Source organism: Callorhinus ursinus, unplaced genomic scaffold (assembly GCF_003265705.2).
Source record: "Callorhinus ursinus isolate GAN/ISIS: 27379988/994484 unplaced genomic scaffold, GSC_fseal_2.0 scaffold13, whole genome shotgun sequence".
Taxonomy (NCBI): domain Eukaryota; kingdom Metazoa; phylum Chordata; class Mammalia; order Carnivora; family Otariidae; genus Callorhinus; species Callorhinus ursinus.
In genome coordinates, this window is record NW_027397075.1 from 49,618,967 (window position 1) to 49,760,285 (window position 141,319).

General features: G+C 48.8%; 3 protein-coding genes across 7 annotated transcripts; 1 reads left to right on the top strand and 2 right to left on the bottom strand.

Moving 5' to 3' along the window:
* Positions 1–8,814: 8,814 nt before the first annotated feature.
* Positions 8,815–9,824, bottom strand: G0S2 (G0/G1 switch 2). The gene is made up of 2 exons (XM_025878157.2): positions 9,643–9,824; positions 8,815–9,504 (listed from the first exon to the last, which is right to left on the bottom strand). The coding sequence occupies exon 2, from the start codon at positions 9,484–9,486 to the stop codon at positions 9,175–9,177; it is 312 nt and encodes a 103-aa protein (XP_025733942.1). The 5' UTR covers positions 9,487–9,504; positions 9,643–9,824; the 3' UTR covers positions 8,815–9,174.
* A 505-nt stretch (positions 9,825–10,329) lies between these two features.
* Positions 10,330–73,005, top strand: LAMB3 (laminin subunit beta 3). Of its 3 annotated transcripts, XM_073900239.1 has the most exons (25): positions 10,330–10,347; positions 33,907–33,981; positions 34,085–34,367; positions 35,742–35,826; positions 36,616–36,770; positions 48,013–48,127; positions 48,661–48,734; positions 52,790–52,981; positions 54,307–54,370; positions 54,791–54,984; positions 57,079–57,199; positions 57,953–58,141; positions 59,303–59,458; positions 59,810–60,006; positions 60,321–60,432; positions 61,219–61,597; positions 62,816–62,976; positions 63,102–63,322; positions 63,607–63,804; positions 64,141–64,285; positions 66,863–67,070; positions 67,706–67,847; positions 68,255–68,431; positions 69,196–69,349; positions 72,496–73,005. In XM_073900239.1, the coding sequence occupies exons 4-25, from the start codon at positions 35,799–35,801 to the stop codon at positions 72,630–72,632; spliced, it is 3,519 nt and encodes a 1,172-aa protein (XP_073756340.1). In that variant the 5' UTR covers positions 10,330–10,347; positions 33,907–33,981; positions 34,085–34,367; positions 35,742–35,798; the 3' UTR covers positions 72,633–73,005. The 3 variants fall into 3 exon arrangements, with proteins under 3 accessions (XP_073756340.1, XP_073756341.1, XP_073756342.1); XM_073900240.1 differs by lacking the exons at positions 10,330–10,347; positions 34,085–34,367; XM_073900241.1 differs by lacking the exons at positions 10,330–10,347; positions 33,907–33,981; positions 34,085–34,367; positions 35,742–35,826; positions 36,616–36,770 and adding an exon at positions 46,029–46,131.
* A 1,629-nt stretch (positions 73,006–74,634) lies between these two features.
* On the bottom strand, positions 74,635–103,698 carry CAMK1G (calcium/calmodulin dependent protein kinase IG). 3 transcript variants are annotated; one of them, XM_073900243.1, is made up of 14 exons: positions 103,620–103,698; positions 103,454–103,492; positions 92,831–92,951; positions 87,994–88,122; positions 84,886–84,960; positions 82,301–82,439; positions 81,518–81,641; positions 80,082–80,157; positions 78,926–79,038; positions 78,089–78,167; positions 76,474–76,561; positions 75,827–76,233; positions 75,168–75,290; positions 74,635–75,030 (listed from the first exon to the last, which is right to left on the bottom strand). In XM_073900243.1, exons 3-13 carry the CDS (start codon positions 92,920–92,922, stop codon positions 75,200–75,202), a joined length of 1,413 nt encoding a protein of 470 aa, XP_073756344.1. In that variant the 5' UTR covers positions 92,923–92,951; positions 103,454–103,492; positions 103,620–103,698; the 3' UTR covers positions 74,635–75,030; positions 75,168–75,199. The 3 variants fall into 3 exon arrangements, with proteins under 3 accessions (XP_073756344.1, XP_025733712.1, XP_073756343.1); XM_025877927.2 differs by lacking the exon at positions 103,454–103,492; XM_073900242.1 differs by lacking the exons at positions 103,454–103,492; positions 103,620–103,698 and adding an exon at positions 102,023–102,150.
* Between the last annotated feature and the right edge of the window lie 37,621 nt (positions 103,699–141,319).

The window sequence follows — 141,319 nt, forward strand, 5'->3', positions numbered from 1 at the left end:
GAGCAAGGGTCCACACTGGGGAGTGGCCCAAGTAAGCGTGTAATGGTTACCAAACTATAAATATCTACATTAGTCCAGAGCATGATCCTCGGCCGACTGATGAGAGATACAGAAATAATAATATCCTATTCCCTCTGTGAATTTGAGCCAATTTAAAAAATGTTAATGTAAAATGAGGATACTATGAGATTACATAAAGATATAAAGTATGCAAAATGCTGGGTCAGTGGCAGGAATTTAAAATATTCTAGTTGTCTTCTGACAAACCTGCCTTAAATCTTTCTACTCTCTCTCTCTAGTCCCCTAACAGTTATAAAACAGATTCTGGAAAAGCTTAACTATTAGGAAAATCTTTCCTTCTTTCCATTTCTGCCAGGCAAGGATTACTTGAGCATCTTTGAACTGAATATTTTTTTAATCAGCAGATGCAGTGTTTATGAGTTCTTGGGTGTCTGGGGCACCTTCCTATAAAGTCTGGGTGGTTTTTTGGAGGGCCCTTGGGTGGGACCAGGAGAAATGAATTCCAGTCTCCTCTCCACCACGAACATATATGTGACCTTGGGCAAGGCCCTTTCCCTGTCTTGGCTCTGATCCCCTCACCTGGCAAACAAGAGGAATTAAACTAGATTACCTGTAAGATTTCTTCCAGCTCAGAAATTGGATAGAGGGGGCTTTTAGTTGTACTGATACTAGTATAAAGAATGAGGTAGGATTTGGGGATTTTACTTTCATATCATCTATTTTTCATATCATGTGATATTTTCATATATCATGAAGAGAGAAAGGCAATTCCTTTCCAATCTTGGCAAGCAGGCAGAAGTGAGATTCTTTCATTGTTCCTTACCTCTTCCAACCTCCCACCCTTTCAGCTTCTGACTGATTTACTCACACAAACCCCAAAGAGAAAGGCTGGCACTAAACACACACACACACACACACACACACGCACACACACAAAACCCAAAAAAACTTCAAATTTGTCCTTCTGAATTGTTATGCACTGTTGGAAAAGTTGGGGGAGCCGGGGTTCTTAAAAGCCAGCTGTTGTGAAAACACATCATCGTTGTGTATAGTCGCTTTCCAAAGCATGAGTCCAGCTATTTTAATCCCTCTGAGTGGCTGGATCAGCAAAGGACAACCTTCCGGATGGTACTGTCTTATCGATGGCAAGTGAGGGTTTGGGTAAATGGTGGGGGTGGGGAATGGCATTTTCTGTTCCTGTCGGGTTTCTCTGACCTGAAAGAAGTGCCTTTAATTTTCCCCCTTTTAAGGCTCAGAGGGTCAGTATCCTGACCAGTCAGGCTGGACTGGGGCTAAGGAATAGGTGAACAGCACATGAAGAATTTTGTTCGACACTTTTCGGCCTCCCTTGGTTCATTGAACAAGACTTCTTGCGATAAAACAGAGCCTTCCTCGAGGCTCCGGGTTTCAATATTAATAATATTGAAGGGGCTGATGATTGGCTGCAGTATGCAGATATCAGCGTTCTCAGCAATTCCCAAGATACAGCTTGGTGTTTGTGCTCTGTCATGGGTTTAGAGCCAATTTAAAAAAAAAATGCTTACGACCTGCAATCTTTGTACAATTTTAAAAGAACAGGCAGACCTTTTAGAATTATTTTTGCAACTTTTTGTTCCAACTTAACTTTCTGTCCCAAAATGATCAGAATGCTCCCGGTGCCAGTAACAGACGTCTCATTCCATCTGCGTCTTATCATATCTTCCCTCCTACATGTTGCAAATCTCATTGGGCATTTTTTTTTTTTTTTTGGACCAGCATTTGACATTGAAATCTCTCTTCAGCTCAGACCTCCAGTTTATTCCAATAGTTGCATTATTTCAATAGCGGTTTTCTGAGGACCTACTATGTACTAGGCCCCGACACAAATAGTGATGCTATTATATATAATGTGATTTTAAAAAGTCTTACCTTGAGCTTTCAACCAAATTTGACTTCTTTTTATTGATTTCCTGTTTCCTTTTGCTTCTTTTCTCCCTTTCCCTCCTCCTCTGCCTTCCCTTCTGTTTCATCTCTCTCTTTCCCTGCGGTTTCCCACTCTTTGGGGAGGGGCAGGATTTCCTGCTCCGAAGTTGGTTGGTTTCTGGGAGGAGCCAGAAGACCTGCTTCGGGCCTGGAACCAGCTGGTCTGCCACCTGACCCAAGAAGGTGAAACCCAGGCCAAGGAAGAAGGGCCTTCTGCTAGGACAGAGCTTGCAGCCAGGAGGCGCTGGGGGAGGAGCCCCAAATGGAAGCCAGAGTGGGCCAGTGGGCCAGTCCTGGCTGGCAGGCCCAGGGGTCCAGGGCTCTCCAAGGGACAGAGCACCCCAGGGCTGGAAGGATTGAAAATGGTCCTGGTTGCCCTGGAGACCTAGCCATTACTGTTGTTAGCTCTACACAGGCCAGAGGCACAAAGGCAAAGCCCTTGTCCCACCCTCAGCAAAGGCTCGAGCTCAGATTCCTGGCTTTGCCTCAAAGGGGGATACTGAAACAAGAACTGGGTTCGGGCAGGTTCTCCCTCCCCATCAGAAGGCACTTTAGGATCCAGTGTACTCTGTGAGACCTGTGTGTCTGCACATTTCTCAGTTATGAACTCCTCATGGAGTCATCTAAGTGACATAAACAATTACGGTGATCATATCAGCGGGAGCAGGGAGCAGACAGTGGAGGGGAAGACAGAAGCCTACCACAAGATCCAGGCGGGGTAGGAGCTTCACAAATTCCAGCCTGATTCACACCAATTAATGATGGAGGATCATGCCTCAATTTAGAGGTTCCGTTCTTTAGGGACTAAAGCACGGACAACTGTGTGCCAATACAAAGTTCACTGTCTTTATCCATTTATTTATTCACGATTCAACAGATATTTAATGAGTGCCTACTCCATGCCAGGCACTAGGGTAGGAGCGGGGAATAGAGGGTTAGCCAAGCTAGACAAAGCCCCACCCTGAGGGAGGGTGTAATTGACATGGTCGCATAGTGGTGTCTATGAGATTTGGGGACATAAATTTAGAGGAAGGACTGGAATTGTTGGGTGCTAATGTCTCCCTTGGAACTGCATCACTGGACAGATTTTGGGTAGTCATCTTTCTGTTTCTTAGTCAAAACGGGACATTGGTTCTTTCAATGATGTTTTTCCTTGCAATAACTAACTAAGTATGCCTCTCTATAGGCTCCCAATTCTTAGAGGATAGGAGACTTCTTAGTCTTGTTTTTCTTTCAGGAGACAGTTGTTTCATCTAGAGAACCATAAATTCTATTGATTTCTAGCTTATTTACTTTCTAAGGCTCTCTGAAAATGCCTAGCCACAAATTGGACATTTGGGATTTCAGTTATTTTTTTTCTCTCATTAAATCCCCTAATTTATATTTGAGCCCATTAAAAGAAAGAAAAAAGAACTGAAAAAGACTAGTCTCCTTTACTTCAACTGTTGGGTCTACTCCAGAATACTCTTTGAAAATTTCCTGAAGTCTGTTTTCATTTTTATTTAATTTATAATTTTGAATCTTTGTCCAATGTCCCTTTAAAAGAAAGGCTTCTGGAATTGTCTTTCGTACTGTATTTTCTATTTTTTCTTGCTCTCTTAAGGCACTTTTTTCTTTCATTTTACATGGCTGAGTTATTTAAAATTTTTCTTTCTTCCCTGCTGCTTTTATATATTTTTCTCCATCTGTAGTACTAACAATTAATTGAACTACTTGGTACAGGTCTGTAGTCCAGAGCAATAAGTACCTAATAAAATCTTGAATTATTTAACAAATGTCTACCCAACTTCTTTAGGTTTAGGAAAATCTTTAATTATAACTCTTTTTTTTAAAGATTTTATTTATTTATTTGACAGAGAGACACAGCAAGAGAGGGAACACAAGCAGGGGGAGTGGGAGAGGGAGAAACAGGCTTCCCGCTGAGCAGGGAGCCCAATGTGGGGCTCGATCCCAGAACGTCAGGCTTGAACCCAGAAACCTGGGATCATGACCCGATCCGAAGGCAGACGCTTAACGACTGAGCCACCCAGGCGCCCCTAATTATAACTCTTAATATGGCTCCAGACCAGGGCTTAAATTTAGCTCCTTTAAAAAATTTTTTTTCAATTTATTTATTTATTTTTATTTATTTTTAAGTTTTGGTTTTTTTTTAAGATTTTATTTATTTATTTGACAGACAGAGACATAGCAAAAGAGGGAACACAACCAGGGGGAGTGAGAGAGGGAGAAGCAGGCTTCCCGCCAAGCGGGGAGCCCGATGCAGGGCTCCATCCCAGGACCTTGGGATCATGACCTGAGCTGAAGGCAGACACTTAACGACTGAGCCACCCAGGTGCCCCTAATTATAACTCTTACTATGACTCCAGACCAGGCCTTAAATTTAGCTCCTTTAAAAAAAATTTCAATTTATTTAAATTGAAAAACGAAACAAAAATCCCTCAGAACAGTTCACCCAACTTCTCTAGGACTGCCTTCTGGTTTAACAATGTTACAATGTGATCGCTTTTTTTTCCAGAGAAAATTCTGATGAAAGGATGGCTCATATAAAAGGTCAAGCAAAAATGAATGGAAAGAGAGGGAAATGAAACAGGGGTGGGTTTCAGAAGGTATCAGTCTTTGAGAGAGACCATACTGGCATTAGAATTTTGCTTCTTAGGCCTCAGCATGTGAATTAAAGAAGCAACCTACTGACTCTAGATTTCTGGAGTTCCTCTTAAATTAATTAATTTACTGATTTTGACAGGTCAAAATTCCTCCGTGATGGCCATTGTTAATCTAACTCAAAGTTTTTGTCCTTTATCAAAGTAAGCACAAGAGTTAGGATTACGGTGCAGCTTTATATGGGAAGTAAGAGTTCTTCCAGGAGGAGGTTGCAGTTTTGACAAAGAAGAACCCAGAAAGACAAAAGAGGCTGCTTAGTAAGAATGTGTGCCTGCAAATGGTATCTTGCATGCCCTTTCTAAGCAAAGGTAAGGAAAGGGCCATGCAATCAATGACCTGACAATGTTTGACCAAGAATACAGACTAAAAGTGACCTTCTTTTACACATTGACAAGACAGAGAGTGCTCTCATGGAAGTTTTGTAGGGGACCCAAAGCTAAGTTTGGCCAATTGCCTTTTCCTGAATTGGGCACCAGTCTAATGGCTCTCCAGCTACAATCCCTTAGGTCAACTTGGACTGGATTAGTGATTTAGTGGGCTATTCCCTATGAAACTCTCCCTTATACATATATCAGAAATAAGGTATTCCAGAACAAAACAAAAACACATAAGACAAGACTTTAAATATAGACAAACAAAAGTGAAGTTAAAGTAAGCAGCAGGGGAATAAGCAGTTTAATGACACTTAACAAATAGTTAGCAAATGGTATACCTCCAAAACAAAAGGTCTAATGAACTGTATGAGACCTATGTCTAATTACTCAGTGGTATACCTCCTAAACAAAATGTCTAATGACCTTATACAAAGGCCTAGGTGTAATTATTTACCAGCATGTACACCTGTCAACCAAAATACCTGATTACTTTGTACAAAGACTGATGATTTTATACAAAGACCTACTTGGTTAAAAATCACAGGAGTGGTGAGAACTCATTTGAAACCACTGGAGTTCAACCTGTCATTGGGACTGACTGAGCTGGCAGCAGATATGAAGGACAAACAGAGTTTGGGCACAATGAACCTAGTAAGCATACTTGTTGGTTTTTGGGAAACACAAAATTCAGAGATTGGCATACTTTCCCAGACTTAAGTGGGCTGATATCGCCTATAGAAGCATACTTATTTGTTGACTGCCTGGCGCTCTGGAATGTATTTATGGGGTATGTCAGTTCCTGGTTGGTTGACCCTCAGCAGTGAGGGTCTATCACTGGCTGGTTGGCTTGTAAGAATGTTTTAGCTGAGGCGAGTTGTCATTGATTGAGCCAATGGGTTTAAACCATGATTATAGAACAATTAAACTTGTCCTAAGAATGTGGCAACTTTTTAATATTCTCACAGTTGATACCAACTATGTGCTTTCATTAAAACATAGTACAAGTTGGAATCTGATATAATACAAAATTACATATTTATTTATATTAATAGATCAGAGTTTTGGAACAAACGAGGTGACTAATAATTGTTTCACAGTGACAAAGTTTGAGAACCATTAGGTTCAAACCACCAGGTTAAGGTATTTTCTAAGAGGCAAAAGCCTTTGTTAGATAAACTTAATTGGTAAATATTTTATTTTTGGAATTAAATTCATTATTATTTAAATTCTAGTTAGTTAATATATAAATTCATTATTTTTAAGAGTCATTTAGGAAGAAGGAAAATATTTGTCAACATGCTGAGAAAAAGAACAAAAAGGCATAGGAAACACAGAGGGTGTGTGTGTGATGGGGGTGGAGGGAAGGGTTCAGAGAAGCAGGCTGAAATAGGAAATATATCCCCTATTTGGTGGTTGTACCAAATAGAATTCCAGCACTTTTTTTTTTAAAGATTTTATTTATTTGACAGAGAGAGAGAGACAGCCAGAGAAGGAACACACAAGCAGGGGAAGTAGGAGAGGGAGAAGCAGGCTTCCTGCAGAGCAGGGACCCTGACGTGAGGCTCCATCCCAGGACCATTACCTGAGCCGAAGGCCGACGCTTAACGACTGAGCCATCCAGTGCCCCTAGAATCCCAGCATCTTATAATTGGGTGACACCTCAGAGGTCATAAGACCACTCTCCCTTCCAAGTTCAGAAATCTCCTCTCCAGTTTATTTCCAACTTCTGCTTCCATGCTTTTAGTAATGAGGAGTTTACTATACATCACAGGGAAACTCCTTATGTTTTGAATTACTCTGATTTCTTAATGACCTGAGAATTGCTTCCTTCTACTTCTCTTTGCTACTTTTAGTTCTGCATTTTCAAGCCACATAAAATAAGTCTATTTTATTGGACTTTATTGAATCAATATGGCAGCCTTTCAACTATTTGGAGGCAAGTATGTGACAGGATTGTGTTGTAAATTCTCTACTCCTCTATTCAATTGTTCTGTATGTGACAGGGTTCCTGGATTTTTATATGCCCAAGCCCCTCTGATCTAAGTAGGTTTTTGTTTGTCAAGGTCTCTCTTGAAATTTAACAACTGAAAGCCGTTTGCCAGGTAACTGCTCTAAGCACTATACATGCATTGTCTCATTTAATTTGCAAAATTATCCCACGAGGGAGTCACTTTTTTAAAGATGGGGAAAGAAGTTAACTAACCAGAGGCAGAGTGTTTATAAGTAACTTGTCCAAGGTCTTAAAGCTAGCAAATGGAGGAGTCAGAATGCAAACCGAAGCAAATCCAGGAGGTTTCTTTTAACTTCTTTGGTTTCCCACCTGCCGGATTGTAAAGTAAAACAAATCCACCTCCTCATCCCCTTTTCTGGACATTAAATTTCTACTAATAAGATGTTAGGTTTTTTTTTTTTTTTTTGGCAGACACTTGTTGGCTTATCTTGAGCTTGTAATCAGTGGAAACACCTAGGTCTTTTTCACATGATCTGCTGCTAGAATAAGCCTTCGTAATCCTGTGGCCATGCAACTGGATGTTTGGAACTAATTTTGTACGGTATCTTCTCTGTTCAGTTTCAGTTGATTAGCTTCAGGGCATGCTTCCAACCTGTTGAGTCGTTTTGAATCCTGACTCAGCTCTGCATCAGCAACAGAGTTGATATGTATACCTCCTGTCATTTCTCCTAGGTTGATGATAAAACTGCCAAACAGGATAGGGCCAAGGACCATTTCTGTCCCTGTGTGGGGAGAGGGACTTCTATTTGATAACAACCATAGTCTCCCGAGACCACCCCAAAACCTTGATTCTGAAACTATTAAGCAAACCCTTTTTCTTTCCTTTCCTTTAACCCAGGGCTTCTCAACCTCTGCCCTATTGACATTTTGGACTGGAGAATGGTTTGTTGTGGGTGGGTGTCCTGTGCATTCTAAGATGTTTAGCAGCATCCCTGGCTTCTACTCCCTAGATGCTAGTAATAGTGCTCCTCTTCCCCTACCAGACAACCAGAAACAACTCCAGACATTTTCAGATGTCTCCTGGGGGGACAAAATTGCCCCTCCTTCCACAGAGAATCAGTACTCTAATTTCATAAATAGATTACTTGAGCAATCAATATTTAGTAAGGACCTATTATTTGTCCAAGACTTGGTAATTTCTATGAACACTAAAGAGGAAGAGGAAGACAAGGACCTTGACCACAAGAAGTTTATACTCTATCCCTGGAGGGAGAGGACTCAGATGGGTGATAACCAGTCTTTTCTCCTTCTAACCCAGAGCTTCTTACTATGATTTGAGTTGATGGGGAGGAAGGCTGGGTAGAGCTAGAGATCCAATTAGGCATTCTTGGGGACTTGCCTTCTGTCTTCCGAACAGCTAGCTAGTTTTCTTTTCTTTCCTCTGTCTTGTTAAAATACAGGAAGAAAGAGATATCAGTCATAGGAGCCTCGGGTCAGGTGTGCGATGGCAAATAGGTTTTTGCCCTAGAATTAATCAGTATCTGCTATTCGTGTACCATAGCTCAGAAGTTGATTTATCTTCCGATCTTAAAATGCTAAGTCTGGTGGGATTTAATAAAAGTTTCTCTCCTGTCACCCGTACCATGAAACAAAAACGAATCCTCAACATACTTATAAGCATGTAATATGAATATGAGTCCCCGACAGTGACGGTAAATGCTGCCTGCCGGTCAGGCAGCTGCTCTTCCCGCAGTGCTCAGCTAAGACCCCCTTGGGCAGCATGTTCACCCTCTCTGCTGTCCACCCCAGGGAAACATGCCCCCCAGGAATCAAGATACTGAGACATAGTATAAAACGAGGGTTTTATTTCAAAATGCAAAATGGTGGTCATTGTAATAATAATAATAATATAAAAAGCATTCCCCGCCTTCCACCCTAGTGCAAAATGGTAGATGCACTCACATAGCTCAAAGATACGTAATTTTGGACATGTCATCCTGCAATGCTGCACAGCAGCAACACTTAATCCCAGACTCCTTTGGTGGATCCGTGTGGTAGTTCAGTTCTGCAAGTCTGTGGCTTCTCAAATCTAAGTCCAAACAACACAGGACTCCTGCTCTCTCCCACTTGAGCCCGACCCTACACGCGCTCTTCTTTCTCGCACTCAGGCTCTCTCTCCACTCCCTCTGCGGGCTCCCAGGGGTCCTAGGAGGCGTGCTGCCGGTTGGAGAGCGCCCGGCTGCAGAGGACGGCCTCCTGCTGCTTGCTTTTCTCCCGCAGGGTCTGGGTCGCCAGGACCTTCCGCTCTCGGGCGGCCAGCAGCTCGGCGACCGCTGCTTCCTCGTCCCGCAGGCGGCTGGCGGCCGTGAAGGGGCTGCACACAGTCTCCATCAGGCCGATCACCACGCCGAAGAAGGCTAGCACGCCGCCCAGCACGTACAGCTTCACCAGCTTCCGACTGGGCCTCCGGGCCATCAGCTCCTTGGCCAGCGGGATCAGCTCCTGCACCGTTTCCATCTCGGGGGCGGGGGTGACCTGTGGGAGGGGCGGCGCAGGAAAGGGGACCGTTCAGCCACGGAAGGATGGCTCCAGCCTGCCCGAGAGCCCCCTCGCTCGGCGGTCCCGCGGGCAGGGGGGCCCGCCCCGCCGCGCTCTCCCTCCGCCGGGGCTCACCTCCAAGGCGCAGCGCGAGCAGGAGGCAGCGCGAGCCGGGGGCGGCGGCGGCGGCGGGCAGTGAGTCCGCGGGTCCCGCCGGCTTCTGCGTTCTCCTCCTCCTCCTCGGCAGCCGCGGCTCTTCCAGGTGGAGACTCCGCAGCGGGCACCTTGGACGTGCCCCAGGGCCACTTATATCTTTCCTCCGAGACCCGCCTCCTGGGCTCCCTTGGCCCGGGGCCAGCGCCGCTAGCGCCAGAGGAACGAGGGGGAAGGAGGGGGGAGGAGGGGGGAGGGGGAAGGAGGGGGAGGGGCGCGGAAGGACCTAGGTGGAGGCGGCCAGGAGCTGTGCACGCTTGGGCCCTGTGAGCTGGGAGTCCCAGGCAGGGGAGACCGCGGCGGGGGGGCGGGGTGCGACCGGGACGCAGGAGGTCCCACGCCGGGTGCGCACACCGGTGAGGACCCGGAGCCCTGGGAGGTATCGCGTACGTTTCCCACGTGACTCTTCCTTAGTGGTGTGGGTGGGTGGCACAGCTTTCTTTGTCTGGGGTGGCCCGTGAGGGACCCCTAATGAGGACATCGCGGGGAGGGGGCGTTCTACCTAACCGGAAAATCTTTAGTTTTTATTCCCAAGGGTTGTCGTCTTCCCACAGGTGTGGGGATCAGACGGGAGAAGACAAGGGGAGAGGGATCCTGGTAAGGAGCAGCACCAGGTCTCCAGGCTCTGTATGTGCTTCTGTTTCTTTTCGGCCTAACTGGTTTTATTCACAGGTGCTTGCCCTGCCAAGGTCACTTGATAGATAACTACTTACTGAGGGTGCCCTTTTGCACGGCTGTGTGTGTGATGCGTCTCTGCACCTGCCCCTGTTTGTATATGTACATCTGGGTATCATTAAATCCCGGTTATTCCCACTCTTACTTGAGAAGTGCAGCTGGGGGCTACGGGGCAGAGGAGATGGAAGGGGACTGCCGATAAATTTCTTCTGCTGGTCTGGAATGCAAATGCTCTCAATAATTACTCACCACTTCCCTGGGTCTGGGGTTACAACACCACTGTGCCATTTCAGCTTATAGAAACAGGGGCAGAAGGGTGAGAATAGAGGGTTTGGGTAAGAGCTAAAGAGAGAACTCTTGGGGCAGGGGGCGCTGGCTGGCTCAGTTGGAAGAGCATGTGACTCTTGATCTGTGGTCCTTAGTTCAAGCCCCACCTTAGGTGTAGAGATTACTTAAGTAAGACTTAAAAAAAAAAAAGCACTGCTGGAAGCAAGGGAGAAGAGAAAGATATATTTTGGCTGGAATTAAACATCATCACCCTGGGGTGGAGGGTGTAATGATTTGGCTTTGGTTATCCATTTACCAGAGTTGGCTAGCAAGAGGGGGAAAGCAGAGGCAAGTGGGCCAAAGGGCTGCCAGCAGTAGAGGGGGAGGAGGGGGAAATCAGACTGTCCAGAAAATTGTAAAGGTCAGTGATGCAATCTTGCAATAGCCTCCTGTGGGGTGGGACAGGGAAAGGGGCTGTTTCAAAGATCAAATGTTTGAGTCCTTTTATGGGGGGGGGGGGAGGCAATTTCCCAGACAATTCAATTAAAAAAGACAACCATAACAACTACCCTTTGCCTTGGCTATTACCATTTAAGGTAGTAAGATTTGTGTGGGCATGCTGATTGGCAAGGTTAGTTAAGCAGCTGTGGTAAAATTCTGCCTTTTAGCCTGCTCCCAAGCAGTGAAGGTGACACGGGGCCAAATAAGGGTTATTCCTAGAGGGTGGTGAACGCTGCTTATTGTTCTTTTAATGTTAGACAGGAAATTCCTGAAACAAGGGACCAAGTTGAGATTAATATCAATCTTGGCATTTTCTTTCTTTCTTTTTTTAAGATTTTATTTATTTATTTGACAGAGAGAGAGAGAGAATAAGGGGAGAGGCGCGGGGCACCCGGGTGGCTCAGTCGGTTAGGCGTCTGCCTTCGGCTCGGGTCATGATCCCAGAGTCCTGGGATCGAGCCCCGCATCGGGCTCCCTGCTCAGTGGGGAGTCTACTTCTCCCTCTCCCCCCCACTGCTTATGCTCCCTCTCTCGCTGTGTCTCTCTCTGTCAAATAAATAAATACAATCTTTAAAAAATAAAAAAAAAAGAAGGGGAGACGCGCAGTGAGAGAGGGACAAGCAGACTCCCCGCTGAGCAGGGATCCTGATGGGGGCTCGATTCCAGGACCCTGGGATCATGACCTGAGCCAAAGTCAGACACTTAACCGACTGAGCCACCCAGGTGCCCCAATCTTGGCATTTTCTTTGAATCTTCCTTAAAATTTTGGAGAAGTCTCTAATAACCTGGCAGAAATGATATGTGAACCATCTCAAGATTTGTGAGTGTGCCAAACACTGTGGCTTCTGGAAGAGTGTATGATGTATACCTTACTATGGGGGCTTTCACCTGGTTCCTTCTCTGAAGGTGAGTCAGCCCAGCTTTGGTTGCAAAACTCCGAAATTGACTCCATCGTAAGCATTTCTGGTATTTCTGTAACTCAAAGACGAAAACCACATGTCTTCTGTGGTCAGCAGACTGCAGTTCATCTGGGGTTCCCCTTTCTGTGGTTTACTGTGGTAGAGCACATTACTACCTGGATGAGTTCCCCTCTTTCTGTCTTTGATAATCTGACTTTGACCCCCAGACCCCACCAGCTTACTGGCTGGGGCTGGGCAGAAAGAGCAGCAGGTGGTATGGATTGGGGGTGCCGGTGCATTTGGCGTTTCTGGTTTAGGTGGTAGCTGGAGCTGAGTAGGAGATGGTGGGAATAGAAGGCTGGGGAATCCAGGATCAACTTATGTTTAGGAATTTCTGGTAGCTCCTCTGTCTAGGTGAGGAAAGAGAACCCAACTTCTAGGGTAGAGGGTTAGGTAGGGCTTGGGAAACTAAGCACGTGATTCAACAGTGCTGATGTCACTTTAGAGATGGAAAGCCTTATGTTACATCATACAGGCCAGACCAGCTGTATGGTGATCAACCATTTCAGTGTGTCTAGGGCTGAGGGGTTTCCCTGAGTGCAGGACTTGCAGGGCTGAAACTGGGACAGCTCTGGGCTAATTGGGATAGTTGGTCAGCCTACCCTTGAGTCTATCCTAACATTTAATTGTGCCATTTCTAGGAAGGTAGGAAAGGCCAGTTTAAAATTATTTTGCTTTCCAAATCCCTTTCTCCCAAACATTAAAATTAAAACAAACACCCAGAGCCACCTGCAGAGGAAACAATCACAAAGGGGCAGCAGGTGGTCCTAGGGGTGAGTGCAGAAGAGAGATAGAGCTGTCCCCACAGCTGTGCCTTAGGGATTGAAGGAACAGGGGACAGAGGCCTTTTGGATGATTGGTTGTAAATGAGCCTCAATTATTAGTAGTAGTATTTTGTTACCAGCTCCTTGCCACCTACCAAAGTCACCGCCCACCCCTGGTATTATAGGAGGCTGAAGGGACGCATCATCCATCATAGGAGGTAGGATAAAACATTTGTAAATCTTAAACTCCATTTTTTTTTTCCAGTCCTTGAGTTACTTTCATTTCATGTACACTAGTTTTGGAGAGGTTTCTTATCTCTCGAATATCAGTGGATGATTTTTAAATCTACATGTCTAATCTTTGTCTTCCTCTGATTTTGTAGACTAGAGTTCTAGAGTCTAGACATTTCTGTGTGGATCTTCTGCTTTTATCACAAGCTTAACACACTTTAAATAAGACTCCCCATATCCTCTGTACTCTGACAAACTGAGTCACCTTCTCAGTATCCTTATTGCTAGCAGTGGCATCTCCATTTTATCTATTCTCTGGACTTGAAACACTGTGGCATTTTCTTAGAGAGGCCTTTCCTGACCATTCTGTCTTACAATTCCCTACCCAATGCCCTGCTTTATTTTTCTTCATAGCACTAGTACCTGACTTTATTTTTTTATTTTATTTTTTTCTTTAAATTTTTTATTGTTATGTTAATCACCATACATTACATCATTAGTTTTTGATGTAGTGTTCCATGATTCATTGTTTGTGCTTAACACCCAGTACTCCACATAGAACGTGCCCTCTTTAGTACCCATCACCAGGCTAACCCATCCCCCCACCCCCTCCCCTCTAGAACCCTCAGTTTGTTTTTCAGAGTCCATCGTCTTCTCATGGTTCGTCTCCCCCTCCGGTTTACTCCCCTTCATTCTTCCCCTCCTGCTATCTTCTTCTTCTTTTTTTCTTTCTTAACATATATTGCATTATTTGTTTCAGAGGTACAGATCTGCGACTCAACAGTCTTGCACAATTCACAGCGCTCCCCATAGCACATACCCTTCCCAATGTCTATCACCCAGCCACCCCCACCCTCCCCCCCCCCCCCACTCCAGCAAACCTCAGGTTTCCTCCTGAGATTAAGAATTCCTCATATCAGTGAGGTCATATGATACATGTCTTTCTCCGATTGACTTATTTCACTCAGCATAATACCTTCCAGTTCCATCCATGTCGTTGCAAATGGCAAGATCGCATTCCTTTTGATGGCTGCATCATATTCCATTGTGTATATATACCACCTCTTCTTTATCCATTCATCTGTCGATGGACATCTTGGCTCTTTCCACGGTTTGGCTATTGTGGACATTTCTGCTATAAACATCGGGGTGCACGTACCCCTTCGGATCCGATACTTGTATCTTTGTGCACTAGTACCTGACTTCATATTGATGTAACTGTTGCTTTGCTTTTGTGTTATCTTCCTTGCTCATTGGAGGTGGATCAGCTTCATGAGGGCTGGGACTGCATTTTGCTTTTCACTGTGTCCCCAGAGCCTCCTATGATCCTTGGCACTGGTAGGTCCTTAAGAGGTAACTATGGGGTTAATGAATGTCTTCCCCATTGGACTGACAGGGGAGGAATTATGTTTATTAAGTTTGCATGCAGTCAGATGTTTAGTGGATGCTCAAAGAAGCATTCAGGTGTTTTTTTTTTCTTTTTTTCTTTAAGTAGGCTCTGTGTCCAGCACGGGACTTGAACATACAACCCCGAGATCAAGAGTTGCATGCTGTACCAACTGAGCCAGCCAGAAGTCCCATTTTTTTTTGGTTTTCAGTAGTTTTCTTTTCTCTTTTGTTGCTGTTGTTGTTGTTGTTGTTGTTCTTTTCTTTTCTTTTTTTTGTTTTGCCTTTAGTCCTTTCTTCTATAATCTATCTCAAACACTACCACCAAATAAATCTTCCTAAAATTAAATTTTTATTCTTAATTCTTAATTGCCTGCTTAAAACCTGGATCATTTCTTTCTTTCTTTTTTTTTAAAAAAGATTTTATTTATTTGAGAGAGAAAGAGAGTGAGAGAGAGAGAGAGAGCACATGAGAGGGGGTAGGGTCAGAGGGAGAAGCAGACTCCCGGCTGAGCAGGGAGCCTGACGTGGGACTCGATCCCAGGACTCCGGGATCATGACCTGAGCCGAAGGCAGTCGCTTAACCAACTGAGCCACCCAGGCACCCCTGGATCATTTCTTATTGCCTACATGGACTCCTGGATTCTGCATATTGGATTTATTTGATTGATGTTCTTGGAATCTGAGACTTCTATGATCTGCTCTTCCCTACTCATCTAACTCTATATTCCATTCTTCTCCAACAAGAACCCTTTGCTCCACAGATGGGTTTCTTATGTCCCAAGAAACAGTCCATTCTCATTGTGGCTGCCTCATCTTTGCTCATAATCTTCTTCCTACCTGAAATGCTGTTCTGTTTCTACTCTGTCTTCCTTTCTTCAGTTCATGTGCTCCAAGAAGCCAGCAGCACACCCTGATCTCTCCTTTCTGTGAATTTCAGCTGCCTTTGTGGCTCACCCTGCACCGGTTGGCACTGCGTTGTGTACTGTTTTATACAGCTGTCTCATTGTCCCCTGTGGGCTTGCCCTATCTCTGTGGAAGACCAGATCTTTGTACCTTTCATGGTGCTAATGTATAATAGGGGCTTAATCAATACTAGTTACGTTGGCCTGAAAGTCAGTATTGAGATAGAGATTGCAAAATGATCAGACTCTTTGGGGAGGTTATTTTAGGCACAGTGGCTTGTCCTTGGCACAGAGCCTTGGGGGTAAGATTGCCCAAGACCTGGCAGCTTGGCTTAGTTCCTTCCACTCTGGCTTCCTCACCTTTCACTTGTACTCCCAGCTTAGTGTCTGACATTGCAGTGATGGTCTCTAGGGCACTCCTCCAGCCTGCTCCTGGGACCCAGGGCCTTGACAAATCCACACTGGTGAACAGACCCCTCGTAGACAGTTCACTTTAGTCCCTCATGACTTCTGGCCAAGCAGAACCACTATCTGCTGGACCATGCAGGATATGCTGGGAGCAGCAACACCCTACTGCCCACGTGCCACTTCTGAATTGTACTAATCTACTCTGTAAGTTTGAATCAGCATGGAATTTTCCCCAAGCTCAAATGCCAGCTAGACTTAAGAGTATAGGGCTCTGGGGTCAAACAGACCTGGGTTCGTTCAAGACCTGGCTCCTCTTACCAGGGTCTGACCTTGGACAAGTGACTTAACTTCTCCAGTCTTGTTTCTTCATCTGTAAAGTGTGGGTGATGATCACACCTAATAAATGAGGTGTGGTGAAGCCTGAATGAGCTGGAGCACTGGAAAGGGCTTAGCAGTCTGGCACGAATAAAAGCAATCATTACATGTTATTGATTCAGTCATTATTCTGTTGTCTTTGCCCCCTGCTCAGGTCAGTAATTCCTGTGGTCCTTTATCCCTGCCCAGGTCATTCACATCCCCTAGGTGACATATAGGCAGGGATAAGGCCCAAAAATGTTTGTTGAAGCTGGCCATGTGTCTGATACTGTGTTAGGTATAGTTATGGAAAGCAGAATACAGCACTGTTTTCGCCCTCATGAGGCTCATAGTCAAGTAGAGGACTCAGACATGAAGTAAGTTATTAACAATATACTGGGATAAGCACAATAATAGAAATATACACAGGTAAACAAATAGAATAGAATGAGAAATATATTTTTAAGGGTATTTATTTATTTATTTATTAAGAGATATTTTTATTTATTTGACAGAGAGACAGTCAGAGAGGGAACACAAGCAGGGGGAGCAGGAGAGGGAGAAGCAGGCCTCCCGCAGAGTGGGGAGCCCAATGCGGGGCTCTATCCCAGGACTCTGGGATCATGACCCGAGCCGAAGGCAGACGCTCAACGATTGAGCCACCCAGGCGCCCCTAGAATGAGAAATATATTGACTGATTCAGTTTGGGGAGGAGATGGTCAAGGAAGGCCTAAGAGTGGATGATGCCTGAGCAGCTGAGGGTATTAAAGGATGGATGATGTTTACCTGGTGACTCTGGGAGGGAGTGGGGTTTCAGGATTAGGGGAGGCCTGGAGTGAGAGAGCGCTGCATATAAAAAGGATGGGATGCATGAGAATACATTGCATGTTCCAAGAGAAGTTAGGCAAGATTGGCCTCAGAGCACAAAGAATGGGTTTTGGGAAATGGCAGGAAATGAGGGGGAAGTAGTAGGCAGGAGCCATAATGAACAATTACCTAAATGGTTGCCAACATATGTGATGTCTAGGAACTATTGACCACTCCCCTGTTCTAGAAAGACATTGTCCTTGGCTTCCATGTCATCGTATTCTAATTTTCCTCCTGTTCTATTCTGGACACTCTTTAGTTTTTTTTTTCCCCCCTCACTTCTGCCTTTTAAAAAAAATTTTTTTTTTTTTTTTTTTTTTTTTACGTAGACTCCATGCCCAGCATGGAGCCCAATGCAGGACTTGAAGTCATGACCCTGAGATCAAGACCTGAGCTGAGATCAAGAGTCGGGCACTTAGCTGAACCACCCAGGTTCCTCACCCTTTTGCCTTTTATACGACCTCTTAAATATCAGCAGTTCTCAGGACTCAGTCCTGGAACCTCTTTTTAAACTTCACATACTCTCTTTAGGTGATTTAATTTACTTGCGAGGCTTCCATTATGCCTCTGTGCAGATGATGTACACGTCTGAGCCCTAGACCTTTCTATCTTCCTGCCCAGGCTATGTCTTAACTTGGATATCTTGCAACTATCTAACTTTCCATGTCTGAAGCCAAAGTCAATATTTCCACCCCCAAAATTTGCATCACGATCTTGCTTCATCTAGGCTTCACCATCGATCTGGGAGTCCAGGTCCTAAGCCTAGGAGCCATCCTTTTCTCCTCTCTCTCTCTGTCACCTCTCATATACAGTCATCAAGACTTGCCATTCTGTCTCTTAAATATCTCTTGACTTTATTTGCTTTCCATCCCCCTTACCACCCTCCTAGTCTAAGCCCTCATCATCTCACCTGGACTATTGCTATGGTCTCACAACTGGTCTCTCTGCCTTGGGTTTTGACCTAGCCAATCCTATTAATCCAATCCTATCCAATGTAAACTTGAGAAAAGAAAAAGAAAAAAAGCAAACCGTATCATGTCACTCTTCTCTTTAAAACCCTTCAGTGGATCCCCATGTTGCCCTTTGGATCATGGCCTGGATTCTTAGCATGGTATATAAGTTCCCCCATGATCTTGTCCTTGTCTGTTTTTCCGGTTTCATTGTATGTCCCTCAACCCTTGCTCTCTAGGTGCCAGCCACACTGTTCGGTTCTTTCAGAGCTTCAGATCCTTCCTTGTGTTGTTCTCTCCACCTGGAACACTTTCATCATTTCCCTTGATCTTATGAACTCGTACTCATCCTTCAAGTGTCAGTACCCTCTCGCTGCCTCCGGGAGGCCTTCCTTGATGCTTAGGTGCTGCACGGTCCCACAGCCATCTTACTTTCCCTTTCATGACTCTTGTGTGTCTCCGTTGCCAGACTGTAAGCTCTGTGAGGGCGGAGACTATCTCTGTCTTGTTCAGTGTTCTCAGAGCTAGCACAATGCATTGTCTGTTGACTTATTTAATCATAGCTTTCAATTTGCCTTATATTGAATTGGTTATCCTCTAGGCAGTGGCAAAAATTGATGAATCTCAGGCAGCAGAACAGTTCAATAAGGTTGGCATTTTAAGTAGATCACTATTGGCATAGTGAAGAATGCATGAGTGGAGCAAGACTAGAGGCAGTAAGTAGGATGTTGTCAGAGTAATTAAAGGGGTGAGGGACTGGGCTAAGACAGAAGTAATGGGGATAGAGGGAGACAGATTTGAGTGATGCATTGTAAGTAAAACTGGAAGGCTTAGTGCTATAGAAGAGAAAAGGAGTCAGAGATGATGCCCAGGTTTGGAGAAAGAAGAAGGAACACATTTGGGGAGGAAGAGAATGAGTTCCATTTTGGATATATTGAGTTTGGGCTGTTTATGAGACATGCAGGCAAAAGTGGTCATTAAGCAGTGTGTATGAATCAGGAACCTGGAGCTCTGGAGAGAGATTGGGTTGCCAGTTGCGGATTTGAGAGATTTCAGTGAGTTGGGGGTGGCTGAGATCTTGGGAGTGGGGGAGATAACCCATGAGGGAATAGAGAGAGGAGAGAAAGGATGGAAATATGGGGACTGAGGAAATAACTGATGCTTGCCTGAGGCTGGTGGTGAAGCAGAGCAGTAGGTCTTATTTCCTAAATCAGCTTGCAGAGTAGTTCGGTTCTAAGAGCATTAGTCACAAAGTCTGATTCTCTTCCTTCACATCCAGAATCTAGGCCAGGAGCCCTCCTGGAATAAAGAACTCATTTCTAATGTGGTGGGCAGAATTTTAAGATGGCCTCTGATATACAAGCCCTATAAAGCCCCCAGGATTTGTGAATATGATGGGATAGTCACTTCCATGATTAGGGTATATTATATGGACAGCTGATTTAATAGAATTAAACATTCAGTTCATCAGTCACTTGAACCACATTTCAAGCACTCAACAGCCACAAGGAGTTAGTGACTACCATTTTGGACAGTGCAGGTACAGAACATTTCCATTGTTGCAGAAAGTTTTATAAGAGAGCACTGGGTCTCAATCCATGGAACTGTAGGAAACATCTAGGAAGTGGTTCTCAATTCTGGCTATAGATGCTGCCTGAATTCTTTGTTCCTCTTCATAACTAAAACTGTTTATTAACAGTTTTCTATAATCACTGTATCCATTTCTTCATCAACCATTCACTCTTACCCACGTCCATCTGGCCTCCATTACCACCATCCCCACCAAAAGCTAATGGGATGTTTATTGAATGAACTGGATTTTATCATTCAACAGACAATAACTCTTTCTTCCTTCTAGAAACACCTTTTCTCTTTGCTTCAGGGACACTGCACTCTCCTGTCGAAGAACAGGAAAACACTGCACCCTCCTGTTCTTCATTGTACCACCTTAGTTTCTTCTTCCCAGATTTCCTTCGTTACATCTTTCTTTTCTACCAGTCTGTGGTTCTCAACCTTGAACACACATTCGAATCACTGGGGAGCTTTTAAAGTTTCTGAAGACCAGGCTAGATCAATTAAATCAGAAATCTCTTCAAGTAGGACCCAAAGATCAGTAATGTTTAAAGCTCTAAAGGTGATTCTATTGTGCAGCCATGGTAGTGAATTACTGTTCTTAATGTTGGGGGTATTCTAGGGTCTTACCATGATTCTTCTTCCCCAGCTACATTATTTCCCTAGGTCAATGGTTCTCAGTCCTGGCTCCACTTTAGAATCATCCTGGGAGCTTTTAAAAGCCATCATTGTCGGGGAGTTCCCCAGGATGGATCAATTCTAAATTCCTGGGGGTGATTTCTAAGATCTCCTGGGGCTGGAGTAAGGCTTTATTTATTTATTTATTTTATTTCTTTAAAGATTTTATTTATTTATTTGATAGAGAGAGACAAAGCGAGAGAAGGAACACAAGCAGGGGGAGTGGGAGGGGGAGAAGCAGGCTTCCTGCTGAGCAGGGAGCCCGATGTGGGGCTCGTTCCAGGACCCCGGGATCATGACCTGAGCCGAAGGCAGATGCTTAATGACTGAGCCACCCAGGCACCCCTGGAGTAAGACTTTAGAGGCCCTAAACCCTGAAAAGATTTGAGTTTTCCACCCTGCCCATATAAATCAAAATAACAATATTAAATCTTAAAATATATATAGGGGGGATGTACAGCCTTCTAATTTTGCCTAAGGTGTTTACTTCCATATCTTAAAAAATATCATATATAAAAGTTTTCCAAAAAAATTTTGGTACCTCTACTTTGCTGGTGCCTTAAATACATGTTTAGCCTGCCTTAGGAGGTCCAGCCCCAAATCTCATCCAAAGGTCACCTCCTTGGGGAGACGTCTCTTATCTTCCTCCTTTTTTCAATTTTCAAATAAAATTTATTTGACAGAGAGAGAGAGAGAGAGAGAGAGAGAGAGCACAAGCAGGGGGAGTGGCAGAGGGAGAGGGAGAAGCAGGCTCCCTGCTGAGCAGGAAGTCTGATGTAGGGCTGGATCTCAGGACCCTGGGATTATAACCTGAGCTGAAGGCAGCCACTAAACCGACTGGGAGACCCAGGTGCCCCTTATCCATCCTTTCTAAAGTGGGACTGCTAACATCCTGAGATCCCCATCTAGTATATCATCCCATTACAAACATTTCATAAAAAGTGTTGAAATTTGTAATTTTTAGATTTTTCGTTTACTTGTTCATTGTGTGTCTCCTCCATGAAGGTAGGGTCTTGTCTTTTTTGCTTGCTGCTATCTTTTGTGTCCTCATCTAGCACAATGCTTGGTATAAAATAAGTGTTCAAATAAATTTTACAGAATGAATGAATGCACACTGATGTATGGCAAATAGCAGTGAGTAGATGAATCCCAAGGCAGATAGGCCACCTTGGGTTGTTACCGTGTAAAAGACTGTCTTCATGGGGTGGGAAGGGAGAAGTGAGTTCATGAAGGGAGGTCCTTGTTTCCAGCAACCTGGTCAAGGCTTAGAGCAGCAGGTGCATGCCATGATGTTGATGGATGCCAGCGAGTATTTATTTTTAGTGTGTAATTTCTCTGTGTCACCTCCAAATATTCAGTAAAATTTCTTAAACTCAACAGCTATGTGTTTTGTTCTTTGGGGAGTGGAGGAAGGATTGTGTGTTCGTGTTTGGGGTCAAAACAGGCCATAGAGATGCTTAAAAGAGAGCTAAGAGTGCTTGAAGACAAACAGCAACTAGAATGAATTTGTATTATCTGCTAGCATCTCCCTAGAGTTGTCAGCATTATGGTTATTTGGATAGTAGACGAAAGGGTGATTATGGTTATTTGGATAGTAGACCTCAGGTGATTTGAGGTCACTCTGGTTACATAATTAATAAATTATTTGGTAATTCTGTGTTCAGTGTCTGTCCATGAGACTGTAGTCTCCCTTGGGACAGTGATTCTGTCTGACTTGTTTACTCCTGGCCACTGGATGCCTGGCTAGATGGGTGCTCAGTAAATGTTGGTTTTGCAAATGAATGGTTCTGGATATTTTTGTGTTTCTGGGTCAAAAGTCAGAAGGGTCTGCTGACATGTGATGAGGAGGACTGGAAGAAAAGCCCAGGCTCTGAGAATGAGGACCAGGTAAAAGCTGGAGGTGGAGGGGTGTTCTGTACAGACTGGTTTGTTGGGAGGATTCAGATCCAAGCTCAGGCCCCCAGGGTGGCTGGAGGGATAACAGGACACTGTTGATACCTAGTCAGTGGACTTAGAGAAACAAGTATTCTGAGACCCCACTGAGTTGTGGGAAGGGGTTTCTTAATGTCTTAGGGTTGATGCTCATTGACCCAGGGTTGGGATGGGCCTAAAATAACCATCGGGACACATTATCTTAGGCGGCACAAGGACAGGTGGGGACTGACAGGCCTTTGGCTGCACGTGTTCCCTGATTCTCTGAGAGTGACAAAAAACCCTTAGACATGTTGAGGAGCTCTTGTGTCCTAAGACCCTCTCTCCATTTGTGGCCTCCTTTCCCCTGGCTCCACTTGACCCTTCTATCACCTCTGCAGGTTCTAAAAGCTGGGTCTTGTATGCTTTGAGTGCCTAGGTCCATGGCCTGACCACAGAAGTATTTCAGTTCCCCAAACCAAAAATACTGCCATTTTGATTCCTGGCCTTTCTGTCCCCAAAGACCAGCCGTGGTGGATGGAATAGGAAGCTTAACCATGGGAACCTGTTGATCAGTGGATTGAATTTTCATCATGAATTTTCCCAGGTTCCAGTTCTCAGGAGAAAAAATATTGACTTTTCTGGATGATTTTCTCTGCATGTTGTCTTGACAGAGAGTTATGCAGTAGTATTCATGGCATCATATTTTTCAACATTTTTTGTTAGGTTTTCTCTTGCCCCATGGATCCATACTTACAAATCAATATTTGTTTATTGAGCACCTACTATGTGCAGACACTGGGCTATACACTCATCAGGGGATAAAAAGAGTAGCTAAGGGTAGTTCCTGTTCTCCAGGAGTTTACAATCTGGGTTTGGGGACAAATCAGAAAATAACTATAAGTTGAATAACCGTAAATATGTAAATTTGACATAGAAGGGATTTATAAACAGAACAGAACTTGAATTGTATAAGGTCTGCTGCTGGAATTTGGGAAGAATTTATAGAGAACAGCAGAGAAGTCATCACTGATCCAGGAACCTGATCTGAGTCTTGGATTTAGAACTTACCCAAGTACACAAGAGATGGAGGCATCAGTGTAGACGGACAGAGCTGGATGAATTGAGCCTAAGTGTGGTCAAGGGAATGGAATGGCTGGATCAGAGCACTGTGTGAAGGGGGGCTGTGTGTGATAAGGTCAAATGTGCAGCTTTTTAAGCAGGACCCTGAGAGCCTAGCCTGGCCATGGACTTGGGATTTTAATCTGGGGATGATGGAAAGTGTACAGGTCAGAGTGCATGCCAAATCCAACTCAGCAAATGAAGCACTAGGCCAATGCTAACAGGATGAAATGTACCTTGGAAGAAGTGCAAAGACATGCATGTGCATCTCTGTGTGTGTATTTGTGTGTATGTGTATGCACCTCTTAAGAAGAGCACAAATTCGGGCGCCTGGGTGGCTCAGTTGGTTAAGCGACTGCCTTCGGCTCAGGTCATGATCCTGGAGTCCCAGGATCGAGTCCCACATCGGGCTCCCTGCTCGGCGGGGAGTCTGCTTCTCCCTCTGACCCTCCCCCCTCTCGTGCTCTCTTGTCTCTCATCCTCTCTCTCTCAAATAAATAAATAAAATCTTTAAAAAAAAAGCACAAATTCGAGATGGAGGACAGCCCATTTTAACAGTATTTGACTTGAAACAGATAGAGGTGTTAAATGTATCTATAAGCTTAATATGGGTCCTTGGTTTGACCTGGCTGGGAAAAGCCTCCTGTCCTTCAGGCTTCAGCAGCAGGAGTAGAGTCTCCAGAACCAAAGATGTCCTGGCATGCTATTTTCTTTCCCCAAGTCCTTGAAGAGGACTACTTTGTTAAGATGGCCAATATTCATAGAGGAGCTTCCTGAGTTCTCTCCTGTGGGAGAGTCTTATTCTCATGGGCTATTTCCCTTCAGGTTTCTCTAGGACTCAGAGCCAACTTGACTCTCTCAGATCCTGCACATCTTCATGCAGCTACTGAGCTGCCTGAGGTGACACATTCAGACCTTGTCTGGGAGAAAAAGTATCGATGTACAACCAGCTGAGCAAGCATTTGTCTGGGATGAAACGATGTTCTGAGACATGGAACTTCTAGAGCTAAAACAAGGAGAATCCTGAAAAACTACAATGGTTGGTCACCCTACAACATACCAGAACCTTCTTGAAGATTCACCCCCACACCCGGTGGTTTTTCTCTTAGAAACTGGAGGAACACGCCTGTCTCATAGATATTTATCCTCTAGGTACAACTTGAAGAGATCTCATGGTCTATGTTTCTAAGATCTTCCAAGGGGGCAAGCTTGTGATGCTTTAGGTTTTGCAAATCTAAAACATTCACCAAGACCATTTTTCCTATCCATTTCCTTGAGGTGTCCTAGTCTACAAAATGTCCCATGTGATTTTTCCTTTTTGTGAAGAGCAGATTCCCTTAATCTTGGGAGGACCAGATATTGTAATGGAAAGAGTATGGATTTTTGAAAGCTTACAGATCTTCTGGTGGATTCTGGTTCTACTATATACTCATTGTGGTGGACAGTGCTATGTGTTCACCATGTTCTACTGTGTTTTCCTCTTCTGGGCACGTAGGAAGATCACTTAGGTGCTCTCTGAACAGTTCTGGCCAATAGGTTGTAAGCTGAATGACTGTGTCACTTTATAGCTGAAGCATGGAATATGAGAGAGCTTCTCCATGCTCCTCTATCCTTGCTGTCATGACCACGAGGGCCATGTGTCCTTTGTTGGTGTGGCTACAAGATGGCAGAAATCACTGAGTGACTGTATAACAGAGGATTTCTCCCCTTACCATTGTCTCCCTTCTTACTTTGTGCGAGCAACAAATGAATGTTTGTTGTGTTAAAGCTGCTGAGATTTTGTGGTTGGTTTATTACCACAGCATAACCTGACTAAAACACTGGTTCTGTGTCTTCCTCCCCTTAGGTTACCCCAATAAAAAATACCATGGATTGGGTGGCTTAGGCAACAGACATTTATTTCTCATGGTTCTGGGGGGCTAGAAGGCCAAGATCAATGTGCTGGTGAGAGCTGGCTTCCTGGCTTCAGACAGGTGGCTCCTTGTTCTCTCTGAAGGCAGAGCCCTGGTGTCTTCCTCTTCTTATAAGGGCACTAATCCCATTATGAGGATTTCACCTGCATGACCTCATCTAAACCTAATTACCTTCCCCTTCTTAAGAAATATTGGTATCCCCCAATACCATCACATTGGGGTTAGGGTTTCAACATATGAATCTGGGGAGGATATATTCAGTCCCTAACACGTTATAAGCTTGTCAAGCTTCCTAATAATGCTGAGGCTATAAAAAAGGGAAATAATATCTCCTTCAAAGAGCCATCTTATAGGGCTGTTAGATAGTGTAGATGTGGTGTTTAGAATGGTTCCTCATGCATACCAAGAGCAGAAAAATATTTTGTTCCCTTCTGTTCTTTTAGGAAAATATACAGGTGTTTCTTTCTGGAGTAATACTTAACCAAAAGAGTAAATACAACCTCTCATGTCCAGGGAAGCATACACAGAGTCCCCAGGTGATGCAGGTAGGCCCATGTTTGTACTGTTGTTTGGCTCTTGGTCTTTCACCTGGAGTGGTCTTTGATCAAGGGACCCATGCCCAGAACATGCCACCATGATGTCAGACATTGGATACCAGGACTCCCCTCTGTTCACTTTTTTTTTTTTTAAAGATTTTATTTATTTATTTGTCAGAGAGCATAAGCAGGGGGAGTGGCAGGCAGAGCAGGCAGAGGGAGATGCAGGCTCCCTGCTGAGCAAGGAGCCCGGGACTCCATCCCAGGCCCCTGGGATCATGACCTGAGCTGAAGGAAGGTCATGACTGAGCCACCCAGGCGTCCCCCCACTGTTCAATTCTAAGCATCATATTTTAGGAAAATTGTTGACAGGTGGGGGAATTTCTAGGGGAAGGGGAGCAGGTTAGGAAAAGCCTGGAAGCCATGGGGATGGGTGAACAAACTACTACAAGTAAGGTTGTCAGATTTAGCAAATAAAAATACGAGAAGCCCAGTAAAATTAGAATTTCAGATAAACAGTGGATCCCATTTTAGTATACAAGTTGCGTCATGCAATCTTTGGGGTCTCCTTATACTAACAAGGTATCCCTTGTTTATCTGAGATTCACATTGAACTGGGATCCCTATAATTTATCTCGTAGTGCTAACTACAAGGATTGTTGAGGACAGTGCACCCACATCAGATAGAGATGCAATATCATACTTAGGAACACAAATGTGTATTTATACTTGGCTACTGGGAGTTGCTGGGTATGCAGATTTCTGAGTGAGCAAAGGGGAAGTTCAGAATTAGGTGTGTTATTCTGGGGGAACTGCATGTGAGAGGCAAATTTGGACGAGGGTGGGAATTTTGATTATCCTCGCTTCCTCCTTCCCCTCAAAATATAGATAGATGAGAACTGACTCTTTTGATTTGCCCTAAGACCTACAAGCAGGAAGATAAGGTGCTGATAGTTACTTAGTACTTTTTCTGCCCGCCCTCTCTTTTGGTCTCTCCTTCCTTACACAGTTACTAGTACATACATTTATTGAGGAACTATGCTAAGGTCTTTCTTGACAGAAGAAATCTAATAGCTCCAAGAAACAATATTTCTTTCTTTTTTAAAAGATTTTATTTATTCATTTGACAGAACGAGAGAGCAGGAGAGCACTAACAGTGGAAGGGGCAGAGGGAGAGGGAGAAGAAGGCACCTTGCCGAGCAGGGAGCCCAATGCAGGGCTCGATCCCAGAACCCTGGGATCATGACCTGAGCTGAAGGCAGTCGCTTAACCAACTGAGCCACCCAGGCGCCCCAAAGCAATATTTCTTAAGAAGGGGAAACTATCGGGGACCTGGGTGGCTCAGTCGTGAAGCGTCTGCCTTCAGCTCAGGTCATGGTCCCAGGGTCCCGGGATCCAGCCCCACGTCGGGCTCCCTGCTCCACAGGAAGCCTGCTTCTCCCTCTCCCACTCCCCCTGCTTGTGTTCCCTCTCTCACTGTGTGTCTCTCTCTGTCAAATAAATAAAATAAAATCTTAAAAAAAAAAAAAAGGGGGAAACTATCTTACAGAATCAACAATGATTTAGACAGCTTTTTGTGAACTCCCGGGCAGTCTGTGGGTATAGTGGAAGGGGTTCAGGGCACAGTAGGGAGCAAAAAGGGGATGGATTAATAACTTGTAGCGAAACAAAAATTACCATCCTTACCTCAGCACTTTTAAGTTTATGTTTATTGATTATTATAGTAAAATATGCTCCTTATGGAAGACGAGGGCATGCAGAGGAATAGAACGAGACAGGAAATGTTAGTGTGTTGGATATTCTTTCCCTGTCTTCTCTCTATTAGTTTTCTTTACAGTGAAGTAGATTTTATGTACATTTATTTTCTAATTCCCCCCACCCCCTCACTTAACAGTATCCCATAAACATGTCCCTCTTTATTGGTATTAAATCTCTGACCAATATTTCAGGTCAGTTTTGACTCATGTTTTCAGGGGAAGGAATGAGATTGGATAAAGACTCATCACCTTGTCTGCTAGGATATGGACCAGATACTGATCCGTGTAAGCAAGTCCCCAGGAACAGTAGGTGCCTTTTATCTAGAGCCCTCAGACTTGCCTGGCAAGTTAAGAACAAGACTTCTGTCCAGATTCGCTTAGACTCCTATCTTTATCAGGTGCTGGACTCTGGTTTTACTAAATCTTGATGGCCATAAAAAATAAGTCTGTTTTGCTTACGCCCGTTCCTCTGCCCTCTGTCCTATGTTTGTAAACACTCCCCAACCCCCTGCCCTCTGTTCTTCCCTGTCCAGGAGTGCTGGAAGCATCGCCCTGCTCTCAGGTGCTTAGCTTTGTTGGCTCCCAGAGTGTCCCCTCATCCCTTCTGGTCCAGGTCTTGGCTCCTGAGGAGTTTGCAGCCCCTAAGGAATAGAGTGGAATGCACAAAGCATTCTTGGGTTGGGACGTGGAGCCTCCATGGATGGCTCGCTGCCTGGTAAGTGAGCTATGAAATATCTGGATGGGACTGATATTTGTGTTTTGATAAGAACAACTGCAGGTTCTGCTGATCATAGTCCTTGACACCTGCATGTGATACACACGTAGGTACAGACACCCCTTATGGAGGACACACCTAGCTAGGCCAGAAGTTTGCACTGTTTCCTTTAAAATCCTTACAAGGATCCATGAGGTGGATGGCTAATATCCCCATTGGAGGCAAGTAGCTTTGGTTGTCCAAAGGCACGCAGCTGGTGAGTATAGAACCAAGACCTTCACCTTCACCACTCTCACTCAGAGGTCCAGGCTTTAACTGCTGTCTGTCTCAGAGAACAGAACATTCTGGAGCTGGAGGGGGCTTCAGAGGAGATTTAAAAACCTTGAATGTCCCAGCTGCTCTGTAAGCCAGTTAAATTTTTGAGTGGAGCCTGGCTTAAGTCATACGATTTTGTAAGTTCTGCAAGTAATTCTGAGAGGCAGCCTGGATTAAGAACCAGTAAAATCCAACACCTTTATTTATAAATGATGAAAATGCGACCCGGCGGGGGGGGGGGGCTTGCCCTAGTTTATACTTTTATTGAGTAGCAGAGCTGGAGCTAGGTCTAGGATTTCCAAGACGTTCAAGTCCATACATGGACCCTATGTGGCCACAAGGACTGCACAGAGGTGCTGATTAAAAACCTTGAGGTGGGGTTGATTCCAGACATGAAGCCAGATACACCCATGCTCCCTTCCCCCTCAAACCACAAGGTGCTCATTTCCCCAGACTCCGTCAACAAACACCAATTTGAACATTTAGGTATTTAGTTTGTCGTTCTGCTGGCCCTTTCAGGGATCATATTTAGAGTTACAAGGTCCTGTTTGGCAGCCCTCTGCTAGCTTGGGTAGCAAATCTCCCGGTGCAAATGCCCGTGTCCCTTGCAGCCATTCCCCTGTGTCTTCCCCATGCTCCTGGTCTGCCATGTGGCTGCATGTTGCCGCCTTCAGGCATAGCTCTCTCTCCTCTCAGGCTGGGCCATGGCCACATGGCCCAGCTTCACAGGGCATCTTTGGGACCAAAGGTCTCAGAGGTTGCACTTAGGTCTGGAGAGCCTAATTCCCTGAGGGCGGAGGTAGAGGTGGTTGGGAGTAGAGGAGGGTGCATGGTCATGAGCTGGCTTGTCTGCTGGAGGAAGGTCAGGAATCTGGGAGGGCAGTTAGGTGGTAGAAATGCCAGCACATTCTTCCCTCTTCTCTGGGAAGCCAGCCAACAATGGGCCAACCATGGGCCAGTGTTCTCTCCAGCAAGCTGCAGGCTACACTGGGCGGCACTCCTCAGGAGGGAAGGGGTGGGGCATTTGGGGGTGTACCGTGGGAAGGAGAACAGAAGTAGCTGAGGCTCCTGAGGTGAGCCGGCCGGCAGCCTGACCTTGGGAGGGGATTCCCCCTTCCTGTGGTGAGGCGGAAGTTTTGTCATCTTGACATAGATGCCGTGTTTCATCTTGCTAGGTCACTGTGATGTTTGTCCGGCTGCCTTCTCTTTCCGTTCCTTATAAGGTGTTCACATCCTCAGTCAGAGCAGCTCCCTGTCCGCATGGTGGGGGAAGCCCTGCCCGTAGGTGCCTGAGCCTCTGAGGTGGGGGATTTGGAGGCCAGCCCCTTCCCCATCTCTGCCCACACAAGAGAGGCTGTCAGTTTGGGAAAAACAAACAAGAAGGCACCTAATGGTGTCTGTTCTGGGTGTTCCTACAGCATCGTTGTCTCCCCAGGAGTTCCCAGCTGATAGCAGTCCTGCAAGAGTTGGAACAAGAGCCCAAAGAGGCCTTTACAGGGATTGGGCCTTGATGAGGTTTGGGGAACAAGAAGTTCAGAGTCTGGTAGATTCTGGTCAAAGATAACGAAAGGAAGGAAAGGGACTTGAGGCAACGTTAGAATCTAAGTGATGGTTAAAAATATGAGTGCTGGAGCAAACTGGTCTGGGTTCAAATGACCCCTTCTTAACTGGATCCAAGTTACCAAAAATGGGCCTCATTTTCTTCAGCTGCCAAGTAAGGGTAATTAAATGGCTGTCCCCCCAGAGAGGTAGTGAGTATTGATTGAGTTAATACATATAAAGGGTTTAGAACGGGTTGGGGGAGAGAGAAGGGCACGGAATGGAGTCACCCCAGGACGGGCAGGCCAGGCTCCTGTTCTCTCCGAGGCTGGGTTCCCATCTGCGCTCAGTAACACAACAGACTCACTTTTTCTCTCTGGTTTTCGGAGAGGAGCATGGAAGAGGGACCGGTGTCTGGGCTGCTGAGCTGTTGTGCAGGTATGGAGGGCCACGCCAGCTTGAGTCAGGTGGCAAATCCCCGGGGATGTTCCTGGAGCCTACCCTGTCCCACAGACGAGGACTCACATGTGACTCACCGTATGCAGGTGGTGCCTGGGCCTGAGTCACCTGGTGCCTCTTCCTCCAACACCTGCGATTCAGCGTGCGCAGCCTGGACCTGGCTCTCTTATCCTCCTTCAGCTCTTCTCTCCGTTCCTCTCTCCTTCCCTCCTTTTCTCGTTCTCTGTCCCTTGACCTCCCATTGAGCAGATCTTGGCTGATCTCCCCGACAGATGGATAATGGAGACGGGAGCTTGTTAGGCCACCCCCACACCCTGTCAGACAATGCCAGGAATGACTGAGAAGCACACAGCATACTGCCTACATCAGCATGGTGACATTGCTGTAATCTGAGGGGAGGTATCTCCAAAAGATCCCTCTCTCTGTCGCTGACTGCTGCAAGAATTTCCACTCTCAGCTGTCCGTTCAGGTGACCGGACGCCCAGACTGTCCCCTCTGAGAGTGCAAGTATACCCACAGTGCATGGGGACTCCTGAAACTGTATCAATATGATATCATTACATGAAGAGTGAGCACCTACTATGTGCCAGGCACTGTTCTCAGCACTGGGAAAACAGTAGTGAACGAAATGGACAAAAATCTCTACCTTCTTGGGCATTACATTCTGGTGGGAGGGGTCAGAAAATAAACATGATAAATACATATATAGTTGGTTTAAAGGTGGTAAGCATTGCAAACAACAACAAAAAAGAGCCAGTCTACCCATAAGATAGGGTAGGTGGAGTTGGGAGTGGGATCGGGCAGGCAACTTGGTTGTCATTTTATTTTTATTTTATTTTTTTTAAAGATTATTTATTTGAGAGAGAGAGAGAGAGAATGAGAGACAGCACGAGAGGGAAGAGGGTCAGAGGGAGAAGCAGACTCCCTGCCGAGCAGGGAGCCCGATGCGGGACTCGATCCCAGGGCTCCAGGATCATGACCTGAGCCGAAGCCAGTCGCTTAACCAACTGAGCCACCCAGGCGCCCTGGTTGTCATTTTAAAGGGTGGTCAGAGTCATTGAGAAAGTAGCATTTGAACAAAGACTTGAAAGAGGTAAGACAGTTAGCCTCACAGATGCCCAGGGGAACCATGTTCCAGGCCGAGAGAGCACCTGGGGCCAGAAGCAGCCTGGTGATTTGGAGGCGATGCACCTGGGGTGAAGGGAGTGAGGGGCCGAGACAGAGAAGTAATGGGGGTGTTTGGGTCATGCAGGGCCTCACAGACTCTGTCTGAGGGCTTTGACCCTGACCCTGACAGGGAGCTAGTGCAGGGTTCTGAACAGGGGAGTGACGTGACCTGTTGTGTGGGGTCTACTGCAGACCAGTTGGAGGCTATTGCGAAAGTCCAGGGAAGAGAGGCTCAGGCCAATAGGGTGGAAGTTGCCTTTGGGAGGGGAAATACCGTTTCCCGGTAGCAGGAGGTGGGTGCCAGAGGAACCACGGTCAGGGAAACCTTGACTAGCCGCTTCCCTGAGCACAACATTCTGACAAGCCAGGTCTGGGGAGTGGTGGTGGCGCTGCTGAGGGTGAGGGCTCCAGAATGGGATGATGGGAAGCAGGGCACGAGAGAGGAGTACGCCGAGGGAGCCTGGGGCACCGTAGTGACACCCCCACCTGCACTTTAGCCCTGGCCGAGTCCTAACCCAGCCTGTGGCTCTGTTTTAGGCTCCTTATCTCTGAACAAATTAGATTCTGAAGTTCAAAGCCAGTGCCTGGGGCCCTGCCATCCCCCCCCGCCCCCCCCCCCCCCGCCGGGGAGTGCTCCGTGTCCCTGAGGAGGGAGGCTGAATGGGCTGCCCTTGGGGTCTGCAGAAACAATGGCCTGGACTGGGCCCAGAGAGTGTGGGGGGCCCAAACAGAGCAATTGCCACTTTCCTCTGTGAAGCCAAACCCCTGCTGGGACCTGCCCCAGCCTGTGAAGTCTGAGACACTGAAGGCTTATTTACCTCGGCTCCTGGCCTCCTAAGAGAGGAGAAGGAGGGGGATTTGAAGGGCTCCAGCGACGACCCAGTGTGCGGCCCACCGCACGCCGGCCCGCCTGGTCTGAGGGTCTGGGATTGTCACACCGGCTCCTGCTGGTTAACTATTAATGAGTTCTTTGTCACATCCTCTTTCCTGGTGGTGGGCCCAGGATGGGGCAGTTCCAGGAGGGTGAAGGCTTCCTGGAAGCCTTGAGTTCAGGGAGCTGGAGAAGTGGAGAGAAACAGACCAGGCAGGTGGGCTCAAAACCCCGGGGTGGGGGTGGGGGGTGGCATCAGTGATCTTTCTCTGGAGGACGTGATGGGGGTCTCTCTGGGATCTTGTTGCAGTGGCTGGCCCATGAAGGGAGGCTGCTTGTACTGACTTGGGCTGGCTGACTTCAGCCAGATTTCACTGGAATTCTTACAGGGGTCTAGACACTAACATTTAGTGGAGTATTTGTTACGTGTGTAAACAACTTAATGCCTATTTGCTAATTACAGTACTTCCCCTGCCCATCTAAACTTACTGGACTGAATTAGAACCGAAGGGTTAGAAATGCCCAGTTTAATCCACAAAATCCTACATTTTCCCCTTAAGCGTTCTCAAACCAATTTCTTGGACTTAACCCTCAAACTGTAGAGAACTTTCTGCTTGGGGGCCACTGACAGCCTGGACTGGGTAGTTAGGAGTCGCCTTTAAATAGAAACTTTGAGGTGCTGTGTTCCAAAACAATGCCACGCAGGCTCTCCTGCAACTGCAGGCCCAGCATATGGACTGGCTGACCTTCCACCTCTCTCTAAAAGCCCCCTGACCCTAAGCCGGGGCCGAGCGTCCTCTGAGGCCAGCCTCTCGGTCTAGGCCTGGTTACTGCCATGTCCAGTGGCCCTCAGGCAGGAGTGCACCAGGAGTCCCACACAGGAAGCTGTGTCCTGAGGCCTGGTGGGGGGCGGGCCGAGGAAGTTGGTCTAGTTATGCGTCAGGTCAGGTCTGTTTTCTGGCCCTCCAGGCTGGCATTCTTGCCCGCGGAGGGAGGGGCTGGGAGACCAGCCCTTCGGAGGCTGGGGGCATGACTCACAGGTGGTTACCTGTCCTAGGGCCCCCTGCCAACCTGCAGAGGGATCCGGAGGGGAGGAATTTAGAGTTGGTTCCTGTTTATTCCTCTTGAGCTTTCCTTGGGTGGGTTGGGCTTTGACCCCCTTCCTGATGAACCTAAAGCTCCTGCAAATTCCCCCCAAAGCGGGGATTTTCCACTTTTTTAGTTTTCCCTTGGGAGGGGTCTGGTGCTTTCCAGGGTCCTGGATGTTTGGGTCTATTCACCTTGTAGCCCAGTGACAGGTTTGGGCAATAACAGCCTACACACCAGCCCTGATCTTTGTGTTCTCTGCTTGGTCTTCTGTCCAGGGCCGCCCAGGACACAAGACGAAGCTGACCCCTGTGGGCCTTGGGGAAGTGCCAAGTGCAGTGCCTATCACAAATGTGAGTGCCCTTCTCTGCCTCCTGGGAGTTACTGACAGTCGCCTGGGGCTGTTTGCAGTGGCTCCCTTCACCACCACCCCCGCCCCTGCCCCCCCCCCCACAGGCCCCCACAGGCAGCTGGGGACTGATGAGCTTGCTGTGAGGCCTCTGAGACCCACCCACCTGCCCAGTCCTGTCCTGGGGGTGGGGGTGGGGGTGCAGTGACGGCACATGGGCGTGCCAGCCGCCAGATTCCTGAGACCCGCCCTGCAGTGGGCGACGCCCAGACGGGGAGTCTCCAGAGGTAAAGCCATTCTTTAAAAACTGGGAGCCAGGAGAGGAGACCCCACATTCAAGGGGTGCTGTTAGAGGCCATCTGGAGAAAGAAGAGCACAGTACGGAGCAAGGTACGTTACCTGCCTTCCCCTGCTCGGTGGGGGCCAGGCGCGGGAGCAGGGCTGTCTGTGTGTCTGTGTGTCTGGGGCCTGGCTGCAGGGCCTGATTCATTCCTCCTTCAGGGAGGTCACCCGAGCAGGTGTGTTCACCTGCAAAGGCTAGGTCAAATGTCTGCCTTTGTTTGGGTTGCTTTTTCGTCTCAGAGAAGTATCTCAGTGACTTAGAAGAAAGCAGCTTCAGATCTGGGCTGAGCACAAAGAGAAGTGGAAAGTGTGGGCTGGCCCAGCTAGAGCTCTTCCAAGGGCCACTCTGATGCCTGGTTGTGGGGGATTCCAGCCTGGGGGCAGGAGGGCAGAGATAGCACTGGATGGACACCAAAAAGTGGGTCTCCCTCTTGGGCCATCATTAGTTGTGCAACCTCAGGCCACCTGTCTCTTCCTGGGGCCCCTGACTCTTCTGGGAGAGGATTGGAAGGCATGATTTCTAGCTATTAGGATGTGGAATGTAAAGACACCAGGAGGGGCCCCAGCTCCCTCTCTGCTCCTGCCTTGCCACCCACACCCCGCCTCATTTTTCCACCCTAGCCAGAGGACTTTGTGGCCATCATTGGAGCAGACACGCATCCAAACCAAGGCAGAGCTGGGCACTGCACGAGCAGGGGTGGGGCATGCCTCTGCAGGCTAGGCCTGCCTGCCTCCTGGAGGGACGCTTCAAGTATCCAGCGTCAGCCTCTAGAGTCCCTGCTCTGCGGCTGTCCTCCTGCATAGCCCTGGGCCATAATGGGAGCCATTTTGAGATGCTTCCAGTTCAGATGAAATCCTCACTCACTTTTTAAATGCTGCAGGCTCGCCTTTCTCCCCATCATATCCTATCCCAGCTACCTGCTTAGCTCAGAGTTGTGGTCACCACAGCCTCACCCTCAGGGAGGCCCCGGGTGGTATTGGAGACCATGCCAGTGGCACAGAGACCTCGCTTCTAGGCCTTCAGCCGCTTGGACCCATTCACCTTTGGGCCTGCAGGCTGGGCCAAGCTCTGAGAAAAGCCAATTCTGTTTCTTGGGGGCAGCAACAAGGCCTCGGACATCTCGTTAGCGCCTCTCCTGCAGAGGGCCCAGCCCTTTTCTGCTCCCTACATTGTCCGCAACGACTATGTGGGCCGGGGAGGGCCAACTCTCTTTCCCTTCCATCTCAGAGGGGGGAGATGAAGTCTTGGGGGGCAGGGGGGAAGGTACAGTGTGAGTCACACGCCAGTGGGGACAGGGGTCCAGGGCTCTGGCATTTTCCAAACTTATGGCTACAAATGTACCTGCTGTGTACAAGTATCCTAGGTCGAGACCCTATGTAAAGGGGGCTAGTGTGCCTTAGGGTTTGTATTGTTTTATCCAGGCTGCTCTGCTCTGTCCCACGTGAGGTCCTCTGAGGGGATTCCCCTGGTGGCTGAAGATGAGGCCACTCCTCCTCCTGTGCTTTGGTAAGTGTCCCCTCCCCATCCTTCCAGGCCCTGTTCTATAGCAGGGAGGGGACAGCCACTGGCAAGAGGACTGTGAACCAAAGTGTGAGCATCATCTGTCACTCTGTCATCCTTCAGTTTAGAACACTTGTCTCCTGGGGCCCCAGTGGGGTTTCCCTGCTCCTTTGGGCCTTTGGGAAAGATGAGGCTCCCAAGTGTCTTCTTATTCCTACCTGAGGGGGGCTCGTGGTTCCCCAAGTGGCCTGCACAGCTAATTGCTCAGCCTTTCACTTTCTCGCTGGTTCCGGAGCCATCACGGCTGGGTTTTACAGTGGACTGTAGCCGGGCACTCACAAAGTGTGCTGGGTCCACCTTACAGAGAAAGGAGCAGAAATAATGGTGGCCTCTCCCAGCTTTGCACAAATGGTGAGCAGCGAGCCCTGCTCTGGATGCTGACCAAGGCCAGGCTGCAAGTGAAGGGATTGAGGAGTGTGTCCCAGTGGCTGAGCATGTGCCTGCAACTTGATCCTAAAAGCCACATATGGAGGCCACATTTCAGGATCATCCAGGGTTTCTGGTGGCCAGCATTTCTCCTCCTTTCCTTTTAAAATTACAGGTTACAGAACACGAAATCAGCTTTTTTTACCTGATAGCATCAGGAGTCCCGTCCTTACCGCCACCACTGAGTGGGAGCAGGCGTGAGGGAAAAGGGCTGGGCTTGCTGATTTATGCTTCCCTGGGGGAATACTGGGGGTGGCCTGGTGGGCCCTCCTCTCTCTAGGCTATTCCCCAACACCCCTGTGATTTCAGTCTGGCCCGGCCTCCTGTGTGCCCAGCAAGCCTGCTCCCGTGGGGCCTGCTATCCACCTGTTGGGGACCTGCTCATTGGGAGGACCCGGTTTCTCCGAGCTTCGTCCACCTGCGGACTGACCAAGCCTGAGACCTACTGCACCCAGTATGGTGAGGTAGGTCCGACCACCATGTCCTCCAGGACTGGAGAAGACAAGGTGGAGTGGGGTGGGTGAGCCTGCCCTTTGTTCACACAATGCCTAGAGTGTATTTGGGATAGCCACAGCTCCGTGCACTGTGGAGAGTGCAAGCCAAGCCTAAGGCCAGATCTCTGCCTCTAAAGAATTTTCTCCTTCTTTGGGCGAGAGAAAACGTCTTCAGAATTAGTTGAATGGCTCTCTTCTCCCTTCTGCCTGATAAAGCTGGAGTTTTTCCTCAATCCTCGGGTACGGGTAGGATAGTTTTTCAAGTCTTGGGAACAATCAGATGAATGTTGATCTTTTAGATTGGAGAGTGTAACGTGTCATCTGTGGTGGGCGAAGTCAAGTCTGATGGAGCATAGGTGGTGGGATGTGTGCACTGGGTTGTGTTCTTGCCATGGGATGAACTGAGTGGTGCCATGGTCACTGTTTGCCACCATCTCTTTGGCCAGTGTTGGGAAATGAGTACAGACTGAGCTAGTGGGAGACTGTTTGATTGTAGGCTGGAGTGGACTTTCTATGGTTTACCTTTGCCATGTATGAAGAGCCAACTTACTTACCTCTCAGCCTTGTTGGTCCCCTCAGGCAAGTGGGAAACACCCCAACTGCTGTTTAGAGGACATAAATCAGCAAGATAGACAAGGAAGCGATGAGGCCAGCGAGGGGGTTCAGTGACTCAGCTGATAAGTAATGAACGTGAGCTGAACAATCTAGAAACCCAGACACTCTGACTTATGTCAGTTAACAGTCCCCGTTTAGGCAACTGAGTTCTACAAAGAGCTGTTGTGATTTTTCTTCTACACACCTCTGGACCTTTTTTGGAGGAACGCTGGCTTCTTTTCTTTTCTCTTCAACAAGGTGGGGGTCATTCTTGGTGCCTTGTGTTTACCAAAGTTGAAACCACTTAGCATTTCCTTGTTTCCGACTGCATGTCTCATTTGGCCATTTTTTCTGCCCTGAAACCAAAGGTTTGGACAAAGGAATGTGTGAGGGAGGAGTTTTCCCTGAGTCTTCTAGTCTTTTCAGAGAAAGAGAGAAAGAAATACAGAGAGAAGGGGAGTGAGAGAGATTGATTGCCATGCAGGAGACTTGGGTCCTCTGTGGTGTCCTCTTTCCAGACTGTCCTTGTCGTTGGGACGATGGAGGTAGCATCTGATACTGCCTTTGGGCACTGCTGCCCTTCTAGTCTCCGGTGATCTTTTGGCTACTTTTTTTTTTTAAGATTTTATTTATTTATTTGACAGAGAGAGAGACAGCGAGAGAGGGAACACAAGCAGGGGGAGTGGGAGAAGGAGAAGCAGGCTTCCCGCTGAGCAGGGAGCCCGACGCGGGGCTCGATCCCAGGACCCTGGGACCATGACCTGAGCCGAAGGCAGATGCTTAACGACTGAGCCACCCAGGCACCCCGATCTTTTGGCTACTTTTAATGGCAGATGGTACCGAGTAGCGGCTTTGGAGGTGCTGAGCAGAGTTGACTGTGGTTTCTGCATCTCACCCAGTTGGATGTGGGGAAGCCAGTTTGACGGTGTTGGGTAAAATGGCCAGCATAAGGCCATGACTCCCTGTGGGCCCAGATTACTCCACAAGCATCGGGGACCTGGCAGTATTGAGCTTTCTAGGCAATGGAATGGTTTTCGCTGCTCCCTTTCCACATGCCCTCAAAATCTGGGACCACTGAGCCATGTCTAAAAATTTCGGGGAGACTTATACCGACTTCCTTCCTCGAGCTGCCTTTTGGGAGGAGAAATACAGAGCCCCTGTGCTGGGATGTCCCTCAGCCCCAGCCCTGTCTGGATAGCCTCTTTCCCTGAAGCCTTGGACTTTTGCCTTCACCTTGGCCTGCCCTCTGCCTCTCTCAGATGCTGCAGGCTGCCATGTCCCTTCCCTGCTCTTACGCAGCCCCCCTGAGAACAAAACGGTACTTGCAAAACAGAAGTCTAGACTTTTGCAACCCTGGGGATGGATAAATCTCAGCTGTTTTGCTGCTGTGAAAGTTGAGATACATTGGCTTTCCCCCTCTGCTTTTCTATAAGGGGGGAAGAAAGCTATGCAGCCTCTTTTGGAGAGTAGAAGATAGGACATCTTGAATCCAGTGTAGTTCCAGGTCTGCCACTAACCTGTGGTGTGATCTTGGGCAAGATATTACCCCGCTCTGAGCCTTAACTTCCTCTTCCATGAGTGAGTGTTAGATGAAAGGTTCTTGAGGTTTGCTCCTGGCCCCAAGTTTCTTTGGGAATGAGCTGACGGCTGAGAGCCAGCTTCTGTCCCCCTACCTGCCACCTCTCCCTTGTTCCATTGCCCTCTCCCCCTCTCTTACCCGCCTGACCTCCTAGAGGCTGTTGGTTGACAGCAAGGAAGACACACACTAAAGGCACATAGTCCCTTCTAGTACTCTGTGCAGATGCTCTCCCTGAACCCTCGTTGGCTACGGAAGTGGCTGTGTGATGAAAATTTGGAATCAGGATTTTAACTCTGCTGACTTCCAATTTCAGTTTTTAAGTTTAATTATCAAATTATTATTATCAAATGTTACGTATAGCAGCTGTAATTTATTAGGCACATGCTATGTGTCCCAGACCTCATACTAAGAGTTTTACAGAAATTATCTCAATTAATTTTCACAAGGCTTCCTGTGGGGGCGCTTGTTACCTCTATGCGCTGTTGGGAGGGTTTGGATGTGTTCTGGGACCCCAGACTTCTAGTGGAAACACACAGGTGTCGAGTTTTCTGAGGAGTTAGAGATGGGGGGTGTACCAGACAGCCCTAGCTGGAGATGAGGCATGATGCAGAGCTGCATTCCTGGTACCTGCCCCTCTCCATTCTCTCCCTCCCCGCTTCCTACCAACTCCTGCCCCCATATACACACCTTCTTTAAGTCGAAGCTTCTGGTTTGTGCTTCTGTTCTATTTCCATGACGTTGCGAGCCCTGAGCCAAGCACGACCTCATCCAGCACCTGCTGTCTGCCCACTGATGTGGCGTGAATGCAAGTGCATCGGAGATTTACGACTCTTGGACATTCTGCACCGCTCATTCCCCTGCCCTTAACCCCAGTGGCACTCAGTGGAATGGGAGTTGCAGGAGCAGTGGGGACTCGTTCCAGTTCCAAAATTGTTTCTCCCAGCTCCCGGTCTCAGAGTGCGGCTCCCGTTTGCTTGCTACCTGAATCCTATCAGCCTCGAGGACTTGCTTCTGTGGTTTTGGGGTCCATATTGCAACCCTTGCAATGGACATAGGACTTGGCCAGCTTTGCTTTGGGGTACCCCTCCCCTAACTTTGCCCTTCATAGGCCTGCCTGCCTTGACTGCCCTTTAACCATCCAAGCTTGGGCCCAGGCTGTTCTTTCCCCAAATGGCCCTGTCTCCTTGTCCTCCTTCCTTTAGTTCCTAACTAACCTCCGGGTAGACTCACTGTTCCCTAAAGCTCAAGGCATGTCTGTGTTTCCCCCATATCCTTGTTCTCTTCTGTGCTTTCAGCGTCAGCTCCTCAATTTGAAAAATAAGAGTAATGACAGCACCCTGCCCCGTGAGTGGTTGCGAGGACCGTATAAAGGAACGAGCCAGGGATGCCTGGGTGGCTCAGTCGTTAAAGCGACTGCCTTTGGCTCAGGTCATGATCCCTGAGGTCCCGGGATCGCGGCATCGAGTCCCACATCGGGCTCCCGGCTCAGCGGGGAGCCTGCTTCTCCCTCTGCCCCTCTCCCCTTTCATGCTGTTTCTCTCTCTCAAATCAATCAATAAATAAAATCTTAAAAAAAATAAAAAAGAAAGAAAGAAACTGTCAAATGCCATTAAAAAAAAAAAAAAGGAACGAGCCAAGTAACCTTGGCTGGTGTCTGCAAGACATTAAATGTTACATCCTCTCTCCCCTTACACACCCTCCTCCTGGCACCTGTGTCTGCAGGCAGAGGCCGCCCCATCTGTGAATCACACTCCTGAGCATTTCCTCCCTGATTAGGATACCCAGTCGCATACTTATTGAAATCAACTCATCCTTGGGCCGGCCCACTCTGCTCCCAAGGTGGCCGCTCTCAATCTGGTCTGTAGCAGACTGTGGGAGAATCTGGAGGCAATCACAGTTAGTTGAAGTTGCCCTGCCCGGGCGTGGGGACTCTCTGGTCCTGATCCTGGCTCTGACACTGAGATGAGGGATGCGACCTTGCTAGCTCCTGGGTTCTCTCTAGACCACCATTTCTCCATTTGTGAAATGAAGGAGTTGGGTTAGTTGGCCCTTGTGTTTGCTCAGCTCTAGCATCTCCGCCTGCTTCTCAGAGGTGGCTGGGCTGTGTGTGACCCTGTGGGCTCATCATGGTCTTGCTCAGGCAGGGGCTTCTCTACAGGCAGGGGCTGAGCCGTGCCTTTCTGGTCAGCCCTGTGGGCTGCTTCAGGCTCCCCAGGGACCAGTGCGTTTTGCCTGGAAGCTTTCTAGCCCTGATTTCTGCTCCTGACAATGTCTCCTCCAGCGTTGTATCTGCTCTTCTAAATGCTTTATTTATCTCTCACTCCCTCCCTTGCTGGGGGAAAACTTAATTACCCAGCTGCCTTAATAACAGTTTTACCCAGTGTATTCCTCAGGTTAATGAGCTGTGTAAACCCAACAGCTGTTATGTTTAGCTCTTGGAAACACGCTGAGAAGTAATAGCCCACTGATATCCCCTCCACCCCAACACACACACACATGCACACACGCACACATACATGTCAGTGCACGCACACGCACATCCCCCAGCAACCACTGCCTTTCTTCGTTTGACTATTGTCTGTTTTCTGGACTTTTGGCATGGCTATTATGTAGGCGGAGGATGTGTGAGCTCCTTCTGTCTCTCTACTTTGGGACTGCCTTTTGCCCTCCTGTTTCCCAGAAGTTCTCAGCAGTTCTGAAACTTCCAAAGCTCCTGCCATTGGCGATCTGCTCTTTTGGACGAAGCATTGTTGCGTCCTTTGTCTGAAATACAAACACTCTTGGGGAAGGCACCATATCAATCTATCATCAACTGTTATATCTCACCCAGGGTTTTCTTACCAGAAAATTAGCTGTGGCTTTTGTAAGGGGTTCCAAGAAAGTAAAGGCCAGGATGGGTAAGTTTTGAGGGATAGAAGGACATGGGTAGGGACACTGGGGAAAGTGTTACCATGAGAAGGAAGCAAAACTTGGGTTGGTGGCATGTGAGATTCTTGGGTCCTGCTTGTTATGAGCTGGGAAGTACAGCTCATGGGGCTAGGAGGGCAGAAGAAGGGGCAGAGACGTAGTGGGAAGGCCTGGACAGACGTGAGTGGCCTGGTCTCTCACGCCATTGCTGTTGGGGTTCAGGTCCCCCAGAAGTCTTGGCAACATCTTGCAGACCTACTTTGCTTCTTTTTCCTCGGGGAAAAAGGAACCATTGTCACTGGCGGAGCCTGCAGAGGTCCTGACAAGCAAAGCAATCCTCTGCACTTGGGTCTAGGGAAATATCTGTTTCTGGAGAGCTCCAGGCTGGGGCTGAGGCTGTCCTTCCCAGGGGAGAAGTCAGGGAGCATCCTGACAGCCAACTCTGGTCCCTGCCAGTGGCTGCCAAGTGACCGCTGTGTCCCTTGAATTAGAACAGGGCTGGAAGGTTTAGGGGCAGACATCCTGGGACAGAAATCCCTGCTTTATCTCTTCCCAGCTTTATGGACTTGGACACATTTCTTAACTTCTCTAAGACTTGCTTTCCCATCTGTCAAATGAGTATACCCATCGTTTAGTGTAAAATACCGGCCTCAGAGATTTTTGGAAGGATGACATGAGATAATGTATGCACAGTGCTCAGGAGAGAGCCTGGTGCAGTGTAATTTCTGGGTGTGTGGTACACATCATTTCTAACCAGCTTCAGAGTCAGCTTCCTGAACTTAGTTTGGATGGTGAGAGGGCAACGTTGAGTTAAGCTTTAGTGAAGGTGTTACTTCATGACAAGAGAGAAGATGAAGTTGAAAGTGCCTTATGCACTGGGGCTTTCCTCCTCGGCACCACAGCAGAACCCGACTTTTGACCTTTACCAGCAATATCCACTGACTTAGAAAGGCTGAGGCTTGTGGATCCCAGTGGGGTCTAATGGAGGCCTAGCTGACCACGGGCCATAAGGGCCCCTTCTTCTGCCCACTTAGCTGAGAGGAGTATTTCTCCAGTATGGCATCTGGTGTCTTTTTTTTTTTTTTCTTCCTTCCTTTGCATTCTTGTTTGGACTGTTTTAAACTTCTGAGCAGATAAGCTGGAGTAGGGGAGAATTCTAATAGCATGTTAGAGCAAGAAGAAACTTCATTATCTTATTCCACGCCTGCATATTACCAACGAGGAAGCTGAAGTGGAGAGGATGCCTTCTCTTGCAGGCAGCTGGATTTTTTTTTTTTTTTTTTTTTTTTTTCTTTGTCCTGGCTTCCTTTCTTTGGGCCCTGGCTGGCAGCCATGACCCTGATGCTATCTCCTTAGATAGACGCAGGCAGCCTCTGGCTTGCTCATGGGAGGGAGCTGGGCCATGAAAAGCAGAGGTTTTTTCCTGTTTCCCCCTAGAATTAGCTCTGTGATCTACAAAGGCACAGAGCTTCGATTTGCATTTACCTTCCTTTTCCCACCTATTTCCACCGTGATTCAGGCTCCTGCTGGATCTTGCTCTCTCCTTTGCCCTCCCCCTAGCTCTCTGGAAGGGTTTGTCTTCCAGTGAGCTTCTAGAAAGCTCCAGGATAAGGGAAGAGGCCCAGCCTTTCCAGATGGAGAGCAAGTAGGAGCCAAACTGGCTGGAGGCCTGACAGGCTGAATTGATAACAAGGCCGCGTCTCTGAGGTAGCTCAGCCAGGAGGACGTTGGCCAGTTGACCCCAGAGAGGGGGTGCTGCTGCAGCTGAGAGCTTCGCCAGAGGCACGTAGCACACAGGAGGGAAAGAGCCTCGCGTTGAGAAGCACGCACACGCATTTATTAGACACATACTCACGTAGGCATACAAGAATAAATAGAAAGGGAAACTGAGGCCCAGAGGGAAAGAGGAAGTTAGCAGCCTGTCTTCATGTGGGTTTCTGCCATAAGCCGCTCTATTTCAGGTCTCCATCCAGCTGACTGGTTGACAAGCAGAGCCACTTAAAATACCTGTCCTGAGCCTGTTGGCTTAGCCTGTCTCTAAGGATTGCAATAAATCCCTCCTTTAGCTATGTTTCTATGATAAGCAGCACGTAGGTTTTAAGCCCATGAGGGCATCTGATCTTCCCAGCAGTGCCTGCACACGTGGAAGGAAGGTGGGGCAGGCGTGGGGCACCCCCAGGCTCACTAGGAAGCCTGAGCCAGGAGGCAGGGTAAAAAGCCCCAACTGAACACCCTGGACATTTTTTAGTTTGTTTTATTTTATAATACTGTCTATTTTCCCGAGTATAAAAGTGAATATATATCCAAGGTATTAAAGTTTAATATTATTAAAGAATAACAAATAAGGAAAAAAGCTCCCTGCCATTCTATTAGCCAGAGATATTAGGTTAAGCTGCATGCAGTGGCTATTTTTGTAGGTCAGACTGGCTGAATATCAGCCATTTCATATGGTTCAACCTAATCTATTGGTGTATTTCCTTCCAAACACTTTCTTTTCCTTTAAATTTGTGTCTTTGAGATCATGACATATACACGTTTATGCCCAACTTTTGTTCTTCATAAAACATTATAATGTCAGCATTTTCGCCGAGTAATGAAAAACTTCCTGGGAGCAGTCTTTTTATTAGTTACATAATATTTCATTCTTTGGGGACCATCAGGGTCATTTCCAGTTCCAGGTTGAGTTGTTCTAGCTCTGGTGCCCCAGGCCTGAGGAAAGAAAGAGCCTTGTTTCTGGTGCTGTGTTGGCCAGGGAACAGGCCGGGATCAGGTCCCAGCAGAGCTGGGGAGGGAGCTCTGGTGACAGGCGGCCAGAAGGCAGCTGGCCCTTGACTCTCTGGGGGACATGTGCGGAGTGCAGACAGAGGCTGGGCAGTGGAAAAGTTTGCCCCCGAGAGGCTGTGCAGAGTGGGGAGAGGGGCATACTTACTGCCAGGGACCAAAATAGGATTGTGGAGGAGAGTCAGATTCCAGCAAAAGGCTTCTCTTGCCCAGAAAGGATTATTTTAAGTGCTCAGGTATTTATTTCAGCCACTGACACATCTACAGTTTCTGTGTTAACTGAGCTGGGTCAGCCTGAGAAGCCAGCTTTCTTCCCAAAGTGCTCTCTCCACCTTAGGCTCCCCCATGGTCAGTGGCAGGGTCAGGCCAAGCTCTTTGAGTGAGACAGAGATCGTCACCCTTTACCGTGCTTCCTGTGATGTCTGGTTTCCTAGCAGAAGTGAGAGGATGACACAGAGGGGGGGAGGGAGGGAGAGAGAGAGGGAGGGGGAGAAAGGCAGAGAGAGGAGGGGGAGGTGATAAGGGGCCCTTTCTGGTGTTGATTGGTGCTGGGGCTGACATTGGCTGTCGGTCAGTAGAAAAGTCACTAGCCTTTTTGAGCCTCACTTTTCACATATATAAAATGGGAATAATATTCCTTACCACATAGGGCTGTTTGTGAGGCTTAAATAGGTTTTTGTATTCAAACTCCCAGTACAGTACCTGGCCCATAGTGGGCTCTCTGTCACATAATATTGCTGTTTTATTACCTCCCTCCCCCATCTCTCCTTCTAAACTCCCTGACTGCAGGAAGAGAATGTCTAGTGATAATTAAAATGTTAGCACTTATTGAGTATTTACTATTCATTCGGTAAGTATTAAGGGCCTACTATGTGCAAGGCACTTTTCTAAGCACTGAGGATACAGGAAAGGAAGCCCTTGTGGAGTATACATTTGTAGTAAACAGATAATATAAGCAAATAAATAGACAATAAGTGTACAATATTTCAAGTGGAGATATGTACTATGAAGAAAAATGTAGCAGGGCAAGCGGGGAGGGAGGGACAGTGAGCAGGGAGGGTGGGGCAGTGAAGGGGTGGGGGGGCAGAGCAGGGAGGGAGGGGCAGTAAGCAGGGAGGGAAGGGCAGTGAGCAGGGAGGGAGGGGCAGTGAGCCGGGAGGGAGGGGCAGAGCAGGGAGGGAGGGGCAGTGAGCAGGGAGGGAGGGGCAGAGCAGGGAGGGCGGGGCAGTGAGCAGGGAGGGAGGGGCAGTGAGCAGGGAGGGAGGGAGGAGCAGTAAGCAGGGAGGGGCAGTGTGCCGGGAGGGAGGGGCAGTAAAGGGGAGGAAGGCAATGAGTGCTCTGTACGGGGCACATGTGCTAGCCATTATTTGAACATTAAATATCATACAATTATTGTTTAATAAAGCACTTTTGGACCCGACGAGGAAACCTCCAAGCACTAGGAAGGATGACAATTCTCTTATTTTGGAGGTGACAGCTGGAAAGCGGGATGGGAAGCCGAGGCTCCCCTTCAGCTTCCGCACTGCCCCAAGCTTTGTCAGCAGTGGAGAGGGAAGATGGGTGTTGGGCAAGGAATTTCCATAACCCCAGGCACAGACTCAGCATATTAACTCAATCCCTTTGGGACTGACCTGTCAGGTTAATCAGTTCCGCAGACACTACCCGTTCTAAGACATCAGTCGTATAGGCTTATCACCTTCCCTGGACAGGGCAGAGGTTCAGGAGCTGGAAGGCCTTGGAGAAGCGAAAGCTTTTCCCTGGTTCTGGTGAGTGGAGGCCGTAGGGGAAAGCAGAGGCATGCAGTATTTGGAGATACAGTTGTCTGTATCTCCACCCAGAAGGAGCAGCAGGCCAGTGAGGTTCTTGTCCAAGCTTCTACTTGTGGGTGAATATGGAGCCCTCTGAACAGTGTTCTTTACGCTAGGCACAAGGTCTGGTACCATGGTAACTTAGAGAAAACAATTTATTTGTGTTGCTTGGGGGAGCTGAGGCAAGGTCATGCTGTCTCTGCCGGGTTTGTGTGTGCGCGCACACATATAAACTAAGAGAACAAGGGCCGTGTACTCTGGCCCTGTTCTTTTGCTTGGTGATCTCTGCCTGCTGTGGAGCCCCTGGGGTTCAGTTCTGTCTCTTGTCTCACTCCAGGGCATGGGCAGGCCAGGGAAGGTGTGGTTTTGGGGGGAGCTCCCCAGTGAGGTTGTTTCCTTTTTGGCTGCCCACTCTGGCCTCGATCTTCATGCGGGAACTCTTGCTCTCAGCCCTAGGGTGGCAGATTTCCTCTGTCCTGTGCATTCCTGGCCTTGGGACCATCTAACCACAAAGCTTCATTTGGTTGGGGACCCTCAGATTCTTTCCTTTGGGTAGGAAATGCCAAACCTGGGAAGCGTCCTTAAGTCCCAGACATCGGTGCTGGAAGGCCTTTGAGATCATCCAAATGTTACTGTAATGTTGGCTCCCTAAGGGCAGGGTCTTTACTTTGTTCACTGTTAGAACTCCAGAGCCCAGAGCAGGGTCTAGCACATAGTGCACACTCAATAAATACCTGTTGAATGTGTGGAATGAATTCTATTTCAGCCTCCACTCAGTCTATAGAGGAGAAAACTGAGCCTAGGAAATGGGGTAACACAGAGCTAGGACTGGAACCCCAAATTCCCTTGTCCCTTTTTGTGTGCCCCCTCTCCTTGGTGCTCAGAAACTCAGTTTTCCCTGGAGCTGCCAGCATTAGGTGAGATGAGATATAAAACCCTCTAACCGTACCTAGCACATAGGAGAGGCTAAATTAAAGTGAGTTCTTCATCTTTTTGTTCTTGATACTGTTTTCAGGTTTCTCTCTCTTTTTTAAAGATATTTATTTATTTATTTATTTATTTATTTGGAGGGTGAGAGCAGGCAGGGGGAGGGGCAAGGGGGAGGGAGAGAGAGAGACTCCCAAGCAGACTCTGCCGAGTGTGGAGCCTGATGTGGGGCTTGATCTCACAACCCCGTGGTCACGACCTGAGCCGAAACCAAGAGTCAGATGCTTAACTGACTAAGCCACCCAGACACCCCTCAAATTTCTCTTTGAGGCAATGTTCTGTACCAGCATTTTTCTGCCACCTCACACCTCTTTCCTGGCAATCATGCCTACTCACTATTCACTTATCTATATTTTAGGAGGAACACAGAAGAATTACACTCAAAGATGACCAATAGCCTTGTTTTGAGAGGCTAATCCTTCCAAGGGTATTACTGAAACCAGTGGATCCTCGCGGGTAGGATGTCCATGGAGAGAATCTTCTAGGCTCTCAGGGCGCTGGGGGTAATCCTCTTTGGACGCCGCCCACGAGGCTCTGTTGTCTTCCTCTCCCGCAGTGGCAGATGAAATGCTGCAAGTGTGACTCTAGGTTGCCTCACAATTACAATAGTCACCGAGTGGAGAATGTGGTTTCGTCCTCGGGCCCCATGCGCTGGTGGCAGTCCCAGAATGGTACGCTCTGGCCCCCTCCAGGGGCCTAAACTTGTGGGAGGTCCCACAGGGTGGGGGGTGGTTGGGGTTGCCCGGAAGCCCTTTTGGGTGTCCCAGGCATTTCTTACGGTGGTGGGACATGTGTGGTTGACAGACTTTCTGCCTCTATGTTTGAGGTCTCTCAGATGCTGTAGGTAGAAGAATTTGCTGGAAGTTAAGGAAAGGGTAAGAAATGCGAAGAATGCCTTTATTTCACCACACTTAGTTACAGTGAGCTCGTTGAAGGAATTGAGCTTGTAGAACAGACACATTGAAATCCTTTAGTGTGTTAGGATCATCAAGAGATGATGGGAAGGAAATTTGGCCAAGGACAGATGGGCTCTTGAGTAGGAAATATAGGGAGAAGCATGTTGATACCATTCCTCTGGAAGAGGGAAATCAGAGGATGGACCTTAATGTTTCTGACTTCCCAGAGCTAGTAGAGTCCAGAGCCTTCTTCAGGCTGGGAAGATAGAATTTCTCTGTTCTAAAGTTTCTACTTTTTGTCCTTCCAGATGTGAACCCTGTCTCTCTGCAGTTGGACCTGGACAGGAGGTTCCAGCTTCAAGACATCATGGTGGATTTTAAGGTATGCTTCCTGGAGATGGCAGTGGATAGGAGACGGGGACCCTGAGCCTTGTGGGCTTGGGCTTATGGGGAGCACAGTGGCTTTGTCTCCCCAGGCTTGGGGTGATGGCACCACATGGTAGGTGTGGTGACAAGGCGACCTTTACCCTGAGTCTGTGTCATGATGACAGCAGAGGCCCACTCCTGGGAGCACAGTGGCACATCCAGGCCCCCCGTCCTGGCCATGCAGTGCTTGTGTATCCGCTTCCTCTCTGTATCCCCCATCCTCAACCCATCTAATTAATTCAGCTCTGCCAAGTACCAGTTCCACTGGGTCTGGTCAGTTACTATATAGTTGTGTATTCTTGGTATGTTTAATAATTTTGCTGATGAGACTGAGTTTAGCAAACAGCCAATAATTGGCCCATCCTTATGAAAGATGTGCTTTGGGAGCAGCCCCTTTGGTGGGCCATGTACTCATTCACTGCTGTTACTTCTCAGAGTACTTTTGGATTCTGCTTTTAGACCAGCCTCCCAAGATACTCCTTTGGGAGGGAACATTTTTGTTCATTTGTCACAGGTCATTTTCTTTTTTTCAGAGAAGATTTGGTTTTATTCTTTCTACAGAAATAGTCAAATATTTAAGGATCAAGCTTGGTTAATAAGATTAGATGATCACGGGGCGCCTGGGTGGCTCAGTTGGTTAAGCGACTGCCTTCGGCTCAGGTCATGATCCTGGAGTCCCCGGATCGAGTCCCGCATCGGGCTCCCTGCTCGGCAGGGAGTCTGCTTCTCCCTCTGACCCTCTCCCCATCTCATGTGCTTTCTCTCTCATTCTCTCTCTCTCTCAAATAAATAAATAAAATCTTTAAAAAAAAAGATTAGATGATCACGGAGGGTGATATCATTTTTCAGGAGCTAAAATGAGCTGTGAATAAAAAGCAATAGGATCTAATTTCTTCCTTGACTCAGAAAGTTAGCTCTGAGATCCTCTCTTCAAGAAAAGGTCAAAAGTATTTTGAGAAATGGCAGTATCATTTGAATAAATGCCCAGTCTCTAAAGGTGACAACTTTGAAGGGCAACATTCATCTGGAAGGATATTGTTAGTTACATTGCTTGTTCATTACTCACTCATTCATTTACTTGTCCATTCTTGCTACACACATATCGAACACTGGTTGTGTGGTAGGTTTGGGGCCAGATGTTAGGGATAGAAAGATGAATAAAGCTAAATCATGGTTCTCACATTGCTCTAGTATATGTTGGGAAGACAAAGGATTGATGGTGAGGAGATATGTATGACGTGTGCTCTGATATTGCTAGGAAATGGTGCTGGGAACACAGAGGGGTGTCAGACTTGGTCTGTCTTTGGGGTGTGAGTCACAGAATGCCCAGGAAAAGGTGCACCTTTTAGGCCACTAATAGCCGGGCAAAGGGCAAAGTTCATTCTTGGACAAAGAGAACCAACCATAAAGTACAAAGGCCTGGAAGCAAGAGGCAAGAAGGTATGCAATTGGGGAGGGGCCAAGGGAATGCATATATAGGGTCTGGAGGGGAAAATGTGTATATTGTGGTGAGAAATAGGGATGTGGAAAGCTACAAGCTGGTGAGAGATGAGTTTACAGACATAAACGAGGAGGAGGGAAGTAGACTAAAGCTTTATCCATTCATTCGACAAATGACTAAGTGCCTCCTGTGTGCTAGATGTTGGGGGTGCAACTTGAATAAGACAGACAGGGGGGCCTATGGTTTACTGTAGTGGGTCTCAATTAGGGGATATTTGGCAATTTCTGGAAACATTCTTGGTTGTCACAACTATGGGTGTGCTATTGATATCTCATATGTAAGAGGTCAGGGATGCTGCTAATCATCCTATGATGATCTGGACGTCCCACACAAGGAATTATCCAACTCCAGATATTAACAGAGCCAAAGGCTGGGAAACCCTGGTCTAGAGGTAGAGGAATCAAGAGCAGCAAGCCAACAAATAAATGATTCGAAATTGTAGTGACATTTATGAAGGAAACAAACAAAATGCTGGAATGGGGTAGGGTGGGCAGAGTGTGGGCAGAAGAATGTGCACTGGATAGGTATGAAAAATTTTGGGAGGAGGTGACATTTAAGCTGAGAACAAAACAATGAGAAGGAGCCCACTAGGGGGAAGAACATTCCAGGCAGAGGAAACAACCTGAACGAAGGCTCTGAGGAGGGAATGAGCATGGTGCAGCTGAGGGCTTGCTTGGACAGATGGAGGTGCACAGGGCACGAGGTGAGCTGAGGAGACAGGCCCACGTAGCACAGGACTTGGTCAGGAGTTCAGACTTACTCAAGAAGAGCAGGCAGAGGACTCGAATAGACATCTCTCCCAAGAAGACATACAGATGGCCAGTAGGCCAATGAAAAGATGTTCAACACCATTAATCATCAGAAAAATGCAAATCAAAACTGCACGGATATATTGCCTCATCCTTGTTAGAATGGCTGTGATCCAAAAGACATGATGTACATGTTGGCCAGGATGTGGGTAAAAAGGACCCCTTGTGTGCTGTGGGTGGGAATGTAAATTGGTGCAGCCACCAATGAAAATAATATGGAGGTTCCTCCACAAACTAAAAATAGAGCTGCCCCATGATCTGACAATTCCACCTGGGTATATATCAGAAGGAAATGAAATCCGTGTCTCGAGGAGATATCTGTACCCTCATGTTCATTGCACCATTATTCACAATGGCCCGAAACACGAAAACAAGCTAAGTGTCCATCAGCAGATGAACGGACAAGGAAAATGTAATCCCCATCCATATATCTATACACAATGGGATTTTCAGCTATAAAAAAGAAGGAAATCCTGGCTTTTGTGACAACATAGGTGGACTTCGAGGGTATTCTGCTGAGTGAAATAAGTCAGACAAAGAAAGACAAACAGCAGGTGTTCTCGCTTATATGTGGGATCTTAAAGAGCTGAACCTATACAGAGACTAGAATGGTGGTTGCCCGGGGCTGGGGGGCGGGGTGGTGGGGAGCTGTTCGTCAAAGGGCCAACGAACTTCAGCTATAAGATGAGTGAGTTCTAGAAATCTAATGTATAGCATGGTGACTGTACTGAACACGGTATTATACACCTGAAAGTGGTTAAGAGTGTAAATCTTACATGTTACCACCACACACAAAAAATGGGAATTATGGGAGGGGATGGACGCGTAACTATTACAATAATCATTTTGCGGTATGTACAAGTGTCAAATTGTCACATTGTACATTTACACTTATATATATTATATGTCAATACAATCTCAATAAAGCTGGAAAAAAAAAGAATAGTGGAAAGCTATTCTAGGGTTTTTTGCAGAGGGGTGACGCGGTCCATTTTGTGTGTGGTGGTGGGCGTAAACAAGGTGAGAGTGAACAACAGGGAAATCAGGTGGCGCCTACTAGAGAGGTGAGGGCGATGGGCACTGAAGCCGGAGACAGGGCCTGGTGTGGGATCTGTTTGGAGACTGGGTGTCCGAACCTATAGTTTGAGGAAGTGGTCCAAGCTGGGAGCCGTCAGCATAAGGACAGCATTGAGAGCCCTGAGACATGGGTGAACCCACCGAGGGAGGAAGGACACAGTGCGTCACGCTGAGAGGCTTGCACTTCATCTTTAGCTAATGCAGACCTGTAGAGGGGGCTGGAGCAGGAGTGACGTGGTCAGGTAGTCATCTAGGAAGACCTCTCCAGTGAAGTGGGGAGAGAGGCTTAGAGGGCCTGGACATGTGGCTGTGGGATAATTTTCTGGCCTGACCACCTGGGTGGTGGGCTGAGCTAGGGATCACATTCTTCTAGAATGTAGATCACCTTTCTCTTGGCTTCCACAGTTCCCCTAGGGAAAATCTGATGGGGTCAGTGTACATCAGGAGAAATGGACCCGGATGCCCTGAAGCCCCCTTGCTCACTCTCGTGCCCCTTCTCCCTCCCTGTGATTCTTTCGGAGGAACCACCTGTGCATCTTTAGGAGCCTGTTTTGGTGATTGTGTGTCTCTGGTGACCCCTTCCCGTCAGTCCGCAGGGCCCCCACCCTACCTGTGTCTCCGCAGGGGCCCATGCCCGCTGGGATGCTGATTGAGCGCTCCTCGGACTTCGGCAACACCTGGCACGTGTACCAGTACCTGGCTGCTGACTGCACCTCTGCCTTCCCTCGGGTCCACCAGGGCCAGCCTCAGAGCTGGCAGGATGCTCGGTGCCAGTCCCTGCCCCACAGGCCCAACGGGCGCCTGGATGGGGGGAAGGTAGGTAGAGGGGACTCTGGAAAATAGGCACGGGGTTGTGGCGGGGGAGGCCCCTGACATTACTTTGCTCTCACAGTCCCCCAGCGTCTGGAGAAGAGATGGCCCCTCGGTGCGCCTTGCTGTCTTTCCTGCTCCCTAGCTGCTCTCAGAATATTTGCTGTTTGTCCCCTTTGCTACTCAGGAGGCATATTTCAAAAACATGTTGAGAGCACTCCATAACCCAACCTGCCCTCTTCCTTAGCCAACCCCCACTCCCCCCCGCCCCGCTCCTTGGCAGGTCCCCATCGTGGAAAGGGCAAAATCCACTCTTCTTCCGTGCAAGGACTTTGAGAAGGTTAGTTTAGATTCAAGTGAGCACATTACACAAATTGAATTCAATCTTCGATCTCACCTTGATGGGGTTGAACACAAGGATGAGCTTTCTCAGTTTAATCCCTCCATCTGGCCCGTGGGGAAATTCAGGTACAAGCCACAGGTCCGAGTCACCGGAACTTACACCCCGAGTGAGAAACAGAGAACCTGCCTCTAGAAACAGCTCAGAATTCTCTCCCTGACTCCTTCCACCAGGGGTAGGATTCTCGTCTTTCTTTCGTGACTGCCTTTCCCCTCCCCACCGCTTGAGGGTGGCTTTGGGTTCTGTCCTCCCTTCTTTGGCTCAGGTTCCCTCGGAGCGGGTCCCCTAGGCACCCAGTGCGCAGCGTGCTGCCCTCCCTGTGCACGGTGCCTCTTTCCTTCGCAGGAACAAATCCTCCTGGGTTACAGCCCAACCCACACCCATGTTAATTAACCACATTCCCTAGACTCCAGATCAGAACCCTGGACTTTTTCCTGATTCGTGGAGGTCTGTCATGAAAACTCTGGAGTCCCATAGAATGAGTTGTTTTTATGAAAAAGGAAAAGCACTGTGGAAATGGGGGTTGTCTAGATGGTGGTGGTGACCACATCCATGAATCCTTGGGTTCTGGACCTTCTCATTCATCCAAGGTGTTTGGAAAATTAGTATCCCCTAAACCCTCATGTGTACATTATACATCTTACCATTATTTTTGACCCAAGGAAATCAGGAAATTCTTGGGATATCTGTATTTTCAAGTGGAGAGAAGCTGTCTACACACACACACACACACATTTAGGGTCCAGTGATCATCTCACTCCCTCAGGGTTGTTGGTAGACCTCACATCTATGGTCTACTCAGGTTCCAGGTGAGAAGGACCTTTGAGCAGTGTGACAGGGATGGAGCATTGGTGGGAAGGGAGACTTCCTCTGAGCCTGGGGTGCCCCATTTACCTCTTCCCCAGGCCTTCCCTCCCCCCTTTCTCCGTAGGTTCAACTTAACATCATGGATTTAGCATCTGGGATTCCAGCCACTCAAAGTAAAAAAATTCAAGGTCAGTGTGGTTACCCCTCTTGCTAATGGTGGAACTATGGGAGTGGGGGCGAAACTTGGAACTTGGGACTTGAAGTGGTTGGTTGGTTGGAACTTGGGTCACAGAAATTCCCTGGTCTTTCGTATTTCTGTCTACATGGTTGGATTTGATATTCGCCCTGCTTATTCCATCAGGCTGGGTGGTAGACTCAGGAGGCCTGAGGCGGAGTGCGGGGGTCTTTCCTGCCTTGGGAATGTTGAGGGCTGAGGAGGGCGGCTCCTGATATAACCAACCTTATGAAGGCAGGGAAGATGGGCTGGTGAGATCAGAATTCCTTTCCTTATTCATCCTGCCCTATGAGACTCGATTTGCATTTAACTTCCTTTTTTTTTACTTTCCCTTCCCCAACCCCCTCCCCTTTGTTTTTGGCCCCCGTCTCAGAACTGGGGGAGATCACAAACTTGAGAGTCAACTTCACCAGGCTGGCCCCTGTGCCCCAGAGAGGCTACTACCCCCCCAGTGCCTACTACGCAGTGTCCCAGCTGCGTCTACAAGGCAGCTGCTTCTGCCACGGCCACGCCGACCGCTGCGCCCCTCAGCCTGGAGCCTCTGCCAGCCCCTCCACCACCGTGCAGGTGACAGCCCCGGGTGGGAAGGGCCGAGGGGAGAGAGCAAGACCAAAGCAGACTTAGGACATTCTTGGGGCTCCTATAAAACAAGGGAGAGCACTCAATTTCAGATGTGGGTCTTTAACATTTTAGCCACAGTGGAAAAGAGTCTAAGTGATGATTCCTTCAAAGATCAAAATTTTGTAGCACTTCCTTAAGCCTGCCTTCTGGCTTATGACGGTTTGATTTTCAGTCACCTGTAAGCACATCTGTGAGTCTTGTGGGGAGCTTAAGGCGATGCTGCTCAATCCTGGCTACATGTAATAATTTCCTGGGGAGCTAAAAGAAAAAAAAAATGCCCAGACCTCTGTCCTCAGATATTCCAGTTTTATTATTGGTTTTTAAATCTTCCAGGGGGTTCTCAGCACTGCCACGGTGGAGAGGCACTGGTTTGGGGACTCTAGAGTCCCATCTAGTGGCGAGATAGGGCGAGGGTGAGAGAACAGAGTCTCACATCCTTCCTGCTAAGTCTACCCCGGAGCAGCTGAGTCAGACGCATCAGGGAATGGTGGGGGGAAGCTCCAGCTTCTCACTATCTCCAGATGTGAGAACCATCAGTAGAGGAGAGAGAACCCTGGGCCCGGAGGCGGAAGAAGCTGTCATTTTGCTTTTCTGGGGCTTTGGTTCTTCTGTTAACATAGGGAGCTCATTTACCCTGGCGGTAGGGGGGCACAGGGCTAAAATGGCCTGAGAGGGAAACACAGGTGAAATGAGCCCTGGGCAGCTTCGTCCTTCCCATGGCTGGGCCAGGCCCTGCCCAGGGCTGCAGAGGAGGCCAGAGGGAGACCGGCTCCAGGAATAAGTCATCTGTTAGGGCCAGGAGATGAACGAACAGAACACAGGCCCAACAGGACTGCTGACGGATGAGGAATACAATGTACTGGGGGCTGTAGAGAGGGAAAGGGCACGCCCAGCCCCAGGGGCTCTTGAATCTGGCCGCACCCCCTCCGCCAATCACCACTTTAAAAAAGTACCAAAGTCTGGGCTTTGTCTCTGAGATTTGGATCGAATTGGGCCTGGCAATGGTATTTTTAAAAAAGTTTCCCACGTGACTCCAGAGTTGCATCTAGGATTGAGAGCCACCGAACTAGAGAACCAGGGAGGCCCGGTTAAGAAGATGCCATTCTAGCTGGCAGGATCTTACTGGTGAGGGGAGGAAAAAGGGAATTCCAGGCAGGAAGAAAAACATCAGTAAAGGCCAAGAGGTGGGGAAAAACAGGGCTTGTGCAGGACACAGCTTGAGGTGCAACCTGGCTGTGCTGTTCCGAGGGGGCAAACGCCGTCCAGGTCTTTGATGCCAGGCTGAGGGTGTCGGGCTTAATGCAGCAGACAGTGAGCATACAATAGTAATTCCGTTTTTATATCTTAACGAGTCTAATAACAGTTGATCATAGCGGTCCCATTAGCCAAACAGCCGCAGTCAAAGATTATTGGAATATAAAGCTCCAGAGGGCCCACAAAGTTCTGGAATCATAGTTTGCCAATAAGGGTGTCTGGGCACCTTCCAGGTGCTGCTTTGGACTAGGCCTCAAGGGGATGTTCAAGGGCAAGTTTTATTTATTTATTTATTTATTTATTTATTTATTTATTTAACATGTATTTATTTATTTAACATGTATTTATTTGAGAGAGTATGCGCACGTGGGGGGAGGGGCATAGGGAGAGGGGGAGAGAGTCCCAGGCGGACTCTGCATGGAGCGTGGAGCCCGATGCGGGGCTCCATCCCAAGAGACCCTGAGATCAGGACCTGAACTGAAACCAACAGTCAGATGCTCAACCGACTGCGCCGCACAGGTTCCCCGGGAATGAGCTTTAAAAAGCCTAGTTAGAGGAGAAGGGCAGGCACGTGCATGTGCGCGTGCGCACACACCCACACATCCACGCCCACAATAGCACACAAGCAGGCAGCTGGGAGTGTCACTGGAGCTGAGTGAAGGCTGGAGGAGATGGGGTCTGAGCTGGACCCTGAGCAGTTTGGGGAGGGGGGAGGGGAGAGGGCAGGTCCATTGCTGGGACATTCCTTTGGTAATTATTCCTGATAACTGGTGGCCCCTTTCCCAGGTCCATGATGTCTGCGTCTGTCAGCACAACACTGCTGGCCCCAGTTGTGAACGCTGTGCACCCTTCTACAACAATCAGCCCTGGAGACCCGCAGATGACCAGGACCCCCACGAATGCCAGCGTAGGGTCCTGGATTCACCCCCTCCCCTGTAGTGGCTGGGTGAGGTGCTGGCCCCTCTGGGCCTCAATGATCTCACCTGGACACCCGGAGAATCTCTTCTTTATTATTTAAATCTAATAATCTAATCTTGATTGCACCCCGGTAATGTAAGCTCTCCTTACTTTGTGGGGATGGAGACAGTGTGGGTTGCAGCCACCCTCTGCCTCCCCAGGCCTTCTCAGTCAGGCCCGAAGGGACCAAGGCTGGTCTGTGCTACCGACGCCACATGGCCTTCGTGGTCTCCCTGGGTCCTCTTTCTTCTGGCCCCTTCACTTGCCTTGTCCTGTGTAGGACAAAGCTGGTTCCCTCTTCAGAGGGCCCCCTGGAGTCAGGGTCTTTCTCTGCACAAGTGGGAGAAACAAGGGTCCCCAGCCCAGAGAGAGGCAGTGACCTGGAAGGAGATCCATGGTGGCTATGGGGGAGGTTGGGATGGACCATTCCAAGGGCTCCCTTTTTGGACCCACACAGATGTTATTCTTGGGTTAGGCCCCATATTGGGAGTTAGGAGGCCCGAGTTCTTACTCTAGTCTGCTTTCTTACTGGCCGTATAATCTTAAGTGAGTTACATAAGGCTCCCTGGGCCTCAGTTTCCCCATTTCCTAGACCTGAGCACCTTGCAAAGTTGCAAGAGATGCCAGTGAATTAGCATGGAATGTGCTTTGTGGATGGAAGTGGGGCTGGTCTACGGTCAGCCCTGGAAATCTCCTTTTTCAGGGTGTGACTGCAACGGGCACTCAGAGACCTGTCACTTCGACCCAGCTGTGTTCGCCGCGAGCCAGGGGGCACACGGAGGTGTGTGTGACAACTGCCGGGACCACACCGAGGGCAGGAACTGTGAGCGGTGTCAGCTGCACTATTTCCGCAACCGGCGTCCCGGCGCTCCCATTCAGGAGACCTGTATCCGTGAGTACGGGCTCCAGGGACCCGGGGTATCATCTGCCCACCACTCACCGGAGCATCTGTGTCCCTGGGGACACACAAGCCCTCCGGAAGCACGAAGCCTTGGTTGTTTGTCAGGACTTGTGGGCAATTGTTTTAACTTAGCTGCGCACTGCTAAGCAAATCACTTAGCCTCTCTGGACCATCAGTCAATCAGTCGATAATTATGTAGCCCTTATTTTGGACATAGGAGAGACAAAAGTAAATATAAGAGACGGTTCCTGCTGTCAAGAAACACACACCCTGTTGGCAATGTAAATCATACTTGAAAAAGGCAGACTGAGCACTCCGTCCATGTATAGGTTATTGCCTTTACCATGTGTAACGTGGTTTGCTCTGTATTTTTCTTTCCCCCTCAATATTGAGAACTCCTCCATGGCAGGGCTTATGTCCTATATCCTCAGGCCCTAGTGCCATGACAGGCACATAGCTGATGCTGAAGAAATGTTTCCTGAAGGAACATACACATGGAACAGCCAGGAATGACTTAGCATGTCCACAAGGCCGCACAGGAGAGGGCAGAGTGGACCGAAGCAGTCTGCATCAGGCGGGGTTAATCACGAAGGACTCTTTAGACGGAGGGAGAATCTGCATTTTGAAAGGGCTGCAAGAGGCCTGGGGGTGGGGGTGGGAGAAAGCTGGTTCACTTCCTGTCGTTATTATTTGGGTATGGAAAGAGTGAGAAGGACAAGTTGACTTCTGTTTCCGCGGTTACTTGCTGGGTGACTTTGAGTGTGTTCCCACCTTTCGGGGTTGTCATGAGGATTACATCAGGCAACAGGCAAGCGTGCCCAGCTCAGTGCTTGGCATATAGCAGTTGTTCAGGAAATAACGGCCACAAAAACCTCTAAAGTACTTAACGTGGGCCAAACGCTGTCCTACCGACTTTTCATTTACTCATTTATTCCTCAGAGGGAATCTACGAGAGTTGTATCATTATACCCATTTTGCAGATGAGGGAACTGAGGCACAGAGGGGTTAAGTAACCTGACCAAGGTCGTAAGGTTGTGAGCCAGTAAGTGGCGGAATAAAGATCTGAACCAGGCAGTCTGCCTTCTACAATCTGCTCTTCACTTTCTGCTTTTCCTCTTTATATTCACTGTGGTGGCTGCTTTTGTCTCTCAGCCTGCGAGTGTGATCCCGATGGGGCTGTGCCAGGGGTTCCCTGCGACCCAGTGACTGGGCAGTGCGTGTGCAAGGAGCATGTGCAGGGGGAGCGCTGTGACCTGTGCAAGCCAGGATTTACGGGACTCACCTATGCCAACCCGCAGGGCTGCCACCGTGAGTCGGGGGCCTCAGCCTGGGATAGTATGGGGAAGATGGTGTGGGCCCCCAAGGCTCCTGACTTACCTCACGGGGCTGTGTGCCGGATGCCATGCCCCGCGTGTCCAGCAGGTGGCAGCACAGGCCCGGGTTGGAAGGTGGCACCGAGTTAGCCGGAGGGAGGGAGGGTGGGCGGCCAAGCTGCCAGGTGCCAGGCAGAAAAGCGCCGTGGCCTCGTGAGTCAACCGGGTCATCTGGAAAGAATGACCCTGCCTGGTTCTTTTCCCAGGCTGGGCCCTCTCCCTGCTGTGTGTCCTCCAGGGGTGTGCTTTGATTGTCTTGTGAGCTGAGTAACCCTCCCTCCTGCAGGCTGTGACTGCAGCATCCTGGGGTCTCGTCGGGACATGCCCTGCGATGAGGAGAGTGGGCAGTGCCTGTGTCTGCCCCACGTGGTGGGCCCCAAGTGTGACCAGTGCGCTCCCTACCACTGGAAGCTGGCCAGTGGTCGGGGCTGTGAGCCCTGTGCCTGTGACCCTCACAACTCCCTCGGCCCCCAGTGCAACCAGGTACAAGAGGGGGTGGCCCCCTGGGTCCCTCCGCGGAAAGGCCGCCTGCTCACCAGCCTCTGTCTCCCCTCCACGCTGCCCACACTCAGACTGGGCTGCTCTGTCCCTGTTCTCCTTGGGGACGCCACCAAATATCCCTCCCAGGGTGGCTCTGAGCCTTCTGCGGGGCCATTTGGGGCTTGGACTTCTGAGCTTGTCTCTGAATGGGAGCGCTTGTTTTGGGGGCACACCCGCTCTGCAGGCAGACCCAGGCCCCGACACCAGGGCAAGACCGGGCTTGCGGGGGAACTCCCTCACAGTGCTCTCCCCGACAGTTCACGGGGCAGTGCCCCTGCCGAGAAGGGTTTGGTGGCCTGACGTGCAGCGCCGCAGCCATACGCCAGTGTCCCGACCGGACGTACGGAGGTGCAGGCACGACATGCCGCGGTGGGTACTTTACCGAGTGGGGGGGCGCTGAGGCACCGGGGGCGAGCGTGTGCAGGAGGGTCTGCCGTGTGGGAGGATGTCCCGTACTGGGACGCGGGGGGTGGGCCCCAGCAGCCCCGTGAGAGCGCAAGTTCCCCGCACCTGCTCCAGCCAGTCCCAGGGCCGCCTGACCTCAGACCATCCCCCCCGGTCCCCATGACCGGAGGGTGCTTCGCTCCCTGTTTCCCTGAAGCAGCATTTCCCAGAAGCCATCTCCAGGGCAGCGGCAGGGAGGGGAGGAGTTTCTTCCTAGATGGAGAAAGTGAGTCCTGAGGGGGAAGGTGTGGTTTCCCCAGAGTCCATTTGACAAGTAGCCACAGGAGCATGGGACCTGGAGCGTGCAGACCCAGGTCTGGGCTCAGCGTGGCCTCCGTCTTACGGAGTGGCTGGGGCCAGTGGCTGCCCCCAAGGCCTCGGTTTCCTGAGGGCATGTCGCACTTAATATCTCTGTGCCTGGTGCTTGTCTGCACGCATGGGAAGATGAGCGTGGTTAACTCTGTCACAGAGTAACTATGTGAGCGGGCGGGTGTCTAACTTAGGGCAGTGCCTGGCACCTGGCACACAGTAGGTGCTAACTAAGGGCTTGCCTTCGTTGCTGCCATTGCCGTGATTTTACTCTGGCCTTGACTGTCTACTGTTTCAAGTCCTGTAGGCGGGCCCTGAGGTCAGACCTGCCTCTGGCTCTCCCTACCACATGCCTTTAGCTTCCTGACCCCCAACCCTGACCGTCATCTTTCCCCGCCTTAGCCTGTGACTGTGACTTCCGGGGGACAGAGGGCCCAGGCTGTGACAAGGCCTCAGGCCGCTGCCTCTGCCGCCCTGGCTTGACCGGACCCCGCTGCGACCAGTGCCAACGAGGTTACTGTGACCGCTACCCGGTGTGCGTGGCCTGCCACCCTTGCTTCCAGATCTACGATGCTGACCTCCGGGGGCAGGCCCTGCGCCTCAGCAGCCTCCGCAATGCCACTGCCGGCCTGTGGCCCGGGCTGGGCCTGGAGGATGCTGGCCTCACCTCCCGGATCGCGGATGCCAAGAGCAAGATGGAGCAGATCCAAGCAATCCTCTCCCGTCCCCCGGTCACTGAGCAGGAGGTGTCCCAGGTGGCCAACGCCATTTTCTCCATCAGGTAAACTTCCCTTTCCCTGCCGGGTACCCGGAAGAATTCCCTCACATGGGTTCACATAAGTGGCACACGTGGGTCCTTCCACTGGTACAGCCCTTTACAGTTTACAGAGCATTTTCGCATGTGCTCTCTCTTTGAACTATCACAACGGTCCTGTGAGGTTGGTGTTTGGGTGTCATTACTTCCGTCTCGCAGGTGGGGAAACAGGCATAGATGGGTGATGTGACAGAGTCACACGGCCACTGAGGAGCAGAGCTGGGACTCAGAGCACAGGCAGGAGCCCCAGTGTTCTTTCAAGTGCCCAGCGCTGCCCGTGGGAGAGAGTCAGCTCTGGATTAGTCACCCTGGTGCAGGGCATCTGAGAGGCAAGGGCTCCAAAAATAACTTGTGTTTGCCTTTGGAATGGGAGCGGTCCCACCCACACCTCCTTCCTACCAGCAGAGGCCCCTTCTTAGGAAGGTTTGGTTCTGGAAGTTTCTATAATTAGTTTGCATTCCCCAAGCACTAGCTGACTTTTGGTGCCCAGAGCCATCCAGGTATATGATTGACCTAAGTCTCAGAATTGAGTAGCAAGTCCATAGGTATTTGGTAGGCTGAAAAAGCAGGCATAGAAGGGTGCTCCATGGAAGGACGTTCCATGCCAGAGCAAAGCCTGTAGGTGAAGAATGCAAAGCTTGTGGGAGGGAGTTGGTGGTTGGTAGACCAGCAAAGGGGATGCGGAGAGAGGAAAGCTGAATGGTTGTGGGCCAGGGCTGGTGGATCCTGACCCCCTTTGGGTGGAGACGACCAGCGGGGCTGCAGCTATGGGTCCTCGTGGGAAGGTGTGGGCTGCAGAGGAGAGACTTAGGAGCCTGGCGAGCAGGTGGTACAGGTGGGAAAGCTGGTGTCAGCCTGCAGCGAGCCAAGGAGGAAGGGGTCAGGGTGACACGCCTCATGGAAGCCCGCTCTGGGGAGGTGCAGCAGGCTCAGGACTCTAGAGGCACACAAGTTGAGGAAGGAGAGGTTTTTGCGATCTGCCTGCCGAGGGATGGAGGGAGCTTGCGCCGGCTCTTCCAGCCTTTGTCCAGCAGAATCCTCCACAGCCTGTGGAGTCTGCATTCGGCGGCCTTTGCTGAAGACCTCTCTCTTTCCTGCCTCACAGAGGTTTCTCCAAGGGGCTGGCAGTTTCTGGGGAGGCAGCCCCTCTTCCGTATTTTAGTGAAAGCTCTTCTCCCATCTCAGGCAGACTCTCCAGGGCCTGCAGCCTGATCTGCCCCTAGAGGAGGAGACCTTGTCCCTCTCAGAAGACCTGAAGAATCTGGACCGAAGCTTCAGTCACCTCCTCGTTATGTATCAGAGCAAGAAGGAGCAGTTTGAAAGGATAAGCGGTGCGAATCCTTCAGGTAAGGAGGGCTGCTCAGACAGCTGCACGCAAGACCACGCCGCACCTTGGCTCCGCACCTGCTGCTCCTCCATCTTCAGGCCTCCCGGGCCGGGGTGGCTCACTACCCTTCTTGTCTCCCTGCAGGGGCCTTCCGGGTGCTAACCACAGCCTTCCGGCGGTCCTCCCAGGCTGCTCAGCGGGTCTCCGATGGCTCCCGCCTGCTCTTGCAGCTCAGGGATGGCCGGCGAGAGGTGGAGAGGCTGGAGGGCCAGCTGGGAGGAGGAGCCGGAGTTAGTGGGCCCCAGCTCGTGGCCCTGAGGCTGGACATGGCTTCCTTGCCTGATCTGACACCCACCATCAACAAGGTGACTCGTGGCTTGGAACCCCACTTCCTGGATCCCCCTGCTCCAGCTTGTCACACACCGGCTGCTGCCGTGTTTCCTCCTAGGGCAGTGTGAACCCGCCCCGCTCCCCCCCACCCCCATCCTGGTCTTTGGCCCCTCACGCTGTGCTCAGTGGTTGCCAAGGAAACAAGTTTCTGGTGCCTGGTTGCCATGGAGATGTCTGGCTGTTTGTTCCCTGGGTGTGGGGTGGGAGTGGTTGTTGAAGAGCCTTGGGTACCCTCTTTGACGCCTCCTCCTCTCCACAGCTCTGCGGGGGCTCCAGGCAGACGGCCTGTACCCCAGGAGCGTGCCCTGGAGAGCTGTGTCCCGGAGACAATGGCACGGCATGTGGCCCTCACTGCAGAGGTGCCCTCCCCAGGGCAGGTGGGGCCTTCCGGATGGCGGGGCAGGTGGCCCAGCAGCTGCAGGGCTTCAGTGCCCAGCTCCAGCGAACCCGGCAGATGGTAGGTGCAGCCAAGGGGGGTGGGCGCACGTAGGGTGAGGCTAAGGGGATAGAGCCCCGAGGGCAAGTCAGTGGTTATCTTACAAGTCAGGAGACAAAAGCCCAGAGAGGTTAAGTGACTTGTCTGAGGCCCCATAGCCAGTGGGAGGTCGAGTGTGGGGCCAGTGTTTTGGGCTTTTTTACCTGACTCCACATCATTTCTTCCAGAGCCAAACCAGGTTAGCTACCGATGTTTCCCAGGTAGATTGTGGGTAGCGGGTGTCCACTGAATCCCTGAGGGCTTTGAGAGGCTCTCTCGGGGCCTTGACCACTGCTGACCTGTACTGTGTGCTGGCAGGTCAAGGCCGCTGAGGAAGCCGCCTTGAAGGTGCAGTCAGACGCTCAGCGCCTGGAGACCCAGGTGAGCGCCAGCCGCTCCCAGATGGAGGAGGATGTCAGGCGCATGCGGCTCCTCATCCAGCAGGTCCGGGACTTCCTGTCGGGTGAGCCTGGCCCTTACTCTCCTTTGGCCTGATATTTGGACTCCTGCCTGGCGCTGGACCCTCCATTCCCTCCATGGAGCTAGCTGCCTCCTCCCCTCGCCTCCGGGCCACCTGGGCCAGGTGCCCACCGCTCACCTGGGTGGCTGCCACCGCCCTCTCTTGCCGCCTTGGGAGTAGAAAGATCCCTGGACAGGACTCGGGAAACCTGTGACTTTGGGCAGGCTGCTTTTCTCTTTGCCTCATGTTTCGCTTCTGCAAACCGGGATGGTAGTATTTCATGTTCCTTCCGGGGACCTAGTAACTGATGTAAAGTAAGGGCTTGGTGTGACCACAGGGCTCTTCTTGCTACTCCTGTGGGCCCTTTGCTTCCCACAGGTCCCAACCCCGTCCTGACTGTGGAAGGCAGGTTGGAGAGAGGCGGGGAGGATCTGCTGGCAGCCGTGGCTTGCCTGAGGCCAGGCTGGAGTCAGCCTCCGGAGAGCCCCAGAGTGGGGGAGAGTGGATGCAGGGAGATGGTGCTCCAGAAACAAGGATGAAGGGGCAGGCCAAAGTTTGGGGCGTGGACTCGCGGATAAGGAAATCCTCCCCCAAGCAGAGCCTGTGAGGCCCAATGGCATCAGCCTTAACCAGGAGGTGGGAGGGAGGTTAGGGAGTCTCTGGGGTACAGCCTGGGCTCACGTGAACAGGCAGGGAGTCGCTGGGCCGGGGGTTCCTTTTTGTCCTCTAAATTATAGTGTGTCTCAGGTCAAGTCCTCTGATGGGACCAAGGGCCAGGAGAAGGAGCAGAGTCTGAGAGAGGCCTGACCCCTGCGAAGGGCCCACAACAGTTCTGGCAGTCTCCATGGCAATGGGTTTTGGTCCCCAGAGTACTGTGCAGGGGGCACAGGTACTAACTAGCTGCTGCTGTGCGCAGGGTCAGTGTGTGGGGGGGTGCGTGGGAGGCCCGTGAGGCAAGGAGGACATGTGGGCTTTCCCAGGTCTTCACACGGAGTTCACAGAAATCACAGCTCAGGCTTACTGAGTTCTCACCGAGCGCCTAGCACCGTTGTAAGCGCATCACAGGTATTTCATGACTTAGTCCTGATTGCCTACTGCTTCGCAGAGGAGGGCTTCGGGCACAGGGAGGTTAAGTAACCTGCCTAAGGGCATCCAGCTTGGAGGGAATGTGGGTAGGATTCTTCTCATTCTGTCGTCCACAGTCTAGATGATTGTGCTATTAGATGGACACACACGCACGGTTTTTGCTAATGCTTTTCCTCTCTCTGGATTGCTCCCCTGCCCCACCTCTCCAGACCTGGCTAAGTCCTGCTCCCCCTCTAAGAATCCTCTAGATGGCCCACTCTCCAGGAAACCTCCCCTTGCTCCCTCCTTCCGCCCCATCAGACTGGGTTAGGGCGCCACTCCAGTGGCCATCTGAGCACCCTGTGCTCACCCTCCGCACTTAGGCTGGCCCTCCTTGGTTATGTGCCTTGTCTGTCCCACTAGGTTTCAAGCTCCGTGAGGACAGGGACTGAGTCTGCTTTGATTTTCATTCTCAGTTCACCACGTGCTGGCCCCAAGTCCCAGGGCAAGCCGTCTGGGTGGGCGGGTGCCCCCTCCCCTCCCACGCCAGTCCCTGGGATCTGTAAAAGTGAAAGGGAGAGATAGGGAGGAGATGCCACCTCTGTACTTCTGACCTTACTCTCTGACCGGAGTTGGCTTGTAAAATCCTTGCTGACTGGTTGTTTCATTTCATCCCTTCACGTTGAGGATCGTTATCCATTTCGCAGGTCTGGAAAGCGAGCTTAGAGAAGCCATTTGACTTGTCCCAGTTTGCTTGACGAGTAGTAGGCCTGAGTCTGGAGGTCTTTGAATCATTCGTTCGCTGTACAAACACGAAGTGCCTCGGAGGGCCAGGCACTGTGGCTGGGGCCGGGGGTATGGACGACACCCAGTCCCTGCCATCACAGGGCTTCTGGCCAGGTAACAGACAGAAAACAGACAGATCCGTGAGTCACGGGTTCGGCACGTGGGAGGCGATAAATGATAGGGAGAAGGAGAAGCAGAGAAGGAGAGTAAGGGGTGTTGGCACAGGGGGAAAGGTGCGATTCTAGATCGCGTGGCCACGGTTGGCCTCTCTGGAAAGGTGACATTGGAGCAAAGACCTGATGATCTCTCTCTGCCTTTGCGGAAACGAGCACGCTGGCCTGGGGAGGGGCGCGTGGAAGGGGTCTTCTTGCCAAGGAAGCAGTTCCAGTTCCTGGCCTCTCTCCCCAGCGCAGGGCTAATTATGTTTGTGCTGCAGGCATTGTTCAGTCCCAGCTGTCTGGCACCACCTCCTTCTCTCCAGCCTGCAGTTTCCTGTGGCCCCAGACACTTAGCTGCCACAGCTGTGCCCACAATCGTCCTCCCACAGTGTTCCCAGAAGTGGTGTGAACGGGCACCTGAGTGTCCCCGCCAGGGTTGTGGCGGCTCCTCGGGCAGCGGGGGGCAGAGATGCACGCGGGTGCTTCCCTGGAGCTGCTCAGCTCGGAGAAACCTCTGATCTTCGGGGAGGTGGCGAGTCTTCCCCGGGTCTGATGGATGGCTGTCTTCCAGACTCTGACACCGATGCGGCCACCATCCAGGAGGTCAGCGAGGCCGTGCTGGCCCTGTGGCTGCCCACAGACTCGGCCACGGTGCTGCGGAAGATGAATGAGGTCCAGGCCATTGCCGCCAGGCTACCCAACGTGGACCTGGTGCTGTCTCAGACCAAGCAGGACATTGCTCGGGCTCAGAGGCTCCAGGTGGAGGCTGAGAAGGCCAGGTATGGCCCAGGGCCCTGAGCCCACGCTTCTCGCTGCCCAGGGTTGGGCTGGTGTTTTGCTCCCTGACTCCTTTGGTTGCTGGCAGAAGAAAAAGAATCTGTACATGTCAGAGCGGTGCAGAGGGCTGGGGGACAGAAGGGGTGCTTACTGTAGTGGGGGGTGGTAAAGTGAGAAACAGTGTCCAGGGTGAACTTTCCTCGGCATGACCGTGTCTTCCATATTGGTGACACCAAAGGGTGTCTCAGACGTAACGCTCACACTCCTCATGTGACGTAAGGCTCAGACTCCTCATGTCTGCTCTGTGGGGTCCCGGGATGGAAAAGCTGCTGTGTTAATACTCCCTTTTTAGTCTTGGCTGGGAAGAATCTTCTCTTGAACCGGTTGGTGAGTGGAGCCATGCATCTCTTCATTCACTGGTCGCTCATTCTTTCTTTCTTTCTTTTTTTTTTTTTTTTTAAAGATTTTATTTATTTATTTGACACAGAGAGAGAGGGAACACAAGCGGGGGAGTGGGAGAGGGAGAAGCAGACTTCCCGCCTAGCAGGAAGCCCGATGCGGGACTCGATCCCAGGACCCTGGGATCATGACCCGTTGCTCATTCTTTCTTATCTCCCTTCCCCTCCCCCTGCTGCAGGAGCCGAGCCCACGCGGTGGAGGGCCAGGTGGAGGACGTGGTGGGGAACCTTCGGCAGGGCACGGTGGCTCTGCAGGAAGCTCAGGACACCATGCAAGGCACCAGCCGTTCCCTTCGGCTTCTCCAGGAGAGGGTTGCTGAGGTGAGGTGGTGTGACTTCCTTCCGCCGCATTTGGGAATGAACAGACAGATTCAGGCACAAGATATAGAAAATGCCTGAAGGTGACCTGGAAGGGGACCTAAAGAGGGGGACTATGAGCTCTGAGCCCAGCTTTGAGCCCTTGGTTTTCTGGTTGCATGGCTGGGTGCAGAAGGCCAGGGGTGGGCTCTGAGCCGCAGCGAGGGGGTGGGGGGCTTGGGGGGTAGGTCAACTGAGCTGGAGAGAGAGGGGGCCTGGCTGCCAGGGGACAGATAGATAGGGGATCAGCAGGGGGACAATAGTGGTATCCTGCTTGGAGAGAGTTTTCGATGCCTGATGAGCTCGGCAGAAGGACAGCGAGGTCCCTGCTTAGGAGACCCACCACAACCCAGGTCTCTTTCCCCACCAAGGTTCAGCAGGTCCTGGGGCCGGCGGAAGGACTGGTGGCCGGCATGAGCTTGCAGCTGGGTGACTTGCGGGCACGGATGGAGGAGCTCAGCCGCAGGGCCAGGCTGCAGCAGGAGCAAGTGGCGAGGGCCCAGCAGCTCACAGAGGGTGCTAAGCAGCGGGCGCTGAGCGCCCAGGAGGTGAGAACAGGTGGAGGTCATCCTGGGCAGCACCGGCCAGCGTGAGGGTCCTGAGCAGGAGAGCACTCTGTATACTTTATGAGACCCTGGGCTCAAAAGCAATTAGAACATGTTATTCTAGAATCATCAGAAAGGGCTTCAGGACTCACCCTGACCTGGCCTGGCATCTGGACTCTACCTCGGGCCGCCTCTGGGGAGCTGGTTCAGGGGTGTTACAGACGATCTAGTCTAGCCCCTTTCTGTTTACAGATGGAGCGGTAACTTTGTCCAGGCCCAGAGCTCACCTACAAAGCAGGTCCCTTGACATCCAATCCAGAACTTGTCCTCCATCATGGCTACCCAGCCCAGAGAGGCAGTCTTCACTTAGCCTAACCTGGGCCAGAATTGTGTCAGAGAGGCGATCAGAGAGCCATCCTCTGGGTCCCCAGCGTACCAGGAACTTTGGCATTCGTGGCCGGTCCCAGTACAGTGGCCAGGCTGCCAAGCGTACTGCTGAGTGACCGCTAAGTGCCTGGCACTGTGTGTGGAGAGTTAGGTGGGAAAGGACGGGAGCCACAGATGGAGGGAGGGAAATACAGAAGAAGTGTCAGATACAGTTTGGGGCCTAGCAGTTTTCATAGGCCGGAGCAACCCACTGGGGAGTATCAGGAGGCTCCTCATCCCTGTGTGTAGATTTGCATGATATTGAGTGCTTTAGCCAAAGGTCTTTAGGACTTTGGGTGATGATGATGCTGGTGGCACTCAGACTGTTTCACCTTTTTCAGGGATTTGAGAGAATAAAGCAAAAATATGCTGAGTTGAAGGACCAGTTGGGTCGGAGCCCCATGCTGGGGGCTCAGGGCAGCCGGATCCTGAGTGTCAAGACGGAGGCAGAGGAGCTGTTTGGAGAGACCATGGAGATGATGGACAGGATGAAAGGTGAGGGGGCGGAGCTGGGGCTTGGACTCCTGGGCACCCCAGGAGGCTTCGACCGCACCTCCCCCACACTGAGTCACGGGTTCGGCACGTGGGAGGCGATAAATGATAGGGAGAAGGAGAGTAAGGGGTGTTGGCACAGGGGGAAAGTGCGATTCTAGATCGCGTGGCCACGGTTGGCCTCTCTGGAAAGGTGACATTGGAGCAAAGACCTGATGATCTCTCTCTGCCTTTGCGGAGACGAGCACGCTGGCCTGGGGAGGGGCGCGTGGAAGGGGTCTTCTTGCCAAGGAAGCAGTTCCAGTTCCTGGCCTGGGACTGTCCCTGGGCCAGTCCCTGGCCAACCAGGGCTTCTGAGGCCCGCCCTTGTCAGAACTAGCCGTGCTAAGGGGGCGAGACCAGTAGGGCTTTCCCAAGCATCCAGGAAGTCGGAGGCACAATGATGGGGCGGTTGGGAATGCAGAGATACTTGTAAGACTTGCCCTGCCCTCGAGAGCTTGCAATCCAGAGGGGGCCATTTTTCTGGCCACCTGCAAGATGTGTGAAACTATTTAACAGCACAAGGGGGTCCATGATAGGAGCCCACATAATAAGCAGTCTGCGGAGAGACATTTCTATTGGAGAGAAATGCTCGGTGAAGGTGAGGTTCAGAAAAGATAAGATTTGACATAGGCCTGGAAGGATGTGTAGGCCTTGGGGGGGAGGCTGTGAGGAAAAGCAGGGACGTTAAGACAGGGTGGGTGGGAAGCAACAAGACATGTTCTGGGGATAGGGGCAGGCGCACCCACCAGGAGAGGAGGGGTGATGAGGATCAGAACGGGTGGGAGACAAGTAGCATTGGGTCACTGTGGCAGGGTCCAGGTGGCTGGTCTCAATGCCAGCATGAGGAGGGTAGGCTCAGCCCTGGAGACAGCAGAGAACCGTCCAAAGGTCTTGAATATGGCAGAGACATAAAAAATCGTTTTCAGAAGGGTTCTGAGGTTCTTCAGATGGGAGAACAGGGATTTCCAGGAACTGGGCTCAATGTCTAAGATGTGATGACGGGTCAGTGCACTGGTGTGCCCAAGTGAATGGCACAAACAGAATTTCTCCGAATTTCAGAGGAAAGAGACAAAAATCTGTTTGGTGAGGCAGGTAGACACCATGGGGAAGGTTGGGCAGGTGAGTTGACGACAGGTAGATCGGAGGCTGTGGCCAGCCGTCCCTGAAGGGTGAGCTGCTGAGCTGGACGGAGGAGCTGAGGGGCTGGGTGGGTGCACGCCCTGCCCTTGTCCATCGATGTTTTACACGAAGATAAAGAATTTGTTTTTCAAACCTGTGGACAACAGGTTGTTAATACTCTAGGTAACAGAATCAGTTACTCCAAGGCCATCTCAGAAGGCTAAAAGGATGGGCTGAAACCAACAGGGTAAAATTAAAGAGAAGTATTATCATCTTCTACTCTGGCCTTATCTGGGCCTAAACTCACAAGTACAGCTCGGGTGAGGCCTAGCTTCTCAGAGGCTAATGTACCTGAAAACACTTTATAACTGCTAAAATGATAAAACATTTCATAACTGGTGAGTGATAAGCAAATAAGAATTGTTGGTCACCTGAAAATTACCCAAGGGTTTTGAGTGATGTAAGCTCCATGGAAATTAGCAGAGTCTTGCTAACTGCCAAAAGAGCGAATAAATACAAAGCATGCAAAGTAAGAGGAGTAATGATCCAGGGATATTAAAAATCTTTAGTGACTGGTGTGTCACACATCTATGAGCCAGAAAAGGCTCAGGCTGTAGCAATGGAACAGGCATTTACCTGTCTGCAGGAATTTACCTTTCATTGCAGGATTTTGGGGAAATCATGCATGGCGTCCTGGGGATGGGGACCAGGGAACACAACAGCAGCTGCTAAAATTTCAATATTTGGTCAACCTGCAGGTCCATATGGGTGCCCAGTGGCTGAATGTCAGGCCAGTAACATTGCTGTTACCCTCTGTGGGTGGGATCTCACCTGGCGGATGGTATTCAGTGGTGGCTACTTCCTCCTCAGAAGGGAGACTGACAAGCCTGCACCTGTCGTGGGCGGGGGGCGTCCAGGGTTGGGAGGTAGAGAAGGCACGATCATTATAGCAGGTGAGGAATGGGTGAAGGAACTAGGGAGATTTAATCTGAGAACTGTGGCCTCAGACATTTGAAAGACTTCCATGTGGGAGACAGAGCAAATATATTCCCACAGCCCTAGGAGACAGACCTTAGACAACCGGGTGGAAGCAGAAGTTGGTCAAATTCTGGCTTCGTGAGAAGACTTTTAACAGCTAGAGCTGCCTAAAGCTGGAGCCTTGTGAGGCAGCGCGCTCCCTCCCTATTCCTAGAAGAGTTCAGGCTGAGGCTGGGTGGCAGCTCTCGTGAGTGCGGTAGGGCCTAGAGTGACAGGAAGGGCCGGCTGGACTAGGTCACTTTGGAGTCCTCCACATCCTCCGCGCGTCATCTAGTGGTGGCATACGGACTGGATCGGAGCGGGGCGACTAGATTTATCTGAAGTGGTAACTGGGGAAGGGAAAGTGCGGAGGAATTCTGGTCCCCCAGCCGGCTTTCTGGCCGTGGTGCCCACTTGAGGATCATCGGTGGGATGGCAGCTGAGTCCAGTAGTCAGAGGTTGGTAATCTTTTTTTTTTTTTTTAAAGTAAAGATTTAATTTATTTATTTGAGAGAGGGGTGGGAGTACGAGAGCCAGGTGAGGAGCAGAGGGAGAAGCAGACTCCTCACTGAGCAGGGAGCCTGATGCGGGGGTCGATCCCGGGACGCTGGGATCATGACCTGAGCCAAAGGCAGCCGCTTAACCCAGAGTCACCCAGGTGTCCCGTAGGTTGCTAATCTTGATGCCAGTGGTTTCCCTCATCAGTCTCGGACAACTGAGAGAGCCTAGAGCAGAGGAGGAGGGTAGGGCCTTCCTAGGTCTGGCTTCTCTAAGAGTGGGGTAGGGGTGGAGAGCTGTGAGGGGTGGAGAGCCGTGAGGCTGGAGAGAGCTGCCTCAGTGTCCAGCCCTCCCCCTGCCAGGTGATTTCTCCTGCAGGTGCTGCCTCCAGGTCGTGGGAGGAGAAGGAAGGCTGGGGAGTCTTTGGGTATCTCACCAGCTCCTCCTCCCCTTGCTGTTCCATCTGCCCTCAGACATGGAGTCGGAGCTGCTTCGGGGGAGCCAGGCCATCAGGCTTCGCTCGGCAGACCTGACGGGGCTGGAGAAGCACGTGGAGCAGATCCGCGACCACATCAACGGGCGTGTGCTCTACTATGCCACCTGTAAGTGATGCGCCAGCCTGCAGCCCCCAGCCCCGCTCATCTGCCCTCTTTACTTTTGGAGGACAGGCTGGGCTGGGATGCCTTCCGGCTCCAGGAGACTTTTATACAGCCTAAAGCACAGCCCGGACCGCCCCTGGAGTGCAGCTGTTAAGATTATTCTGGGCTGCAGCTGAGCCGGAGCTGATGGGAAATTACATCTGAGAGACAGAGGGTGGAGGCGGGCCGTGTCCTTGTGACGAGGAGCTCTCAAGTGGAGGCGCACTTGGCCGGCCAGCGTCCTTGCCCTTCATCTTCCATGGAGGCTGAATCCTGGATGAACACCAAAACTTAACAAAAACATGATGTACAAATGAAAAGCCCAATAAAAATCTTTGGAAAGAAGTCTGGAGGTTGAGAGAGAGAAAATGGTCCATCTCCCCATTAAGTACACCTTTGTCACTTGTTCCCGTCTCCCACCTGGGGTTCCTGGGTGCTCCTCTGCTCAAGCCCAAGGCCTAGAGGTGTATGAAGCACAGGCTGTCCCACTTGGCTCAGTCCAGCTTGCTCGTCAACCAAACTTAGGGGGGCTGGACCCCTTTGCCCCAGGACCCAAAGGATCCCATCCTTGAGAGACCAGACGATTTCCGTCTTTGAGCAGTGATCCAGTTGCTCATTCACAGATGAGGAAATGGCAATCCAGAGAAGGGAAGTATGATGTCCAAATTCTCACAGCTCCAGAGGCGGAATCTGTGTCTCTTGGGATCTCAAGGAGAAGTTGCAAATGGATGTGCATTTGTGTTTGCGGCAGATATGGAAATGGTGTGAATATCTGTGTGCTAACCACGGCCTGTGCAATGTGCTAGGCATTTTTAAAATTAAAAAAAATTTTTTTTAAGGTTTTATTTGAGAGAGAGAGACAGAGACAGAGAAATAAAGCACAAGCAGGTAGAGGGGCAGAGCGAGAGGGAGAAGCAGGCTCCCTGCTGAGCAGAGAGCCCCTCGTGGGACTCGATCCCAGGACTCCAGGATCATGACCTGAGCTGAAGGCAGACGCTTAACTGACCAAGCCACCCAGGTGCCCCGTGCTAGGCATTTTATCTACATTTTCTTGATCATTATTAATCACATTAATTATTGAGCACTGTGCTAGATACATCATCTGCGTTATCTCATGATGCAGGTGGTCCTGCTGTTCCCATTTGACAAGTGAGGAAGCCAAGGCACAGAAGGCTGTGTTACTCCCCGAAGCTCACAGATGTGGCAGGGCAGAGGGCAGGGCTTCAAATTCACGATCATCTAGATCGCCTAATGTAGTTGTTAGGAGAATGGATGCCGGAGCCTGACTGCTTGGGCTCCAACAGAGCCTACCCCTGGAGTTGTGAGGAGTAAATGAGTCAACAGATGTAACTCATGTCACGTAGGACCTGGCACACGCGATGCTCTCTGTGTCAGCCACTGCCCTGCCAGGCTCCTCCTGACCCCAAGGCCCCAGCACACTTGCCATTCCACCCAGGCTCAGACGTCCCAGAGCCACGTCTGACTTTAGGAAGAACCAAAGGAAGCCTCCTAGAGAAAAATATGTCCATTTTATTGAGCACAACACCGAATGTGAAGCTGGAGGGGGCAAGGGTACAAGAAAACGAGGGAGGGACAAGAATAATGCCCCTGATTTTCGGGGACAGAAGAGCAGAAGCAGGATGAAAATTACCAGCTGAAATGAAAACAGTCAACTTCCAATTTTTACTTAATCGGGTGCGGGTGAGGCGTCTGGCCAGGATAAGAATCCCTTACAGCCCCTCCTTGATTTCTTTCTTTTTCATCTGGAAGGCTGTGGTACTGCTTTTGGCCTGGGGCAGGGAGGGAGGTGTGCTGGGCCCCTTGGAGCTAATCATGGAGTCAAGGGTTGGAACTCGAGAGCTCACAGGCAGACCACGGAGCCACCTGTCATTCATGCGGATGGGCAGGCGACTACATTAATGAGCCCGTTCTGGCCACGGGCACGAAGGCCTCGAGGCAGGAGCGTGTGCTGAGCGGGAGTCTGGGTTGATGCTCCATATGGCTTTGCTCGGAGAAGGTGACACAGCCTGGCCAGCCCAGGAAGCTTTTCATCACAAACGACACAGACCCGGGCAAGAGCTACCTAGTTCACTGCACAGAGTCACGGCACGTAGGGTGTGGGGGCACAGAGCAGGCAGGTCAGGGAGACCTGGAAGCGGGTGGACGCCGCTCCTCCTGCTCACAGCTTCAACGAGGCCTCCGCGCCTTGGGGGCTCGCTCCTGGGCCTTCTGGGAGGGTCTGCCGCAGGCGGCAGCAGCCCAGGGCTTCTCACCGTAAACTCCTGCCAGGCCCTGCTCCGCCCGCTCCGCCTTCCTGCGCTGCAGGGTGGACGCCAGGTTGGGAAGGCAGAGAAGAGTTGCACGTCTCTCCTGCAGAGGAAAGGGGTTCAGGGTGGGGGTGGGCCTGTGGCTCCCGGCGCCCCTCAGCCCCGTTCGTTCAGCTCTGTGATGGGGCTGGCCTTCTGGGACAGCCCCCTGCCCTGGCCCTCCCACCTCTGTCACCTCACCTGAAAATCGACACAGGCGTGGGCTCCAGGGATCACATAATGAGACAGACTCCAGTCTGCCCGGCCCGGCAGTGGGAACCGCCTCCCGCTTTAACTGGCACCATGACCTCTGATTTGTAGTTCCTGGAAAGCAAATGAGGCGGGGGGGCTGTGAAGTGTTTGGGGAAGGGAGAAGAGCTGGCGGGGCGGGGGGAGCTCTCCGTGCCTGTGGCCTCCACTCGGCCTCCCCTCCGTCAGGTTCCGAAAGTACGAGCCCTTGCAGAAAGGGCGAGGATGACAATGAAGTCCCACTTTGCCCCCCAAAACACAATGGTTCTGGAAACTCCAGAAATCTAGTGTCCCCCCCCCCCCCACTGACATGTACTCGGTTTTCTGCAGGCATTTATAATTCCTGTTGCTTCACTCAACTTTTAAGTAGCTTGGTGAGGTAGGCTGAGCAGGCGGCTGTGATCTCACAGATGGGCAAACCAGAAACAGAGACATCGACTGATCGGCTGGTAGCCACACAGCTAGTGGTAGGGACAGGACTGGAGGCATTTCCCTCAGCCCCTTGACCCAGAGCTCTTCCCATCCTGCAGGCCCGGCTCCCTTTGGCCACTTTCTTTCAGCCCTGTTGCCTGAGCAAGGTGAGGCCTCTGTGTCTGGCTGAAGATACGTACTGTTTTTTGTTGGCTTTTTTGAGGAGCGTGGGCTCGGAGCAGTAGGAGGACTTCCCTTTGCTTCCGATGCTCAGGCAGCTGGAACAGCAGCTGCAGGGCCCAGCGGCCAGGGGCCCCTGCTGCATGGGCACCAGGCTGCTGCTGATGCGGAGCGAGCCGTTGACCAGGCAGTTGAGGGACCTGCCCCCGGGGGGCCGGCAGGGCAGCCGCGCCAGGGCGGGAAGGGCCACGCTCTGGTCCAGGGCCGGGGCCTCGGTGATGGTGATCTCAGAGGGGCCGGGTCTCGAGGCTTCTGAGGCTGGAGTGCTGGGTGGCCTGTTTTCCACCTCCGGGCGGAGGCCTGGGCTGTGCAGGTTCATGTGCAGCTTCCTCATGTGGTGGACCACAGCGGCCGCGTTGAAGGCTTGCTGAGGACACACCACACCAGCCTCTGACCCTCTCTCGGAGGGCCATGGGGCTCAAGCTTTCCCTTTGCCCCTCAGCCTCGGCTTCTTGAAACTGATGTGCCCACGTCTCACTTCAGAGAGGGTCCAGGGAGGTCCAGTGTGAGCGGGAAGCCCCGGGGAAAGCCCCTACGCCAGCCCTGCCCCAGCTCAGCCTCCAGGGGCCTGGAACAGCCTGCCTACCTCCTGCAAAGGGCAACTTACCCTCCACTTGCTCTTGGCAAAGTTCTTCTGGATCTGGAGACTGACTGACGGGTAGATGTCCCTGTGGAGGGCTGTGTTTCCATCAATCCTGTGGGTGTGGACGGGACACCTGGCTCATGGGGGGCTGTGGGAACTCAGCCCGGGGTTGGGCAGGGGGGCTGTGCATGCAGGTCCAGGTTAGCTGAATGGAGTGCCTCAGAAGAAGGGTGGCCCACGCGGGAACGGGCTGGAACCAGGGCTCCTCTGTCCCCCTGGGCAGGTCATTACGGGGCTCATGCTTCGGCAAAACCACAGTCTTGCTTTATGGAAGGGTGGGCAAACTGTGACCTATGGGCCAAATCTACTCATTGCCTGTTTTTGTAACTGGGTCTCCCTGGGACACAGACATGCCCATTCATTCAAGTATGACCTATGGCTGATTCGTGCTGCAAGGGCAGACTGAGTAGCTGCCCTATAGACAGTATGGCCAGCTAAGCCTAAGATACTTATTTTCTGGCTTCTTCTAGAATAAGCTTTCCAGCCCCTGTGTCAGAGGGTGCTTGGGTTGTCACTATCCTTTAGCTCAAAACTTTCCTCAGAACGTGCTTCCTCCTGGAAACCTTCCTCAGGGAGGTCCCCCGATACAGGCTGCCCTCTTGCTGGTCATCCATCTCTGTGTGTTCCTCGGATACTTGCCATACGGGGCACAGTGCTTTCGAGGTACTAGGGACACAGAGAAGTAACGGATGGGACCCTCGTCCCTGGGGCTTTCCAGTGTAGCTGTGGAGACTTGTTCCATGCCATGAACTTGAGTAATTCATGGTAAGCTCTGTAATTGCTAAAGAGAGGTAAGGAGGTATACCTGGCCTGCAGGACCCAGGGCTTCAGGGCAGGGCAGAAACTACTCTGGATCCCAAGGGATGCAACATACAAGGCAAGAGGCAAGACATTCTAGGTGGTGAAAATGGTGTGACCCAAGGTATAGGTTGGGAAGAGCTTGGGATAGGGAGCAGGGGAGGGCAGGGAGAGAAATACAGCTTTGAGGCCTTTCTGGAACAGAGGAGGCATGTTGGGAAATCAAGGTGGAGGTAAAGGGTCAGGCCAGATTAGGGAAAACCTGAAAAGGAGGAGGAAGCTAGGCTTGCTGTGGTAGGAGGTAGGGAGCTATTGTGAATCTTGAACAGGCGTACAGCATGTAAAAGGTGTTGCAAGATTTATTTACTCACTTTACTGATTGGTTGCTTTGTGATTCTTCACAAATCACCTCACTTAGAACAGGTTTTGACCCCACAGTGAAATGATGCTCTTAAGGACAGGGCAGAGCTGCCCATTCCTGGGTGCCTCTTGAGTAGCTAGTACTGAGTATTACACCCTAGTACGGATGACAGAGCCTGGCTGAGTCTGTCTCCTGCCCTTGACTAGGAGACACAGCGGCGACTTGTGGGTCAGAACCCACTTCATTAAATGCTGTTTGCATCTCTAGCTGGACCTGATAAACACGTCTGTGCTCCTTACGTGCTGCAAGAGTAAAGAGCTCAGGGCAAGCAGACTCTGGGGAAACACCACGTGAATGAGTTGTCACGGTATGTGGGGAACCACAAGGCTAGGGTCCAGAGCCCACCCCGTCCTCACTCACCAGGGGTGCCTCAAGGCCTTCTCGCAGGTGTACCGTTCATTCGGGTCCTTCTCCAGCAGGTGGCAAATAAAATCCTTGGCTAAGGGGAGCAATCAAAGACACAACTAAGGACCAGATTTCAGGACTGCTGGAAATTCATTTCCGGGCTGGTGGGTGGCAGTGAATGCATCTTTAGCTAATCTTCCAAAGAGGCAATTTTAAGAGTCTTAAAAGAGAAAAAAAAAAAAAATCCAAACAACCTAACAACAACCCACCATAAACCACCGAAGAGAGGCTCTACGTGGCCTCACCCACACAGCACTGCAGATACGGCTCTTATCCCGAGGCCCCAACGTGCCTGCATGCCGCGGGTGTGTGCGTGTGCACCAGTCAGGGGCCGGCAGCCCCACGTGGGCCCACGTGAGTGCCGCCCCGGCCCACCTCTGATCCCCACTTAATGGGCCCAACGGTGACTGCCTTCTCTCTCTCACACACAGACGTTGCATGCTCTCAGTCTGGATATATAATAAAGGCAAAACTTGGCCTTGGTTTTGCCACTCATGCCTGGAACACTCCCTTGTGCAGGCTCTGCCCTCCTGGCCCCTCATCTGAACTACCCCGCTGCTCTTCCCCCGGCATGCTGTGGTTCCGTCTCCAGGAAAACAAAAGCATGAACCTCAGATGCGAATAATTTATTTGACCTTTGAGCCAGATGAAGATTTCTCCACTCTCCTTGGCAGCCTGTTCCGTAAGATTCCCCGGGGACTTTCAAGAGCCAGGACTGTCCTCCGTTGTTAAGCTCTTTTCTCTTGGCAGCCTTGAGCCTGTTATCTTGTCCGTCACACCTGCTAACCTTACCTGACTCAGAAATGTCATCCCAGAATGGAGACTCAAATTCATAGTAGCCCTCCTTGATCTTCTCGAAAAGCTTAGACTCTGTTTCTTCGTAGAAAGGGGGATACCCACACAACCTGCAGTGAAACAGGAAGGAGTTAATGCTGCTAAACAACTCCAGTCTCCCTTTGCCCAGCCTCCACTGCAGACAGCAGGAAATAGGGCCCCCAACCAGCAGGAGGAACAGGACATGGATTTGCCCGATTCTGGAATGATGCAGGCCCCATCAAGTGTTTCTGCAGGAGCCAAAGCTGGGAACCTGCAGCTCTGGAAGGCCCCTTTGTAAATTATTCCCTCCAAACCCTCGCCGCCTCTCCTATACCTCCCTGACACTTAGGGGATGTATACAAATATCTTTAAGAGAGATGATAGAAGGTCTGCTTGAATGTACGTTTTGTAAGGAATTTTTTAGGCTATTTTGTTCTTTATTTTTTAGTACCTAAACCAGCGATTAGCACAGAATAGACTGTCGATAAATATTTGTTGAGTACATGAATGAATGAGAGGAGTTATTCAACATAAGCTCAGTAAATAAAGAACTGAGTCCCTACTGAGGGATAAATATGTTATTTTCCTAAGAGCAGAGTCTGCTACAGGTGAGGAGGGCTGGTGGGGAAGGGGTGATGAGCAGGTTTGGGAAGGAGAGGCCAAGAATATGTGGACAGGAGCTGTGACCAGGCTCATTCAGGCCATCATTTTGCCTTGGGCGGACTTGCCAGGAGAGAAATCTGAGATGTGAACATTGTGCCCACGTGGCTTCCAAGCCTGGCTTGTTCTCTCTTTTCTTCACTGCTCAGTCCATAGAGCAGGACTCAACAGTTACAGAGAGTAAATGGGGGTGGGGGTTCAGGAAGAGAGAGTACCATATGGTAGAACAGTGGGTTCACACTGAGCTCTGTTTTAATAATCTGCTGGAGACCAGGACAGAAACCTTTGGAGCTGTGTGCATGGTAAGTGTGTGTGTGTGCGTGTGCGCGTGTGCATATGCACATGCACATGTGTCCGTGCACACGCTTTGAAGGTGGATGTTGCTCAAGGAGCTAAGATAGGGGAGGGGAGAAAAAGGATGAGCAGGTTCTGAGATTTCCCAGGAACTGAGCCGATGCCAGCTTCTACTCACAATATGTAAGTGATGACGCCAATGGACCAGCAATCCACAGCCTTGCTGTAGGGTTTCTGGGCCAACACTTCCGGAGCTGGAGCAAACCAAAGGTAGAGTCAGGGCTGGGACCAGAAGAGAGGGCTTTGGGGTGAGGGTCAAAGGTCAGGAAGAGGCTTAACGAAGTGGACTAGGAAAGCCCCTGGGATGGTAGTGTTTCTGTGAGAATGAAAACGTTCCTAGGGCAGGGACTGTGGCTCTCCCATCAGACTGAATCTTCCTCCATCAGCCTGGAAGGTCCCCACGACAGGGCCTATGACTCTTACATCAGCCCGGGGATCTCCAGGGCTACATCTCCCCCATCAGACTGAGTACTCTCTGAAGGCAGGTCTACATTTCCCCATACAGGTAGGGTATCCCAGGGCCGGGGCTGTGTGTCTCTGTTCAGACGGGGACATACATGAAATAGGGGCGGTCTCTCTCCCACTAGACTGGGATCTCCCTGAGGGAAGAGACAGAGTCTTCCACATTAAATGAGGAACTCTTAGAGGCAAGTGATAACTGTCGCATCCACCTCAGGTACCTTCTGCTGTATCAGAATGAGAGCTCCATGCGAAAATGAGCCATATATTTCCTCTGACTGGGAGCAGCAGAGAGATACCTTCTGTATTTATCCCAGATACCAGGGCTTTGTACTCGGCAGGACTCAATACCTACTGACTGACCTCTCTTTGAGGGTGAGAGCAGATATTTCCTTTATTAAGTTAGAGGTCTCCTTCCCACGTCCCATCCTCAACCAGGTGATGAGTGACTAAGAGGAAAGGGGCAGGAGGGGATGCTCTGACTACTGGCTTTCTCTCCATGGATCTCAGGAATGCTTTCACCTGGTAACTTGCCTGCTCTTACTTTTTAGGGGGACTTGAAAGCCTCCTGTTTAGGCAGGAGGCCCCACCTCTACCAGTTTCCTAGGGTGTTTCTTTGGGAATATATCTGGGGGGGCATGCTTGGATTCCTCAGCTTCAAACTCAACACTGGGCCTCCAGGATACCAACAACTATGGCATTGAGGTCTCCTCTGGAAGTGGGAGAAAGGAAAAGGGGCACCTAGTGTCAACCCCTCGGCAATCTAACCATCTCTGGTTTTATGATCTTGTTTCTGCCCCTCGTCTAGCCAGAAAGACAAAGGCAGGAAGTCTGTCTGCAAAAATGAGGGCCAAGTATAGGCAGGGGCTGTGGGAATGGCTCAGGGGTAGGCTGTCTCCAAAGATGTAGGGCTTGGGAGCAGGAGGGGTAGTTCCAGAGATACGTGGATCTAGCCTAAACCTCATAGTGAATGCTCTACTTGTATTGTCCCTGAAGTTGAACCCTGTCTCCCCATAACCACCCCTCTCCATTAAGTAATATCCATGAGGTTCAACACAGCCAACTGGTCAACCTTCCTCCTCCTCCCAGACTCACCCACATAGCCTGGGGTCCCACAGGCTGTGGACATGACTCCACTTTGTTCCATCTTGGACAGACCAAAGTCTGTGATCATGATCTTAGAATTCTCTTCAGGGGTTAGGTACAGCAGGTTTTCAGGCTATGGGAGAAGAGCAATATCATGCTGTGTACGATATAATAATCTGAAATACATATTTCTTTTCCTCCCCTGATACATAATTTCTTAGGAAGCTGCACTCTGGGCTCCTGACTTCAAGGTCAGGCTCATCTCTCCCAATTCCTCCCTCCTTCCTCCTACCTGTAGCCCCCCACTCCATATCGGAGCACTCTGTATTTTGCTTATGGCCCTCACGTTGCTCAGCTTTATAGCCATGAAGGTACTACTCCCACCCTCCCCACATCTCCAGCTACCCTAAGACTGTTTTTTGAGGGAACCAAACCATGGTTAATTGTCTCTGATATCTCTCCAGTCTAGTACATGCCTGATGCAATGTTGACCCCCAAGTTAGTATTTCTTACATTTGATTTTGACTGTGGCTAGGTTCAAGAAACATGTGGATTATCTTGGTATCCTAATAGGGTGAGGCCTAGTGAGAAGTTCAGGAAAAAGGCTGAGCTGAAAATTAGCGATGATTGTTCAGTCATTTAAGTTTTGCTTAAGGAATCTGAGGGCAGAAGGGACCTTAGGAGTCTATTCGTACGACCCTCTTTATTTTACACAGCTTAGGCTGTCCATGACCCAGGCAGCTTCCTAAAGGGTCATTCTCTGTTTCCCACTGAGGGCTCCCACTTTGGCACCTTTAAGTCTCTGTGGACGATGCCATTCTCGTGGAGGTATTTCACTGCTGACAAGACCTGCTGGATCACGAGGCTGGCATCCTTCTCTGTGTAGACACCCCGCTCCAGGATCCGGTCAAAGAGTTCCCCGCCAGAAACACTGTGGGCATAAGGGCAAGCGCAGGAATCCAGGTCTTATTTCAGGTCAAAGGTACATAAGTGTGTTTGCTCTGTAGCCATGAAGACATAACTGTGGCGGAACAGGCAGGTGCCCATGGCCTGGGCAGGGAGGTCTACTTCAGTCTGAGAATACCTCCTTTGGGTGCTGGAATGGTATCACGTGGGAGTCATTTCTTTGGGTCAACCATTGCCCTCTCCCTGGACCTTTCCTTACAATGCTCCTGGTTAGAGTCAAGCAAGAAGCTAATAATCCCTTAGTGGGCACATTCTTAGCTGCCTGCTTTGCTGGCCTAGGACCCAGGGAGTAATGATGAAAAGGAGAGGTGAAACTGAAATCAGGCCAATGTAGGAAAGAGAAGGTGTACAAATGAGACCAATTGTGATTGCGTCGTGATTTCTTTCCTCATTGTGGAAAGCTGGGCTACCTGAGGCCGGAATCATGGGTGGAGCTGTAGCGGTGTTTGGAGACTCCAGTGGTATGGTATCTTAGGATTCAGGGGCTTTAAGATCCAGTCTGTCCCCCATCTCTTGAATGCCATCTACACTGCTTTTGCCAAGAAGTTCTGTAGTCCATACTGGAACACCTCGGAGGGAGACCATTCACTACCTCCTAAGACAGACTGCTTTATCTCTCGCCACCTTCTCAATATTTCTCTATATTATGATGGAACCCACTCCCGGCAGTTTCTGCCAGCAGACACCATGTCCACCCACTGGGGCCACACACAGCAAGAATCCTTTCACATGAATCGCTTCCAGTATGTGAAGGCAGTGAAATGCTCAGCTGCGGCCCTCTCTGGGGTAAACATTTCAGCCTACGTCAACCATGAACCAGGGCTTCCAATTCCGTCGCAGTCCTGGCCCCTTCTCACTGTTCCAGGACACCGGATACCGACATGCCCATGTGATAGGACCATGCGGTGGTGAGGAAGGAGAATTTCTCTACTCAAAATGCACACCACCCTACTCCTTTTGTTTCTGTCCTAAAGCTCTGGGCTCTGTCACGGGAGCTAGAGGCCCATGAGAAAGATAGTCTTTCTACACAACTAGGAATTCCTGACTTGGGAGTGGCTGGGATCCTAGGGCTGGCACTCTCGTTGGCTTTGCAACTCTTCAGTGACCTCTAAATCTGCCTGCTTCCCTGCCTCCCCTTCGCCGTCTAAATGCGTGCTCATCCTGTTGAACTGGCCTCATTAAGGTGCCACCTGGTCCCTGCTCCTTTGTTACTGCTGTTCTGCCTCCCTCTGCCCCAACCTCATTCCCTTGACCACGTGCTCCCTCTATACGCTGCGCCTCGGGTGAGCCTAAGAGTTAATTAGCTGCTTAGGCCTGAGTTAGCTCGTCCAAGTATCTGAGGAATCAGCCTGTCAGTCAAAGATATTGCATCTAGCTACAGAGATTGTAGAGTGGGGTGTGTGTGTGTGCGTGTGTGTGTACTTTATAAATAGAAGTTTCTCTGAGTCCAAGGCTGAGCCCTCAGGAGCACCGACCAACGCCTACAGCATTCACTCTCCGGCAGAACTCCTATTGATATGTGACAATGATGTGGAGACTTTTCTAGTGAGGTGCCATTTCTGTCCCACAGATGGGAACACACGATCAGAGCTTGTTTTTAACTTCGGATGGATCTCTTTTGAGAAAGTCTTTTTTTAAAATATCAAATTGAAATCGACGTACCTGTGGTTTCTAATCCCACAGTAATTTTACCCTGGAGTGGCATTAAGACATTTATTTTTATTTCTTCTTTAAAGATTTATTTCTTTATTTGAGAGTGAGCGAGCGAGCATGAGCAAGCAGGGGGAGGGGGAGAGATAATCCTCAAACAGACTCCCTGCTGAGCATGGAGCCCGATGAGGGGCCCTGATCCCAGGACTCTGAGATCATGACCTGAGCCAAAATTAAGAGTCGCCTGCTCAGTCGACTGAGCCACCCAGGCGCCCCAGCATTAAGACATTTAATATTCAGTTTGGTGGACACAGACAGACTGGTCAAAATGGACGCGAGCCATGGTGCCAGAGAAGGGTTCTGGAGGCCCGCTGCCATGCCAGGCATTGTCCCTTCAACTGTGGGGCTGTGGGAAGGTCCAGAAAGTCTGAGGGGAGGGGCTGGGACAGCAGGGGAAGATGGATGGGTTGGAGTCACAGCTATCTGCTGACTTGTAGAAAATATTTTAATGACTGGCAAGGCCATACTGGTACAGACCATTTCAATAATCAGTCCTAGATTTACCCCTCAGTCCACACAGAACATGTTCGTGACCAGAAGCATACTTAGCCTGAGAGAACTCTTGGCATTTGACAACCTCTTTAGCTAATTTTTGATCTTAGCTTTTGAATCACCACACTCCCCTCATCACCGAGCAGCCTCCTCTAGGCCTCCCAGGTCCCCGAGACATCTGTGGAGGGAGTGGGTCACCTTTCACTTACAGCTGCATGACCAGGTAGTAGTGAGTGGCGCTCTCATAGATGTCCTCTAGGGTCACGATGTTTTCATGCTTGATCCTGGGGAAAAGTAAGGCTCATGGTGAGGGGTATGTGGTTTAGGTGGTTCAGACAAAGAACGGACACCCAGCCCACTGGACTTTTATTTCTGTTAGAGACTTTTGATGACAATGTTTAGGAAGAGTGGATCCTTGTGAAGCCTTCCTAATAAATAAGCAGTCACAAAGAGATCCTAGAGAAAAGATCCCAGGGTGGTATTCAATCCATATTTTTGAATGGATAATTGATCATCCGGCCTTCAGGGAACCAACATTTTGTCACTCCTCCAGAAATCTCTTTAGACTTTAACAAAAGAGAAAGTTAAAAGAACTGACGAAGGCTAAGTGAACACCCCAAATGAGATCATTTTACAAAATGGGTATCCAGATCTCCTTCAGAAACATCCTTGAAGAAAGTGGACTGCAACAGAAGAGAATCAGGTTGGCTAAGCCTCCTCATGGGTAACCATGGAAGGAGTGTTGCAAAATTATTATTCCAGAGTATTGCGAGGAGCAAGGAAGATGCTGATTTCTGGGGTCAGTTCTGTGGGACGTCTTGGATCAGTAATTCTCAACCAGGGGCTTTTTTGTCCCTTGGGAGACATTTGGCAATATCTAGAGACATTTTTATTGTTGTGACTGGGGAGGGGGTAGGAGCTACTGGCATCTAGTGGGTAGAGGTAGGACTGCTGTTAAACATCCTACAATGCACACTGAATAGCCCCCCAACCCAATAAAGAATGGTCTCGTCTAATATGTCAACAGCACTGTGTTCAGGAAGATTTGCTCTAGATTCCCTCTGCCTGGGATTACTCAGGAGCCAAGGCGAGCAGAATAATCAAATTAACTAGGGGGGGGGGCTTGGCTTCCTAGGCAGCAATTCTATGCATGCCTGTCCAGGAGGAACATTCCTAGGAAGTTTAACTCATGGCCGTGCAGCACAGGGGTTAAGAACTTGGACTCTAAGTCACTTGGGCTTGAGTCCTGATCTGGCTGAGGCACTTGTGAATGGCTGACTTTGGCTGGCTTTCTCAAATCTTCTAAATCCCACTCTTTGGTTTGTAAAGTACATCTCTCTCATGGGGTTATATCAGGATTAAAAGAGATAATGCATGTAAAATGCTTGGTATTGTGCCTGGGGAATAGTAAACACATAATAAACAGTAGCTATCATGTTTAAGTTTAATTTCTAAAAATATAGACCTGTTACAATGGTTACCTGATGGATTCAACCACACTCACTAGCTGACAGTGAGTGCTAACATTAATTTATCAATGGTTCATTTACTGAACAAATATTGACTGAGCATCTATGCTGTTAGGGACTGATGATATAATGCAATGGTAAGAAGGACCACCATAGTCCTTGCTCTCAATGTTAAACTGACTGAGCCACCCAGGCGCCCCTACCTTGCTCTCAATGAATCCGCACTCTGTCTCTGCTCTAACCTCTCTGGAGCTCAAACTGGTATCTCCAGCATTCTCCATGTACTGACTGGTGGAAACACAGATTCAATATGTTCCAGCAAATGTCTTTCTATTTTCTCCAAGCCTACACATCCTTTGGGTTCTTTCCCAAGCAATGATATTATGTCCACTGAATTGCTCAATCTCAGCATCATTTTTTTAAAGACTTATTTATTTGAGAGAGAAAAAGAGTGAGCAGGGGTGGGAGGGGCAGAGGGAGAGGGAGAGAGAAGCTCAAGCAGACTCCATGCTGAGCACAGAGCCCAACATGGGGCTCGATCCCACAACCCACGAGACCATGACCTGCCAAAATCAAGAGTCAGACGCTTAACCAACTGAGCCACTCAGGCGCCCCTCTGCATCATTTTTAATACTTTTCTCTTTTGTACTCTTACTGGTCTACCCGAACCCAGTCACTTCTGTCTCTTAGATCCAGTCTTCCTGCTGCCACATGATCCTGCTATTACCTTTGCTTGTATCCTCATCCCTTGCTGAGATTATTGAGGAAGCCTTAGAATTGGTCTCCCATCCTCTAGGCTCTAACCAAATCCATCTTCCACCATCCTTAAGAGGGATGGCTCTAAAATAGAAATCTGATCATGTGATCCTTTCCTTAAAATCCTTTGATGACTTTTCTTTGCCCACAGAATAAGTCAGCACTCTTTATCACAGTATCCAAGACCCTTCATAATCAGGTCTCATTTGGTTCCATCTCCTGCCCCTTGATGGTCCTCACTCTAAGCTCAGGGGCTCCCAACACTCACTCTTCCTAAGATCCTTTGCACTTTCACAATTCTATGTTAAAGTTTATGTTACTCTCCGCCTGAATTCCCTTTCTGCATTGCCTCTCCTGACTCCATCAAATTCTGCTCATCCATCGAGGTCCCTCTTCTTTGAAAATGTACCTAACACCCCATACTCATAAAAGCACACATGTAGGCAGAATGAATCTCTGTCTTCTCCAGACTTTGCCTGCTACTACCATTGGCTCATGTTCAGTGGGATTAGAGTTTGTTATGGGCACCTCTGTGTCTGCCCAGAAAATGAGAGCTCCTGAGGGTAAGGAATTTTGTCAGCCTTATTCTTGTGTTCCTAATACCCTTTTGGCACACCATGGGGGGTTCCACAAGGCTTTATGATATGGGTCCTGCTGTTACCATTTGATGGTTTGTTAGTGTGGCCTCCTATTGTGATGGTTGGGTGCTGAACCTATATTTGATTTCGTACAATTCAGGCTAATTTCCAAATCTTATTCTGCTTCCTTAATTACTGATTCTTCCTGGTATTGGCCCTCAATTGGTTTTTGTGCCTTCGAGCTAATTACTCTCTGGTCCACGTGCCCGAGTCTGCTACCAGTTGGTTTGCTAGTCAATTTGCTGCACCCCTTTCCCGGCCCCTCCCCTCCCCCAAAACCAGCCAAGACACCTCTTTGGCTAAACTTAGCTGACTGATCAAATGGACCCATCAATGCAATCAAAGGAAGCAATGCCTTTGGGCGTGGAAACCCAGCTTCAGTCCTTCTCGAAGGTAATTTGTGAAGGAAATGTGACCCCACGGCTGTCCCCGGCCAACCCGAAGACCCACTCACTTTTTCAACACAGCAATCTCATTCTCCAGACTGCTGTCCCGGAAGGCAGGTGACTTCTTGATGCATTTCAGGGCAAAGAGCTTCCCAGTCACCCTTTGCTTCACCAGGAAAACTTCTGAAAAAGCTCCTCTAAGTAGAAGACACCAAGAGATAACAATTAGTACTGGCTGGCTAGGGAACATTGTTGGAGGCAAAACCAAGGGGTAGATGAAGGGAGGTGTGGCTGGTCATTAGTTTCCATTGTTACTGTGGGTACCTGAGAAGCTGTATCGAGGGCAGAGCCTATCTGACCAGCCCTGGGTCCTTTCTTTCGAGAAGGAAAAGATTCTACTACAGACTCAGAGACTAGCCGGTGCTATTTCCTGATTTTATAATTTGGGAAGGACCCCCAGGGACTCTGCTTTGGTTACGGAGAAATTTCCATTTGGCCGACCCATTAAAGAGGGGCCACTGCAGAGTCAATTTACTTTGCTTCTTCCAGCACGGTGGAGTGTGGTGCCCTAGGATGGCAGTTGGAGGTAGCCCTGGGGACAGGGCTCAGGCAGTGATGGCAAAAAACTCCAATCTCCATTTTCGATTGTGATAATTGCCCTGACCCTATTATCAGAGGCTACAGGGGCTGAGCACCCTCTCATTCAGTAGGAGCTGTGAGAAGGAAAGACAGGACCCAGCAGCTCTGGGCTGGTTTTCTGAAGATAGAGAGGATGGAATCCAATGGAAATACAGGGTAGGATTCCAAATTATAGGCTTCTTGTTTTTAAAAGGGGCCTCTGGTGACCAGGCTATTGGAGCTGTGGTTAGCTAGCAATGGATGCTGGAGCCCAGGTGCCCATGTGAGAACCTCAGCTTTTTGGGTGACAAGTCACTTAACTTCTATAAACCAAGTTTCTTTATCTGAAAAGTGGGAGTATCAATAGTAGCTCATCCATAGGGTTGTTTAGAAGACTAAATGAATTAACATATATAAAGTGCTTAAAAGCATTGCTGACATCTGTTAAACTACATGTGTCAGACACTATTATTGTTATTACTATTACTATTTGAATACCATTAGGAGGGGACACCTGCTAGTGACAAGAGGTGATAGAGTGTAAGGGAGGAAACATCTGGGTCATCCTCTCTCCTGCCATCTGGGGATTCTAGAATGGAGGCCCAATAGCAGTCAAGCTTGTGTAAGGACTTTGAGAATCTACGTTAGAAAATACTTGGGTGTTTCCTGGGTCTGAGCTTCCTGTCTCCCCCAGCTGCACTCAAATGGAGTTAATCAGAGCCTTTTAGAGCCTGCTCTATTCAGTCACTCATTCCTTCACGCATCCCTTCAATCAAGATTTATTGAGCACCTACTGAGTCAGACATTGGAGATAAAAAGGTAAGTGTTTCTGCTCTTAAGAGGCCTGTAGACAAGTGAGGAACACAGACAAATGAGCCATTAACATCTGATTCGAAAAATGTTATTAGGCATCCAATGAATGCTTGTTCAGCTGATGGAACCTCTCTGTGTTAGGCACTCGGATGAGTATCCGTCTAGCTTAGAGTGTGCGAGATGGACACCTACAGAGAAACAGGGGGCATTATGAGACCACAGACAATGAACACTGAAGACAGGGTCTCTGCTCTGGTCCACGATCCAGCAGATGCCATTCACCTTGGAATCACTGTACATCTTCCTACAATAATTATTACACCACTTTCCCCCCCAGCAGACAGCAAGCTGGAAAAAAGGGCACTTTTTTTCTAGTGTGTACAATGCAGTTGCTTGGAGTAGCTAAGAAGCACGTAATTCCTGGCCTTTGGACTTCAGAGTTCCCTGAACCCAGTTTTAAGAGGTGAATGGGAGTTAGCCCAGTGAAAAGTTGGAAGTGATGTCTCAGGTGGGGGTGAGAGGGAAATCCAAGGAATAGTATGGAGGCGCGGGACAGCAGGTAGGGATGGGGCTAACCGGGGTCCAGCACCATTTGTGAACTATGAGACAAGGAACAAGCGGAGATGAATGCGTAGGAGTACCCCGTCCTCTGCCTGATCACAGATGGAAAATGCTCAAGAAATGAGTGATGGATGGTTGGATGGAAGGCTGGAAGGCTGGATGTGTGAGAAGTTTGGCCTGGGATTAGCTGTGTGTTCTACTCATCTTCAGATGCCACTGTCCCTTTTGTGAAAGGAGAGAGGCAGACCACACAGCCTTTAAGATTCCTGCCGGCTGTGACCTTCTAGGACCCACTTTCAGAGTCCCCCCTTCCATCTGTACACAGGGGTGGCCCCCTCGTTTCAAAGCTGACACCCACCCGGGTCCTCCTGTGGAATGAGATCAAACAGGCCTTCCTGGGGGCACAGCGTGTGTGAACAGCACCACCTGGAGCTGTGCAGTGTTGTGGCAATTCGAAATGGTGTTACTGCCCTTCTGCCTCAGGCTGCTTTGTATAGTGTGTGTGTGTGTGTGTGTGTGTGTGTGTGTGTGTGTGTGTGTGGCAGGGCAGGGGAGAGCGATTACAAGACTTAGTTGTGCCGTAGGTCAGACTGGGGAGCAGAGGGAGCAGAGAGCTAGTTTCGAGCAGCTAAGGTTGCTGGGGTCAGAAGGCAAGACAGGCGGAGCCTCCGGAGCCAGGGGTGTTTTGCTGCAATAGAACTCCGTCTGCCTTTCCTGCTCGGACTAGCTCTCCCCTCTTGCTGGGTGACTGGTTGCTGGGGGAAGTGAGGGAGGTCCGAGGAGAAAAGTCTCTTCCTGCACAGTGAAAGCAGAAGGACAGGCACCTGGGTGACAAAGTCCCTGCTACGGACTAGCTTTGCCCAGTCTCTCTGCCTTAGGGCCCTGGAAGTGTGGGTGACTGGGCAGATTTAGTGAAAGGCTTCTCTCCCTGGTGGGTTGTTCCAGAGGAGCTGGGGGTCCTGAGCTTCTGGTGCATCGTACTCAGAGGAGTCTGCTCTGCCCACTGCTCGCTTCCCCTCAGCCCCTCACTGTGGTAACTACACGGGGTCTGCAGCCTGGGGCTGCTTGTCCCCCTCCTGGGCACTACAGGGGTGCCTACTCTTTAGCTTTGTTCAGCCCCAACTGCTGCAACAGCTGTGACCTGCCCCCCATCTTCTCCTCTCAGTTTCCCAAATCAGTGCGGGGCTGGGTAGGTGAGAGCCACTGAAAGCATGTAAAATACAGATTCCTAGCTCCCCAAATCCCAGGGCGGTAGGTCTGGGACCAGGAATCTGTACTTAAAAAAAAAAAAAAGAAAGAAAGAAAGAAAAAACAACTACCTAGGCTAAAATGCTACTAGGGAATTATTATTAACTCTCTTGAGTGTGACAATGCCATTGTGCATATAGAAGAAAATGCCTTTATTTATAGGAGATGCAGACAGAAGCGTTCCAAGGTGACATGTCATGATGTTTGCAACTGTTTACAAATTGTCCAGGGAAATCAGTGTGTGTGTGTGTGTGTGTGTGTGTGTGTGTGTGATGTATGTATGTAAAACAAATATAGTGAAATGTTAACAATTGTTGAATTGAGGTGGCGGGTATGTTGGTGGTCCGCTGTACCATTATTTCACTTATTTTTTAAATTTAGTTGAAAGTTAGAGGGCTAAGCTCCTCCCAGTGACTCTGACGTCCCTCTCGGTTGAGCACCTCTGTGGCCGGGCTCCATGAGGGTGGCATGCGTCTGGCTTCTGACAGCCCCACAGCACACCTCTGAGCAGACCGTGAATAAGCGCCTGTCACCCCAGGCATCCTCCCGCCTCCTCTTGATTTTTGGGATTCTTAGCAAATCATTTCTGATTCACGCATGAGTCTTGTCCCTCTCTCCTGCCAAAAACCCCCTCTCTAGCCACCCCCGTCTTGGCAAAGGTCCTTGATGGAAGGCCAGCGCGCCGATGACCAGCCCCAGCGCTGAGGATCCTCCTGGGTGCTCAGAGCCCGACACTTGCCTGGGCAGGGAAAGCTGGGGGTTGGGGGGGCTCATCTCGGGGCCAGGCCTGGCTCCTCTGAGTCTACAGCGACAGTGTGGGCAACTGTCATTGCCCGAGGTCACTGCCTCCTAGCCAAGGCAGAGGGAGCTGCACTTAGCCCGAGCTGGCTAAAGGGAAAGCTTGCTCGAAGGGACAGCCTCCTCACTGTCCCTCACTTCCCGGGTCCCAGTTAGCCCAGACGAAGTAGCTGGCCAGCTGGGGTCCCGAGGCTCCGGAGCCGAGGGCCTCAGCGGCAGGACTGAGCGGACCGTCAGCTCCAGACAGGCTGTCTCTGTTCCTCCAGCCGTGTAATCGCTGCCAAGGGGCAGGCGCAGACTCCAGAGGCTGGTAGGAGTCTGGGCTACGGCATGACTTTATTTCTCCAACACGGCACTTAAATGTAGAGCAGAGAGGATGGTGGTGGGGATCCGACTCCGGCGTGTGTACCCATCAGCTCTCTGGGGCCCAGAAGCCCCTTCTCCTCTGTCTACAGTAGACAGTGCGGTTGGCCCACCTGTTTACTGCCAGGGGAAATAAAGAAGCTGGAGGAGGAGGCCCAGGAAAGTTCTAGGGCCACTGAATCTCCTGAAGTGCCCCAGAGCGCCTCTTTCCTGCCACTAGGGCAAGAAGCCACAAGCTGTCCCAGATCTAGAAGCAGGGCCCCTGGGGGTGGGCCAGGACGCAGAGCCTAGGGAAAGGGCTGGTATTCCCTGTGGGCCCCAGCCTATGAAACCAAGGTACCTTTCTCTACCCTACCTCCCTAGTCCCTTTGAGCCACTGAGATGATGTCCCAGCAGCCTCAGTCCCAGCTTGTCAGCCGCTGCTGGCCCAGAACAACTCTTTCCAGGCACCCTCCCCACCCAGTGCACAGCCTCGCCACCCCGTCTCTCAGCCCCAGGACTCACGATCCCAGCACTTCCATGAAGATGAAGGTTTTCCGGATGTTGGTGGTCTGTTTCTTCCAGGAGCTACAGTCATCTTCTTCCTTTCGACCCATCGCCTCCAGAGTTGAAGCTTTGGGGGATGCTTTGAGGAAGGGGAGAAAGGGTCTGATCAGCTAATGTCTCAGACAGGATGAGAACAAATTGCAAAAAGAATCGAAAACACTCATATCTTTCACATAATAACTAGAAAGAAGGATTAGAAGCAAAACCTGGATAATGGACAAAAACAAGACTATTCTCTCCGCTTGCTTTTTAAAATTACCACAACAGGGGTGCCTGGGTGGCTCAGTGGGTTAAGCATCTGCCTTCGGCTCAGGTCAGGTCATGATCTCAGGGTCCTGGGATCAAGCCCCGTGTTGCCCCCCAAACCCCCGCACCGTGTGAACACTCTCTCTCAAAAAAAAAAAAATCTAAAATTACTATAACAAATGTGTTGCGGGTCTATTGCCTGCCCATTGTACTTGTTATACACTCAAGGAGTTGAGATTCTAGTAGTGCAAAGTCCACTTTGTACATATGTATTTAAGGGCATTAACACACATGTATGGATTAACACGTGAATATCCACCTTGGGGGGGGGTGCGGATCTGAGCTGAGGCATTTCCTGTTGATGTCGATTCAAACCACAGAGTCAGCCGGACATCCCTTCTGTTACCGCATGTTGTATCCGTTCTCCCACCTCCCCAGTCATGCTTACTCCTACCTCTCTCCTACCTGTTCTGGGCTAAATGAAAGACTGTTCGATGAACAAGCATTGTTTCCTCCCAAGCTCCCACAACATTAGTATAGTGCTGGAGAAATAGTTATTCCTTAAAATCTGAATTGAATCTTGTCCTATCTTTGTATCGGAGTTCTGGAGTTGCCATATGCATTCACCTGAGTCAGCACCTATGATGCGCCAGGTGCCGGCTCCATACAGATGATGGTCTGTCCTACTGGGACTGGCAGGCTCCAGGGGGCCTGCAATGAGCAAGTAAAGTACCATGCACGCAGTGACAAAGTGTGGGAAAACCGTGAAAGAATAAAACCTAGGCTTGTAAGAGGGACAAACGGGGACGGTCATCTTTAGATAAAGTCCTGGGAAGGCCCTATAGCAGGTCAGTCATATTGAAACTGTGATCAGAAGTTTGTGAAGGAGCCTGCCAAGCACAGAGCGTGTATGAGGGAGGATTTTGGCAGGAGTAAAATACAGGAGGTCAGTGTGGGGGCAGGGCAGGAACAGAGCCTGATGGGATGGAAGGGACAGTGTGGCTGGAGCCGGGTGAACTCTGCACGACGCGGGGCGGAGTGGGCAGGGGAAGGCAGGCAGGGGACAGACCGTTTAAGACTCTGCTAAAGATACTGGATTGTCTTCTAAGCGAGACTGTGAGACACTGAAAGATTTTTAGCAGAGCGGTTACACCATTGGTTTTCGAGCTCACACCAGCTGCTCTGTGGAGAATGGGGTGGGGGGAGTAGGAGTTGATATATGGAAAAATGGGTGGGGGACGGACGTCCAGGAGAGAAATGACAGTGGCTTGGATCATGGTGGTATAGTGAGGAAGAGAAGGGGTGGGCTCGGGATACATTCGGGGTTCTGATTATGTACGATGCCAAGCGATGTGCCCACAGAGCAGTGAGAGGGGTCTGGGCTGGCTGTCATGTTTCTGGTAGGAGTATTGGGGGGGACGGTGCCCTTCGTGAGGCAGTGAATACTCGAGAGAAACATGTTCTTGGGGGTGGTTGGGTGGTTTGGGGGGAATCTCTGTCCCTTTGGGCACTCTCTGCCCTAGTTGCCTCTACTACAGGAGGATACTGTCTGGGGGGGGGGGCGGTGGGGGAGCACCATTTCTGCCAACACCCTTTTCCCCATTCTCCTTGGACCTAAGAAGTAGGAAAATATGTCCACTGGCTGCAACTCTTAGGTAATGTCCCTCCTTCCCCATTAAAAAAAAAATGCCTGTAGACTCCATGGAGTCTTCTAATAGCTTCAGCACAAAGAGAAAGTTTGTGCCTCCACAATTTAGCATCGGGTAAAGAGCGGAGGTTTGGAGTTCAACCTGAGTTCCAATTCTACCGCTGCTAGTTACTACTTGAATGGCCTTAGGCAAGTTACTGACCTCTTTGAGTCTATTAACTCATCTGTAAAATGGGGACAGAGTCCTCTATGGTCATGGTGCAGCTTAAATGAAATCGTGGACATATAGACTTAGCACATTGTCTCACATGTACTAAACAGTTGTGATAGAGATAATATTTGGGGGGTACTAAATCGATGTAACCCCCATCTGGAGGACTCATGTCATAAAATAGGTTCTAAGGTATAGAGGGAAACCGCTTCTGCATTCAGACACAAGTGTGGGGCTTAAGCCCCTGTGTATTAAGAGGAACATGACATGAGTGAGGGCCTTGCTGGAGAGGAACAGGTGTAGACAGACTGACAGTTTTGGTTGGAGTGGATCCTGGGAAGGAGACAGGGAGAAATAGGTGCACACATCTTTGCTTTCACCCATCCAGGAATGGGGGGAGATTGGTGACACAGATGGGTGGATGGGTGGCCTTCTCAGGACCCTGCTGTGGGGGAGCCATAAGCGTGGGAGGTACTCTGACTGCAACCACACTTAACGGGGCAGGAAGTAATCATGGGGCAGGCCTAGAGGGAAAAGGTGAGTGAGACAGAGTAGCATGGCCGGCAGGATTCCAGAAATTCCCCAGGGCCTGTGGGGGTCTGCAGCCAGCTTATTCCAGAGCATGAGAGCCAACTGTGTGCGTCTCCCCAGCTCTGTGTGGAGCAGTCTCATGTTGTCAGCTTGAAACTGGCCGCAGTGGGAATACTGACACTATGGACACAGGCAAATACTATGATCACTTCTGCCCCGGGCCCTGGTGAGGGGACACAGAGCTGCTCGAGGGCCTGCCCCCTGGGGTCCAAAAGAAGAGACAGCTTTGATCAGGGCTTCTCAGGTAGAAGCAAATGGCTGGGAGTTGGGCCTTTAGTGGAGGGTGTCAGCAGGATGCCCCACAGGCCAGATGGGACCAGTCACACCTGAGAGGTCAGCAGTCATCCTCTGGTGAGCTCCCAGACAACCAGGACCTGAGGTCCCTGATGAGTCTGAGGCCCCCTTCTCCTATCTACAACCAAGTCAAGTAAGCACCTTATAACATAAAATGCCCCCTTGAAGTAGAGCAAGAGCAAGAACTGATCTCAGGGCTGTGTGTTTTCCTGGAAGAAACTGAATTGGCTAAATGAGACTCCATGGAGCCTGAGATGCTATAATGAACAATTTCAAATTTAAAGTTCTCCATTTCCCTTTCTTGCTGCCTGGTGAGGGTAGGAGTTCACGAGAAAGATTTTACAGGAAATAAAAATCCTATATTCTCTTTGTTCACTTCAGTATTGTGTGTAAACTTGCAACCTTGCTGTGTACTAACTGGTGGCTGAGATTATGAAAAATGTGTGTGAGAAACGTTACGAATTCCTTAGCATTTGGTACGTTCCCATGTAGATCTGGTGTTTTGTGCTTGTACTTTAGGCCCATTTGTGGAATCTGCTCCTCTTGGGAGGGTGGCAGCCCAGAGGGACACAGGAGTTCAGGGCCCGGGCACTAGCCAGAGGAGGACTCGCCAGCAAATGCAGTGGTGGTCTGACCCTTGATTTGGAGGGCACGGTCCACAAGGCAGAGACAAATGAACCCTGACTGGCAGAAGGCTTTGGGGAAGATGAAATATTAGAATTGAGGGCTATCTTTAGCCAGATACCATTCTGCAGATTCTTAGCCCCAAATCTGCCAGCTTCCACTTATCAGAGTGGTTGGCATCTGCGCTTGGACCAGGTGCTTCTTAGCGTATACACTGCAGTCTTGAAGAATGTACAGGATGGGAGCATAGGGGTGGACATTAAAAGGAGTCAAATCAACAGGGTCAGTCTGTGTCCCACCATCTCTTCCCTCCACAAACGGGCAGGGCTGCAGATGCTGCTTTTCCAGGTAAGGACCTAATCAAGAATCTTCTTTCCAGCTCAGGGGCCATCAGCTGGGGGGTTTGTCACTCCCCCTGCTGGAGCCCCATGGAATGACGGCCTGCTCCCCAGGAGGCACGACCACCTCATTAGCAGATCTGTACTCACTGTTCCTTCTCTCCCATCTCTCTTAAATAGCTTAAAAACATAGTATTCTTAGCTAAGCTAGGCTATAAGAAAACATCTTTCCCGCCCACCCCTCCTCCCATACACTCAATCCTAACAATGGAGCTCTATCTTCAGAGCAAAGTGGAGAACTCTGGGGCCCGGATCTGAAACCCCCAGTCACTCCCGCCCCTCCCCGATCTCAGAGAGGTCCCCAGGCCCCGGCGCCCAGTGTGGTGGAGGTCTAACCATGGGCTCTCAGAGGGGCGGCCCAGTGTTTCTGCATCCTGCTTCTTTCCATCAAATTCCTTCCCATGGCTCCCCTGACTCTCGTAATCTAGGTTCTTTCAGAGGAAAAGCAAACACATTCTGAGAAGCTTGCAGCCCCAAGACTGCTGTTGTTCCCAAAGTACTCCCACCTCTCTCTTTCTGGCCTCCACTTCCACTGGGCTTCAAAGCTCAGGAAGAGCCGAGTTAGAGCTGATTTCACAGGTATAGCTCAGGAGACACCGTGGGTGTTGGCATCCGTGACCTCCACTCCTCAACAGGGCAAGGCCCTCGAGGATATTCTGTAGAAATGACTCCCGGCTGAGGAAACGACCTTCTTCATGGGGCCATCTTTGCGGTGTGGGGATAACACTCCTCGGTTCCCCACTGGACTAAATGCGGACATTTCTCAAATGAATGCACACGCTGCTCACTGCTCGGGGCCAAAGCCGTTCACAGGTCAGTTGTAGATTGATGGAGGATGTGTGAGTTTCCCTCCCCTGACTGTTGAGTGCTGCAGGCACCCCATGTCACTCACCCGGAATCCCTAGTGCCTAGTACTGAGCCTGGCATACGTCAAGGGTCCAGCCCGTGTGTGTTAAATGATTCAGTGAGGAGTAGAGCCCAGGGGCGAGGGCGGGTTGATCAGGGAGTTGGACTGAAAATAGGTACAGGGTGGGAGGATGGATTCTTTACCTTGCTCTACAAACAGACCTCTAGCAAGAAGACCTGTACCCTGGCAAGGGAGGCCTTGGGGCCTCCTCTCTCAAGTTCTCAAGGTCAGGCTCTGTCGAAAGCACCGTGGCAGGACAGGGCAGAAAGGCCACAGAGAGCCGAACCACCTTGGCCCCACTGCCAACATCACCACTCAGGGCCTGGTTCTCGGTCAGCAGCACTTCCCTGGGACACTTAAAGAAGCCTTCCCTGACCATTCTGTCTGGAGTCAGTCCCTCCACCCACCCAAAGTTACTCTACCATGTGAGCCTGCTCCTTGCTTCTGTACACCTGTGACAATCTGAAATTCTCCTGTTTATTGGTTTGAGGTCATGTCCTCAGGGGAAAGTAACTCCATGTGGACCAGATCTTGCCCGTCCCCTCATCTCCCTTGGGCCCAGTGTGGTGCCTGGCTGCTAGGCAGTGCTCAGTCAGAGTTTTCAGGGTGGTCTTCCTGCTCTTTTGGGGGACAGTTCCACAGCTGGGGAGGAGACTGCAGAGGGAAAAGTTCTTCCTAAAGGGCAGGCCATGCAGCCCTGGGGTGAACACTGCCTCTGAGTGCCGCCCTTTCTGTGCTTCTGGGGACAGGCAGTGTGATCTGTGGTGGCATCCAGCTTGCCTCTTTATGAGGTGCTGCTGACAGATGCTTGGGCCACGAGCCCAGGAGGCAGGTGCCCTTCTCATGCTTCTTCCATGGAGGATCCCTATCTTTCTCTTCTTCCCAAGCTCCATTTGGGTCACAGGAACAGCACTGGCACCAGAGAGAACTCTAACGCAGATGAGGCTAATTGTCGGTGGCCTCCTCATTGCCAACACCATTCCCCAAAGTTGCCAGGTCACCTCATGACCTCACACTGCTCTGGATACTCTCTGGCCCCTCACTCCTGCCCACCCTGCTCCACATAGCCTCCTTATTAAAAGTTTCCTATGTGGAGTCCCAGCTGCTCTGTGGTGCTTATTAAATGAATCAGCTGGACTAACAGCTTAAAAGTCACCCCTCCTGATAATACATCCCAGAGCCTTCGGTGCACCATGTTTTAATCCAGGCATTCAGTTCAATTCAATTCAATTCAATTCACTTCAATTCAATTCAATGTGTGTTTCCCAAACCCCATGGTAGGGTTCCTAAACTGGACAGGAACAACCCAGAGAGATGGAGAGGAGGAGAGAATCTTGGAATGGCACCTCTGCAGACTTCAACCCACAAATAATGGCTCTCAACTTAACCTATGGGAAGAGCCACTGTGCCTTTGTTTATGCTCTCTTGGGGCTTCTGAGCAAGCAGGTATAAATCACTCAGGGCATGGTAAGCAGGCCTCAGAGTCTTCCTGAGGGACCGTATGTGGCTCTTACTGACTTCAGTGGAATAAGCCACCCTAAGACTGCTTTATGGTCTGCTTCCAGGGTTTTCCATTTCTTGGGAGTATGACTCAGAAAGGCTTGTGGGTCTTGGGAGGGAGGTTATCAGTTGGATCATCTTTCATAAGAATGTGCTCTCTGCCTCCAGGCTGGGGCTCACGGAGTCATGGCAATATATAAATCACTCGGTTATAAGGGGCTAAAAGGCTAATGCTGGGATGTTTTGTTGCCCTGACCTCTAGTTTCCTGGACTCTGGCCCATATTGGACTTTGCGTCCTTTGGATTGAGAGGGCCATTAGAAAGAGCTCAAGTTCTCGTTCCGGTTTTGATTTGGTATGGAGGAGCTGTGCAGCCCCAGGCAGATCACTGTACATCTCTGGGCTTCCACATTTCTCCTTAGTGAAAAGAGGAGACTGGAATAGATTAAGGTTCCTTGAAGTTCGTTTTATTAGTCCCAGAAGACTGTGTACAAAGTAGATTTGCTGCTCCTTCTTAGAGATTCATGATCCACATTAGCTTATTAAAGGCTCTGACAACTGTTAAAGACACTTGGTTAATGCTGTTTAACCTGGCATCCCCCAAACTTACTGGATTGTGAAACTCTTTCCTTGTGTAACACCTATTAGCATCCAGGGGATATAGGGTTGCCCGGAGCCTACTGTGGAAAACAGGGAGACTGGCCATCTCTGATACTTTGTGACTCTCCATTGGTTTGAGCAACATATGAAATTTCCAGCAGCCTGCTGCCCTTGTCAGAGCATTGCTCTCCTCATGGTGTCAGAGACATGCAGCCGGGCCTGTGTGAGCTGTCACAACCCACTCCAGCTCATGGGCTGTAGCTCAAGCCCAGGCCCTGGATCTGAAAGCCTCCTGGAGACTTCTGGCTGGACAGAACCTCCATGGAATACGGACTCCATCCCCAGCACCTCCACTAGGCCTGAGTCTCAAAGGCCAACACTGCATACCAGTTTTTGTTCACAAAATCCCTAAGGAAGGACGTTTTACAACTGCCTCCTGCAGTTTATTTCAGGCTCAAACCCACATTTAAGTTTAAGCAAATCCCTCTTGCTGCAGTGACAAGCCAGAATTCACATGTTGCTTAAGATTTATTGTGTGCCTCGGGCGCCTGGGTGGCTCAGTCATTAAGCGTCTGCCTTGGGCTCAGGTCATGATCCCAGGGTCCTGGGATCGAGTCCCACATCGGGCTCCCTGCTCAGCAGGAGGCCTGCTTCTCCCTCTCCCACTCCCCCTGCTTGTGTTCCTGCTCTCGCTGTCTCTCTCTGTCCAATAAATAAATAAAATCTTAAAAAAAAAAGAAAGAAAAAAAAGATTTATTGTGTGCCTCTTATAAAAGAAATGAAGAACATTCTCTAGGGCTTCACTTAGTGGCTGAGAGGTCAACACACAGGAGTCCCTGAAGAGAGCAGGGTGTGCCAGAGACTCCTGATGTGCTCCTAACCCCAGGGGGCCTCAGTTTCCTCCTCTGCTGAATGGGAATAAGGATCTCTGCTCTACTTCCCCCCCCCCCCCCGGCATTCCTGGGGCATCAGGGGGCACAGAATCAGTCTGCGACCACTATAATACTATGCAGAAACACTCTGCAACCACTATAATTCACAGGCACATGAATTAAACACCCTGCACTGGGGAGAAAGAGAGGGAAACAAATAAGACTTTAAATAGACCTGAACACGCAACAGGAGACGTGAATCCACTGTTCCCTAACCCGTCTCAGCTCCCAAGTACGCCTCACAGTGTGGGCATCTCACTGTGATTTTAAAATGTTTAAAAATATCTAATTTTTCATACATCACGGTGTTGAAATGCAAACCAACTACTTCATCTGGTACTGAACCAAGGGAAGAGAGCCCGGCCGACACACTGGGAAACACTGCCTGCCAAGGGTTTCTTCGTGGGCATCATGCTGGTCTCCCTGGCACACCCTTCTAAGGAGTTTTCAAGGGTAACAGCGTTGACTGTGTGTCTGCCACACGCCGCCCTTAAGCCAGACCCTGCAAGAGGTGCCTCCTATGTGCAGGTGCAGGGCTCCTTACTTGAAGCGCCCGGCCGCCGGCCACGCTCCGCCCGGGGAGGGGTGCAGAAGGCGGGCTGCGCGCAGGAAGCCCTGCGTGACCAGCCCTGCCTCCCTGGACGCTGGCCCGACCGTCGTGAACAGAGGCGCCAGCGGGGAGGCCCCCATCGGCTTGCTCCCCCACTGCCGCTGGGCCCCAACCCCCACGCGGTGACCGTGGGGACGCGCCTGCGGTTGTAGCGGCGCGCGCGCGGCCGCTCCCGTCTCATTCATGCGGCAGCCCATTCACCGGGCGGCCCCGCACCGCACGCGCTGTGCGGGGCAGTTATTTTTGGCCGTGAGCGCGCTTGTGAGCGAGGGAGAGGGAGCCGGGGCGCCGCTCTCCGCTGCTCGCGGGGATCTCTCCCGTCCGGGCCCCAAGTGCTCCCAGGCTTTGCGGGGTACGGGCTGAGCGCAGGGCGCGGCACCTGCATCACCTCCCCTCGTGCCTCACTGCCGCCTTTCGGGGAGGCGTCATGAAGCCCATCTCACAGCTGCGGTACTGATGGGTAGAAATGATAAGAAAAATGCCCCAAATCAGATAGTAAATGGCAGAGCCGGACTGGGAACCCCAGTCTATCAGAGCCACCACGAAACCTGTTGCCATTCTCCTGGAGGTGATTATCCGATTTCACTTACCTTGCCTCATCCTTAGGATGCTTTCCTGCAACCCCAGCACCTGACCGAGTCCCCCCTGGAACACGGGACTTGGATGCTCCGAGCAAGGCACTGAGGCCAGGCCATCTACTGCCTCTCCCGGCTCCAGCTCAAACCTCTTGTCACTCAGACCTCAGGCTTCTTTCCCAAAGTTTTGCCCTGTCTTTCTCAAGAGTGCTCTTAATACACATCCGCACCCCCCTCGTCCCCCCCAACACACTGTAGCTATCCGTAGTATGGAAAGGTCACTGATGATGTCAGAAGTCCTGGGTTCAAATGCTAGTAGATACCACCCATATCCAGCTTTGCAACCCTCGGCAAGCCTCTTTGAGTGTCAGTGGTCCCCTCCATACGAAAGGAGAGATACTATTTGCCCCACCAGCTCGGTGGGCTTGTCCTAAAGACAACTGAGTAACGGCACATTATAAACTGTAAAGTGCGGTCCCCACATCAGGTATTACTAAGCACTTTGTGTTATGGCCTATTGGATCTCATCTTTGGCCCTGGTTAAGCCTGGGTCAAAAGGACTGCCAGGGGCCGGGCTGTTTCCGGCCTCTGCTCTGGGAAAGATCGTCCCTTTCCCCAGGAGAAACCTGCTTGACTCTTGGACCCTTCTCGGAGATTTTCCTCATGATCAGTTTATCCGGCTCCAGAGCAAGCCTCTGGCCAGCCATGCACTGCCACCAGAGCAGGGCGAGCCCCGGCAGCTGCGTCCGGGAGCCTCGGGGTTAATGCTTGTGCGTCAAAGTTACGTTGAGAGAAGGGGCCACAGGGCGGATGGGGGTGGTGGAGAATCTAGACCTTCTTTTAATATCTTTACCTGCCAGCCCAACTGGGGAAGTTTAAAGACAGAAGGGAGCCGGACACACCCCTGGGGAAGGGGAAGGAGGGGTTTTGTGACTGACAGCAATGAGTTCTGCATCCTAACGGAGCCCAGGCGGGACCTGGAGCTGGAGCCTGTCCATGGACCCCACCGGGAGGGACTGAGACTGGTCTGCTCCCCTGGGGGTTGCAGAGCCACAGGCTATTTACAAACTGCCTTTTTGCCCACTGGCTCCCTTAATCCTCCCAACAACCCAGACAGGTAGGCAGAAGGGCACTGCTCCTTGTCGGATGGGGTCAGAGAGGTTAAGAGATGAAGGATGGGCAGGAGGCAGGGGTGCTGGAGGTCCTGACGCTCTGCAGATGGATAGCCCCTCCCAGCCCCGGAGCCCTGAGGATTGCCCCTAGAACGCAGCTTGCAGGCGGGCATTGCAGGAGGGACGGACACCGATATTTTGCCCCCCTCTCCCTGCTCAGAAGTGCAAGCGGTTCCCACTCACGCCAACCTTGAAGTGACAGTAGAGATGGCTCTGCATGGACATGCCACTGGGCCCCCAGTCAGACTTATTTTCCAAGGCTGCTACAACTTACCCTTGATACCACATGAGTCAGGCAAGACTGAAAATGGAGCTGAAATGAACAAAATCCCCAAGTTGCTTGCAAAAGTGGCTCTTCACACACATCTCTAGGTGCCGCCTGCCTCCCACTAAGCCTAGGAAACCTCCCCAAACCAAGAAAAGAATCAGACTCATCTTACCCGGAGACTCAGAAGGAATGGTGCTCCTGGTGCTCCTACTCCAGCTCCTACAGGTCTGTGAGGATTAGCTGCTCCAGTGCTTTAACAATAAACCGAATTAAAGGGGAGGAATGCAGGGGTTTTCTTTCCCAGGACCGTAACCAGGCAGTCTTAAAGGGGAGGAAAAGTAGCCATGGTGGCTTGCATCTCCTGCCTTTTCTCTGCTTTGCTTTCCCTCCCTCTGAGAAGCATTGAGTCTGATCCAGAAAATTGCTTTTGCAAAGGGCCCTTTTATGCCGTGTGTGTGTGTGTGTGTGTGTGTGTGTGTGTGTAATTGTGTTTGCATTGATGTGTGTAATGGAAAGAGAGGGAGGAAGAATAAAAAGCAAATATAAAGCCTCATATTACAGGTTTCCATTGGCCTGAATGGGGTGGTAACAGAAAGTCAGAGACGCTTTCTAGGACTGCCTGCCTCAGTTTCTCTTTTAACCACTCAGTTGCTGGAGTGTGTTGTTTAAAAACACCTTCTGGGGCAATAGGATATCTACACTGGTCGAAATGTAGGGATTGAAGACCCCTCTGTGTCCAGTTGTCTGTTACAGAATGGGAAGAGAAGCAGGGGGACCCTCTGTTGGGTGGTTCCTCCCCACATCTCTGCTATGTCTCCTCTTCCCTGTTTCTGGAAGCACAGCATCCTGATCCCAAAAACCTACCATCCTCTTTTCAGTCCTAGCCCATTAGACCTTAGGAGATCACTCCCCTTCCTCTGGAAACTCTTCCGACTCTGCCCCCTGTACTCACCTCGTCATCCTGCTCTTGATCACCCCAGCCTCCTTTTGGCTGTTCCTTCAGTGTAGGTTCCTTGGACTGTCTTCTGCCCCCTTGCTTTCTCTTTCTCTAATCTTTCCTTAATCTCAACATCCACTTACAGGGTCTCTTACACCCTCATCACGTGAATATCCCCAATCAACACCCCCATCTGGGTTGTCCACCTTAACCTTAACATCCATATGTCCACTTCCATCTACAAATAATCCTGAACGTATAGTAGCTTCCTTCAAACCACTCTTCCGCCATTTCCCCATCCAGGATGCAGAGCCACCATCTTCCTAAACACTCAAGTTAGAGAGCCAGGCACTTTCTTTGGCTGTGTTGTTTCTTTCATCGCCTTCCAAATCCAATCAGCTGTTAGGCACTTTCAGTTGTTTCTTTGAATTAGCTTTTAAATTGTGCCTTTTCAATTATTGAAACATAATTTGTGCTTTTTGAATATATAGCACATTCATTTGGGTCAGAAATCAGAACTATATTAAAAGACATACACTGAAGTGTCTCACCCCACTCCACTTCCCCTCCACCCCTTCCCCCCTGCCCTGCCCTCTATGCGTGGCCCCTCTTACTAGTTTCTTGTATATCCCTCCAGTATTTCATGTGGATGCAAGGAAAATAGATATATATATGGATATCCCCTGCCATCCTTTTTTTACACAAAAGGCAGCAAGTAAATGCTGCCTCTTTTATATTTTCATCTCTACAATTTTAATTCAGGCCTTCCTCCCCTTCTCTCTGGTGCTATTGTGATAGACTAGGCTCTAATTGGTCCCTGGGTGAGGTGATCCATTGGGATAGATAAAGGTGGCTCTAGAGAAGTCTCCTAGGTTAGATGGATGACTGGAGGTGTGGCCTTGGACAAGTGACTTAACCAGTCTGTGCCTCATTTTTCCCATCTGTGAAGTGGGATAATTCCTGAACGTATTTCATACACTAGTAGGGCAGAGTGAGACAGAATGCTAGTTGCTTAGAACAGTGACTAGCATATGGTAGGCAGTCAATATTACTGTTTTTTTCTCCAATCCGGCTTTCGTTCTTGCTAGAATTATCTCAATAAAACATATTGATTTCTTCCACCTCAGAAAAAGATCTATTACCTACAGAATAAAGGCCACACATCTTAGCCCATCATTGGAGGCATTCCAGGATCTGGCCCAAACTATGCCCTCTCCCCTGAGTCCCTCCACTGGGACTCCATTAGAGGTGACACTTCAGCCATACCATATGAGACACTGATTTCCAACACGCCACTTTTCTCAAAGCTCCTGACCCTGGCTTGTACTGGTCTACCAATACAGAATGCCCTTTCCTCATTCTCTGCCTATGGAAATTCCTCAGATTTGAAAAATCCTCATCAAATACTATCTCATCCATGAAACCTTCCATGATTTTCCGACTTCCTCACAAGTAGTCACTCCTTCCTCTGTGTTGTTCCCCAAACTCTTTGTCTATAGCTCTCCTTGGTTCTTTATATTTTTCTGTCTCGAATTTTAGCCTGTGTTTCCACTGCTTAGATTCCCTGGGTGCAGCATCCCTGACTAGCAGCTGTCCTCCTTCTGTTTGAACACTGGAACTGGGGAGTTTATCACAGACTGACACAGTCAAGTAGTGCCCACAGGCAAAACGTGCGTTATGAAGTTTATCTCCAGAGGGAGCTGAATGCCGCCAGCACACACGTACGTGCACTCGTTCCTTAAATATTTATCAACACTGACTGTGTACTAGGTATTGGGGACACAAAACCAGACCCAGACTCTACATTCCTAGAACTGCTGCCCAAGCCCATAAATCAGGCAAGTCTCTGCTCTGTAACGTGCTCTAATACAAGTTTGAACTGGACAAGGAAATGATGGTCAGCACCAGCCCACTGGAACCCTCCCCCACCCCTGCCCCTTGCCTTCCATCCACCTGCACGCTGCTGGTCTTGGTGAGCCACCGAGGCAGGGATGACTTCTCAGCTGCGTAAACAGAAATAAGTTCCCTGTTGGGTGCCATGGGAGAAAGTGTTACCTCTTTATGCTGAGTTCCCAGAGGCAGATGCCCTCCCAGGTACTGACCAGGCCATATGCTGGACATCAGGGGTAGGGAGCAGGGGCAGTGCGTCCATTGCTGGAGTAGCAGCACAGGGGACCAGAGAGCTGGGCGGGCATTCCGGAATGTGTCCCGGGAAGATGGAAGAGAGCTTTTAGCACTGGGAACACATGCGCACATTCACACTTACGTGCTGGTTTGCCTGGTTCAGATTCTTTTAATGGCCTTATTGCTATGGTTTCCCCAATCAGCAATTCAACCGAGTATTTATTCAACATCAACTATGCGCCCAGGAGAGGAGGCAAGACACAGAAAGCAGGTGGAGATGAATCAATAGTGAAATCAGGTACTGTTAACCCGCATCGTCACCAGAGATGGGGCCGTGGCAGGAAAGCTGTGGGTTGGAAAAGTTTCATGGAAGTCGGCCTGGGCTTTACGGGTGATCTAGGACCAGATTTAGGAGGTGTGGTGGGCGAGGTAGGATTAGGGAAATAACAGAGGCTGGAATAGCTAAGATGCATGCTGGGCGTGAGGAGGTGGCCCTGCAGTGCGGTGGGGGACAGGGCTGGCTGGGCAGGGTGTTTGAGTAGCCTGGCTGAGGGCTCGGGACTGGGCTGTGAAGGCAGTAGAGGCACTGCGGGCTCTCATGCAAGCGTGTTTGTGGGAAAGCAATGGCGGAGTGGGGAGAAATTCGAGACTAGAATGTCAGCAGGGAGGCTCTGCTGTCACAGAGACCTGAGGGGATGAAGGTCTGAATGAAGAGGGTACAGGAGAGGAGAAGGAGGGCCCATGCCCATTAGGGAGCATCCTTCTCTCACCCAAAATCACCTGTGCATCTGAGCCTGTCACAGGTGATGTTGGCAAAGGGAGAAGTGGCCAGGTGTACTCACTGGGTGCTTCCCTCCACTGCTCCCATGTGGTCATGCTTACCCCCCAACTGGATAAAATAAGGGCTCCTCTTATGGTTTGGGGTAAGGAGGAGACAAGGGAGGTGTGCTCATGAGAACAGGACAGTCTTCCACTTTCAAAGAGCGCTGGTCTGCATTGTTTTTTATGTTTGATTAGATCTCCAGATTGAGCTTTTTGGAGAACCACCTGACAACAAGACATAATGAGGTGCCAGGGTGAAAAAGGGAAGGGAGAATGACCTCCGTGCATCCATCCATCCATCCATCCATCCATCCATCCATCCATCAAACAAGTATTTATGAAACACCTACTCTGTTTGGGGCAATATGTTAGGCTCTGAACATATAGTAATAAATAAGATAAGCACAGTTTCTTCCCGAACGAGTCTTGCATTCTGGCAGTGAAGTCAGATTTTAAACAAATATGGATAATTACAGCTGTGATAAGTACTATGAACAGTTTAGGGCACTGTGAAAATATGTGTTAGGTGACGTTAGGCAGCCCTGAGAAAGTGACTTTCAAACTGGAATCAGAAGCAAGAAGAACTAGTTACGTAGAGAAACAAAAGAACAGAATGTGTAAAGACCCTGGGGTAGAAAGGAGCCATACCTATGGGAGAGACAGAGACAAGTGCACTGTCACTGGGCAGTAAGAGCAAGAGAGAGAGAAGCCCCAAATGCAGCTGGTGAAGCAGGAAAAGAAATCATGCAAGGCTTTGAAAGTATGATAGGCAGGGTCATGGGGGGAAGGGCACCAAAGAACAAACACCACTTATTTCATAACACACTTCCAACCTGGAGTTGGCTAAGAGAGAATGGAACTGGCACAAGAAAGTGGGGGTGAGAGGGAGGAAATGGAAATTATAGGACAGCGGAGACAGGCGGGATTGCAGGCATGAATCAATGTAATACTTGCTACTTTAATGTTTATTTGTTTTAAAAATAAGACACCAGATTTCTAGTATTTCCAGGAATAGACACTGCTACATCTTGGTCTACATTGTTCCTGCAGCCTGCGATGTGCTCATATTTTTGTTTGAGCTGGTCCTTTAAGAAGTCCACCCCCGCCCCATCACTCTTCCCTGAGTCCACAGGCAAAATGGACGACCCTCTCTATTCTCCCAGAGCTCATCTCTACAACAGCCCACACCCTGCTCTGCTGGCTGGGACTTGGTCTACCACATGTCAAGGTTGCCCATTAGTGACGAGCTCTCTAGGCATAGAAACCATGCTTCCGTGACCTCTGTGCTATCATATAACCTGGCAGAAAGCATGTTCCACAGAGATCTGAAAAATTGAAGGGCAGAGTAAAACCTAAAAGAAGAGTTTTCCGGTGTGTCCTGGGTTTGATACTATTCAAAGCAGAGGGAGGAGGAGTTCAGTGCATTAGTAACGTGTTTACCATGGGCTGCCCCTACACATATGCAGAATCCAAAAGAATATATTAAAACAGTCATTTCTTCTGTTTTGTGCTGCAGCTTCCAATTTCTTTAGAGGGTGCAGAGCGTTGGGTAGCAGGGGTGGGCTAGTCAGTCAGGACCTCTGGCTACTTCCACATGACCCCTCCGTCTAGGGAGGGGTGTATCAGTTCATTCCACCTGGACTTTCTCTTTCTTCTCCTCTTTCCCATAGCTCCTTCATCCTATATACCCTGTCTTTAGTTCTTTCTATCTTTCTCTTAAGCCCCTGCCAAGGTTCAGCAAACATTCAGCTATATCTAGCTCTACCCAGGTGGGGGTGGGGTGCTGGTGGTGGCCTTGGATCGTGCAGGTGGGATGTCTACAAGGTGAGTAGATTTTCACCTGTTCCCCTCCTCACATGTTTGCTGTGTGTCTCTGCTAAAAGAATCTCTCCCCTCCCTTGCCTTGAGTCCCATTCACAAATGAGCCCAGCCTTGGTATGTGCCGTGTTCCAGGAATAAGTAGGGTACAGGACAAAGCCCATCACCCTGGGCTTCAGATTTTTGGCTGATGACCTCATCAGTTCCCTTGTGAGAACTTGGTTCCGGTCCCCTGCAGAGATTGTAGAACCTTTCTCTTCTGTGTCCATCATGATTTGCATGTATTTCTCTATCCACAGCTGGAGGAATCAGTCATGATCCTCCACGGTCACCAGCATGTGACCTTGAAAGACGGTAGGGGCGGGAGGGGGTCAAGTGCAGTGAGTGGGTGGTCATGAGTATCACTTGCCTCATCCAAACTTTTATCAAGGCTACTTACAAAGTACCTGATTGTCCAATTTGATTTTAATTTCCTTTTTCTGTTTCTTCCTAAGCCTCCAGGGAGTGAACAAATAACAAAAGAAACGGCGTACAAAGGAAAAATTATGATGTGAGAATTTCACTAAAGAATTTAGGCCACATTACTCTGTTCTAGTTCTAAGGCCTTGGAATTGGCCCCGAACTGGGGTCTGGGGAATCTAGCATTTGTTCCCATAGTATCTTTATTAACCAAGCAACCTGGGCTAAGTCTAAACCTCAAGGATTTTCCTGTTCTTAGCTGGCCAATTGAGCTAATGACGTCAGTCTACCCCAAGAGTCTATCTACTGTCGGGTTAAATGTAAGGAAAGGATTGTACGAAGCATGAAAAATCAGGTTGCATTTATTCCCCTTTGAAAATCACACGTCTGCCTCCAGGTCCTGCCCCCACACTGGGCAGAGTTAGAATGCAGCAGGCTTGCTTTTGGCCTCTCCTCCGGAGAGATGGGAAGTGGGGCTCCTTCACTCCCAAGAGCAAGCTGCTGCTGCCCTCTAGTGCAGCATCCTGCCCAGACCTGGTCCCTGTGTCCAGCCCGCAGGCTAATGGCAGAACATGGAGCTGTTTCTTGGCAGGGCTGTGACCAACCTTTTCTCAAAAAAAAGCCTTGCCTCAGACTTCTCCATGTTCGTGCTTTGGGTGGTGATTTCTGCCCTTTTCTATAATATTCAAAGAACAGGTAATTTTTCAGGTGTCTACTATGGGCTGATGGGCAGTGTGCTTGCGCTGAGGTGACATCTCTCCCCGCCTCTGACCTCCCTCTGCTGCCCAGTTTCCCTTAGGAGGGGGCATCTCAAACCAGTCATCCCCAGGATGTCAGCCTTCTGGAAACATTCCAGGGATGATGACTGAGCCTCCTTCCCCCTCTTGCAGTGGAAAGGACCCAATGGGACTAAGAACGCTACCTACTAATCTCCTCTGTCCTCATGGTGCGCGGCGCAGAGCAGGCATTCTGGAAGGGTTTGCCTATTGAAGAATTTGTCTACTGAATGAATAATTGACCTTCAGGAGTGACTCCTGGATGGATCCTAAAACTCTACAATAGGTAAACATCTTTGAGAGCTACAGTCAAGAGGCTAAGAGTGAGGGACAAGAGCAGGCTTGGGATTGAATTTTGGGTGCTTTATTACTAGTGGTGTGATCCTAGGCAAGTTTCTCAACATTTCTGAGCCTGTTTCTCATGACTCAAATGGGCATCAAGGAATACTTTCCTCAACAAGAGGGTCATGAGAATTAAATGAGAAAATGCATGTGGAGTGTTTGGAAAACGATAAGCATTCAGGAAGAGGACCTTTTGGGTGCACGACTCAATTTGAGACACTGCCGGGACCCATACGAGAGTCAGGCAGCTCAGGAGAGCAGGGTGGAGGCGGCACACTTAGCCAAGGAAGAGGCAGTGTATGCAGCAATGGGCAGGTGTGCGTGCATGGGTGTGCACCCCTATACGCCTCGTGTCTGGGACAGAGGATTTCCATGTACCGTGTGGTCTTGGCTGAAGAGCCTAAGGTGTAGAGGTGACAGGTCCTCTCCCCTCTTGGGGAACTGTCTTTTCCAGGAAGAGGAGTGGTCCTGAGTACTCTAGCACCCACGGAAGTCTGGTGTATGCGCTAGTCATGGACTTGGTCATAAGTGGGGTAGGGGGCAGCAAAAGACAAAACCTTTCCTTAATAAGGGGAGGGTTGTCCCTGGGACTCTTGGACAGCTGGGGTGCTAGGACCTGGGAGCTAGACAGCATTCTGGGGACATATCCACCCCCCAGTGTCCCTGGGGAAAGTAGCAACAAGAAAATCCCTTTTCCTTCTCTCCCTAGACACCTACCAAGGGCAGGTGAACCCCTTTTCTCCCCCCTCCAGCCCCCCCCCACCCAAGTCCAGGCTTCCAGGGGGTGGAGGGCTCCTGAGGCAGCCAGCAACATCACTACCTCGATGTTCTTGTCCGCTGTTGTTCCCGAGATGGAACATTTAAATAAGAGAATTGATGATAAGTAATATTTAGCAGAAATGATCTGCTTCTGAGGAAAGAAAAATTGCTTGATTTAGACACGAGATCTCTTGTTTGACTGTTCTCAGCTCTATGGTCCGAATTTGACCTTCAGAATGGATTGACAGAACCTCGGGGAGGGAGAGAATGCAGGCACGGCGTGTCCACAGGGTGAGGTCTGTGGGCTGAGAACAATGGCTGGCCCTGGCTCTGTGCAGTGCATCGGGAACAGACACAATACACTGCAAACCCAAGGCTGCCTCCTGCACTTCTGCTGGAGGCGAGGCTGCAACGTGCGGACGGGGGAAGGCTGCTCTTGACACTCGGTGGAAGGCATCATTTTGATCTCAGCTTTCAGCATTTCTGCCTCCCCCCAGCTGGTGGGAGGAAGCAGAGAGAAAGTGGTCTGCCAAGGTTTTCCAAAACCTTGGGGAAAGCAACCACACTGAAGGATTACAAAGAGCACAAGGGCTTATCTTCTTGTGGTGGTGGCAAGGCCAGTGGGCTCGGTAGCACTAGAAAAGTATTGATGGATCCTGGGGTCTAGAGGACCTGCATTAGCCTACTGAATAAAAGGGTCGTGTTTGGGGGCCTGGCCTGCAGGATGGGGCGTGGGGGAAAGAAGGGGAAGACATTTCTTCCGTTCTTCTGGACTAGGGCATTGTAGATTCCAGGGACAGAAGAAAAGATCAGCATTCAAGGCAGACACCATTCCTTTTACCGCCCTTGGAAGCTTTGGAGGTATCAGCCATTTTGGATATATCTCTGTAAAGTGAGGTTGGCCTTCTCATAACCTGGAACCCAGATGAGAAGGGAAGGATTTGGGGCCAGGTGGGGCTCAGTATCTGCAGAGGGTGGTAATGGGCAATGGCTGGGATGGCAGCAAATCGTCACATCCCAGAGTGCCCACAGGAGGTCATGGGGACACCGCAAGTGTGCAGAGAGCTGAGGTGGGGGTCTAGGAGAAGCCAGCGTTCCGAGATTGTCATGTCATGTGGCCTTGCATGGGTTCCCTCCTCAGCCTGGAGTATCCGCTCCTTTTCTTCTGGGAAGCTTACTAGCCAGTCTTCCAGAACAGCTCACATTTGACCTCCTCTTTGAAGTCCTTCATGCCAGAATAACTCACTCTTTCCACTGTATTTGGTGGTCCCTTATTCGTTCTTCCATTATATTCAACATTTGTAATTATGACATTAATTTATTTCACTAAATTTGGGGCCCTTAGAGTCGATATTGTCTTTAAGTGCCTAGCATACAGCAGCTAGTAATTTATTAATTCATTCAACAAATAGGAATTAGGATTCAGGAAAGCAGGCTGAAAGACAGCATGGGGGTGAGATTCCATGGGAGGTACCAGGGCGAGACTCCAAAGTCCTCCAAAGCTGGGTTGGGGGTGGAAACAAAAGCAAGAAAGCGCCCTTGTCCCAGAGGAATTGAGCACTGGGCAGAGTTGTAATGGGGGGATCCCAGCACAGGAATCCAGGTGAGAAATGGGATTCAGGGAGGCGCCTTGGTTGCATGAATGGTCGGGGACTCCATCCGAGAGCTTGCCATGGATCTCCAGCCCAGCAGAGCTGCAGTGACCACAAGCAGGCTGGACTCATTCAAGGGCAGCTATGAAATGGCCACTGAGGACCTGCAGAAATCCTTGGGGCAAGTTCGAAGAAAGCTTTAGGAATGGTGGAATTGAAGGGGTAGGGTGGAAGAGACAGGGCCATTTGGGTTATTACTCAGTGAGGTTTCTAAGCTGTGCTGATAAGTGAGGAAGCTGAAGAAATTAGGTCTAAAATCTAATTAATGAATGATTTCTTCTTCTCTTTGTTCCCTGGGCATTAGCATCCCCATCAGCCTGACAGATGGAATGCTGGTTGGAGGAGCGCATACCTTCCTGTTACGGGTAGAATTGTGTCCCCATCAAATTCATATGTTGAAGTCCTAACCCCCAAGCACCTGAGAGTGTAATCTTATTTGGAAGTAGGGTCATTGTAGCTGTAATTAGTGAAGATGAAGTCACTAAGATGGGCTCTAATCCAATATGACTGGTGCCCTTATAAAAAAGTGAAATTTGGATACTGATTTATACACAGGGAGTATACCACGTAAAGATGAAGGTAGAAATTGGGGGTGCTTTATACAAGTCAAGGAATACTAAAGCTTGCTGGAAAACCAGCGGAAACTAGGAGAGAAACACAGAACAGCTTCTTCCTCAGAGCCCCCAGAAAGAACCAACTCGACCAACACCGTGATTTTGGACTTCCAGCTTCCAGAGCTGGGAGACAGTACACTTGTTGTTTAAGCCACCAGTTTAGGTACTTTTGTTACAGCAACCCTAGCAAACTCACACACCTCCATAGGGATGTTTAGGAGTGAAGGCTGGGGGTGGGAACCTTGTGCACCCAGACAGGACGGCGGTGAGGAAGCCTCCGGGTTAGCCCTCCTCCCCTGCACACGGGCTGGAATGAGAGCCACAGAAGACCCCAAGTCTGCCTTTGCTGCCCCCCCACTCAAGATGTGCATTTGCTGAGAGTGTGAAACCCTCAATCCCAGTCTGGAGTCAGAGCCCAGGGGCTGGCCCCCAGGAGCTGTGTATGTAACACGCTTTCCATGTCAGAATTAGCTGAGAAGTGAGTTGTTATTGCCTGTTTTTCAAAGCACAATTCCCACTGCTGGTCATCTGACAGGTGCTCTTGCAAGAAAGGAAAGATACATTTCCTTGCCTTTACCCACCTGGTGACTGGGTCAGAAAGAATTGCTTCAGTCATTACTTGGTAGAACTATGCCTTGGTAATGCTAAGAACGGCCCTGAGCAGGTTGGAGACCCTTCACGGTACAGATCTTCCATGCAGAATAACTTATTTGAGCACTCAGTTAATTCCCAATTGTCCATCTCCTCAGTCAGATTCCTGGCTGCAGACATGGGTTTGAACTGTCAGCAGAAAATGTGAATGTTGAGTGAATGGTTGTGTGTGTGTGTGTGTGTGTGTGTGTGTGTGTGTGAGAGAGAGAGAGAGAGAGAGAGAGAGAGAGAGAGAGAGAGAGAAACAGAGACAGAGATGGTTAGGAATAACTGACCACAAATCTTTGATAGCTGTCTAAACAAAATAGCCAGTATTTTCCGATTGCCTTGAAAACTGTTGTGTTTCAAAATCACTGCCAAGAGATTTTGAACTTTTATTCAGAAAAACAGGAAATGAGAGGATTGTAAACCCCAGGGAAGAAATCTGACATTTTGAGGCCAAAGACCGACTCCCTTTGATGCACTAACAAGGACCATTACGTATCCTGTGTTTTGGGTTGAACAGATCCCTCTGGCTGACCTAACATTCCCCCAGAAATATGGAGTGATCAAGAGGGGCCAAGCCAGACCTCAGGCTTTGAAACTCTTTAAGACCCTGGACCAGCGCCCTCTGCTGGCCACTCTTGGCTCAGCCAGAGGCCGTTTCCGCAGTTAAGTCCTACCTATTGCATGGATGAGTTAAAAACCAAACTCATTGAATCCAGGGTGTCCAGGTAGGATTTTTCTCTTCCTGTTTCCAGCAATTTTTTTTTTCTAGCTCCTCCTTTCCCAGTTTCTTGTGGAGTGTGTGTGTGTGTGTGTGTATGGGGAGCTTTGATAAGACAGAATAAACAGTTTTTATTAGCATAAATCCACGGACATTTTGAGAGCCTCACTATCAGGGGTAGAAGGGCTTATCTTTCATGTAGATGCTCTAACCTGAGGGATCCAGCCCTTACTCATTGGGACTGTGCCTCAGTTATGCTAAGACTTAAAGCCTCTTCGTATGATATTGTCAAGTGAGAGCCTGCCCCTTGCGCGCCAGGGTGTAGTGAGAGGAGATGCCCAGATCTTGGGGTGGGGACACGGCAGCTTGAAGTGTCTCTCCCTACAGAGCAGGGCCAAGGGGAGCGGTTGAGGGGAAAGAGGAAAGGAAGGTGGAGTAAGGAGCGTTCAGGATCCCATTTAAGGAGGACCTTTATGATCTGGGAGGCAATCCTAAGAGAAAAGTCAAGAAATGTCTTGTCCCATCCTCCTGATCTCTGGCCAGCTACTGAGAAGATTGCGTTCATTTAGGGGACCAGACACAACCTGCTTGGTCTTCTAGCCACTGTGGGGCACCAGTGAGGGCCTTTAAAGACCCTCTGTTGGAACTGGACCCCATTTTCACATATTTGACTTGAGCCAACTCCTTCGTGTATCAAGAGAGCTACTTGTGTTAGGATGGTCTCTCTGCAGAGCTGTTTAGACTTAGAATATTTAGGTTTGGACTTATCCAGAAACCAGGTCTTCCCACTACAGTCTCCCCTACTCTCTGTTCAAAAATAAGACGAACCACACAGTGATGGAGCAGAACAGTTGTTAGAAACATGGACTGTTGTGTCGGGCTGGCTGCGTGACGGTCCCTGCAGTGTCCCACATAAACACCCTTTGCCTCAGTTTCCTTATTTATAGAGTGGGAATATCGATGATGCTCACCATAGAGGGTAGTCGTGAGGGTCAAGTGAGTTAAGACACAGAAACACTGAGAAGAGTTCCTGGCTCATAGGAGCACTCCACAGTTGTCTCCCACCACTGCCATCATCAGTCTGCGACCAACATGTAAGAGACAGAAAATATGTCCCCAGGAACCACCACTGCATTTGTACTTGATTGCCTATGTTCTCGTGAGTGGAAAGGGAGATGCTTGGGTGGTATGTCCGTCAGAACAAGGGGTCACCAACATCCAGTTCATCTGTCTTCTTAGGGACATGGATGCCTTCTACCTGGAATATGCACAGGGCTATGTGAGGAGTTCTGGTCAATAAAATGTGAATGGATATGATTTCTGTCATCACTTCGGGGCTGAGCAGTTAAAAGCCCAAATATGATTCTTTACTTCCTTTGTCACAGCAGCTGTCAAGGTCGGAGGTTATAGAAGATGCAGCTACAAGATGGTGGTGGTGGGGGGGCACCGATTAACCTGGGTCCTCCAGGGATGGTGTGGAGGAGCCCAGCCACACTGACTACCCATATGTGGCAGGAACAAGAAATGAACTTTTGTGGTGTGAAGCCCCCGAAGTTCAGGAGTTATAACCGTAGCACAGCAGAGTCCAGTAGTTCTTGGTCTCATCCGCTTACTCGGGGACTATTAGAAATGCAGATTCTCAGGTTCCACACCACACAAAGTGAGTCAGAGCCTGAGGGCGGGGCTAGCAATCTGGGTTTTAACAGCTCCCCAGGAGATTCTGACACAGGTCAAGTTTGAGAGCCACTGCTCTAACCTATTCTGAATGCTTTCTCAGGGGCCAGTTACACAGGGACTTTGCCCCCAGAGGTGGCCACTGCTTGGGATGATCCATTCTGCTTTACCCCTTTCCATTGGTAGAGATATCGAAGCCCCAGCTACCTCAGAATGGTTAACGTTTGAACATGTCAAGGCCTAGGATATTTACCCGAGGTCAACAAACCACATGGAAATGGGTTCACTGTTGCTTTAAGAAGGTGAGTGTCTTCTGGTTCTTTTCAGGTGTGTCTGAAAGCACTGGGCTTATTGCACTCCTTCTCACTCTGCTTGAGAGCCCTTCTTTACCCCAGGGAAGAAAGAGGCTGATGATCCCTATTTTACCAAGGAGGAATACAAGGCTCTGAGTGGCCAAGTTATTTATCCAGAGCATGGAGCTATGTAGCTTTGCACCACACACAGCCCTGGCGCTGGGCTTCACACAAGCAGATACTCAGTAAATGGATGTAGAGAAAAATTAAGACACAAAGACACTGGCTGCCCTAATACATCGTTTAGTTGTCTGAGCTTAGCTGGATGTCAGTCTTGGTGCCCATTGCTGTGTCCGGGTGGGTTCCATCAGCAACAAGGGGGCGCCTGGGCAAAGGGTAGACACAGGAGGGACAAAGCAAAGGGCTGGGTTAGAACATTTAGAACAGGATCCCGCCTTCCTGAGTCCTTCCCTTGGCAGAGCGGTCCTGGAGAAGTGGGAGCCTGTGGTCAGCAGAGGGCAGTATTGCTTTAACAACTACTTCGATTACTTGTGGAGAAAGACTGCTTGCTCACATCTGCTTTGACAATACTGATGGAAATGACAGAGGCCAGAGGGTCTGGTTCATTTGAAGAACAAAAACAGCAAAAAAAATGGACACCTGCATACCCACCATCTGTATTAGACAATTAACATTTCCTCTATAATTCTTCCAGATTTTCTGTCTGAAAATTTCTTATTAAAATGTTAGTAGAAGCTCCGCCACCTCTTGCCCTCCGGCAAGTGGGGAGCTCACCTGTGTGGCCCAGTCCCCGAGCAACTAGGTGTGTGCCGTGGCGTCAGCCTTCATTAAGGGTGTCATTCATCGTATTCTCGCTGTTCAGAGATGTGTGCCCAACCAGCTCCCCTCCTCACGTGCTCTCTTTCCTTTCCTTTTTTCCTGTCTTCGCTCCCTCTTCTATCTAGGCATGGGTCTAAGTGGGTAGCTGATGGCTTAGCAAGGCCAGGTACTGGGAATCAGGGGCTAGGTGTGAAGGACACAATATATCCCTTAAGAATTTATAGTCCTGGAAAGACAAATCCACAGAAGCAGAACTTAGAGGAGAAAGGCAGGAAAACATTTTAAATCATGTTTTCCAAGCCATAGAGTAAGTGCACATTTGAGCCTCTGAGTCAAACCTTAGCAAGAGGCTCTGAAGTTTTTCAGGACTTCTTCATCATGAACTTTCTAGAATGTATCTCTTCCATGTCCTCAAACACAGTGCAGGGTTTATAAGAACCCATTTCTATGCCCAAGAGAAAAAAGGGACAGATTCCTTAATCTAGCTGTGAGAGGGCAGCTTGGCTCATCCAAGAGGTCCCAGGTAACCCTCTCCTTGGACTTACTAGAACCCATTCTTGCACTCACCTAAATCATTGGGTCAGGCCCCCTAGGACCACCCCAGCCGGGGTGGGGCAGGGCTTACCCAGGTTCTGTAACAGCCTGGCTCCATGTCCCCAGGCACTGGCTTAGCCTTCTGAGAAGGAAGCTGTTTCCTAATGCTGTGCTGCCAGAGGGACCCAGGGTTCCCCACTGGGACCTGGGTGCTGGGAGGTGAGAGGCACCATCAGCAGCCATGGCTATACAGGCATTAGGAGAGTAATGAGCCTTTCTGAATAACGAATATAGCCACAGCCAACTGTTGGCAATTAGTTAGAGCAAAGCCATGCTGTGCTCTGGATCTGTCAGCTGGGACCCCCGGAGGAGCAGAACAGTGGGAAGAGTTAGACAGAAAGGAAGGAAGAGTTGAAATTCTACCTTCCCTGTCCTAGGCCAGCACTCTGGGTCTGTAATGATCCTGAGTTAAGCCTTCCATAACCATATGAATCTGATACCTCTTTGATTGGAAATACATATATAAAGCAGTGATGGGCCTTATGGGGTCATCTTGTCTACCTTCCTGCCTCTGCTTGGGACCACTCAGCAGCGCTTCTCAAAGTTTATTCTGGGTATAGTTCACCTGGGAACCTGGGAGCCTCATTTCCAGGTGATTGCTGATGCTTCTGATTTGGGGACTACACACTGAGTGACAAGACCCATAGCCAGAGGCTGGGGGCAGGGGTGAGGGAGGAGAGAGCGAGAGAGAGGGACTTTATTTCATTAAGTTGAGATCTTAGTCTTTATACTTAATTCATCATTTATATGTTCATTCATCCAACAGTGCTAGGCGGCTGGATTCACTTGTATTGATACAGAGATGGGTAAAAATAGCCTGGAGGAACCGGAGAGATGCTCTGGGGCTAGGAAGAGGAGACTCGGGAGGCTGAGTGGGTAGTGGACTGTCACACTGGAGTGAGCAGCCGAGGCCTCTGGGGGCCTGCGTGTCTCCTCCCTTCCAAGGATGCCCTTCTAAAGCAGCAGTGACAGCTACCAAGGGCCAAGGTGGGCAGTGGGGACAGAGAAGTAATGCTCCCATCATCTTCTCTTCAAGAGAGAAAATGCATCTTAAAAGCAGTGGGAGCTAATTTCCTCTCTATAATCAATCACCCAGTACAGAAAACAGAAACACACTGCAGCAAGCCTGGGACAGCTGAGAGGGGGTGCGAGGCTGGCAGGCAAGGGGGGTGGGCCTGCAGAGAGGATCGTTTTCTCCTTACGGGTTTAAAATAAAACGAATCTTAAAGACGTGTGGCACGTGTGTGCATAGGCATGGCCGTGTGCATGTATGTTGGGGCTCATGTCTGAAGTGGTGCCCGTGTTCTGGTTCCCAAGCAGCTCCAGCCTGCCCTGTCCTCCTGCCTCTTTTTTGATGTATATGTGGCAGCGGGGAAATGATGACTTCCGTTAAGGCTTCTCTGTACTTCTCCCTCCGGAAAGGGTCCCCAGCAGCCTGGAGCTTCCTTTTTGAAGAGCTTTCCCTCTTCAAGCTCATCCCTGGATAGCTTCTGTTCCCTCCTGGGTCTTAGTTCCCTCCTCTGTAGAATGGGGATTCATTCTCCCTTCCCTGTTCACATCGCTGGAGTGAGGAGAAGTGGGGCATGACTAAAACTGATGTAACATGAACTGCCAGAGAAGCTGGTGCTCTGGCTATTACTATCTGGGTCTTGGGTTTGGGGTGAGGAGGACAGCCGCAGCTAGTCTTAGGCAGTAGCCCTGGAGGAAGCACCCTCTCAGAAATGCCATGTGGCACGTGTGCCATCTCTAGCTGCCCCTATCTCACTGTTAGAGACGTGTCCCCAACCAGCTCCCTTCCTCCTCCTTCCCTGTCTTTTCTTCCTCTTTCTCTCCCTTTCCCTTCGTGCCCTCTCCTTTACCCCTGTATCTAGCATGACCATATTTTTGAAATTAAAAATTGGAACACAGCCTGATAGTGGGTCAGAGTATTTGAAATCTGGATGTTTACAGGCATTCTAGAATGTACGATCACTCTAAACCCTTCTTTATGCTTCCTCCTATGCCCTACTGCTGCTCTGGGCTATAACTACATGGCCACAAGACAACCAGTTGGGGTCAACATGATGCCAAATATCCAGATGTTTAGAAATGTCCAGATGGTAGATTTAATTTTGCAGTTTTGTTTATTCTGGGTGCTTCATGCCCTGTGGACACAATTCAACAAAAACAAAATAGATGAATAAATAAAGATGACCTCTATAGCCTAAGCAGTGAGTTGTTTAGCATCTTGTCTTCAAAACAACTGGTAGACAGACTAGGAGTTTTTTCTTCCTGTTGACGTTGTTTTGGTGGTGTGTTGTGCAGACTTCACATAACCTGTCTCTGACCATGCTTTCTGGGGACCCTCCCAGGAAAGAGACTCTTCCAATGAATGAAAGAACAGCCTGAGAAAGAAAATCATGGCTTGGTTTTCTGGAGCCATAGGGTCTGTGTAATAGTGAGTGGAGTCCCTCATCCGAATCCCTATTACATCATCCACCCATCCATCCACCCACCCATCCATCCACCCATCCATCCACCCACCCATCCACCCACCCACCCATCCATCCATGTACCCATCCATCCATCCATCCATCCATCCATCCATCCATCCACCCATCCACCCATCCACCCATCCATCCATGTACCCATCCATCCATCTATCCATCCATCTATCTACCCATCCACCCATTCATCCATGTACCCATCCATCCATCTATCCATCCATCTATCTACCCATCCATCCATCCATCCATCTATCCATCCATCCACCCATCCACCCACCCATCTACTCACCCACTTGCTCATTTACCCACATGCTTCTCCTCCCTGTTTCTCTCCCCCCTCCCTTCTTTCCTTCTTTTCTTCTTCTCTTCTTCCCTTTCTCCTTCCTGCCTGCCTTCCTTACTTTCCACCTTTAAAACTTATATGCCTACTATTTGCCCTGCACTTAGCTAGATACTAGTCTTAGTCTGCTATCACTGAGTTTACTGGGTGAGACAGATGTGCACACAGCTGTTAAAATGATGTTGTAGAACATACAGGAGTGCATTTCTTCCTTGGACCCATCCCTGGGCATTCCCACCTTCATCTGGCTTTAGGTTTCCCCCCTCCCCAAGGTGGGGGCATTATGTCCAGGAGTTCAAAGAATCATAGAGAAGGGCTGCTCCTTTGTGGTAGGTAGGTCTCATTCCAGACAAGGTGGGTGGCTGGAAGAAGGACAATTTGTATATAAAAATTTGAATGATATCTTTTATTTATTTATTTTAAAGATTTTATTTATTTATTTGACAGAGAGAGAGACAGCGAGAGAGGGAACACAAGCAGGGGGAGCGGGCTTCCTGCCAAGCAGGGAGCCCGATGCGGGGCTCGATCCCAGGACCCTGGGATCATGACCTGAGCCGAAGGCAGACGCTTAACTACTGAGCCACCCAGGTGCCCCAAATGATATCCTTTTATTTCTTCTCCCTCTAGAGCTCTTAATTCATGTTTCTTCACAGAATAGCCACCCTCCAGTATGGGGAACAGCAAGCCTCTGATGAGGTGGAGGACATTTCCTCCCTCAGAAGGTCCTGCTTTAACATCATCACCCCCTAGTGGGAGCAGATGGACAGGGAAGCACAGCCATTTATTTATTTCAGTTCTGGCTGGTGTCTGGCCTGGTGGGAGAGTATAACCCAGAAGACAGAAGGCTTATGGCTTTTGGACCTTAATTAAACATACTTACAAAACCCAGGCCTGGTTAGCTAGTTAGGCGCAATGAGAGGCTGGTATTGTGTTGTAAGATTAATAAACCAATTAAATAAAGATTGCAGCGGCTTGGCAACCCCATTGGGGGCAGGAGGCGATTTTGACAGCTGTTCCTTTCTGATGATTGCCACAAATTTTAGAAGAAAAGACAGCCTGTGCTTCCCCCCTTCCATGAGAGAATACCCCAGGCTGTTGTCTTGTCTAATGGCTCACACTGCAAGTCAGGTTGTTTCCCGAGCCTGTAGGTCGGATGTCATGTTTAGCCAACTGGGAAAAAAGAAAACAAAAGCTATTTCTTCCCCTCTAATCCTTTAAAAAAATGTCAAAACCCACCACTATGAGACCATTTATTTCTCGCTGCAGTGTAACATTTCTGGGGGGCAGGGGAATGGGGTAGCCGGGGAATTCTGGGAGTCCCAGCAGGAAGCTGAAGAGGGGGCTCCCTGTGGATGGAGGCCCCAGCTCCAGCTGGTCTGTCTCTTGTCCCCTTCCTCTCAGTGTTAGCATGCTCCCTCAGAGCTCTGCTTCTCTCAGAGTCAAATCACTGTTTGGATTTTTAACAGTGCTTTATTAGGTTCAAATGTGCCCCCCCTCACCCCCACCCATTGCCTGGGGCATAATTAGTAAAAACAGCCCCCTTTGCTAAGTGTGATGAGGACCTTTCTTTTGTGAAGCAATAAGTACCCTTACTCAGGAATGGCCGCGAGGAGTGAGCCCCACACACCTCTCTTTCCTCAAGACCTGTAGGCAAACCCTTCTCTCTGCTGGCGGCCAGGACCAAAGGCTTTCTGCTTAGAACCCTGAGCAGAGACTGTGGCCAAAGAGGTCCCCACCTGATGGGACATGTCAGTTAGGAGCCCTTGCCTTCAGGGATATCCAAAAGCATGAAAGAAAGAGTGTTAGGGACTTCCTACCCTGGCCCAGGTGTGGGAGCCCTGTGTGCTTTGGGGGGCCTGGTGTCACACCAGCTTGCCTTGGCTTCCTTCCCACAGCTGTCAGAAGTGCTCTAGAGGATCAGGAGTCTGGAGAATGTTGATGGGGCTGGGCAAGTCAGAAAAGATTCTGCGCGGTTTAGTTTTCTCATTTGCAAAAATGGTGGAGGGATAGTAATTATATAATTATAATAATAAAAAATCAATTATAATAAAATAATTATAATAAAAAAATCAGTTCTGTCCACTTTATAAAATTGGCAAAGAAGCAAGGTAAATAATGGACTTGGAGGGTTCTAGATAAATGTGAATATTTGTAGTTAGCTGGCAGTCCCTCAGTTCCTTTGTGGAACAAAATGGAGAATGAGTGAATCAGACTCACCTGGGACGTACCAGTTATGATCTTGCCCAGTTGTTTAAACTCTGAGAGCTTCATTTTAAGTGGATGTGGATTTTGGCATCATGATCAAACCTTACTTACCAGCTGTTTAACTTTGGAAGATTTATTTGTGTCTCATTTTTCTCATCTGTAAAATGGGAATGGGCATAATCCCTGCCTTTTAGGGTTATTGTAAAGATTCATTAACATCGCTCATATAAAGTTTACAGCTCAGTGTCTGCTACTTAGTAAGTGGTTAGTATAATAATAATAATAATAAATAACCTTAATTATTCTCATTAAAAATGAGATTATGTCTATAAAGGATCCTGCACAGTGCATGGCACATAGCAGATGTTCAATATATAAATAGGTCCCATCTCCTCTCCTTCCTAAGTGAACCATCCAATCCATGCACTAAAAAAAAAAAAAACGTCCAGCTGTGTTTCCTGTTTAATAGAAAGGCTGTTGTAACGTAGAGTGAGTAGATAGAGCCCAAAAAGGTCCCATGCCTTTGAAAACCCTGGCCAACACGGTAACGGCTTTCTCCAGGAGAAAGAAATGCCTTTAAGGAACGAGCTGGGGAGAACAAAGATAGAAGATCACAAGCCACAGGTAGCCCCAGGGTGGCTGCTGAGGCCAGGATGCACCCCCCCCCCCCCCCCCCCCCCCCCGCCGCCCATGGCAAAGGCAGTGAGAGCTCTGCAGATGTGTTCACTTGCCTCCCACCATATCCTAAAATCTAGGCAGCCCCTCAAGCACCCTTAAGTTAACATCTACAGTTTTCTCCCTAAGTTGAAATCATTTCAAGATATAATTTCAGGGTATTATAAATATGACTCTTTAAAGTGAAACCATTATCCCTTGTTAAATGTATTCAGTGGAATCCAGATTTGATATCCATCATCATCCAGTTAAAAAGCATATGAGCAAACTGTTTCTTTAACACCAGGAAATTTTATTTCATTCTTTTTCTTAACTCATCTTTCTCTTCTGTCTCTCACAGAGAGATACTACTACATTATCCTAATGTAGTATGTTTTTATGTTTGACAGTCCTTGATAGTCACCAAATATGCATTTCCTAAATATTACGTACGAAATAATATATATGCAATATAAAATATTATGTATGAAATAATATTATATATGCAATATATAATATTATGTAAATACCAAAAAGCTTTTTCTAATTTAAGTTTTAGTTAGTTAACATACAGTGCAATATTGGTTTCTGGAATAGAATTCAGTGATTTCATCACTTACATACAACACCCAGTGCTCATCACAATAAGTACCCTCCTTCATATCCCCCATCTAGCCCGTCCCCCACCCACCTCCCTCCATCAACCCTCGTTTGTTCTCTGTCATTAAGAGTCTCTTATGGCTTGTTTCCCTCTTTCCTTTTTTTACTTTTCCCCCTTCCCATACATTCATCTGTTTTCTTTCTTAAATTCCACATATGAGTGAGATCATATGGGATTTGTCTTTCTCTGACTGACTTATTTCACTTAGCATAGTACACTCTAGCTCCACCCACGTCCTTGCAAATGGCAAGATTTCATTCTTTTTGATGGCTGAGTAATATTCCTATATATATATATGCCATGTCTTCCTTATCCATTTATCTATCAGTCGATGGACATTTGGGCTCTCTCCATAGTTTGGCTATTGTTGATAATGCTGCTATAAACATTGGGGTACATGTACCCCTTCAAATCTGTACTTTTGTATCCTTTGGGTAAATACCTAGTAGTGCAATAGGTCATAGGGTAGATCTATTTTTAACTTTTTGAGGAACTTCCATACTGTTTTCCAGAGTGGCTGCCCAGTTTGCATTCCCACCGACAGTGCAAGAGAGTTCCCCTTTCTCCACGTCCTTGTCAACACCTGTTGTTAATTTTAGCCATTCTGACAGGTGTGAGGTTGTATCTCATCATGGTTTTGATTTGTATTTCCCTGATGATGAATGACGTTGAGCATCTTTTCATGTGTCTGTAAGCCATCTGGATGTTTTCTTTGGAAAAGTGTCTATTCACGGTCCAGTTTCATTCTTCTGCATGTGGCTGTCCAATTTTCCCAGCACCATTTGTTGAAGAGTCTGTCTTTTTTCCATTGGATATTCTTTCCTGCTTTGTCAAAGATTAGTTGACCATAGAGTTGAGGGTCCATTTCTGGGTTCTCTATTCTGTTCCATTGATCTATGTGTCTGTTTTTGTGCCAGTACCATTACTGTCTTGATGACTACAGCTTTGTAATAGAGCTGGAAGTCTGGAATCGTGATGCCTCCAGTTTTGTTTTTCTTTTTCAGACTTGATTTGGCTATTTAGGGTCTTTTGTTGTTCCATACAAATTTTAGGATTGTTTGTTCTAGCTCTGTGAAAAATGCTGGTGGTTTTGTGATAGGGATTGCATTAAATATGTAGATTGCTTTGGGTAGTATAGACATTTTAACAGTATTTGTTCTTCTAATCCACGAGCATTGAATGCTTTCCCATTTCTTTGTGTCCTCTTCAATTTCTTTCATAAGTGTTCTATAGTTTTTAGAGTACAGCTCTTTTACCTCTTTGTTTAGGTTTATTCCTAAATATTGTTTTTGGTTCAATTGTAAATGGGATTGATTCCTTGATTTCTTTTTCTGCTGCTTCATTATTGGTGTATAGAAATGCAACAGATTCCTGCACATTGATTTTATATCCTGCAATTTTGCTGAATTCATCTGTTAGTTCTCGCAATATTTTGGTGGAGTCTTTTGGGTTTTCTACATAGAGTATTATGTTGTCTGCAAATAGTGAAAGATTTACTTCTTCCTTGCTGATTTGGATGCCTTTTATTTCTTTTTGTTGTTTGATTGCTGAGGCTAAGACTTCCAGTACTACGTTAAATAGTAATGGTGAGAGTAGACATCCTTGTCTTGTTTCTGACAGTATGGAAAAGGCTCTCAGTTTTTCCCCATTGAGGATGGTATTAGCTGTGGGTCTTTGGTATATGGCCTTTATGATGTTGAGGTATGTTTCATCTATCCCTACTTTGTTGAGGGTTTATATCAAGAAAGGATGCTGTATTTTGTCAAATGCTTTTTCTGCATCTATTGACAGGATCATATGGTTCTTATCCTTTCTTTTATTAATGTGGTGTATCACATTGAATGATTTGTGAATATTGAACCACCCCTGAAGCCCAGAAATAAATCTCACTTGATCATGGTGAATGATTCTTTTAATGTGCTGTTGAATTCGACTTGCTAGTATTTTATGGAGAATTTTTGCATCTGTGTTCATCCAGGATATTAGCCTGTAATTCTCCTTTTTAGTGGGATCTTTGTCTGGTTTTGGAATCAAGGTAATGCTAGCTTCGTGGAATGAGTTTGGAAGTTTTCCTCCCATTTCTATTTTATGGAGCAGTTTGAGGAGAATAGGTGTTAACTCTTCTTTAAATGTCTATATACCAGAACATTTTTAAAAAATATTTTAACTATGTTAAAAAAAACACATAACAAAATTTACCATCTTAACGATTTTTTTTTTCGGTTGGCTCTATACCCAATGTGGGGCTTGAATTCACCACCCTGAGATCAAGAGTTGCATGCTCTACTTACCGAGCCAGCCAGATGCCCTTCCATCTTATCTATTTCTAAGTATATAATTCGGTAGTGTAAGTACACACAAAGTGTTGTATATAATGAGAAATGTTAATATTAAAATATTTCCATAAGATTCAAATGTTAAAATTAGTTCTTGAGTGGGTGATCATTATAATTATTATAAGTGTACAAATAATCAAAATAACATAAATATAACATTTTTAAATACTAAATTAAATAGAAAAAATGTATTGGACTACATTTCTCAATGAAATTAACATGATTCTCCCAATTAGATAATAAATATCACTTATAGAATAAGGAAGGATCCAACATCACTTCTGTTCTTTTTGGAAGACTTATCTGTTTTGTTTTAATAGATGTGAACAGTGACAAATCTTGCTTACCTGAACAAATTGATAGGAACAGAAGGTGTTCTATTGTGATAACTTTACTAATTATTTGAACTCTCTTTGGGTTCAATGCCCCAGATCACACAGTGGCCCATTATCAAAAATGATATTTTCCTTCAGTTTTGTTGAAAGAGAAAAATATTTCCTAAAGGATCTGTTATCCATCATTTGAACCATTCACTTTCTCAATTTTTGGAATATCCAAAAAGCCTTTTGTAAAATGTATTCAGTGACCGCTAATTACATTTTTTATGTTTTCACCTTGTCTAATCCAATTTATGAAGAAAGGGTTGGAAAATTAAAATAGTGTTAATTTCAATCCACTTTCCCAATGCATTTAAAAAAATAAGATGCTTTTATTTTATTACATGCTTAAGTATTGTTTGTCAAATCTTAGAACTCAGATTTAGCTCATTCAATTTATGGAAAATGCCTGTGCATAATCTATTTAGCAAAGCCAGTCTTCCTTGTCAAACCAGTTTTGCAAATCAGACTTACTTCTCTAAGAAAAAGTCTGACTTAAGTTTTTAATTTAGATCAACATTACAGTGTATTTTGAGGAATATTATGAAAACCACCATAAGAAAGATTACTTCTAATCTTATAAAAAAGATTACTAGAAGCAGTCAAGATTAAAATCATGAAAGATATAATTAATGTTTTATGACAAGTTATAAAAGCAAGAATAAATCTATGTTTCTCATCAGTTTCCATAATTCAGTGTTATGTGCAGCCCAAATTATAAGCTGTTTATGAAACAAAAAACATGATAAAAGGTATGTCATTTTTAGGTGAATGTGCATGCATGTGTGTACTAAATCTTGGAGCTGGCTTTTGGGAATAATTAAATAAGAACCTTGTATGAAAACACAGAACTAACTCCTTTAATTTCATTAGACATCGAGATAAGCTCTCCAACACATTCATGAAAGAGAAAGGCATATATTGCTGACAATAAATGTGTCTAGCAGCTAGTATTTAGTTTTCTTTCTTGATTAATAGGAGGTGTAGGAAGAAAAAATTTTAAACATTTTATGAGATAAAATAGTCTCAGGATTGATTGTAATTGTAATACATATCTCGTTATTTGATAAAATAGGTTTTAACTACCTATTGAATAATTCATATTGCATTTGAAAGTAATCACATAAAATTTTTATCGGTGGGTTTTATCCAGTACAACTTGTCAAATATAGTAGCCCCTGAAAACGTTTCAGTTGTGTTTAAAAGAATTAGCAAACCGATCCTGGTTTGACTGTTCAAAGATTTTTCTTTTTTCTTTTGGTTCCTGCTAGGGTTGCATATTGAGAATAGCTGAAAAGGGATGCTTATGTTTAACATGGGGGAGGGGAAGGCATTTTAGTCTTTATTATTCCTTACAGTGTTGTCTTTTCTTTCTTCTCCCCAGACCCTGTCAGAAACAATGCATTCTTTGACAGGACTTGAGGAATGCAAACATGACATCCTTACCAGAAAATTGCCACCAGGCCCACTGGCGGTACTCTGTAATATACTAAAAACCACTTCTATGAAAGCCTGTTAACCAAGGTTGTGGCTTTCTCCTAACTAAAGAAGGGGTAAAACAGGGAAGGAATGGAAGTCCCAAAGCGGGCTCATTGCACCTTAAGTCATCAATAGGGAGACTCACCCCAAAATAATATTTTTTAAAATTTTTAAAGGAATTTATTTATTTGAGAGAAAGAGTGAGTGAGCCCAGGAGTTGGGGGGGAGGGGCAGAGAGAGAGAGAGAAACAGGCCCCTGCTGAGCAGGGGGCCCTACATGGGGCTGGATCCCAGGACCTTGAGATCATGACCTGAGCCAAGGCAGACACCTAACCGACTGAGCCACCCAGGTACCCCCAAAATAATATTTTTAATTGTCTTTTGTGTTTGGTGCCCTGAAGGATTTTACATCCTAGGAATACACCATAGTAAGGTTGGGAAGGAGGAAAGGAAACACCTTTCTTTTGTAACATGGTACAAGGGCAGTTAAGAGGGGGGCAGAGTGAGAAAAGGAAACCCATATAACACCAGGAAGTAGCATGGGTGGGATTTGAGAGCCTGCACTTGATAAAATTAGCCACATCTGCAGTCCCCTTGGAAAGTCCTATTGTATGGAACGTCTTTGTCCACCATCTATGCACCACACCCAGACACACATACACACTCACACACACTCACAAGCTCGCACTCACCAGGTACTCCCACTCTCATACACCTTCACGCTTACAAACACTCGTGTACTCACGCACACATATGCACTCAGAAACTCACATATGCATGTACCTTCATGCACACCCTCACTTACCCTTATGTTCACTCACAAAATCTCACATGCTGAAACATACAGGGCGTCCACACACATACTCATGCTCACTCCCACACTTGCGTACTCACATCCGTACACACCTACAGTCACTAAGTCACACACATTGCAGAGGTTGGTGGAAGGCTCAGAGATGATTTTTTAGTTGCTAGGGTCACACAGTACAACTGTGTGTGTTCTGGTTTTAAGACCACTGCTTTAGGACAGTATCTAGAGCTTCCCTCACTCAGGCTATAAGTCTTGCTTCCTTTCGAGGAGACTAGTGTATTTGAGAACAAGGGTGTTTTTAAGTGTGAAGGTGTATGAGTGTGTGGTGAGTGTGTGTGCAGGTGAGTGTACATGTGGATGGTGGAAAAGGGAGGGTGAGCCAAGAGGGCATCTTTAGAGGAATGTTGAAAGCATCTCAGTACCTCCCAGTGATGGGTGAGGACACATGAGATAATGCTTCTTCCTTCAACAGACACTGATGTGGTCCATATGGCCCATGTTTGCTGCTGGGCTCAGTGTTGGAGTTTAATGGCAAACAAGACAAACATGGTCCTTGCCCACATGGAACCTACAGTCTGGGACTCAGATTGGAACACAGGCTCTAGCAATTGAGTGTGAGAGTTACGACAGGAGCAGAGAGCACTGAGGAGGAGCACCTGGTTGCAAGAGGTAGCGTCCCTTCTGTCCGTTGGGGCCTGAACAATGGGCATGGAGTGCTGGATGGAGTAGAAGCAAAATGTGTTTGGCCCGGTGCCATCCAGTATGGCAGCCACTAGCCATTATGTGGCTGTTGAGCATTTGAAGACATGGCAAGTCCAAACTGATATGTGCTGTGAGTTTAAAATACACATGAAATTTTGAAGACTTTGGCCTGAAAAAAGAATGTAAACGATCTCAATATTTTATTCGTTAATTACATGTTGAAGTGATGACATTTTGGATTGAATGAGTTAAATAAAATACATTGTTAATGATAAGATCCCCCATTTCTTTCCATTTTTTTTCCACTGTGGCTGCTAGGAAACGTAAGATGGTGTAAGTGGCTTGCATTCTCCTGCCCTTTTCCTATTGGCTGGCACTGCCCGAGGCAACGAGAACCGTCTGTGCAGAGGCTCAGAGATGGGTGAGGGTTCAGGTGTTTGGGGACCAGAATTGCCAAGCTCAGGGTTTGAGGGAGGGCTGCTGAGAGCCGAGGCTGGAGCGGTCATGGGGCAGCGGCAAGAAGGGCCCACAGATCCCTTTCTGAGCATCACTGATGCAACAGGAAGGATTTTAGTCAGGGACAGGCCTTGAGCAGATTGATGTGCATTGGAAATTCTCCTCTGGTTTCCTTGTGGAACATGGAATGAGAAGTGACAGCAAAACTGAAACCAGGACGACCAGGCAGAAGATTCTAGCAGTGGTCCAGGTAGGAGAAGGTAGTGGCTGGGCTTGGGAGTGCTGGGTGTGGTTCAAGAGAAGTGAACCACCAATAGGAGTATGTTTATTGTAGACACACAGGAATTGTTCCAGCAAGGACTCCTACAAGAACCAGTCTGCAGTGTTTGCCTCTGACAGTCATGGACTCCCCAAACCACAGACTGATAGGGCAGAAAGGGAGCTTGCATGTTGCCTGGGCATTCTTCTTTAGGGGTTCTGATAAATGGGGCCATTTAATCCCCAACCCCCCAAACCAGATGAGGTAGGTGCTTGGCTTCCCAGGCTTGAGAGAGGGGATTTTCTTCCCACAGAGGCTTGTTAAAACAGAAGCAGCTTGAGTGCACCCCAGGAAGCATGCCAGAAAGCCTAGTGGGCCCATCTGGTGTGCCACGTCCTAAAGGAAGCTCTGGGTGTTGCTACGCCATGGAACATCTGGGCTGGTGGCTTTAGGTTCCCTTTCTGCAGAGACCTGTGCTTTAGCTGATGCTTGGGGATTGATGGGTGTCTGTCATGCCTGGCTCCTGGCTGCTGCCCACTTTTCCAGCCCCCAGATAATAGCCCCTGGCATTTGATGCACTTGACTTAGAAAATTAGACACTGCTTGGCAGCTGTCCTTAACAGTTTCCCAACTGCTTCTCCCATGCTGATCTTTTTTTTTTTTTAAAGATTTTATTTATTTGAGAGAGAGAGAGCAAGCACGAGTGGGGAGAGGGGCGGAGAGAGAGAGGGAGAAGCACACTCCCCTCTGAGCAGGGAACCCGACGCGGGGCTCGATCATAGGACCCTGGGATCATGACCTGAGCTGAAGGCAGATGCTTAACCGACCGAGCCACCCAGGCGCCCCTCTCATTGCTGATCTTGTTCACTACCCCCAACTTTTGATTTTTGTTTGTGATGCTGATTCTAATTACTTTCTCCTTGCCTCCAGAATCTTCCAGGATGCTCCAGAGATGGAAGCCAGCACTCCTTAGCAGGCTATTCAAGGCTCTCTACCATCTGGTCCTCTTTCCTTCAGACCTCATCTCCCATTGTTCTTTCCAAGTCTCTAACCCTCTAATGACGCCAACCACCTGCTAGTTGCAGAACACGCCACATCTTGATTCACGTTGTTTTCTACCTGCTGTTACCTTCCCACTTTCTCTCCCTAGACCTAGTCTGCACATTTTCCAGGGCCCAGGGAAAACTATTTCCTTCTTGAAGCCTTCTCTTCTGTCTCTTATAATTGATCCCACCTCCTCCGCCCTTCCACATATACCTGTTTAGCACTTGTCCTAGCCAGCCTTGTGTTATCGTTTCTTGTTGACATGTTTTCTTTCCCTATTATGCCGAGTTTCTTACAGGCAGGGACTCTGCCTCCTTTGTGCCTATAACCTAGGGCTATTTAATAAATTTTGGCTGAATAACTTTATGGAGGCCTTCGGATTGATCGTGTCCCACTCTTAGTCTTGCATTGGGACCTGGAGCATTCATGGCAAGCTGGAGCAGGAAGCAGGGCTGGTGAGGAGTCTAGAGCATAAAATTTAAGTTGCTCTCAGTTGCTGACCTTGTGCTTGCCTGACCCTGAGAGCTAGTACCTCCTAGGTGCCTCACTTGCCTTATCCTTAGTCCCAGCAGGAAGGAAAGATTGGAGTCTTGGGGTTTAGAATGAGTCCATCAAGAGGGACAGGCCAGGTTCCACAGACTCCAGTTTCTCCTCTCATACTGACATGTGGCGCTATCTGGACAAGCAAGCCCAACCCATGCCCAAGGGCTCCCAGAACGATCCCAGAGCCCACTGGCACTAGCAAAGTGGCAGGGTCCCAGCAGATGGGAGGGTCTCAGGAATCTGGAAAGGCTGATGTTTGGAACACTGTAAACAGGCAGAAGGACAGCCCTCACATGCAGTTTCTTGAAAAGCACAAGGTACCAGTCTGTGGGCTGGGGCATGGAGCCAGATAACAGCCTTAGGTTATAGAGCTAGTAAAAACAGAGCCCCTAGCTATTGACTGGGACCTAGGGCAAGATCAGGCCTTATGGGACTTGTGGTACTAGGGTAACTAGTTAGAACTTATGAGTGGGGCCACATTTCCATGGGCTGACCTCAGTGGGCTTGGGGGTATGTGTAAGGATGAGAAAGGGCTACGTCCTGGTGGGAATGGGGATAGTGAGGACATTTAGCCCATGTCACTGGGAGCACTATGCCCTGTATCTGATGGTATCAAAGGAGAGTGGGCGTGTCACATGAAGCCCAGCACTGAACTCTTGGCTCTGGAGCCTGCCTCTGAGGGTGTGAAAGACTCCAGGTCAACCTGAAGAAAAGAGGGGTAGAGAAAGGGAGAGAGGGTGAAGCAGAGGCTGTTTAAATATAGCCGTGGTATATCAGGATTGGCTTGGGGAGGGGGCCTCACTGGACTTTCACGAAGAGCAGCCAACAGGTCCAGTTCTAGGGCTCTAGTAGTGGTCCCCTATTGCCAGGTCATGGACTAGCTGAGTCAGAATACCCAGGGACTCATGTTAAAATAGAGTCTTATGGGCTTCAAACCTCAGAGATTCTGGTTCCATCAGCCTAGAGTTCATTTTAACTGAACTCTCAGGGGGATATGCAGCCTGATTTGGGAGCCACTGGCTGGGAACAGAGTTAAAGGAGGCAAAGTGGCTGTCAATTCATTTGGAGTTAGTCCCATGTTTTCCTTTAGGCCTCATTTAAGCCATGAAAGACTTCAATAGGAATACCACTGATAGGTAAAGCAGAATAGGTAAGGCAGAATAGTAAGGGCACAATTCTAAGACACACTAAATGTTTCCAGTTGTTATACTTCCCTTTTCTCTGTATCACCCTTTTTTGAATATCCTGGTGCTCATTTTCCTGCTTTGGTGTAGTGGTTCTCAAACTTTAGTATGCAAAAGATCCCCCTTCCCCCAGAGGTCTTGATTAAACATCCATTAATGACCCCCTCCCCCGGAGTTTCTGAGTAAATGGGTCTGGGCTAGAGCGGGGCTTGATTATTGCATTTCTGACAAGTTTCCAAGTGAGGTTGGTGTTCTTGGTCCAGGGAATATACTTTGAGAAACACTGATCCAGTGGAACAAAAGGTGGAACACACACGATTGAATGCCAGAAGGAGAAGAAAGAGAGGAGGAGAAGAAATATTTGAAGTAATAATGGACAGGAATTTTCCAAAATTAATGACAGGTACCAAACCACAGATCCAGGAAGCTCATAATAAGTAGGATGAATATAAAAAAAAATTTATACCTGCGTGTATTATATTCAGTCAGCAGAAAATCAAATCTAAAGAGAAAATAGGGAAAGATGTCAGAAGGGTAGAAATACCTTCTTATAGAAGAACAAGGATAAGAATTAATATGGAGGTGTCAGAAATCATACAAACAAGAAGAGAGCAGTGAAATGAAGTGTTGAAAGAAAAAAACCCCACCAACCTAGAAGTCTACATCTAGTGAAATTATCCTTCACAAGGGAAGGAGAAATGAAGGCTTTCTTAGACAAAAGCTGAGGGTATTCATTGTCAGTGACTTGTTCTGAAAGAGATGTTAAAAGATATCCTCAGAGAGAAGGAAAACAATAGGTTAGAAACTGGATCTATAACAAGAAAGAATGAGTATCAGAGAAGGAATAAGTGAAGGGAAAATAAAATCTTGTATTTTTCTTATTCTCACTTGATCCAATAGATAAGTGTTCAAAGTAATACTAGTGACAATGCCTGGTGTGATTACAGTATATGATTAAATGAAATGAACTATAGCAATGTTGTAAGAGACAGAGGAGGAGTGGGGAATACTCTGTTAGAAGAAACTTAACGCTACCAGTGAAGTGATATAGTGATACTTGAAAGTAGCCTTATGTGAGTTATAAATGTATATTGCAAACTGTAGAGCAACTGCTAAAAATATATTTTTTAAAGAGATATAACTGACATGCTAAAGGAGGAGAGAAAATGGAATCCTGCAAAATACTTAGTTAAAACCAAAATGGCAGAGGAGCACCTGGGTAGCGCAGTCGGTTATGTGTCCAACTCTTGGTTTTGGCCCAGGTAGTGATCTCAGGATCGTGAGGTTGAACCCTGCATCAGGCTATATGCTCAGCAGGGAGTCTGCCTGATAGTCTTCCCTCCCCCTTTTGCCCCTCTCCCTGGCTCTCTCTCAAATAAAAAATAAATCTTTAAAAAATAAAATAAAAAACCGAAATGGCAGAAAAATAAGGAACAAAGAACATGTGTAACATTTGCAAACAGTTGAAAAAAAGGTAGATATTAATTGAGCTACATCATTAATCACTTTAAATATAAATGGTATACATATATGAATTGAAATACAGAGAATATCAGAGTGGATACAAAAAAAAAAGCAAGACCCAACTGTGTCATCTACAAAAACTCACTTTGTATATAGAAAGACACAAATAGGTTAAAAGTAAAGGAGTGGAGAACCACCACTCTGGCAAAATCAGTTCTTAGGAAAGAGTATCAGGAATTTTTACTTTTAGTGAATTTGTTAAGTGTTCCTTTTCACAGGAGTTTTTTCAGCTTAAGCTTCTTATGAAATGAAAGGACTTGTTACCTGTTATAGCAGTGTAAGTGGGAAAGATGCAGGGAACTCTTAAAATGGCCAAATCAAATGCCAAGGCTGAATTGGTCAGGCTGTGTGTACGTGTACACTCACAGTTAGTTATCATGAAGGAGAAGCTAATGGCTGGGTGATTTTTATTCTCCTAGGTCTGCCAGAGAAATGGTTTTGTGAACAGAGCTTCATTCTGAAAGCTAGTTCTTGGGCAACTTTGATTTTTGTTTACATTCCTGGAAGCCTTCCAGGTGGGCCAAAGTGAGAAAACACAGGTTAGTACACATCATGGTGCTGAGAGCAGAAGACAAGCTGGGAGCGATTGACAGCTAGAGGGAGAAAACTCACTGGGGCCATTTTGGATTTGGGTTGTTGGAGGTGTTTCTGAGCAGGGCACTTGTGATTTTGTCTCTTTGATGCACCAACAACTAAGTGGAAAATAAAAACATAATGGGTTGCTCTGTGACATCTGATATGAAACATTTGATTGATGTTTTCTATTAATGCTCAGATGTTAGGTATTCCGGAATTTCAACAGGTGAATACTGATACATTTATATTAGAGATTCTCAAATAATGCGCTGAAGAATAGTTTTATGCAAAATTAAGAGATGCTTTATATGCTGTGCTTGAGTGTATATGTGTTGTGGGAAGGGAGTGTAGTGTAGGCCAGGTTTTGAAATGCCAGGTTCGATAAAGTGAACAGGCTTCTTTGTTATGAACCTTTAATATGGGCAAATGTGCAATGGTAGTCTTGACAGGCAAGGTGGGGGGAACTATACTGTGGTGTGCAATATTTCCCAAAATTATTTGAAGGACTCCCCCCCTTTTTTTCCCCACAGAATGCCCATATCAGAGTCAAATAATCTCTGATGTGTTGCTTAAACAAAGTTAGGTTTTTATTTTACATAAAAGAAGTCCAGGAGTAGGCAGTCCAAGTGACTGTGACCTCATGATAATCATCTGGAATCCAGGCTGCTTTTATTTCTCTGCTCTGATATCCTTAGTTCATTATTTCCATCCTCAAAGTCACTACATGGGTCCAGGTGACCAATAATGTGCCGCCATCACACCCTTGTTCCAGTCAGGAATTTGGAGGAAGAGGCAAAGGGCATAAAGGATATTCTCCCTTGGTGAGCATCTCCCCCCTTAAGGAGATTTCCTGGAAGTTCCATCCCATGACTCCTATTGGCATTTCACTAGTCACATGTGGCTGCCATGGAGGCTGGCAAATATGAATTTAGAGCTGGGCACACGGCTGCCCTAATTAAATCAGAGTTTTATAATCGAAGAAGAAAGAATATTGAGTAGACAAATAGTCTCTGCACAAATATCCAACTGAGCATTCCTCAGGCCAAGTTTGGGAAATGTTGATGTGTGTTATTTTCCCACTGGTCTCCAATGTTTTGTCTTTACCCATATGCTACATGGTCTTGATTGCTTGCTATGTCTCCCATCTTTCTCTATCTCTGCGTACCTCTGTCTCTCTTTCTCACATGTACATATATACAGAAATACACATATATGTATTAGATTATCCATTGAATATAAAAGCCTGATAGAATGTTAGGGCAGGAAGAAGTTTTAGATATTGTCTAAGTCGATGATTCTCAACCCTCTAACACACTTTAGAGTCTCTCGGGGGAGCTTATAAAAATATCTATACCAGAGCCCTCTCAGTTTGAATTGTAATCTTTGGGGTAATGTCCAGATAGTCATCTTATTTTCTCTTCTAGAGTTTCCCAGTTGATTCCAATCTGTAGCCAAGGTTGAAAGCCTCTGGTCTAGACCAACTGCATCATTTTATAGGGAAATTATCTGTGAAATTATTTCTTTCATGTCTGTTTCCCCCAGTAGACTACAAAACCTATGAGAGCAGAAGAAATAGTATCTATTATGTAGTCACAGTATTCAACCCCAGAGCTTAGCACAACACTGGCACAAAGTTGAGTGAGTGAATGAATGAATGAATGAGTAAACCAAGGCCCCCAGAGAGGAAGGTCCTCATGCAAGGTCATACAGCAAATACACATACAGCAGAACCCAGATTAAAACCTTTGTCTTTTGGCTCCCTATTCAGGGCTCCTTCCGTTATCCCAAGACCTTGGGATAGTCAGATGGCCGGACCTTGGATCACTTTACTCCAGAACTGATAAATGAGCTCTTGTGTTCCTACAGCAGTTATTGTATGCTGTTGTAATTAATTTTGAGTCTCAGGTTAAGAACTGTATCTTATTTCTTCAAGCATCACCAGCCACCCACCATGCCTAGCTCACAATAATGACTGATGATAACAGCTAATTGGGGATGGGGTGGGGAGAAAAAGAAATGAAAAGCCCATGCAAGTTCAGTGCTTCTGAACACCATACCTTCCTTTCAGGGTATCCCTTGCCAAAGGCCACCTTCCTGTCTTCAACCCTCTCCTACCATGCCCTAAACCCAGATTCTACATCTTCTCTAGCCAATTACTCAATTTGAATTACCTGTCTTGTTGAAAATTTCTGAAAACTAATTCAGAGTAAAGTATTAAAGATTGGCAAGATTTGATGGAATACACCTTCTTGGTATGTTTGTATATTAACTAGGGACAGTGTCCTGATCCAAAAGAAGAGAAGTCTAATTGCAAAATTTTAAGCATAAGAGAACAGACCTCATATGGGGCAATTTGTGGTGTAACCAGGGGGCCTTCCTGGAAGGGTATAATTCAGTCAGTCAGAGGAAGGCAGCTAGTTGTTCATCTTTGAGTAGGGCACCTGGCAGGCACCCCTGGGGGAAAAGTTCTTGAGTTTGCCAGGTCTACTTTGAACATGGGGTTGTCATTTAGCCCAACCGTGATGGTTTAAGAGACCAGCATCATCCCTGGGATGCTGCAGGGGCTTGGCCACAGAGGCTCTGACCCACTCCCATCAAGGAGGAAGGGAACGTATATTCAGTGCCTGAGGTGGAGCTCTTAATAAATGTTAACTCTCTTTCTTCTCTCTGCAGGGATTGCTCAGCCAGCAGCCCCAGAGGGAACAATTAGGTTGTTTATCCAAACCTCAGCCACTTTGCTATGTAATTGATTTTTCATTGAGTGTATTTAGGAAATGGTTATTTACATGAATACAGGCACACCAGGGACAGAGCTGCATCTGATCATAGGAAATGGGAGGGAATCTAGATCAAAGTGTGGCATCTAGGGGGAGGGAGGGTGGGCTTTGGAGGCAGATAGCCTACACCAACATCTGTCTCTGCTCCTGACTGTACATATTTGAGCAAATTATGAGCCCTCCGAGTCTTGGTTTCCCCATTTGAAAAGGGGGCAAATTTACTTCCTAGTAGGGTTGCTCTGAAGATTAAGTTAATGCTAGGAGTTGGGCTTTGCTCCATCCTGTGTATCAGTAAGATATTGTTATCTGCCTTTATTGTTATTAGCATTACTACTGTTACTGCTCATCCTAGGGAAGTTTCCCTTCCTTCCCTTAGCCCACCGCACGCCCACCCCCCCCACCCATCTCAGCGCTTGGCCTCAGTCCCGCCTCTTCCCCAACATCTTCCTGACAGCTCCAGTCTAGTTCCTTCCACCTCCCATGAACATCTGTGACATTGAGTCTGTAGCACTATATTTTAAGCCTTAGTTATAAGCAACAGGATTTTATTGTCTTTTTTTCCTATCTCGACCAGGGCTTGGCCGACTATAGTCCACGGGCCAAGTCTGGTCTACGGACTGTTTTTGTATGGCCTGTGAGCGAAGAACAGTTTCCACATTTTTGAATGGTTGAAAAAAAAAGAATAATGTTTTATGACACATGCAAAAATATTTTGTGACACAAGAACATGATATGAAATTCAAGTATTCGTGTCCATAAATAGAGTTTTATTGGAATATCGTCACCGCCATTCCTTGGAAAGTCCAAAGGCTACCTTCAGGCTGCAATGGCAAAGCTGAGTAGTTATAGCAGAGATCGTATGACCTGTAAAGCTGAAAATATTTACTCTATGGCCCTTTACAGGGAATTTGCTGAGCCCTAGACTATCAGTTTCTTACCTGGCGGGCGGGGGCGGGGGGCAGTGTGTGCCACCGACAGCCAAAGCTCCATAAATCCTGCGGGTTGCTGATTGCAACAACTCAATCTTGCCACAAGGGGGCTCTTGTCCATCCTTCCTCTGCTCCCCTGTTGGGGCGTGGGTGGAAGATTATCTGTAGAGCAGGTACCTGTGATGAGTTGTTCCCAGGGTGGATAGGAAGTCCTTAAAGACAGAGAAACCAGTTCTTATTGCAGAGACAAGGGAAGGAAATGCTCGTTAAGGGACATCAATATGCACAGGGCACTTTTCATGCTTTATCTTATTTAATGCTCATTCATTCATTCAACAGATTTTTATCATGTGCCTACCACTGGGCCAGGCACTGTTCTGGGCGTGGAAATGCAGCTGGAGCAAACAGACAGAACATTTTTTCTGCTATCATGGAGTTTACTTTCTATACTGGAGCCAAGTAGGCATTCCAAATAATAAGTAAGCACAATATATTGAAATATATTGCATGTTAGATGGGATTAAATGGGAAAAATAAAGCAGGAATGGGCGACAGTACTTGTCAGCTTTTTATTTTAGGTGGGAAGAGTGTAGGAATTTTAAATAGAGAAGTCAGAGAAGGGCTCTTTGAAAAGGTGACTTGAGCAAAGACTGAGAGTATGAACTATGTGGATATTTGGAGAGAAGGATATTATAGGCAGTGGGAACAGCCAGTGCAAAGGCCCTGAGGCAGGAGAGGACTTGGTGTGTCCAAGGAACAACAGGAAGAGCAGTGTGGCCAGAGCCAAGATAGAGAAGAGAAAGTTGTAGGAGAAGAAGGTAGAGTGACAGGAGGGAGGGGAACAAGAGAAGGAGGTAGATTATGAAAAGCTTTTCGTGTCACGGTGAGGGCTTTGGCTTTTACTCTGAGCTGGGAAGTCATTGTAATGTTTTGAACACAAGATTGAGGATATTTGATTTTTATTTTATTTTATTTTTTTAAATTTATTTGACAGAGAGACACAGTGAGAGAAGGAACACAAGCAGGGGGAGTGGGAGAGGGAGAAGCAGGCTTCCCGTGGAGCAGGGAGCCTGATGCGGGGCTCGATCCCAGGACCCTGGGATCATGACCTGAGCCGAAGGCAGACGCTTAACGACTGAGCCACCCATGCACCCCTTGATTTTTATTTTAAAGCAACAGCTGTGTGAGGTAGGTGTTACTTGTCTTCATTCCACAGAGAAGAAAATCGCAATTTGGAAAGGCTAGGTAGTGCGTGGCTACACAGGTAGTAAGAGGCAGAGGGAGGATTTGAACCTAGGCTTAGCCAGTCTCTGCACTACCCTCTCTGTCCACCTGGTTGGCACGGAGTGGAGCCTCAATCACCACTTATTAAATGGATTGCAAGGAACTTTTGGGGCTTGGGCCATGGGATGAGCTGCACGGTCCCACACGTCACTCCATCTGCCAACTGTGCCTCGGTGCTGGGAAC

Coding starts and splice junctions, on each gene's coding strand:
- LAMB3 (XM_073900239.1), top strand. CDS start 35,799: ATGAGGCCACTCCTCCTCCTGTGCTTTG. Junction 60,433..61,218: donor TGCAGGCACGACATGCCGCG/GTGGGTACTTTA, acceptor TCCCCGCCTTAG/CCTGTGACTGTGACTTCCGG. Junction 68,432..69,195: donor GGGCGCTGAGCGCCCAGGAG/GTGAGAACAGGT, acceptor CACCTTTTTCAG/GGATTTGAGAGAATAAAGCA.
- G0S2 (XM_025878157.2), bottom strand. CDS start 9,486: ATGGAAACGGTGCAGGAGCTGATCCCGCTGGCCAAGGAGCTGATGGCC.
- CAMK1G (XM_073900242.1), bottom strand. Junction 82,440..84,885: donor TACTACCTGGTCATGCAGCT/GTAAGTGAAAGG, acceptor TTATGCCCACAG/TGTTTCTGGCGGGGAACTCT. Junction 75,291..75,826: donor AAAAAAGCCAACAAAAAACA/GTACGTATCTTC, acceptor TTTGCTTTCCAG/GAACTACAAATCAGAGGTCA.